The sequence below is a fragment of the Oncorhynchus clarkii genome, chromosome 26 (assembly GCF_045791955.1).
Source record: "Oncorhynchus clarkii lewisi isolate Uvic-CL-2024 chromosome 26, UVic_Ocla_1.0, whole genome shotgun sequence".
Taxonomy (NCBI): domain Eukaryota; kingdom Metazoa; phylum Chordata; class Actinopteri; order Salmoniformes; family Salmonidae; genus Oncorhynchus; species Oncorhynchus clarkii.
Genome location: NC_092172.1, coordinates 6,849,586 through 6,993,764, shown reverse-complemented (window position 1 = coordinate 6,993,764; position 144,179 = coordinate 6,849,586). Strand labels below are relative to the sequence as shown.

At 42.4% G+C, this 144,179-nt stretch overlaps 4 protein-coding genes across 26 annotated transcripts in view; 2 read left to right on the top strand and 2 right to left on the bottom strand.

Moving 5' to 3' along the window:
* The window catches only part of LOC139384909 (uncharacterized), a 9,848-nt gene extending 3,541 nt beyond the window's left edge, over window positions 1–6,307 (bottom strand). Inside the window, exons 1-2 of the mRNA XM_071129811.1 lie at window positions 6,222–6,307; window positions 3,924–4,772 (exon numbers count right to left, since the gene is read on the bottom strand). Of these exons, the coding sequence (XP_070985912.1) occupies window positions 3,924–4,749 (826 nt within the window). The 5' untranslated portion in view covers window positions 4,750–4,772; window positions 6,222–6,307. The remainder of the gene's footprint in view (window positions 1–3,923; window positions 4,773–6,221) is intronic.
* Window positions 6,308–39,951: 33,644 nt separating this feature from the next.
* On the top strand, window positions 39,952–42,022 carry LOC139385211 (fin bud initiation factor-like). Its single transcript, XM_071130325.1, has one exon. The coding sequence runs from the start codon at window positions 40,538–40,540 to the stop codon at window positions 41,165–41,167; it is 630 nt and encodes a 209-aa protein (XP_070986426.1). The 5' UTR covers window positions 39,952–40,537; the 3' UTR covers window positions 41,168–42,022.
* Window positions 42,023–42,935: 913 nt separating this feature from the next.
* Window positions 42,936–66,678, top strand: LOC139384726 (gamma-butyrobetaine dioxygenase-like). Of its 2 annotated transcripts, none has more exons than XM_071129587.1 (8): window positions 42,936–43,074; window positions 44,231–44,688; window positions 47,245–47,359; window positions 55,109–55,307; window positions 64,371–64,476; window positions 64,630–64,826; window positions 66,039–66,205; window positions 66,462–66,678. In XM_071129587.1, the coding sequence occupies exons 2-8, from the start codon at window positions 44,263–44,265 to the stop codon at window positions 66,620–66,622; spliced, it is 1,371 nt and encodes a 456-aa protein (XP_070985688.1). In that variant the 5' UTR covers window positions 42,936–43,074; window positions 44,231–44,262; the 3' UTR covers window positions 66,623–66,678. The 2 variants fall into 2 exon arrangements, with proteins under 2 accessions (XP_070985688.1, XP_070985687.1); XM_071129586.1 differs by having other exon boundaries at window positions 42,940–43,074; window positions 44,249–44,688.
* Window positions 66,679–66,835: 157 nt separating this feature from the next.
* LOC139384723 (MAP kinase-activating death domain protein-like) lies at window positions 66,836–141,940 on the bottom strand. 22 transcript variants are annotated; one of them, XM_071129568.1, is made up of 37 exons: window positions 141,513–141,939; window positions 122,202–122,419; window positions 121,421–122,059; window positions 118,303–118,606; window positions 115,601–115,732; window positions 115,104–115,217; window positions 114,377–114,457; window positions 111,827–111,883; window positions 110,784–110,956; window positions 109,392–109,627; window positions 105,131–105,290; window positions 104,529–104,629; window positions 103,969–104,189; window positions 103,485–103,738; window positions 103,082–103,221; window positions 102,572–102,685; window positions 101,056–101,103; window positions 98,003–98,117; window positions 97,501–97,687; window positions 97,222–97,372; window positions 94,169–94,378; window positions 92,593–92,649; window positions 90,813–90,916; window positions 90,388–90,471; window positions 89,686–89,844; window positions 89,329–89,461; window positions 86,444–86,506; window positions 85,815–85,935; window positions 85,605–85,710; window positions 85,352–85,462; window positions 84,297–84,404; window positions 83,884–84,048; window positions 83,631–83,703; window positions 82,856–82,962; window positions 79,690–79,759; window positions 72,502–72,548; window positions 66,836–70,922 (listed from the first exon to the last, which is right to left on the bottom strand). In XM_071129568.1, exons 2-37 carry the CDS (start codon window positions 122,258–122,260, stop codon window positions 70,809–70,811), a joined length of 5,118 nt encoding a protein of 1,705 aa, XP_070985669.1. In that variant the 5' UTR covers window positions 122,261–122,419; window positions 141,513–141,939; the 3' UTR covers window positions 66,836–70,808. The 22 variants fall into 22 exon arrangements, with proteins under 22 accessions (XP_070985669.1, XP_070985665.1, XP_070985667.1 ...); XM_071129564.1 differs by lacking the exon at window positions 101,056–101,103 and adding an exon at window positions 100,062–100,121; XM_071129566.1 differs by lacking the exon at window positions 101,056–101,103 and adding an exon at window positions 100,062–100,121 and having other exon boundaries at window positions 90,391–90,471.
* Between the last annotated feature and the right edge of the window lie 2,239 nt (window positions 141,941–144,179).

Below are 144,179 nucleotides of genomic sequence, written 5' to 3'. Positions count from 1 at the left end.
GGGTCTAGGGTGGAAGTGGGTCAAAGCACTTCATGATGACCGAAGTGAGTGCTACAGGGCGATAGTCATTTAGTTCAGTTACCTTTGATTTATTGGTACAGGAACAATGCTGGACATCTTGAAGCATGTGTGGACAGCAGACTGGGATAGGGAGTTATTGAATATGTTCGTAAACACTCCAGCCAGCTGGTCTGCGCATGCTCTGAGGATGTGGCTAGGGATGCCATCTGGGCCAGCAGCCTTGCAAGGGTTAACAAGCTTAAATGTCTTACTCATGTCAGCCAAGGAGAAGAGAGCCCACAGTCCTTGGTAGCAGGCCGCTTCGGTGGCACTGTGTTATTCTCAAAGCGGGCGAAGAAGGTGTTTAGCTTGCCACATACAGTACGTCTCGTGTCTCTATACTGACATTTTGCCTGTTTGATTGCCATACGGAGAGAATAACTACACTGTTTGTATTCGGCCATATTCCCAGTCACCTTGCCATGGTTAAACGTGGTGGTTCGTGCTTTCAGTGTTGCGTGAATGCTGCCTTCTATCCATGGTTTCTGGTTAGGGTAGGTTTTAATAGTCACAGTGGGTACAACATCTCCGAAACACTTCCTGATAAACTCAGTCACCGTATCCGTGTATTCGTCAATGTTATTCTTAGAGGCTACCCGGAACATATCTGCTTGATCAAAACAATCTTAAAGCGTGGATTCCGATTGGTCAGACCAGTGTTGAATAGTCCTTAGCACGGGTACTTCCTGTTTGAGTTTTTACCTACAGGAAGGGAGGAGCAAAATGGAGTCGTGATCAGATTTGCAGAAGGGAGGGCGGGGGAGGGCCTTGTAGGCATCCCGGAAGTTGGAGTAGCAGTGGTCGAGTGTTTTAGCAGCGTGAGTACTATAGTCAATGTGTTGGTAGAACTTCGGTAGTGTATTCCTCAAATTTGACTATACCTAAAGATAATTATCTTGAGAGGTAATACAGTTGGCATTTGATTGTGAGGTATTCTAGGTTGGGTGAACAAAAGGACTTGAGTTCCTGTATGTTATCACAATTACACCAGTTACTCATGAAACATACACACCCCTGCCCTTCTTCTTCTCGGAGAGATATTTATTCCTGTCTGCTCGATGAACTGAGAACCCAACTGGCTGTACGGGCTCAGACAGTATATCCTGAGAGAGCCATGTTACAATCCCTGATGTCTCTCTGGAAGGAAATCCTCGCCCTGAGCTCGTCAACTTTATTATCCAGAGACCGGTGTTTTGGATCAGCCTTTGGAATTAATTCAATTGCCTTGGGGGGTACGAACAAAGGAACCGATTGGGGAAAGTCTAATTCCTGGTCATAATAGTGGTAATGTTGGTGAGTTACCGGCGCTCTGATATCCAAAATATCTTCCCGGCTGTATGTAATAACACCCCATACAGGCATGCAAAGCTTGTAACGTCATACCCAAGAAGACTCGAGGCTGTAATCGTTGCCAAAGGTACTTCAAAAAAAAATCAAATCAAATTTATTTAGCCCTTCTTGCATCAGCTGAAATCTCAAAGTGCTGGACAGAAACCCGGCCTAAAACCCCAAACACATTTTTTTCTAAGAATGTAGTGTAATTTAGATGAAACAGTCATTAGTCACGGTTTGGGATGACTGGGTACGACTCAACTTTTGGGGGCTACTGTGGCTGAGGTGTCTTTAGAATGAATGTTCACTCTAAAAATGTGGGGTTCATCAAGGGTTCTTCTAAGATCATCAAAGTTAATCGAAGAACGTTACGGTCCTTGGCACTGAAAAATTCCCCCAAAAGGTTTTTTCCAAGAACCACATTTGAGGTGGGTTTCATCGAGGAACCTTTTAAGTTCTTGGTGGTTCTAGCAGGAACCTAACTACCCAACTGAAACATTTGGATTTGAGATGACAGCAGGTGCAGGCATTTAACTGGAAAATTGAAAGATCTCCTCAATTTAAGGTCAGGTTTCTCTCTTGTATGATCTAAATTTATATTGTTTTATGATTATACCATCTATCTTTCATATTTGTTCAAATGGCTGTTGTTGGACACTTTGTCCCTTTTTACAATTCTTTCAAATACAGAAAATGGACACAATTCAATGGATATCAATCAACAAAGAGGTAAGAATATCTTTAAAATATAGCTGCATTGTGCGCAGATACCTGAACTGCTCAGTTATTTGTGTGTGCCTTTGTATGTACAATTAGTAGTGGTTTGCCTCATAATAATATGCAGATCACATGTATGTTCAACAGTTAATTTAAATTCTCTAAAACCTCATAGGACTCTGTCACAGCAGCCATCTTCCTCCTCCCTTACCTCTCCAATGAAGATCCCAGAGCCCTCTTCATTATGGACCAGGTTTGTGTGTGAAAACCTTTGTCAAAAGTTAACCGTTTGTTTTCATTCACATTTACCACAAAAACCAAGGTATGAATACTGTTGTGTGCACACTTTGTTAAAATCATCTGTATAATTATATATTTCACAGACTTCACCTTCCCTACACCTCGGATGAATATAACAGGAAACCTGTTAGATCACCATGCATTGCAAAATCATTCTGGCTATTCATAGTCTACAGAGGACATCAACAGCAACACGCCAGACTCGTTTTAAAGGGTTCTTCAAATAACTTATAGGTGTTACCCTACAGTTTCAATTTGAAGAATCCCTAAAGGATCCTCCTGGAATCTTTTATTTTTAGTGTAACAATGGCGTGACGCTATCAAGTGACAGAGGTGCAACCCATGAATAGAGAAAATATGATCTAGGTCCAGATATTGTGTACTTTTGTGTGACATGGTTGTGTGAAACTCTACACCTTTTCTCTCCATGTTCCCTAAAGAAAAGGTAATAGCCAGTACGCGTTGTCAATTGATTAATAAGTATTGCATAAAGAGACTGCGATACATAGCTAGCATGCTGTACTAACTATGGAAAATCTGTAAAGCCACATGCAAATGAGATAAACAAACAGGTCAAACAAGCCACAGTATAAACTAATCACTGGCTGAAATGTATGAGGTTTCTCCCAATGGTAACAATGTTTTTCAGCACACTTTACCAAGTATTTATAGTCAAGTTTGACAGAGGTAGTTACTACATATTCAAATTCATGACTGTACCTGGCAAATCATGTGTATGTTTTTGAAAAAGATGCAATTGAATTTGAATTGCGAGAAGAAATACATGTAAATTATAACCTGTCAAAATTGGGGATATCCTCCTTTAATGAATGTCATCAATCACCCACTCAAAAATTCCCTTGTAAAGTATGTTAGAAACTGGAGAGTAGTACTCTCACGCCCTGTACTGCAGTAATGAACCTCAGCTACTGACCTCCTCCTTCCTGTAGACAGGCTAACACAAGGGTATTTTGTCCCCTGGAGAAGGCATTTGTAATGGAAGCCTCCACTCACTGTGGGCATGCAGATAGTGTCTGAAACTCAACCCTGCCCAGCCGGTGAAAGAAGGGGAGTTTGTGCTTTGACAATGGAAAAAAATAGAGATCTGGCAAATGTGGGTCAGGGAGAGACCGGAAAGAAAGCGGTTTGTAAAAAAGGCTATGGTGATATAAGATAACTGCCCTTTGAGAATTGTTGGATATTGTGTTACTTTCTAACTAGGTCCCTCCGATGTTCAAATCTGATACTCGGTGGTTATTTGTAACTTGTTGACTGCTCTGTCTTTGTCTGGTTGCTGACTCATTCATTAATGCCTCTCCCAAAACATTTAAAACAATATCACAATGGGTATGTGAAGTGAACATATCCAAATTTAAACATTGTTGTGATCTCTTGGTATTTCCTTAAACGTTGTTACAGGCTCCCTTGACCAAGCAAGTAAGTAGGTTACAGGTGCACACAGCAGTACCCTTGAGACAAAGAATGTACCAGATACTTAGGCACTGTCTCCTCACCTCTCGCAGAGTTGTTCCCTGAAGCGGCACCAGTTTCCATCATGTCTGTCGTTGTGCTGGGACCCGTGGTTGTTGTAGTTTCTGGGATGATTTTGGCAGTTGTAGTCGCAGGTGAGTCCAAGGGGAGCTCTGTGGTGGGGGAAGCTGTGGATGGTTCACTTGATGGTACTGCAGTCATTACATTATGGCTGTCCTCTGTACTGTTGGTTACCCCGTTCTCAGCATCAGGATCTGGACCGGCCTCATCTGTGCTATTGGTGTCTGGAGCTGTGGTTGTCTCATTCAATTCAGTGTCATTGGACATGTAATTAGAGCCATTTGAGTTGTCTGTGATTGGAGTGGTGGTGGTAGTTTGGAGTCCACTGTCCTCTCCAGTTGCATTGGAAACTTGGCTTGAGTTTAAGGCAACACTCACTGGGGGTTCTGGTGCAACAGTGGTTTCTGGAGATTCAACAGCGGTCGCTGGCGATTCTGGGTCCTCCGCTGTAGCATCTGGCAACTCTGGTGGCATTGTGGTGCCAATCATAACATCACCAGAAGTCTCATTTGTGTCCTGGATGTTGTCTTGTTCCCCACTAGATGACATGTATCCATTGGTGAAACCCCAAGCAGAGTCATCTGTTGACTCTGTACCCTCCAGGTTCATATCATCCAAGTCATTGAACGGAGCTTCTGATGTCTTGTTGAGCTTGGATTTGAACAGTTGACGAAGCCAACTTTGATCGATCGTCCGTCCTGGAGAGTTTGTTGGTGCTTGGAGCAAGGCCACATGAAAACCTTGCAGTTGCAGAAGCAAAACAGCAGTGATGATTGAATAAAGGTCCATATCCCGTCTCTCTCGTTCGTGTTCTGAACAACAATCAACACGTAAACAAAAGTATTTTTGTTAGATACATTGAGTCAAGGTTGGTTCTCCACAAATGTAAAAAAAGAAAGAAAAAATGTATCATCCCATTTTGGCCTCGAATGTCCCATGGTCTGCAGGCCACCATTGATTATAAGTAGAGAATATACAGTATTGTACATCATTTTTCTTAGGCAACCAGTCACCAAGAATGAATTAAATGTATGAATAGTTAAATTGATTAAGGCGAGACAAGGACTTTATGAATTCCCAAGATTCCCATGAAGTATTTCATATTCCCCATGTTCTGAAACAAATGCTCACCCTGTAATACAAAAAAAGCAAGCTCTCAATGGGGGTTTGGCTGACTTGACTCTACCGTTATCTTTTAATAGAGTTATAATCTATTCATACCAATCCAGGAGATGAAGTGTTGATGCTATCAGTTTGGCTTTGACCTCAATTTTTATAAGGCCTGGTCAGGGCTAGGAGGACAATTATTTCCCCTGAATGGAAGCAAACTCCCAATGTTTTTGTAATCAAATCTCCCAGAACTTGTATGATAAGAGTCTGCCAACTCAGTTTTGGGGACAATAGACTAAATGAATGTCAATGCAATAATCATTCAGGGTGTAACTATGGGGAGACTCCCATGTACTTTAGTTGAGTCAATCTGGGATGAACGGCAATATTTCCTGTTAGCATACTAAATATGCATTCTGCAGTGTTGTCAAAGCAGACATGAATGTCTGGCTAGCATTTCCCCTTCAGAAATATCCTCAAAGCCAAGGGTTGAACAGGTTTTGATAGCATGATAAAAAATAAAATAACATATCTGAAATAATGTATTCTGTCTGTTGGGACAGCTTATCTTACATTATTTTATTAAAATGTAAGCATAGAGAAAGTGTCATGATTAACTCAGTCATTGTAGACCATGCATTTGGCGAAATGTTATCCTCCTTCAATCACTCTGAGTGTTAGGTTTGTGGTTTGTTAGGTCCTCTTCCAATTACATATTTAGTTTGGTCAAAATAAAGTTGGGTTAATTACACCATTTGAGTCACCTCAGACATTAAGCAAAAAACCCATATACGCTTGACAATTACCTGAATCTGCATTGAGAAAAGAATGGTCTGGATGGGATGACACATGTATATTGGTTTGCCTGACTGGTGGACAACTACTAAGAGCAACTTTAAGCCCCGACACCGACACCGCAACATGATCATTCTGTTTCATTTGAAAGTGGTATGACATTTACAATCGGATGGATTTTCCTCATTCGCTCTGTGGCGTTATCATTGAACTAATCCAATTTCTGGCGAGTCTGTAACCTTACAAAAATACCAAACACATATAAGTGTCACACAACTCAACGTCTACCATACATCTCCCATACAGAAGAAATGGTGAAATAGCGCTACGTTACTAAAATCACCATCGCCACATACCTTTTTCTGGTGCTCGGTCAGGTGGTTACAGCTAACAGGTGTGAGGAAGGCAATGAGATCTTTCCGCGAAACAGCCGGCGTATGAGAGAGAGGGAACGATAGGCCAGTGAAGGGGCGGGGCAGTGCAGGGAAGTCAGATCAGAACAACCAGGAACCTGTTCTACCTGATTTTACACCTGACACAAACACCCTGTCATCCAGCCAATCCCTAAATGGTAACATGATACTGTCTCTAGGGTAACTAAGGTTATTTTAATGTCATGGTTTTACAGTTTATCTTCTGTGTTGCTGAGATGTACACTACACATCCGTTTATTTCAGTTGAGTTTGGTTTCCAGGTGTGCAGCACCTGAATTCCCCCCTTTGGGCAAAGCATCTGCCCCCAGGTCCTCGGAACATTCCTCCTTTGTGATTTTGGAATGTCTGCTGTCGTCACGGATACAAAAGGGCAGTACCGCTTTCATCCGTGCCTTGTCTCTGGTTTATATTTGGCAACAATCGGCGTAGGGCTATTCTTGTGTTCTTGTGTACGTCACAACCTGGTATTCTTGTTGTCGTTTTATTCTGGGAAGGAACGTGGCGGAACGTACAGTAGGCCTCTGCTAACTGAGCCAATAGAACCTAGCGTCTGACAGTGTAAGTAAAGGAGACAAGTAGAAGTGGCACTTGAAGCACATAGACTAAATGCAGTGTGTGGGAGGTTGAACTGTGCTCAGAGGCATCATGCCCATAGGGGGCACAGGGGCACGTGCCGACTCAGATTTGTCCTGTTTAATATTTTTTTTAACTTTTGTTGTTGTTCTTGTTGTTTCTCTGTAAAACTATTAGCCACATAGGAATTTTATTACGTTGGCTTTAGCTAGACCAGATGGGTTCCCAATCTCCCAACCTTATAACTAGCTACCAAGAAGCCATTTCAGGCTATCAATCAAGTTAGAGTAGCTAGTCTAACTATTTTAGCTGGCATGCCTGCTTGCAAGGTTGGTAGACTTTAGAAAAGCAAGCAATAACTACATTTTAAAAAAACATTCACTTTCCTTTCAATCTTTTACCCAGATTTGTGCAGAGAAGCATATTTTGTTTCTTAAAAAAAAAAAAAAAACACCAGTCAGGAGGATACAGACAGCACAAGAGGTATGATCAGATATGCAGAAAAACAGACATATTTTTTTAACATTAAGCATAATGATTAGGGCTCTAGATTGCAGGAAAAGGCTAAATTCTCCCTCCGGACCACGCCAGTGCCATCCTAAGATTTCTGGGGAGCATGATGCCCCTGACTGTGTTCATAAGTTCTCAGTGGCATATTTACTTGAAAACATTCAGTAACAAAAGGAGACTGCTTCAGGAAACAGGAGGTACATTGAGTTCTGTATTTAAATACTGCCTGTGAATAATATTCTGGTAACACCTTAATTTGCCCTTATTATACCTATGTAAATACACAGTAATAACTAGTAACAACATTGGAGTTAGTTATAATAGTTTTATTAATTGCATGGTAATAGAGTTTAAGTAACAGAGTATAGGTTATTACACAAGTGTGACAAAGAGTGTAATTACAAATCAATATGCTTTTGTTGAATAGAATAAAATGAAGAATATTATGTAAGAGGTAAGATCATTTCACAATAGTAGCCTTATCCAAGGGTTGTCCTTTGTGTTTATAAGGGTTTTGAACATCTCGCATATAGTCAGTGAAAGTGAATAAGTTCAAATTGAGCAGTAAATTGCTTTTGGAAGTCTCGTGATGTTTATACGTCCAACTGTGAAGCAGAAATATCTCATAACCCTGCCATGGGATGTTGTTACGTATACATTCTACACACATTCTACATACATGGCATTTTTTTTTAAATGTACAGTAGTTATATAGCAAGAATAAAGTAATTTGATATACATTACATCTAGATAGATAGTTCTTATACATTATAAATCGGGGTTTAAGTCATAATTGTTACAGAACAACCCACACCTCACCTACTCTCAGTCCATCCCACCTATCTCCGTAAGCCGCCATCATATGATTTCCATGTCAGTATTGGTGAAAAGTGGCATGGAATCGATGAAAGGGTTGGTGGGATGAATTTTTCAGCCTCGTCTCACCCAAAGATAAAGATAAGATTAACTTTATTGTCCCTGAGGGGTCATTTGTCTTTGTGCTGCTGCTTCCACATGAAATAGATCACATAATACAAATCATATAATACAATAATATTGCAATAGGTTAAAAGATAGTGATTTCCATCAAAATGAGCATCACCAAAGTGACATTGCTAAGCATCACGATAGAGAGGTTAGATGTAGGATAAGGTGAGACTGGAGTAACTGGAACCTGCACATTAGGCAACCATCTGAAATCAGGTGGAAGTGTCTACAATCATGAAGAAATGACCACAGAGTCAGTGTCACGCCCTGGTCAAAGTATTTTGTGTTTATCTTCATTTATTTTGGTCAGGCCAGGGTGTGGCATGGGTTTTTGTATGTGGTGTGTTGGGATTGTAGCTTAGTGGGGTGTTCTAGTGAAGTCTATGGCTGTCTGAAGTGGTTCTCAATCAGAGGCAGGTGTTTATCGTTGTCTCTGATTGGGAACCATATTTAGGCAGCCATATTCTTTGGGTGTTTTGTGGGTGATTGTCCTTAGTGTCTTGATGTCCTTGTTCTGTGTGTATGTGCACCAGTATTAGGCTGTTTCGGTTTTCGTTACGTTTATTGTTTTGTAGTGTTTGTATTTAGATTTGTGTTGCTTCAGTTTAAATAAACATGGATCGCAATCTACACGCCGCATTTTGGTCCGACTCTACTTCAACCGAAGAAAGACGTTACAGTCAGTGCCCCTTCCATTGACTCATTGACTTTTGTGTGGGTGGGTGTCTGTGTGCATGGACATGCGTGTACTGTATGTATGTGAAGGCGTGTCATTTACAGTTTACCTGATGAAATCTCTTAAGGATCCGCCCCTTTTTCCCAATTTTCACCTAAAATGACATACCCAAATCGAACTGCCTGTAGCTCAGGACCTGAAGCAAAGATATGCATATTCTTGATACCATTTGAAAGGAAAAACCTTGAAGTTTGTGGAAATGTTAAATTAATGTAGAAGAATATAACACATTAGATCTGGTAAAAGAGAATACAAATAAAAGAACGCGTTTTCAAATAAACATTTTAATAATCTGTAATGAACACAAGGGGAGACAGAGAGCTGGTTTCAAGCGCAGGTGTTTATTGCAAAGGACCACAGGAGGAGGCAGATAACTGGGTTCAGGAGCAGATACAGGGAGTCCAAATGGGAAAAGGTACAGGCAGGGAAAAGGCTAGTAACGTCATCCGGGAGATCAGGCAATAGGTAGATAACAGGAAATCCGATAGGCTAAAGTACATGCAGAGAATAGACGAAAGGCGTCATCAGTGAGGCAGGCAAAAACTATCACTGGAAAAACAGAGGTCCGAAAGACATGTGTCACAAAACAAGCAATACCTCACAGTGATGGGGTGCAAAGAACTGAAGTAAATAGTGTGTGATAATGACATACAGGTGTGTGAACAGGTGATTAGAATTCAGGTGATTGGGATCTGGAGACTGAGCTGCGTTCAGGGGATCTAGGTGTTTGAGGGTGTGAGTTGGAAGCAGATGTTACACCATCATCTTTGAAATGCAAGAGAAAGGCCTTCATATCACTTAGGAGTCTAAGTGCAATTTAGATTTTGGCCACTAGACGGCAGCACTGTATGTGCAAAATTTTAGACTGATCCAATGAACCATTGCATTACTGTTCAAAATGTTGTATCAAGTCTGCCAAAATGTGCCGAATTGGTCAATTGATGCATTTTCAAGTACATAACTAGAGAGAACATACAAAAATGATATGGTAATAAAAATGTTTAGTTTACCATCTCCCAGGAATTTCAGACATTATGGATAATTTGCTACAGAAAAGACACTAACCACACATCTATCTTTCTGCCCATATAAGACATGTCTGTGTTCTGGGAAATGTTCTTGTTACTTACAACGTCATGCTAATCACATTAGCGCACGTTAGCTCAACCATCCCGCGATCCCGTATAAGGTGTCCAGAAATACTGGCTTGCTCTATTATACAGTTTCTAAGCGTTTACTGCTTTCCACATAGTCTCTTTGTATAACAATTGTCACCATTTTCCATGTCCTCCGCAGTGTGAATGCCTACTTTTCCCAAGTCTCACCAGTATGAAATTCTATAATGCCACCAGATGTCAGCACTAAACAATGTACTAACAGACAAGGGAAATATCTGTTAGCTGGACGTCAGCATACTGTAAACTTTTCAGACGCATTTATCCTATTCACATTTCAAAGGAAAACAAAATTACTTTTCGATTAGATTCATGACTTTGAGAGAGTTAATAAATAACTCATCACCCAATGTTTTTGAGTAGAACTGTTCGCTGGTGCTCCACGCATGTTCATGGCTCTCTAGAAGTAAAAATGCTTGCGCTATTACTAAGTCAGTCATGCACAAATGTTTTCTTCAGTTGAATGACACCCTTTGGATTGATATTCCTAATAGAAGCACGCTGTGAATTCCCTTTAAAACATATTTCAGTCTAAAACAGACTGATGTTATGTCTAACATTAGTGTTAGAACAATAGTGTTTTTGTTGCTGTAAGACTAATGTGTTATCCTCATTTAACATTATTCAACTTCTGGGGGTAATTATATTGAAATATCATAGGCTAAGTATTAAGCTCTACAAGTCCCCGATCTGCTATTAACTGTAGCATTATGAACATGTTGAGTTACAATCATTCTAAACGTCTAACTATCATTGTAAAATGAACAACTGTTAAATTAATACCCTGTTTATTGTGTTTTGGAGTGTCTCCTGGGATGTCTTCATATAACAGATTGCTTGTGGTGATCTTTGAGCAGATGAAACTGGGTCGTATTCATAAGGGCATGCAATGGAGAACGTGTGACAACATTTTGCAACGGAAAACAAAAATGAGTGTTTCTTACTGGGTAGGTCTAGGAAGTCCCTCCCTGTTTCAGTCTGTTTTCTTCCATATGGTGCCTTATGAATACGACCCAGGATTCTCCAGAAGGACATTAGCAGACACAGAGCAGGCCTGTTAACATGGTGACAACAGCCACTATGCAACAACAACATGTGGAGTGGAGCAGCAAGGTCTGGAGAGAGAGGCCTGGAGAAAGAGAGGACTAGAGAGGGAGAGGAATTCCTCTGCGATGACATCACCGCCTAGCCATTATCTGAAATCAGACCGTTTGAGGGAGAGAGAGAGAGACAGATCGAGAGAGAGAGAAACGAAGGGAAAACTGAGTCAGTTTTCCCTTCATCTCTCTCTCTCTCTCTCTCTCTCTCTCTCTCTCTCTCTCTCTCTCCCTCAAACGATCTGACATTAAGAAAAGGGATGAAGTGATTTTGAAAGATGGGAAAGATGACAAACTATCCAGCAAAGGATTCCAGTGACCTAATTTTCATTTTTTTTGTGTGAAGATATTTCTCTTGTTGTGGAAGTGAGTCACTGGGACTAGTTCCCTATTCTACTCCTCACCACATGATCAGAGATTTTGAGTTTTGGCAAATACAATATGTTTTGGAAACTTCAACGCAGTTTAGTACAGGACAGTGTTTCACCTAATTTACCCATGCAGATATAACAGAAGAGGGGAGGTGAACAATGCTAAGTGATGAGTAACCTTGCCTGAGACCTGTAAACTTGTGTTAGCTCTGAAGACAATGCCTAAGCTTTAGCACAGATGGGTGACTGGCACTGTTTCTTAGATCTTTGTTAGGTTACTGCAATGTATGCTGCAGAAGGGTCCTTCCTTTCCATCACAACTGAAACTAGATTCAAGTGATGCTGCAAATGACAACACCGCTGTTTCAACGGCAATATGGAAAGAGTTGTGTAATAGGCACCGCTCCTAATGCATTGTGGACAAGTTGGACTGTGAAGGGTTTGTTTTGTGAGGCTAGGAGAATGAACGCACGTAACTACAATGGAAAGTCATGGCAAATTCTCACTCTAGCTTTTCCCATTTGGGTTATTTTGAGAATATGTCATAGCTCTGAGACATATAATGTCATAAATTGCATAAGATCTCTCAAGTTAAGGGGTTGGTCCACCACTCTGAAGATGAAGCTTAACCCCTGTAGGTCTAAGCCCTTAGATGGCGATATCTACTAAGCTAACATATGGAATTGTTTTAAGATGGTCATAAAATGGATCATTTAGCTATTTGATTTAGAATTGGAGGACACTATACAGTAGGTATACATTTTTTCATTATTATTATTTGATGAAACGCAGAATGTGGCCTTAATTCTATTATCCTTCAAACATGGCAGTACAGAAATGTATCAAAAGGAAGTATGTTTTGAAATGTCCGTCCTACACTACTGGTCAAAAGTTTTAGAACACCTACTTGTTCAAGGGTTTTTCTTATTTTTACTATTTTCTACATTGTAGAATACCAGTGAAGACAACACAACTATGAAATAATACATATGGAATCATGTAGTAATCAAAAATGAGTTCAACAAATATATTTCATATTTGAGATTCTTCAAAAATCCACCCTTTGCCTTAATGACAGCTTTGCACACTCTTGGCATTCTCTCAACCAGCTTCATCTGGAATGCTTTTCCAGCAGTCCTGAAGGAATTCCCACATACGCTGAGCACTTGATGGCTGCTTTTCCTTCATTCTGCGGTCTGACTCATCCCAAACCATCTCAATTAGTTTGAAGTCGGGGGATTGTGGAGGCCAAGTCATCTGATGCAGCACTCCATCCCTCTCCTTCTTGGTAAAATAGCCCTTACACAGCCTGAAAGTGTGTTGGGTCATTGTCCTGTTGAAAAACAATTGATAGTCCCACTAAGCCCAAACCAGATAGGACGGCGTATTGCTGCAAAATGCTGTGGTAGCCATGCAGGTTAAGTGTGTCTTGAATTCTAAATAAATCATAGACATTGTCACCAAAAAAGCACCCCCACACCATAACGCCTCCTCCTCCATGCTTTTATGGTGGGAAATACACATGCGGATATGCACAACTGATTGGCTCAAACGCATTAAAAAGGAAAGAAATTCCACAAATGAACTTTTAACAAGTCATACCTGTTAATTTAAATGCATTCCAGGTGACTACCTCATGAAGCTGGTTGAGAGAATTCCAAGATTGTGCAAAGCTGTCATCAAGGCAAAGGGTGGCTATTTGAAGAATCTGAAATATATATATTTTTATTTTTTATTTAACACTTTTATTTAAGTTTTTTTTTCGGATTTGGTAATCGAATCTGGCCTTTAATCAGGATTCAATGTAATTTTTTGCATTTTTCAAAACTCACAGGTAGTGATTAGGATGATACCAAAAATCTGGATTATGTTTATCCCACTAGAAGGGTGGATTTAATAAGGTGAAAGGCACTACAACCACGAAATGTCAAAGGACAAGGTGGTTTAAAAAAAAAAAACTAAAGGTTCATTAGGTTAAATTGTAGTATAGGTATGTGGTCAGCAGTTATATTGAGAAGTGTCAAATAAATGTGGGTACTTACTCATAAGTGATATGCAGGCCTCAATTATTTTTAAGCACGTGGCTGCGAATACAGAGTTTTTTCCACCGCCCCGCTCCCTCCCTCCAGGAATCTCTTTCTCAAAGTTAAGGATCTGGATCACGTTCTGCGCATATGTTATTTTATGCACAATACTCTGAAATGTTCAAATACAGTCCATCAGAGCATCACCGCAGAGAGAGTCTGCGAGAAAGACTTCTCTTACTTGGAATGTTATTATTACCACGAAAGTATCTCCAATAGGTCTCTCCAATCAGGAAACTACCCACTGTATTTCAGTTAGCACCTTTTCCCTTGAGTAACATTTGCCCAGGAGAGCTTTCTGTGCCCATAAAGATGCCAGGACTAGCATCAGGGAATTAATAGGGGCATTAATGGTTCCGGCAGTCGGCAGACGCTGAGGACAAGAGTCCGTTCCTGTGGTGGGCACTTTGGCAGACGGCACAGAGTTTAGCACCACTGCCACAATTCACCGACAGCACAGTCCAACGATTACCTCACCGGCTCAGCTGTGTTGCCAACTACCACACAAAATACTTACTGCATATGGAAAGCATGTGTGCTCACTACTCACCGAGCTAAAATAAGCATGCCACATGGCTGCGTTTCAAAAGACACTCAAACACTCCATTGTGTGTCTGAATTGCACCTTTAAAGGACACAGTTTGGTCTGCAATTACAACCTATTTGCAGGTGTTGGGATTCAATGACCATGGAGGGATGGCTACCACAGTACTAATATCCTAACTTGCAAACCTATTGAAGAACAAAACATTAACAGAATGTGAAATGGCTCTTCTTTTATGTTACTTAAAATTATTAACATATGAATTCAGTTCGCATTCACCAAGTCTTTAACATTAGTCTATTTGTCCAATTGGCATTGCAATTTCCTGAGAATTTTCATGAAATTGGGAACAGCACAGTAAAATTAGAAAACAATGTAACAATGTTACATTTTGTAGATGCAATAACTGTTTCAATGATTGTTTGTATTTAGGTGCTATTATCAATAGATTGTCACACCCTGATCTGTTTCACCTGTCTTGTGCATGTCTCCATCCCCCTCCAGGTGTCGCTCATTTCCCCCATTATCCCCTGTGCATTTATACCTGTGTTTTCTGTTTGTCTGTTGCCAGTTTGTCTTGTCTCATCAAACCTACCAGCATGTTTTTCCCATACTCCTGTGTCTCTCTAGCCCTTGTTTTTCTGGTTTTGACCTCTGTCTACCCTGCCGGGCCAGGATCCTGCCAGGCATTTCATGGACGCTACCCTGGTGTCAGAGCTGGGCATCCCCACTCAGCCCCTCTCCATTCCCATGGACGTCAGAGCGCTGGATGGGCGCTCTATGGGCAGTCACCCACAATACTACTCCAATTACCTGTGACTGTCAGGGAACCGCAGCGAGTCTATGCAGTTCATGCTCATTAAGTATCCTCAGATACCTGTGGTATTGGGGTTTTCTTGGCTCCAGCGACACAATCCCCTTTTCAACTGGACTGCCGGTGCTGTCATGGGCTGGAGCCGTTCTGCCACGCCCATTGCCTGAAGTAGGTGCAGCCTGCCCCGGACCGTCTTCATGTGGGCTCGGAAGAAGCCTCGGACCTCTCCATTGTTCCCGCGGAGTACCAGGACATCCGGAATGCTTTCAGTAAGGCCGGGGCCACTTCGCTTCCTCCGCATCGACCCTATGATTGTGGGATTGACCTTCTCCCGGGCACTACATCTACCCCGGGGATGGCTGTATTCACTGTCGGGTCCGGAGACCAAGGCTATGGAGACGTACATTGAGGACTCCCTGGCTGCAGGGTGTATCTGTCCTTCTGCCTCCCCTACCTGTGCAGGGTTCTTCTTTGTTGAGAAGAGAGACAAAGCCCTGCGCCCGTGCATCGACTACCGGGGTCTCAATGACATCACGGTTAAGAACCGCTACCTACTAGCACTAATCGCCACGGCTTTCGAGACGCTCCAAGAGACCACCATCTTCTCTAAGTTGGACCTGCGGAAGGCCTACCATATGGTGTGGATACGGGAAGGTGACGAGTGGAAGACAGCCTTCAACACTGCTAGCACCACAAATTCCTGGTGATGCCGTTCGGCCTTACTAACGCTCCTGCTGTGTTCCAGAAACTGGTTAATTAACGCTATTCTCCGCGACATGTTGAACCGGTTTCATATACCTCAACAACATCCTTGTCTTTTCCTACTCATCTCAAGAAAACGTTGTCGACGTTCGACAGGTTCTCCAGCATTCTCTGGAGAACCAGCTTTTTGTCAAAGCAGAGAAATGCGAGTTCCATCGCTCCACCACCTCCTTCCTTGGATACATCATCGCTGCTGGTAATGTGCAGATGGATCCTGGAAAGGTGAGAGCGGTGGTGGATTGGCCCCAACCCACGTCCAGTGTGCAGCTACAACACTTCTTAGGATTTACCAATTTCTATCACCGTTTTATCCAGGGTTACAGCACCCTGGCTTTCCCTTTTCAGCCCCCATCTCTCCCAAAGTCCCGTTCACGTGGTCCCCAGCTGCTGACCGGGTGTTCCTGGACCTTAAGCACCACTTCCCCACAGCTCCCATATTAATCCAACCGGACCCGTCCTGTCAGTGTGTGGTGGAGGTAGACGCTTAGGATGTCGGAGTGGGGGCTGTCCTGTACCAGCGTTCTGCGCCTTCTTCTCCCATCGTCTTAGTGCCACGGAGAGGAATTATGATGTGGGGAATTGAGAACTACTCGCGGCGAAGATGGTAGTACCAACTGGCCATGACTGACCCAGCAGACCTGGACCAGCTCCGTAACGCCATCTCCCAAGGAGCCACCGTTGGTAGGCACGAAGAGTCGCTTCACGGTCTGATGGAAGGGTTCCAGGCCGTGGCCGAACTTCAAGACCAAGCCTTGGAGGCATTGCGGGAGCAATCCCGAGGGTTGCCTACTAGGCATCCTACCATGACGGTAACCTCCCAGCCCCTCTGTAACACGGCTGGTAGCAGCACCGTCACCCTGGTTTCCCGGAAACCCTGCTTACCTCCCCCGGAGCGCTACGATGGAGATTCCAGAACCTGCTGGGCCTTTCTGTCCCAGTGCTCCCTCGTTTTCGAGTTGCAGCCTTCTTTCATTCCTCTAGGGCCACTCAAAGATAGCGTACATTATTACGCTGATATCCAGGCTGTGAAACATGGGTTTGATTGTAGACACATGAAAAGTGGGATGTATACGGAGGGTACGAGGCAACAGAAGACGAACAGCAGAGGGTCTAATGACGTTGGAGATGGGTAAAAAGGGCTGATAAACAGGGGGGAAAGCTTGTGGAAGTCCACCCAGAGAGGCAGATCCCGGGTGGACAGCCATACCTTCTGCCTGAGACGATACCGGAGAGCTGGGGTCCGGTGGCGGTCCGCTTGTCGTCGATACCTGGAGATGGTCTTGAGAAGGGCCGACGTGCTCTCTTCCAGGTACGACGACAGCGGCGGACAAACATCTGGGCCGAAGGTATGCCGACCTCTTCCTCTTGCTCAGGGAAGAGCGGAGGGCTGATAACCCAGGGAAGACTCAAAGGGCGAGAGACCCGTGGCAGAGCGAGGAAGAGTGTTGAGGGCGTGTTCAACCCACACTAGTTGCTGGCTCAAGGTAGCTTGGGGAGAGGAATGAAGTGGGCGGCTTTGGAAAACCGGTCCACTACTGTCAGGATGACAGTGTTGCCATCAGATGTGGAGAGACCTGTGACAAAGTCCAGGGATATGTGAAACCAGGGACGGTGAGGTACAGGCAGAAGTTGAAGGAGACCAGCCAGAGCTTGCCGAGGAGTCTTCTTCTGCGCGCAGATCATGCATGCGGCGACGAGCGCGGAGACGTCAGGAACCATGGTAGGCCACCAAAAGTGTTGTTGCACAAAGGCCAGGGTCCGATGGGAGCCCGGGTGGTAGGTAAGCCTCGAGGTGTGGGCCCACTCCAGGACCGAGGCACGGAACGATGCACCTCACAAACTGCTTCCCTATTCCCCAGCTGAGTGCTGTCGCCAGGCACCCGGTGGAATTGATGGTCTCGGGTTCCAGGGTTGTAGCCGTGGGGCTATAGCGGTGTGACAGTGCATCCGGGCTTGACATTCTTGGATCCCGGTCGGTATCAGAGGGAGAAGTTGAATCAGGTGAAAAGCAAGGCCCACCTAGCTTGCCTGGAATTGAAATGCTTGGCGGTGCGGAGATATTCCAGGTTCTTGTGGTTGGTCCACACGATGAATGGATGTTCCGCCCCCTCCAGCCAGTGCCGCCACTCCTCCAACGCCATCTTCACTGCGAGAAGCTCATGATTCCTGACATCGTAGTTCCTCTCCATGGTGTTGAGGAGATGGGAGAAGAAGGAGCAGTGATGTAAACTTGAGGTTTGGTCAGATGACATGAAGATAGTGCTCTTTTGTCATGCACAGCAGTGGTGGGTTTTGCGTCTAATTTAGAATGCATAACCAGAAAAGAACTTGGCCACAAGTGGATCTTGCAACAAGACAATATCCCCAAACACACATCAAAATCCACAAATAAATGGCTAATTGGCCACAAAATCAACATTGAAAATATGAGGCTTGAATCCATAAGCATAGACGAACAATATCAAGTATCTGGAAGGACTCTGTATGGAGGAATGGACTAAGATCCCTTATAATGTGTTCTCCAAAGGCAAGGTATTGAAAGGTATTGAAAACCGGGATGTCAATAACTTTGGCCCCTACCTGTTTTGAGAAAAAAATGTACATTTCTCTGAGCAATTGTTTTCGTATAAAATAGATGCATTTATTATTTATTTTATGAGGTCATTTTTGCTAGTCTTTATCAAGGGTGTCAATAATTTCAGACCCCACTGTATTTATCATCACATGCACTCATTTAGTTCTCATTTATCAATCGGGACTTTTAAGGAAAAGGGTATTGATGTTGCTGTAGAATAAGTGTTTAAACATCCTATAAGCTAAACATATGTCAAATTCTATGTGCCTAGGGAACTTAAGTAGAAATATGCTCCTCTTGATCATAGGAGAGCCAAAGTCATTAATAGCTTTTTTTTTATAGCGCTGTTGATGTCCACTTGATGTCTGCTTTCATTTAACTGAAAGATCAGAAGTGAGATCAGGTGCAACGTTGAACCAGTATCCACAAGTCAGAACAAATTGTTCTCGTGATTAATCGGTCCTCTCTGTCGACTATGATGAATGGGTAAGAAAGATTCCACTCAGCCTCAGTCGGGATGTAAAATGTGCTTCTCCTAAGGATATCATATTCTGCTTATCTAGCTACTCTTACAATTCAGTTCATAAAAAAAGATGGATGCCTTGTTTTTCTGGTTGCTCTTTCCATTCTGAAATGTGCTGGCTCTCTGTCTACTGTGTCTAGCGTCGTTATAAACATCAGTTGGTGTCTGATAATTCACTCTCTCCCTCTCTAGCCACGTTGTGTGGTTGGTGGTGCTTGGCCAAAGCAAATGCTCCTTGTTAAAGGGTCTGACAATCTGTTCTGAAGTCTGTTTTTCCTCTCTTTACCTCTCAAAGAGGGAGATATGGCTTCTCCCCTAAATATTGAATGGCACATTGGAGGCTGGAACTGGATGTTGGGCTCGGATTCTCGCCACGGCAGCCCCGGAGGGTCATAAAACAACACATAAAAAATTTGAACTGGTATGACCCATTCCCTGCTATTATATAATATTACGTTGTGTAGGGGGAATGGCTGTCTTTTCATTGACTGACAGACGTCCTAGCAGTACCAGTAGTTGATATGGGCTAATAACAGCTGGCTTTGGGCTTTGTGCACAGCTTTGAACACATCAGAGACCAGTCAACCTTTTCTTACTGTGAATTACTCAAATGCAAATGCACTAATACTGTAGTTTGGCACAACAACAACACCTGGCTGCATGATTAATGCCTATAATCAGTAATAGATCTATGTAAAAATATATTAAAATATTCTCCTTTTCTCCTGCTGTGAATGAAGTCATTGTGTCCTTTATTGGCTTTTTTACTACTATGCCACAATGCTTGTTCGCTTGTCATCGTCATCTAATGATTGTGAAAAGGTCACATCGCAGAGCGATGCCATCCTTTAAAGACAGCCATATGCAAACCATTATATTTTTATGATTTTGGCTCTCCTAAAGAAACAGAATGGTTAAGGGTTACTAGACTCACAAATTAAGTAATCTTTTGGGGGCAAAGTGGTAAAACTAAGGTTCTCCATTTCTCTCTGTCTCTCTTCCTCTCAGCAATGTGAAACTAATTTTTAAAGAGTAAGAGGGGTAATCATACTCCCTCCACATCCTTTTAGGATAATGATATTGTAATTGTGTTGTGTCCTTTCTGTTCCTGCAGGGTAATGGTAGTGTAATTGCTTCAATGTTACTTTGCTTTGAGTGGCCCTACATGAGAAACATTCTGTTCAGCTTGAAAGATAGAACTTTCTTCCAATGTTTCCATAATGACAGTGAGTCATATATCCCGAAGCAGAATTCTTAAACCTGTGCATCACCACTCAAAGTCATGTCACAGGAAGTGTGTGTGTGTGTGTGTGTGTGTGTGTGTGTGTGTGTGTGTGTGTGTGTGTGTGTGTGTGTGTGTGTGTGTGTGTGTGTGTGTGTGTGTGTGTGTGTGTGTGTGTGTGTGTGTGTGTGTGTGTGTGTGTGTGTGTGTGTGTGTGTGTGTGTGTGTGTGTGTGTGTGTGTGTGTGTGTGTGTGTAAGGAAGGAAGGAAGGAAGGAAGGAAGGAAGGAAGGAAGGAAGGAAGGAAGGAAGGAAGGAAGGAAGGAAGGAAGGAAGGAAGGAAGGAAGGAAGGAAGGAAGGAAGGAAGGAAGGAAGGAAGGAAGGAAGGAAGGAAGGAGTTCAAGTAGTTAGGGCAAAGATGAAGATGGATCCTTGTGTTTACTAAAGTGATTGCTAAGCAACAAAATGGAGCAAGTTCCAACCCAATCTTTATTTTGTTCTATTGTAGCTACATAAGAACAAGAGGGTGTGCAACATACTCACCAATTACACATCCCGCAGCCTCCTCACTTAAAGGCAAAGTGTAGTCAAAAACGTGATTTCCTATGTTATAATGTACGTTTCCACACTATGGGGCGCTTTCGGAGACAGAGTTTAATTTCAGTCCGGAATAAACTAATTCTACTTAAATTAATCCAGATTTAAAAAATGGCTTTCTGAGACGTTGCTTAACTTCAGATGAATTAGTTCTAGACTAGGGAGTCCCAGCCTAAGGTAAGTAAGGACTAACCAGTTCATCTTTGTCAAGCCGAAACAGATTAACAATGTGCACTTGGTGCTGATCTGAGGATGCGTAAAAAATCAGGGATGGGACACTGATACATAAGTATTGTGTGGAATTGGAGCAAGTCACCGAAACCAAACAATGGACGTAGGTAAAAGAAAACGTTCAAAGAATTTCAGTGACTGAAAAAATCCTCTTGAAGCGAATTGTGTCAAACCAAACAAATATTGAGAACAAACAGCATGATTCATCAACAGAAAACAAGAAAAGGAATGCCTGGACTACCACTTGTAATGAATTCAACTCAAATGAAAAAGTAAACAAAAGGACGCAACGACAACTTCAGGTAAGATACTGTATGTATTGTTGGCCCACTTTTACAAATCAGAGTCTCTTTTAAATGTTTGTTTTCTTGTGTAACAGAAATGTAACCCAAACAATATCATATACACTGCTCAAAAAAATAAAGGGAACACTTAAACAACACAATGTAACTCCAAGTAAATCACACTTCTGTAAAATCAATTTGTCCAGTTTGGAAGCAACACTGATTGACAATAAATTTCACATGCTGTTGTGCAAATGGAATAGACAACAGGTGGAAATTATAGGCAATTAGCAAGACACCCCCAATAAAGGAGTGGTTCTGCAGGTGGTGACCACAGACCACTTCTCAGTTCCTATGCTTCCTGGCTGATGTTTTGGTCACTTTTGAATGCTGGCGGTGCTTTCACTCTAGTGGTAGCATGAGACGGAGTCTACAACCCACACAAGTGGCTCAGGTAGTGCAGCTCATGCAGAATGACACATCAATGCGAACTGTGGCAAGAAGGTTTGCTGTGTCTGTCAGCGTAGTGTCCAGAGCATGGAGGCGCTACCAGGAGACAGGCCAGTACATCAGGAGACGTGGAGGAGGCCGTAGGAAGGCAACAACCCAGCAGCAGGACCGCTACCTCCGCCTTTGTGCAAGGAGGAGCAGGAGGGGCACTGCCAGAGCCCTGTAAAATGACCTCCAGCAGGCCACAAATGTGCATGTGTCTGCTCAAACGGTCAGAAACAGACTCCATGAGGGTGGTAATGAGGGTCTGACGTCCACAGGTGGAAGTTGTGCTTACAGCCCAACACCGTGCAAGACATTTGGCATTTGCCAGAGAACACCATGATTTGCAAATTCGCCACTGGCGTCCTGTGCTCTTCACAGATGAAAGCAGGTTCACATTGAGCACATGTGACAGACGTGACAGAGTCTGGAGACGCCGTGGAGAACGTTCTGCTGCCTGCAACATCCTCCAGCATGACCGGTTTGGCGGTGGGTCAGTCATAGGGGTGGCATTTCTTTGGGGGGGCCGCACAGCCCTCCATGCGCTCGCCAGAAGTAGCCTGACTGCCATTAGGTACCGAGATAAGCTCCTCAGACCCCTTGTGAGACCATATGCTGGTGCGGTTGGCCCTGGGTTCCTCCTAATGCAAGACAATGATAGACCTCATGTGGCTGTAGTGTGTCAGCAGTTCCTGCAAGAGGAAGGCATTGATGCTATGGACTGGCCCGCCCGTTCCCCAGACCTGAATCCAATTGAGCACATCTGGGACATCATGTCTCGCTCCATCCACCAACGCCACGTTGCACCACAGACTGTCCAGGAGTTGGCGGATGCTTTCGTCCAGGTCTGGGAGGAGATCCCTCAGGAGACCATCCGCCACCTCATCAGGAGCATGCCCAGGCGTTGTAGGGAGGTCATACAGGCACGTGGAGGCCACACACACTACTGAGCCTCATTTTGACTTGTTTAAAGGACATTACATCAAAGTTGGATCAGCCTGTAGTGTGGTTTTCCACTTTAATTTTGAGTTTGACTCCAAATCCAGATCTCCATGGGTTGATAAATTTGATTTCCATTGATCATTTTTGTGTGATTTTGTTGTCAGCACATTCAACTATGTAAAGAAAAAAGTATTTAATAAGAATATTTCATTCATTCAGATCTAGGATGTGTTATTTTAGTGTTCCCTTTATTTTTTTGAGCAGTGTATAATTACTAATATAATTTCTAAATTGTCTTGTCTTTCGAAGGTCCTCTGGAAAAACATACAAATCTACTTAAAGAAGACAAATGCTGTTGCTCATAGGGAGCGTTTCAAGACTGGTGGCAGACCTCCAGTAAGACCAGAGATGAGCTGGGATACTTGTTGACTGGGATCATTGACAGCCAGCAACCCCTGGAAGGTATCCCAGATGAAATAACACATATGGAATCATGTAGTAACTAAAAAAGTGTTAAACAAATTTATATTCTTCAAAGTAGCCACCCTTTGCTTTGATGACAGCTTTGCACACTCTTGGCATTCTCTCAACCAGCTTCACCTGGAATGCTTTTCCAACCTTCACTCTATGGTCCGACTCATCCCAAACCATCTCAGTTGGGTGGAGGTTGGGTGATTGTGGAGGCCAAGTCATCTGATGCAGCACTCCATCACTCTCCTTCTTGGTTAAATAGCCCTTACACAGCCTGGAGGTGTGTTGGGTCATTGTCCTGTTGAAAAACAAATGCAAAAACCAGATGGGATGGCATTTCCCTGCAGAATGCTGTGGTAGCCATGCTAGTTAAGTGTGCCTTGAATTCTAAATAAATCACAGATAGTGTCACCAGCAAAGCACTTCCACACATCCCCCCTATGTGTGGGTACCAAACATGCAGAGATCATCCGTTCACCTACTCTGCGTCTCAGAGTGGAACCAAAAATCTCATTTGGATTTATCAAACCAAAGGACAGATTTCCACCAGTCTATGTCCATTGCTTGTGTCCTTGGTCCAAGCATGTCTCTTCTTATTATTGGTGTCCTTTAGTAGTGGTTTATTTGCAGCAATTTGACCATGAAGGCCTGATTCACGCAGTCTCCTCTGAACAGTTGATGTTGAGATATGTCTGTTACTTGAACTCTGTGAAGAATTTATTTGGGCTGCAATTTTGGAGGCTGGTAACTCTAATGAACTTATCCACTGCAGTGAGGTAACTCTGGGTCATCCTTTCCTGTGGCGGTCCTCATGAGAGGCAGTTTCATCATAGCGCTTGAGGGTTTTTGCGGTTGCACTTTCAAAGTTCTTGAAATTTTTCCGGATTGACTGACCTTCATGTTTTAAAGTAATGATGGACTGTTGTTTCTCTTTGCTTATTTGAGCTGTTCTTGCCATAAGATGGACTTGGTCTTTTACCAAATTGGGCTATCTTTTGTGTACCACCCCTACCTTGTCAAAACACAACTGAATGGCTCAAACGTATTAAGAAGGAAAGAAATTCCACAAATTAACTTTTAACAAGGCACACCTGTTAATTGAAATGAATTCCAGGTGACTACCTCATGAAGATGGTTGAGAGAAAGCCAAGAATGTGCAAAGCTGTCATGAAGGCAAAGGGTGGCTACTTTGAAGAATCTAAAATCAAAAATGTATTTTGATTTGTTGAACACTTTTTTTGGTTACTACATGATTCCATATGTGTTATTTCATAGTTTTGATGTCGTCACTATAATTCTACAATGTAGAAAATAGTTTACAAAAATAAAGAAAAACTCTTGAACGAGTTGGTGTGTCCAAAATTTTTGAGTGGTACTGTATATATTTATATATATATATATACAAACACCCCAGTTTACTCCCAAAGTCATTGCACTATCCAACAATGTGATCCAGTAAAAGTCCCTCTGGTCACTTTTTATAGTGGCCGTCATATCTGATAGCAAAGGCTGCTGAGATCACCATTGGACAGTGCACATGGAGCACATGTGGCTGATAATTCGAAGAAAACGACGTCATGGTGACGTACGTTTCATTTGACTTGTACCGGGCTTCTTAAAATCTCCCATAAAGAGGGTTTTTGTCGGGCTTCGTTTGCAGCAACGCCTGCGTTCTGTGCTATGGATCAATTTATGTAAGAGATCTGGCGCTGTAAAAAACACACATCTTAATAAATGTATTGCTTGGCCTGCTGTCTGACAGCTTTGCTAGCCAAATGTTACCAGAGTAATCACCTGACTTCCATTTTCCGTTCAACTCCCCCAACGAAAAGGCCTTTTATTGTTCTGCAATAAATGTGCTTATTTTTTGGGACACGATCAAGCTGTCTCTGTGCACACCTGTCCCCGTGGGAAATGTACACATTGTTTCAGTGAAACACTTTCACTGTGAACCAATGTTCCTTTGCTGAAATGTGGAATAGATTGCATGACATTTTAAGCGTACTCAATTTTGATACATTTTGAAGACATTAATATTGGTGCTTTGCATTCTTCGCTTCCACTAAGGATACACATGCATCCTCTGCAAAAGGGGGATAGGTACAGTAGGGATGGATCATGCTTCTTCTCTTTGAACATCAGCAAATGTGCAATTATAATGGCTGCCAGGCAAAGAAAACAGTGGTGCAATCTACTATAATTTGTGTTGTACAAGTTCACTGTTGTTAACAGTCTGATTTAACCCTTTTAATGGTATCCACTTTCTAATTGCTCATACATAGCAATCATATTTCTACCATGTGATTTGTAAAATTGTTTTGCATTTATCCATAAGTGCATGCATGTCTGCTTGTATGGCTGTTGAATGTGTGCATGTCGTGTGGCCTATGTAGTTGTGTGTTTGTGTGTGTGAGAATGTGTGTGTGTGTGTACAGTACCAGTCAAAAGTTTTTACCAGTAAGGGTTTTTCTTTATTTTCACTATTTTCTACATTGCAGAATAATAGTGAAGACATCAAAACTGTGAAATAACGCATATGGAATCATGTAGTAACCAAAAAAGTGTTAAACAAATCAAAATATATTCAATATTTGAGATTCTTCAAAGTAGACACCATTTGCCTTGAAGACAGCATTGCACACCCTTGGCATTCTCTAAGCGTGTGTTTAATGGGTAAACGTGTGTGTTCGCATGTCCAGCTTACTGTCATCAAAAATATCCTATCAATAGGGGTGAGGCCTGAAATAGTCCCATGGATTTGGGACTTTATCTCTGGCAGGAGACAACGGGTGGGTGTGCAATCGTGGTGCCCTATATAAATGAGAGTCCCTCACATGTGAGGTGGCTCAGGGGACCCTCCTTGGACCTGTCGGTTTTCTTTCCCCCATCAATGATGATGCACGTGCACCTGCCAACCCTGTGTGATGACATGAATTCGATTGAAACCAGGAAACTGCTGCAACCATCATCAATGCAGAAGCAACTGGACGCGCTCAGCACCTGGATTGCTGCCAACGACATGCTCATCAATGAAAATAAATGTTTAGTGATGCATATCTAGAGGCGAAAGAAACGCACACCAATTTAGGCGATGTACTGGCTAGCGGAGAGGAACACTTGAAAAATTAAAGGAGCGCCGCACACTCTAGGAGCTCAGATGCAATAATTGAATAACCTAATAACCAACGTTTTGACAGACAAGCTGTCTTCATCAGGGTATAATGACAAACCTGCAGGGTGACTAGTTTATATAGTGTCAAAGGACACACACAGGTGTGTGTCTGTAATCATGGCCGGGTGTGGCCTGATATCGTTGGTTAATTCTCAGATATGAAAATAACATACCAAAAACATGAATGCATAGCATACGATCATAGATACAATTTGGCTACATAAGCCTACAAACATTTACAATAGCAAAATCACAATAATCACAAGAATGGCTTCAGATCAAAGTCTACGTTGAGACCGAAGGGAGCAAGAGTCTTTAAATTAAAGATCCGGGCAGCCACTCGTTTTAACAATTTCTAGTGATGCATATCGCCATCCCTACAAACCCACCCCCTACACCAACCCTCTTCATCGATGGCGTCCCCCTGTCAGAGACATCAAAGGTCATTGTGCTGGGTCTCGCTGTCCAACAGGACCTGCGCTGGAGCAGCCAGGTTGACACCATGAGCACAAGGACCAGCAGGAAGCTGTTCTTCCTCAAGTACATTAAGCGGCTCTATGTAACCACAGCAGATCTACAATCCATCTACACTGGGTATAACAAACATTAGGAGCACCTACCTAATATTGAGTTGCACCCCCAGCCTTTGCCCTTAGAACAGCCTCAATTCATCGGGGCATGGACTCTACAAGGTATCAAAAGTATTCCACAGGGATGCTGGCCCATGTTGACTCCAATGTTTCCCACAGTCGTGTCAAGTTGGCTGGATGTCCTTTGGGTGGTGGACAATTATTGATACACAGGGGAAACTGTTGAGCGTGGAAAAACCCAGCAACGTTGCAGTTCTTGACACAAACCGGTGTGCCTGTCAGCTACTACCATACCCCATTCAAAGGCACTTATTTTTTTTGTCTTGTCCATTCACCCTCTGAATTATACCAAAAAACAATTCATGTCTCAATTGTCTCAAGGCTTAAAAATCCTTCTTTAACCTGTCTCCTCCCCTTCATCTACACTGATTGAAGTGGATTTAACAAATTACATAAACAACGGATCATAGCTTTCACCTGGATTCACATGGTCAGTCCTTGTCATGGAAAGAGTAGGTGTTCTTAATGTTTTGTATACTCCAATGTACATTGGCTACGTAAGACGAGTTCTGGAGTATGCTGTCCCTGCCTGACACCGTGGCCTCACTCAAACCCTGACTGCTCAGCTGGAGCGTGTCCAGAAGAGAGCCTGCAGAATAATTCTGGGCGGGTTATACACTCACTACCAGGAAGCCCTCGAAACCCTCAGAATCATGTCCTTGGAGAGCAAGACGGGAACAGATGTGCCTGACATTTGCTAAATCCCTGCAGAACTCCCAGCTGGCAGACTGGCTCCCCTCAACCAGACAGCAGATTCCTAGACGGGCAACCCACAACAGCCACAAATTGAACACTCCCATGACACGCACAGGCCGCTATCAGAACTCTCCCGTTCCATTCTTCACTAAACTGATCAATGCACACACCATATAGCCCCGGGGCCTTAGAATGCCTTCCTAAGAACTCTAAAGATGTCGTTTCTAAAGTTCCCACCCCAAACCTGGTCTTTGTATTATTGTTGTTTTTTTATCATTTCATTTTTTAGCGTTGTGTTATATTAAAAGTGATTTGGTAGTTTAGGTTTTTACTATTTGATCATTATTCATGATTGATGTTATGATTGCAAATTGGTGTACGACTGCGAGAAACCAATAAAACCTAAAACGACTTAATCGCCATCATATCTTGTAAAGGCAAAGTAAATAAAGCCCAAAGAGGTCCTGCTGTGTTTCATTGGCCTTTTATTTCCAGTGACAGCCTCTCTGGCATCTTAGGATTTCATTGCCGTCCAATACCATGGTGCTTAAACAGAGAGCTGCAAATAATGAAAACCTTTATTTCACGGAAAATTCTACGAGGCCGAAACAGCTACAGTATGCTTTATCGGGTTCCATATAAATAGTGATAAAAATATAGTCCGGATCAGTTCAACTGGCGCAGGTACAAGTTCATGTGAAGTTCGTGAGTTTATGAAATTTTGCCTGCTTCTCCTGAGATGCTATGTTGTAACTTGTGTGAGATTGGTCCCTCTGATGCATTGAACAAAGTGGTTCTACAAAAGTGTTTCCTTCAAAACTCGATTAGTCATATGGTCTTTAATATTATATAGAGGTGACTAATAAGGATGTGGTGAGTTGAGCTTGAGACTACACTATATTAAAGTCAAAATAGATTTTCATGGCCATCTGCAAGGGAAGGAGATCAAAGTTGGTATGTTTCACATTGGTGTTGCATAAGGCTGGATTTACAGCCTCACCACACACCTCACAGTGGGCTCTGTACAGAGATGTGGGTGCATCAGAATTTTGTAAAGCGTCAGTCAGTGACATTTTGCTGAGAAGAACGCTTGGTGAAGTAGAAACATTGGAAGTGTCCATTGATCTAGTACTATAACTACAGTCAAGACTATAAATCCTGAATTTAGATATGTTGAAGGTTCTCAAAATGTATTTACCCAAGTAAGGTAACCTGTAATATCAAATAAAATTGTATTGGTCACATACACATGTTTAGCAGATGTTAATGTGAGTGTAGCAGAATGCTTATATGTACAGGCAGTAAGGCCTACAGGCAATTACAAACTACAGTAATGTTATATTTTTGTAAATATTCCTTACCTGCATGAACGCTCTAACTTGTTCCAGGGTTATTATATAGGTTATTTAACTGGTACGGTGGTTACTCTGGTCTAAGGCCTATATAATGTAAGTGTGGCCAGGACCTCCTCTTTGCACAGATACAAGGAAATCTCAGGAGGGGCCCGGACCTAAAGGGATGTAAAGAGCTCTGTCATAAAAGTTCAAAGAGTCTCTGGAAGAGGCCACTCTGGCTGACTGCAGAACTCATCACGGACAACACATCCCCACCCCAAACCTCTTTTCCAGTCTCTGCAGGATAATGACAGTGAGGTCATGAGCCACTTTGTAGGATTTTATGAGTCAATCCTGAATGCATCATGTGCAATATGTTGTGTGCCACAACAGGGTTCTAACGAAGTTAAGCAGACACACCCTTGTATCTTGTGACTCACTTTTCGAATGTTCCTGTCGGGATTTCATCTTGACAGACACCAGACTGGAATGTCTTTGCCAGACCAAGCCTTTTGAGTGGAAGTTGTTGTTTTTCTCCAGACTTATAAGGGTTTTTGAAATTACCTTACAATGGCACACACTAGAGTTTGGATAAATAAAAAGGCAGAGGGACACAAACTTGACCCTTATTATACAGTACATTTATTCCACCATAATGGGAGTAAGTAAATCGGCATGTGTGACTGGATTTTGAAAATTATGTAATGCATCCTATTGCATTGTCTCTAAATTATGATTATGTATGTAAGGGCAATTTTGCAATAACAGCCTTTTTTGTGTCTCAAGGGGTAGAATGGTAAAAAAAAAAAAAATCATTTAGATGTTTTTATTTTACATATACAAATATTTAGTTACAGTATGGGAAGGCATAAGCTACTGAAAACGAACACAATGGCATTTTATCGATGGCAATTTGAATGCACAGAGATCCTGAGGCCTTGTCATGTCATTCATCCGCCGCCATCACCTCGTGTTTCATAATGATGCACGGCCCCATGTCACAAGGATCTGTACACAATTTCTGGAAGCTGAAAATGTCCATACTCACCAGACATGTCACCCATTGAGCATGTTTGGGATGCTCTGGATCGACGTGTTCGACAGCGTGTTCCAGTTCCCACCAATATCCAGCAACTTCGCACAGCCATTGAAGAGTAGTGGGACAACATTCCACAGGCCACAATCAACAGCCTGATCAACTCTATGCAAAGGAGATGTGTCGCGCTGCATGAGGCAAATAGTGGTCACACCAGATACTGACTGGTTTTCTGATCCACGCCCCTACCTTTTTTAAGGTATCTTTGACCAACAGATGCATATCTGTATTCCCAGTCATGTGAAATCCATAGATTAGGGCCTAATGAATTAATGTCACTTGACAGATTTTCCTTAGTAAAACCTTTGTTGCATGTTACATTTATATATTCGTTCACCATATATACATTTTAACAAGAAACTTGCACTATTGATGGTAGCCTACGTGCTGGTATACAGCACAGTCAGTGCAGGCCCATATTTATGGATTAAGGAATTCAAATAATTACTTCTTAATGTAGTAGTACAGATTAACCAAATAATCAAAAACCTCAATGGGTATGTCATTCAGTTTTAAACAAAAATGTTTTAGGATTTAATGGTAACCACATCTGCAGAAGGTGTTATTAGACAACTGAGTAAAAACAATGTATTGTCGAATAAAATGATCACAGCCAATACCAGTTTGTGATTCCTGACAAAATGAGAAGAGTATTTCTGTTGATACATTTTCTTATAGAAACGAAGAAAATAGAAATGACAAAAGTGCCCGTAATTTCAAAATCACTCATAAATTATGTTTGTCAGATGATAATAGAATGTTTTAATACAAACGACCCATTTGTGTGAGAATAATACATCTGCCTTTATCATTGCGCAGTAGTGGCAGCCTCAAACACCTCTCAAAGTCCATGAGAAATATGTACTGGAGACAAACTTCACGCTAAAAAACTTTTGGCGACCCCCTTTTAGTTCCGCTATTGACAATTTTTCTCATGGAGGATATAAAGTGAGAGGCCATAGCAGAGACGTGGTGATGTAAATGCAAGACAAGGGTCTGTTCAGGCTCCATTCATGGGGATCATGACATCGAAGTCCTCACTCAACCTGGCCTGTCTAGAATATCATCAGGTGGAGGGCTTAGACTGCACAGGGATATGACGTTTAAAAAACAGAAGGACTTCTTCAGTATAAAGGGAAGGGACTTAGGTAGCACTAAATACTATATATATATTCATACTCTGTTCAATCAAGACCGTTCACTAAGTTTGCAAGTACAATAATAGCACCCCATCTTGGATTCCTTTTGGGGCACAAAGGGTGCTACAAGTATAGTTATTTCCTGCTTTAAGAAAGCAATAAGCAGTCGGAATTTCCTTAAATACCATGTCACCATGAATAACACTTGATGGGTTCAAGTTCCGTGACAGCCATCTTGACAATGCTACTTTCAGTGAATGACACCTTGTGGCACAAAAATGTTGAATGTAGATGTTCCAGCTTGAAAAATTGTGGTTCACCACTTGTCCACTCCTAATTCTCCCTCTCAAAGCACACATTTTTGTAGAGGAGTGGTTCCATATTATTTCAATTAATAGGCCTATAGCTGGAACATTTGGGCAAAAGAAAAAAGGCTTTGAAACACCATAATGTGCTTCAGCATGTTTTTAACTGAAAAACCCTGGACATTATTGACCAGAATCTGCACAGTCTAATATGGTACATATTTTTATTGTACATATTTGTATCAATATAATACACATTCATGTACATATGTACATACTACCTTAATTGTCCTGACCAACCAGTGCTCCGGCACATTGACTAAACGGCCTATCTGCATTGTGTCCCGCCGCCCACCACCGGCCAACCCCTTTTTTTTACTCTACTGCTACTCTCTATTCATCATAAATGCATAGTCACTTTAACCATATCTACATGTACCATGTACCTCAATCAGCCTGACTAACCGGTGTCTGTATATAGCCTCGCTACTTTTATAGTCTCGCTACTGTATATAGCCTCGCTATTGTTTTTCACTGTCTTTTTACTGTTGTTTTTATTTCTTTACTTACCTATTGTTCACCTGATACTTTTTTTGTACTATTGGTTAGAGCCTGTAAGTAAGCATTTCGCTGTTATGTTCGGCGGACGTGATAAATAAACTTTGATTTGATTTGATTTATAAGAAGGAAATGAAGCCAGGCTTCTATGGGTCTGCTCACCCTGTGTAGGAATTTTACTAAAACAATACTACCATAAATAGGATTGAGGAAAGTGATAGAGGTACAGTGTATAGTTGAGGACAACTGTCTTCAAATATAGATTACTTGCCATCAAATGTTGAGCAGTATGTCAACAAAAACCTTTCATATACTACTCAACGTTCAAAATGTACACAATTATTTTCAGATATACTCTTTATGTAACATGTATTACAGGCGTAAACTAAACTGTTTTGTCTTATTACACACACTCAAAAATAGGAACCAGTTATGCCCATTTTAGGCTACATGTGCACTACTGACAGGTGCAATGCACACATTGCACAGTCTCTCTAGACATAAATCAGATCAAGCCTGAACTATGCGATGTAGTAGGGAGATGTAGTTTCCAACATGCCAATATTCTACATAGTTTAGCGCAGAAAATGTGGGAATTAACTACAATGACCATAATCCATTGCGCTCCTAATTGTCCAGTCTGTTTCTTTTTGATAGTTGGTATTCAGCAGTCATAAAAGTAGGCCTTATTTACTTTGAAGAACTACTAAAATAGAGATTTTGTCAGAAAGCATAGGCAGCAGCTCTATAGAGATGAGATGATGACTTGGAATAAAATAATAAAGTCATCAAATAACACATGGAATAAATACAACAACTGAAATATTTTATTGAAGTAAATGTGAACAAATTATGGTTAATAAGTGATAAGCAGTAACGGGCAGTCACTAACGTCATGGGATTTTTATTCTCTGTTGTTACAGCATTCAACCCACATAATACATAGTATCTAATGAAATTGAAAACCGTGATTATCCGAAACCGAACCGACCTCAAAAGTAACTAATCAAGAACTACAAAGATTACATTTAAAATGTGGTTTTCATATAAGCCTATCTATTATTTAACACTTATTGTGGCCACGTCAATCTAGCCGTCATAAAAAGGACATGCAAGCCTACATGTTTTAAATTAGACTGGCACAATCAATGTTCCACTTCAAAGTGCACATATTGTGAATTAGTTCCCTACAAAATCATGTAGACTAAAATAGGCTATTCTTTAAAAAATGACCAATTATAGTTTAACAAAAATATGTATCTAAATGACCTTTTTGACCCATTGCAAATTGGGGATGTTATACATCTTACCCTGTGTCCTATTTTGGATGGTGCATATTAATTTGGTGTTAGGTTTCCAAGAGAACTTGACTTCTCTCACTATGATGACAAGTCCTGCCAGACAGTCAATCAGGACCGGTCGCCCATTAGGCAGGGAGATATTTGTTGTTTTGGTTCTGTACTCCAGCACTTTGGATTTGAAATGATAAAATGACTAAAAGGTTAAAGTGCAGATGGTCAGCTTAATTTGAGGGTATTCACATCTGTATCGGGTGAACCGTTTAGACATTTCAGAACTTTTTGTACATAGTCTCCCCATTTTAGGGGACCAAAAGAATTAGGACAAATTCACCTACAGTGCATTTAGAAAGTATTCAGACCCCTTGACTTTCTCCACATTTGTTATGTTACAGCCTTATTCTAAACAGGATGAAATAGTTTTCCCCCCTCAATCTACACACAATAGCCCATAATGACAAAGCAAAAACAGGTTTAGAATTATTTGCACATTTATCCAAATAAAACAACTGAAATATCACATTTACATAGGTATTTAGACCCTTTACTCAGTACTTTGTTGAAGCACCTTTGGCAGCGATAACAGCCTCGAAGCATTCTTCAGTATGACGCTACAAGCTTGGCACATCTGTAATTGGGGAATTCTCTCATTCTTCTATGCAGATCCTCTCAATGGATGGGGAAAGTCGCTGCACAGTTATTTTCAGGTAGTTCCAGAGATGTTGGATCAGGTTCAAGTCCGCGCTCTGGAGCAGGTTTTTATCAAGGATCTCTCTGTACTTTGCTCCGTTCATCTTTCCCTCGATCCTAACTAGTCTCACAGTCCCTGCCACTGAAAAAGACCCCCGCAGCATGATGCTGCCTCCACCATGCTTCACAGCAGGGATGGTGTCAGGTTACCTCCAGACGTGACGCTAGTTCAATCCAGCTCTAGGAAGAGTCTTGGTGGTTCCAAACGTCTTCCATTTAAGAATGATGGAGGCCACTGTGTTCTTGGGGTCCTTCAATTCTGCAGAACTGTTTTGGTACACAGATATGTGCCTCGACACAATCCTGTCTTGGAGCTCTACAGAGCTCTAGTATTTGGTACCATATTCCTAGCACGCAATGATTACATAAAGCTTGTGACTCTACAAACTTGTTGGATGCTGTTTGTTTTGGTTGTGAAACAATGTGCAAGAATTGCCGGAAGACAGCTGAACGCATTCTGAAGAGCTGAGATCATTCTGGAGAGAGATGTGCCTATATCTTCACCATTTCTAAACAATTCAAGACACATTATTTTCACACATATTTTAGATGCTTATAATCAGCTAGGCCAATTGCCACGTGCTGCCCAAATTGCAGACTTCGGAACTAGGCATAAGCCTACTAGCATGTGATTTGAAACAATCCACAGCAAAAAAAATGAAGAAGCTAATCATCCTCTGTAGCTGTCATGCTTTCTGTTGAAGTATTTTAAAGGATTTTATTTATTTCTTTAAAGACAGGAGTAATTATATAATTTTGGCAAATGTATTTAAATTTATTTTAGGGACAGGTCGACATTTACTGGGGGGAGGGGTGGTCAAAAATAGGGGAGGGTTGTCAAACTGTTCTTTTAACATTGGGGAGGGTTGCATGGGTTTTTTGGGGGCACGGGGGAGGGTAGTGCGTTTTTTCCTTGGCTAACTACATTTGCTCTTCTGCTCGTATTTTCCCTATAAACAATGGCTGGACTTACCATAATAAAGTTTCAAAACGTTTGTGAAGGTTTGGTATGGTGTGGCTATTATTAAGCTTTAGCTACTGCAGGCCTATGATATGAAGGCAGTACGCCCTGGCTCTCCAACTGACTCTGACAGTTGAACTTAAGGTGAGGAAGACTGTTTCAGGCCTAGGAGAGTTAACGAATTACCATCCTTCTGTACGTCTATATCTGTATTGCAGGCGTAGTAGCCATCTGACATTAAAAAATGCATGTTGGTGTCATAGCATGAAACCGGCATATCTCTATCTCTCTTTGGGTTAGTCTTAAGCTTCGCTTCCTTTATATATACATAAACTCAGCAAAAAATAAATAAACTCAGGACCTTGTCTTTCAAAGATAATTTGTAAAAATCCAAATAACTTCACAGATCTTCATTGTAAAGGGTTTTAACACTGTTTCCCGTGCTTGTTCAATGAACTAAAAACAATTAATGAACATGCACCTATGGAAGGGTCGTTAAGACACTAATAGTTTACAGACGGTAGGCAATTAAGGTCACAGTTATGAAAACTTAGGACACTAAAGAGGCCTTTCTACTGACTCTGAAAAACACCAAAAGAAAGATGCCCAGGGTCCCTGCTCATCTGCGTGAATGTGCCTTGGGCATGCTGCAAGGAGGCATGAGGACTGCAGATGTGGCCAGGGCAATAAATTGCAATAGCCGTACTGTGAGGTGCCTAAGACAGCGCTACAGGGAGACAGGATGGACAGCTGATCGTCCTCGCAGTGGCAGACCACGTGTAACAACACCTGCACAGGATCGGTACATCCGAACATCACACCTGCAGGACAGGTACAGGATGGCAACAACAACTGCCTGAGTTACACCAGGAACGCACAATCCTTCCATCAGTGCTCAGACTGTCCGCAATAGGCTGAGAGAGGCTGGACTGAGGGCTTGTAGGCCTGTTGTAAGGCAGATCCTCACCAGACATCCCCGGCAACAACGTCGCCTATGGGCACAAACCCACCGTCACTGGACCAGACAGGACTGGCAAAAAGTGCTCTTCACTGATGAGTCACAGTTTTGTCTCACCAGGGGTGTTGGTCGGATTCGCGTTTATCGTCGAAGGCATGGCCGTTATACCGAGGCCTGTACTCTGGAGCGGGATCGATTTGGAGGTGGAGGGTCCGTCATGGTCTGGGGCGGTGTGTCACAGCATCATCGGACTCAGCTTGTTGTCATTGCAAGCAATCTCAATGCTGTGCATTACAGGGAAGACATCCTCCTCCCTCATGTGGTACCCTTCCTGCAGGCTCATCTTGACATGACCCTCTAGCATGACAATGCCACCAGCCATACTGCACGTTCTGTGTGTGATTTCCTGCAAGACAGGAACGTCAGTGTTCTGCCATGGCCAGCGAAGAGCCCGGATCTCAATCCCATTGAGCACATCTGGGACCTGTTGGATCGGAAGGTGAGAGCTAGGGCCATTCCCCCCAGAAATTTCTGGGAACTTGGAAATATTTTGCACGAGATGTTGGAACATTGTTGTGGGGACACAAGAGGCCACAAGAGGCATTAGTGAGGTTGGGCACTGATGTTGTGGTGATTAGGCCTGGCTCGTAGTCGGCATTCCAATTAATCCCAAAGGTGTTCTATGCGGTTGAGGACAGGGCTCTGTGCAGGCCAGTCAAGTTCTTCCACAACGATCTCGACAAACCATTTCTGTATGGACCTCGCTTTTTGCACAGGGGCATTGTCATGCTGAAACCGGAAAGGGCCTTCCCCAACTGTTGCCACAAAGTTGGAAGCACAGAATCATCTAGAATGTCATTGTATGCTGTGGCGTTAAGATTTCCCTTCACTGGAACTAAGGGGCCTGGCCCAAACCATGAAAAACAACCCCAAACCACTATTCCTCCTCCATCAAACTTTACAGTTGGTGCTATGCATTCGAGCTATACACCACTCCAGCCGACTCTTGGCATTGCACATGGTGATCCACTGCATGATATTGATATTTTTATATACTGAATTAAAATATAAACGCAACATGAAACAATTTCAATTATTTTACTGAGTTACAGTTCATATACGAAAATCAGTAAATTGAAATAAATTAATTAGGCCCTAATCTATCAATTTCACATGACTGTGTGTGCAGGGGTGCAGCCATGGGTGGGTCTGAGAGGGCATAGGCCCACCCGCTGGGGTGCCAGGTCCAGCCAATCAGAATGAGTTTTTCCACACAAAAGGAATTTATTACAGACAGAAATACTCCTCAGTATCATCAGCTGTCCGGGTCTCAGACAATTCGGAATGTAAAGAAGCCGGATGTGGAGGTCCTGGGCTGGTGTGGTTACACATGGTCTGCAGTTGTGAGGTCTGTTAGAATTAATTAATTAATTAATTACTTCTCCAAAACAATGTTGGAAGCGACTTATGGTGGAGAAATAACATTAAATTCTCTGGCAACAGCTCTGACCTGCAGTCAGCATGCCAAATGCACGCTCCCTCAAAACCTGAGACATCTGTGCCATTGTGTTGTGTGACAAAACTGCACATTTTAGAGTGGCCTTTTTTGTCCCCAGCACAAGGTACACCTGTGTAATGAGCATGCTGTTTAATCAGCTTCTTAATATCCCACACCAGTCAGGTGGATGGATTATCTTGGCAAAGGAGAAACGTTCACTAACAGGGATTGTTTAAAATTGTTTAAATAGATTTGTGCACATAATTTGCGAGAAATATCTGTGATATTTTAATTCAGCTCATGAAACATGGGACTAACACTTTACATGTTGCGTTGATATTTTTGCTCAGTGTAATTGTATACGTATTTATGTAAAAAATAGGGACCACAATGGAAATAATTCCCTGACTTTATTGTGCAATCCAAGTCACTTCAAAAAAGGAAAGGTGTATTTTTTTTCTGAAAAATACAATTAAAACTGAACAAAAATATCAACGCAACATGTAAAGTGTTAGTCCCATGTTTCATGAGCTGAATTATGTGCACAAATCTATTTAAACAATCCCTGTTAGTGAACGTTTCTCCTTTGCCAAGATAATCCATCCACCTGACTGGTGTGGGATATTAAGGTCAGAGCTGAAAAATTAAACCAATAAATCAATCAATCAATCTTAACTGTGCAGTGGCCAATTGATGAATGAAATGAGATATCTGTTACAAAACACCAAAAAGTTTAATAACATTCGGAGATTGTCAAAACAAGCCTTTGATACTGGGTAAGCCAACAAGGTAGGGAGGGATGTATTTTCTGTTTGTCGAGATTGACATAGTCTATTTATTGTGGTGTTGAAAACGCAAACCATGATATTAAGTGCCCGAAGTTGATATGCTTTGTTTATTGGTTGTGTGGTGCATTAGCACAGAAACCTGTTGGTGGAATAGTCATTGCATATACTGTATTTTATATAACTATAAATATGGCATCAAAATGTAGAAAATATGATTGCCCCCTAGCTGATCATTGTCTCTAGCCTGCTCCATTTATGTTTTGAGGTTGGACATTCGTACAAACAACTTGTTAGCAGGTAGGGCGCGCCGATTGGTATCACCTCGTTAGTCAGTAGGTGTTACACCTGTGCAGGTTGCCGTCTCATTAGTGGGAAGATGTTTCACCTGTGCTGGCCCAGGATCTATTTAAGAGTGGCTGGCCCAGTGCTTCAGATTGTTTTGATAGATGCGGAGGGTTAACACCTTTAGTTGGTTCTCCCTGTTTTGAATTGTAGACAAACAATGATGTTGTTTTGCGCTACCTTTTTGGTTTGCTTCCGGTCTTTAGGTTTGGTGTGTTTTTATTTTTTTGCCTCTTAGTGGGCACATTTAGTGGGCGCTCATATGGTGTGTGTCTTTTAGGTCCCAGTTGTTGTTGCTACTATGCAACTTTCAGTGGATACACCCATAAGTGTCTTTTAGACCTGTTTCATTCTGGTTGTTGTCAGTGATTCTTTCTTGGTTCCCCCTTTTTGAGCAACATTTTTGGTTTTCTTGCTGGGGAACATAAGTCCGTGAACCCTCAACCTTCTGGCCTGTAGTAATGTGTGGCATCGACTGCCAGAAAAGCATGGTGAAGTGGCAAAGTCTATCCATGTTTATTAACACAGGGTCACTAAAGTTATTGTTTGTGGTTGTAAACATTATTTTTAGTTAATTCTATGAGGGGGGAGGAAGGTGTTCAATGTAATTCACAGTACAAGGGGAGGGTCACGTGAAAATACTTTTAAAGTTTGGGAGGGCGAGTGCATTGTTTTTGGGACACCTTGAGTTGTGCAGTTTGTTACCAATGTCTCAAGTTCTGCGAGAGCGTGCAATTGGCATTCTGACTGCAAGAATGTCCAACAGAGTTGTTGCCAGAGAATTTAATGTTAATTTCTCAACCATAAACTGCCTCCAATATCACTTTAGAGAATTTATCCAACCGGCCTCACAACCGCAGACCACGTGTAACCACGCCAGCCCAAATCTATAGATTAGGGCCTAATGAATTTATTTCAAATGACTGATTTCCTTCCATGCACTGTAACTCAGTAAAATCTTTGAAATTGTTGCATTTAATTTTTGTTCAGTATAATTAGTCTGTCAGGTATCAGGACTATAAAGCTAATGTAACGTGCCTGTTTTACAAAAGTAGGCTACCAGATGGAAAGGCATTCATTAAAGTGCACTGTGGGCCGAGACTGTATTCTACTTTGTGGGGATAGGAGGGCAGCATTTGTTTGGTCTTTTCTAGGCTGCATATCGGCCAGGACCGGGCCTGCAGTCAATTGAAACTGCGCTTCCTTTTAAGTGACGGAGCATGGATGTAATTTGAGATTTGAGAGAGGGTAGGCTATCATTAGTCAAAACCAAACGCGGTACTTGAGCAATCCAGATGTTGATCTTGAAATTGAGTCACAAAGCTACGGTCAGGCACTTTAACATTTCTCTGTTTGATGCGTTTGGTAGGCTACTCCTGCGTGAAATCTTTGGGGTTTCTATGTGTAAAGTTAAGGGAACGTATTTCAAACTTCACGTAACTGTCTGTGGCTGAACCAACAGCTACTTTCCTTGAAAAATAGTTGGCAATACTTGCTGCATAGGCTAAACGAGGAGCGACCTGAAAGAAGATTTACAAATATCACAAAGCCTGTCTGGACACCTAGTTACTTTCGGTATTTTAGCTCATGGATACCACATGCAAGTTTAGAAATGTTTGATTGGTGAGCGAATTAAATAATATTTTATGCGCTCTAAAGGAAAGTATATTCTATTGCTCACGCATTGCCAATAAGTGGGTAGAATGGCTTTTCTACACTTACTCGCTATCGGTATGTTTTCATTACCGTTTAGCGGTGCGTTTTTTAACGGACCTCTGTATCCCGAGATGTCTAACGGCACGTTCCATCACTACTTTGTGCCAGACGGCGACTATGAGAATAACGATGATCCGGAAAAATGTCAAATGCTTTTTAAGATGACGGACGACCGAAAATGCGGTCTTGACGAGGACCACGATTCGGTAATCCGAGATGATTTCACGATCATCAAGAGACACATCGAAGACTCGGCCAGGGTGCTAGAGGGGATCGGGAAAAGCATTTCTTTTGATTTGGACGGAGAGGACAGCTATGGAAAATATTTGAGAAGGGAGACGACTCAGATTGGCGAGGCTTTTACAAACTCCGAAAAGTCTCTGTTGGAACTGGAGGTGAAATTCAAACAGAGTCAGGAGAACGAGTTGAAGGAGGAGCACCGAATAAACGACGACTTTCTGAACATGGTTGTCCACACAAGAGACGTACTAAAAGAAACACTGTACATATCGGTGGGGCTGAAGGATAAACACGAGCTTCTCTCTCTCATAATTCGAAGTCACGGGACCAGATTGAGTCGATTGAAAAATGAATACATGAAGGTTAAACTTGGGTAAATTAGTTTAAAGCGAGTTATAAAAGTAGTCTGACGAAAATAATATTGGTGAAATCCTGTATTTCATTGCATATTTATATTAACGGAGAGATAAAACATGCAGACAGAAATTATACCAGTGTTATTTATTCTAAAAATACAATAGGCATAGGGGGGTTTCGCATGTCGGGTGAAATGTAATTCATTGACAATGTTGTCAGTTCATTTTATGTTGGCCTATGGTTTACTTGTGGCAACATTACTTGGGCATTTGCAATATGGCGTTGCGTTAAAATGCCTTGGCAATTGATAATTGTCTATGCCTTGCTCTGACGGGGGATTTCAAAGATGATTCATTCATCGCGATGACGTTGTCTAACAGTCGCAACAGGTGTTATTTATAGAGTATGTGACATGGCCTACCTACAGAATCCACTTGGCAGCTTGAGTGAATTTGGCTGGAAATTATTGAAATGTTTACAATGTATAACAATTTGCATTTTTCTTTTTACAGTAAGGCCAATTAACAAGAGTTTTAAATAATACTTGGAACAATGCTTGCCTTGTTTAAACGTATAAGGTTGTGACTTATGATGTGTATATCCCTTTGCCTTTTTGTGGATGCAATATAGTTTGTGGAAATGTTCAGAGCATGTTATGGGAATAAATGCTGTGCATGTCAATATCTATGTGACAGAAGAGCTTAATTGTACTCGTTATTTTTGTTTAGGCTAATATGCTTCAATATCTGCAATATCTATTGTTTTTCTTTTCGAAATGATATATGTATGTGTGGCAACAAGTATGATAAACACTTAAGACTGCAGGCAGCACTCATGGACTTCAAACACTGTCTGTGGCAACATTCCTAACAGGTTTTGTGTGTTCCGTTTTTTAATAAAGATTTTGTGTTTGACATTCTACTCAGGGGTTTGGACACATCGTTATTATAGACAAGACTGAACTACAGCTGGTGAAACCAGTGATTTGCACAGCTTTCTAGGACAAACGGTAGTTAGCAACTTTACAAAGATTCTAAGGACATACTTCAAAGTGCCCCGACATGCCCACCAAGAAGTGTGTTATTACACACACACCACTGTTTTCCCATGAGGAAGTAGCCTGTGTGCATTTGCTAGGAGGAGAGCCAGGCAAGAGGGAGGAATAGCCTAGAATTGCTGGAAATTATACCTGAAGACTTGTGTTAGCTCCCAGATCAAATGCCTAGGCTTTTGCTCAGCGGACTAAAGCATGTTCTCTTGCAGAATTACACTACTCGTGTGGTAACAGTTAATCATCTAGCACTTTCATAAAATAATTAAACACAAATGGAAACTACCTGGCAACAAATTGTATCGGAAGATAATTAGTATTCTATTACAATGTAGCTATTATTGTTTAAAGTATTTTCTAAGTCAATACCGGGTAAGTAACAGACAGTATTAAGGAAATAATTAGAATACTGTCACTCTCCACTAACAGGGTTCTGAGTAGTGTGAATATACAATAATATATATTCATAAATAATAATATACCACTACCAGACCACAGGCTAGTTTAATTCAACGGTTACTGACCAACTACACTGGACAAGTCCAAACTGACACAACTGAAGAGCTGAGGTAAGAGATTGCTCTGCCATATTCTGTAATATGCAAACCGAGTGGGAGAATGATTAATAGCTATTGTAATTGTGATCGACTTCCTAAATTCTCAACCTTGATATTGGGACACGATAACCCTGGTCTGTTGATGTCATGTCAGCAAAGTTCACTGACTCAAAATCTCTGATGCCTCCACGACAGTGGTTATGTCATTCACCCACGTGCTAACCTTTCCCCTAGTTTTGACAGTCGGCACTGCAATTTTGATAGGCGCTTCGTTGACAAAGAACATTCAAAAGTTTAGAAGCCTACCAAAATAATACAGGTACATCAATTTTTCATACTTTTTTTTTTAGATACTACATATTGTAATGTTGCCGGTAAATATAGCATGTGTTGTCACTGGAATGTCTGGCTGCGTAGTGAAAGCAAGGTAACGTTAAATAAGTTATACAGTAACGTTAGCTCGCTGTCTCCACGTAAATGTATGGGATATATGCTAGCTAGCTCGCTAAAAACACTGGCTTTTCGTAAATCATTCAATTAATATCAGCAAGCGAGCGTCCAATGTAAACTATTTTGTCATTGGAGGCTAAATTAAATGGTAATAGTAGCTAGCTAAGGTAACGTTAGCTAGTAGTAGAACGAGAGCTAGCCTGGGCAGATAGCTACAGTAAACCTAGCCTAGCAGTTCAGACTCTCATAAGTACAAATAGTTAAAAAATATATATATAGTTTGTAAGGTTTCTCAAAGTACGGAATAACAAAAATGAGGCGATCTATTATATATATTAGCCTTTTTTTCTAACTCTGTGGTGCGAGCTGCTTCCGGGACTCTTGCCCATGTATTGACCTTTCACCTAGTTTCCAAAGCGGAAACATGCACAGTATCACAGAACAGTATTATAACAACTACAACAACAATTGTATCGCGCAATGTTGTGGTTTCCACTAGATAGCACAGCCACAACGTAAAAAATGATCTATATCGTAAAAAGCACGTTTTTTGTTGTTAGCATTGTGTTTTTAAGGTTAGGGTAATGTTTAAAATCACATTTAAGAAGATGCATTGTAGAAATGGTCCGGGTTTTTGACTTTGGCTGTGGTGTCTAGGGACGAGCCAATGTTGCCGCGCTTGTAAATAGCAAATTAAAGCAATTTTGGATACAAAAAATTGTAAGGTCCTGTTCTCCTCATCAGTGTGGTAGCAAGGTGCAGTTAGTATTATTACACCTTTTGCCTCAAACTAGCCTATTTTAAATTGAACTATTTAAATTAGTGACTTTTTTAAAAACATCTCAATTCCATATGCCTAGATAATACAATACATTTAAAACAATAATTCAAAAATAACTTCAAAATAAAAGTAAAAAAACAACAAGTAATACATGCCTACATGTGTCTTGACCTGTACTCTTATTATCCGTTGGAATATTTATGATGACTTGGATCCCAGTGTGTACTGTCCTTTCCAATAACAGTTCTGCTCTCATCAGGAGGTCCCGGTTCGAGGATGTGGACGACCACTATAGCACGATGTACCCTGCCGACCATGCTCAAGCGAAGCTCCGTCTTGGCCTGCCATACCTTGAGGGCTGGGGGTAGGCCTGGTTGGGCAGCTGCCATCTCCTCATCTCCTTCTCTTCACCTGGCCTGGAGGCAGCTCCGTGGGCACGGGACCCAGGCACCCTCCCCGCTCCCTTCCAACGCCCTGGGGGTCAGCCCTGGGGTGAGGCAGGTCCGGGCCCTGGAGCAGGAAAGGCTACTGGAGGTTGAGTGGGAGGACAGCGGACAGAGCCTGTACCCGTACACATGGCTTAGGGACAACTGTCAATGCCCACTGTGTACCCTGCAGTCAGCCCAGGCTCGCAGCCTGCTGCTCTCCCAGCTGGACATCCACACTGGGGTCGACCGGGTGCAGGTTACTGACAACAACAAGGTAACATATCTTGGATGAACTTATCTTTCTTCAATTTAACCATAAGGAGGGAAATGTAAAACGGACCTTATATCCATGTCAATCTAATGGCACTCATCCTACTCCACTTAAGTTAATTTATACTGAACAAAAATATAAACGCGACAATTTCAAAGATTTACAGTTCATATTTTTTTATTTTTTTTATTTAACTAGGTAAGTCGGTTAATAAGAACAAATTCTTATTTACAATGACGGCCTACCCTGACCAAACCCTAACGCGAACGATGCTGGGCCAGTGGTCCGCTGCGCTATGGGACTCCCAATCACACCCGGTTGTAATACAACCTGGAATTGAACCAGGGTCTGTAGTGACGCCTCTAGCACTGAGATGCATTGCCTTTGCCCCAATCCGTCAATTGAAATAAATTCATTGGGCCCTAATCTATTGATTTCACATGACTAAGAATATACAGTACCACTCAAAAGTTTGGACAAACCTACTCATTCAAGGGTTTTCTTAATTTTTTACTATTTTCTACATTGTGGAATGATAGTGAAGACATCATAACTATGAAATAACACATAAAGAATCATGTAGTAACCAAAAAAGTGTTATACAAAATATATTTTATATTTGAGATTCTTCAAAGTAGCCACCCTTTGCCTTTATGACAGCTTTGCACACTCTTGGCATTATCTCAACCAGCCTCATGAGGTAGTCACCTGGAATCCATTTAAAGTAACTTTTAACAAGACACACCTCTAAATTTGTGGCATTTCTTTCCTTCTTAATGCGTTTGAGCCAATCTGTTGTGTTGTGACGAAGTAGTGGTGGTATACAGAAGATAGCCCTATTTGGTAAAAGACCAAGTCCATATTATGGCAAGAACAGCTCAAATAAGCAAAGAGAAACAACAGTCCATCATTACTTTAAGACATGAAGGTTTGTCAATACGGAAAAGTTCAAGAACTTTGAAAGTTTCTTCAAGTGCATTCTCAAAAATCATAAAGCGCTATGATGAAACTGGCTCTCATGAGGACCCCCACAGGAAAGGAAGACCCGGAGTTACCTCTGCTGCAGAGGATAAGTTAATTAGAGTTACCAGCCTCAGAAATTGCAGCCCAAATAAATGCTTCACAGAGTTCAAGTAACAGACACATCTCAACATCAACTGTTCAGAGGAGACTGCGTGAATCAGGCCTTCATGGTCTAATTGCTGCAAATAAACCACTACTAAAGAAAACCAATAAGAAGAAGAGACTTGCCAAGAAACATGAGCCATGGACATTAGACCGGTGGAAATCTGTCCTTTGGTCTGATGAGTTCAAATTTGTCTTTGTGAGACGCAGAGTAGGTGAACGGATGACCTCCGCATGTGTGGTTCCCACCGTGAAGCATGGAGGTGTGATGGTGTGGGGTTGCTTTGCTGGTGACACTGTCAGTGATTTTTATTTAGAATTCAAGGCGCACTTAACCAGCATGGCTACCACAGCATTATGCAGCGATATGTCATCCCATCTGGTTTGTGCTTAGTGGGACTATCATTTGTTTTTCAACAGGATAAAATATATTTTTATGTAATTTTTTGGGGTTACTACATGATTCCATGTGTGTTATTTCATAGTTTTGATGTAGTCACTATTATTCTACAATGTAGAAAATAAAGAAAAACCCTGGAATGAGAATGTGTGTCCAAACTTTTGACTGGTACTGTAGATATGATTATGTTGGTCACAGATACCTTAAAAAAAAGGTAAGCGCGTGGATAGGAAAACCAGTCAGTATCTGATGTGACCACCATTTGTCTCATGCAGCGTGACACATCTCCTTCTCATAGAATTGATCAGGCTGTTGATTGTGGAATGTTGTCCCACTCCTCTTCAATGGCTGTACAAAGTTGCTGGATATTGGCGGCACACGCTGTCGTACGCGTGATCCAGAGCATCTCAAACATGCTCAATAGGTGACATGTCTGGTGAGTATGCAGGCCATGGAAGAACTGGGACATTTTCAACTTCCAGGAATTGTGTACAGATCCTTGTGGCATAGGGCCATGCATTATCATTCTGAAACATGAGGTAATGGCAGCGGATGAATGGCATGACAATGGGCCTCAGAATCGCGTCACTGTATCTCTGTGCATTCAAATTGCCATTGATAAAATGCAATCGTGTTGCGGTTGTGAGGCCGGTTGGACGTACTGCCAAATTCTCTAAAACGACGTTGGAGTGAGGTATGATCGAGAAATTAACATTATATTCTCTGACAAAGCTGCACATTTTAGAGTGGCCTTTTATTGTCCCCAAGGTGCACCTGTGTAATGATCATGCTGTTTAGTCAGCTTCAATGCCACACCTGTCAGGTGGACGGATTATCTTGGCAAATGAGAAATGCTCACTAATAGGGATGTAAACAAATTTGTGCACATAATTTGAGAGAGGTGCAAGTGGGGACACTTCCGGCTGAGGAGCAAGTTTCACACATCCCCATGTGCTACACTAGTGTGAGCTTCCTTTGGGAAAGGTTTGGGATTCTCATGCAAACCCTTAACCAACCTCTGTGGTTGCCCTCAGGTGTCCATAGTGTGGCCGGACCAGCACACCAGCGAGTTTGACCCAGAATGGCTGAGGAAACGGTGCTTCTCTCCTGCTGCCAGACAAGCCCTACAAGAAGAGCTCTTCCTAAACGGTAAGACGATTATGCCAAGAACTGCTATATGGCAATTTCCCCACTGTCGCTGAAAGTAGATATTCTGGAATAAATCAGGATAAATAATTTAAAAAATACATAATTATTGAATTTGATCCAATTCCAAACTGGTAGGGCCTACATAGTTTCATAGCTCCTAGTTTGTGTTAAGCATGTGTCTCTGTTTATTGAAATTCACTGCTACAGTACACACACACACACACACACACACACACACACACACACACACACACACACACACACACACACACACACACACACACACACACACACAATGCCAATTCACCCATGCTGACAGTGTCCATTCTATTTTGGCTAACAGTCTAACAGTAGTTGACTGCTACAGTGCTCTGAAGACCCATGAGATAAATGTTTTTTGTTCTTGAAAATGTCCCTGAAGAATTTATCTGAAAAAAAGTAAGATTCTGTGCCCTCATACAGTACTTAAACCAAGCATCCCTGTTGTGCAAATTCCAATGTTACTTTTTGATTGACATTTTTCTTTGTGCCACACTAACTGAATTTTCAGTTCTTTAAAACAACTTATGCTACAGGCCACAAGTACTTTAGAAAAACATTATTGATACCAATTAGCGCATTTACTGTATATCAGTATTTGCTTGTTACAAGTGATCTAAATGGCCAGCTGGTTAGCTAAGTGTTGAGCACAGACTGTTAAACCTGAATATGTGTAACATCAAGAATACATTTCATGCACCACAAGCCGTGTTGTAATTAAAAATCCTTCTTTAACCCGTCTCCTCCCCTTCATTGATTGAAGTGGATTTAACAAGTGACATCAATAATGGATCATCGCATTCACCTGGTCAGTCTACTGTATGTCGTGGAAAGAGCAGTGGGCAAGGCAGTAATGAAGGTGAAATGAAGGCTGGAGCTGCACTTCAACTGAGGAGAGACTAGATGGTGTTTCCACACGTGGTCCTGAAGGATCCACAGGTTTCAGTGGCTCCTGCTTTGTTTCCACTCTAGAGTGATTTAAAGACAGTGTGTGTGTGTGTGTATAGCAACCTTCCCACTCCCCCTTCCTTCTCTCCTTTAGTACCTGTGTAAGAGGTCCCCCCACACACACACACACACTTTGTAAGTGCAGGGTATTTGTTCTTCAACTGTTGCTAGCTCAGCACCAGGAGTGCTCCTACCAGACAGAGTTTAGCTCATGTTCTGTCTGGCTCTGTCTCTCACACACACACGCACACACACACACACACACACACACACGCGCACCAGCCCCCTTGTCTCTGGGTTTAATTATATCCTCCTGAGGTCTGGTCTGAAATTCCTCCTGCCAAAAACCCTGGAAAAGTTTATGCTTTTAGATGGATGGATGGTGAAACAATGTTCACATCTGGAAGTTTTGTTACTCAAGTTTTGTTCACATCCTTACCTAGCTCCCTATAGGCCCCGCTCTCTTTTTTTTTTCTCTCTCTCTCTCTAACTCTCTATTTCACTCTCTATTTCACTCACAGACAGACCTAGTTTGGAATATCTGTATGTTTTCCTTTTTCCCCAGAAGACCGGTAAGCTTGTCAAAGTGTTGCACACGCGGGAGATGCCGAGGTTAATATGATAATATGAGCTGTGGGGGTGTTACTCAGACTGAATCCCCCCTCACTTGTTTTTTGCCTTTTGGTGTTTGTAAGAATTAGGAGTTTCCCCCTAAGCATTTACTTAAAAAAAGAAAAAACATTTATATTTCATTTATTTACACAGCATGGAAATGGACCACATGCCTCCAATCATTTCTAATTATATGGGGTTCCCCAGACACTGCTCCTGCTGTGAAAGTGTGCAGCCTGTCAATCTCTAGCCTAAGAGGATGTCGCTTGCATACATGTAGACCAGACTACATCACTGAGGTATGCAGTGGCCGTATGTGAAATGGCTTAATAACTTGAGACCTTCGGCAAGGTGTGGAGTCTGTGTGCAGTCATGTTCAACCCCCCCTCCTCTGCCTCTGCCATATGGAATACTAATTAAAGGGAAGCTGAATGGAAGTGGATGTTTAGAGACACCGTTTTTAAGCCAAACTCAACTCGTTGAACCAATTTGCCCTGTTGTTTATCCACCCCATGCAACTGAGGGGACCTTGTTCTGACCAGTCTTGGATTTAAATAGTAAGCTATTTGGCATTTTCGAGCCTGCCTCGAGTGCCAGGCAAGTGGGGTTTGCACTAGTATTTAAATTATTTCAAGTACTATTTTAAACCCAGCTCTGGTTCTGACCTCACTTAAATCGTCTAGGCTAGAGCTTGAAGCCATAGTGTGTATAGTATACAAGCAAACACTCAAATAATTGTTTTGTGCACATGGAGATTGGAATCTACAAGGAGTGTTTGTCATCATGACATTTGTTAAGTGTTTACACTTCCTGTGAAGCTTACCGAGGACCTTAGCAATCGTGAGTTGTTATACCTTTGGAATAAGAAGGCAATCTAGGAATGGTACTATAGTAATTTTCGGTTTCTAAAACCCTTGTCTTGGTCGATGTGGCTTTTGGGTGGCTGTGGATCTGTTTCAATCACCCCTCCATGGGAAATATCGGATAGCACTCGTTATATTCCAACAGTAGTGTGGTTATTATTCCCGTTATTATTAGGCATGGTCTTTCTAGGCCTACATTATTAACATTATCAGTACACCCTTAGAAAAAAGGGTTCTTCGGCTGTTCCCATAGGAGAACCCTTTTTTGGTTCCACGCAGAACCCTTTTGGATTCCATGTATAAACCTCTGGGGAAAGGGTCCTACATGGAACCCTAAAGGGTTCGACCTGGAACCAAAAATGGTTCGACCTGGAACCAAAAATGATTCTTCAAAGGGTTTTCCTATGGGGACAGCCAAATTACCCTTTTAGGTTCTAGATAGCACCTTTTATTCTAAATGTAGTAGTCATTATCTTCTGTATGTTTATCAACTGTTCCAACTCACCGCATCCTGTGAACAGTAATCAAGCCTGTAAACTGGCACTACCGTGTCCTTAAGCTCTCTTTGAAGGCTTGATGAGGATGAGGATTATCCTCGGTGAATGACGTGGTGTTTTCTCACTTTCTGGCTAGCGTACTTTGAGCCTTTTACCTACCGTGAGGTGACGAAGCAGTGTTGGCTGGCTTATCCAAGAGGCCACAGTCTTTTCTCACACATCTTCCTCTGGACTCTTCTCTACCGACTGCTACAGAGGGTAGTGAGTACGGCCCAGGACATCACTGGGGCCAAGCTTCCTGCCATCCAGGACCTCTATAGCAGGCGGGGGCAGTGGAAGGCCCGCAAAAATTGTCAGACTCCAGCCACCATAGTCATAGAGTGTTCTCTCCGCTACCGCACAGCACGCTGTACCGGATCGCCAAGTCTAGGTCCAAAATACTTAACAGCTTCTAACCCCAAGCCATAAGACTCCTGAACAGCTAATCAAATGGCTACCCAGACTATTTGCATGCCCCCCCCCCTCTCTTTTACGCTGCTGCTTCTCTCTGTTTATTATCTATGCATAGCCACTTTAACTCTACCTATGTACATATTACCTCAATTACCTCGACTAACTGGTGCCCTCGCACATGGATACTGGTACCTCCTGTATGTAGCCTCGCTATTGTTATTTTACTGCTGCTCTTTAATTATTTTGTACTTTTATTTATCTATTTTTTACTTAACCAACAATGCAGTTTTAAGAAAAATAAGTGTTAAGGGCTTGTAAGTAAGCATTTCACTGTAAGGTTGTATTCGGCGCATGTGGCATAAAATTTGATTTGAAATGTGTCAACACCTTTACTCACGGTCTGCTTGGTCACTACCATAGTGCCTACTGAGTCACTCTCTTCCCTGCGGTGCAGATTTTGGATCAACTCGCCATGCATCAGTTTAAAGCATCCTTTCATGAGATAAACAGGCCTAATCTGACTCTGGGCCAGTTGTTAGTGGTATAATGAGATAGATATTTAAGACTGTCCCTGTTTGGCCACCAAGGAATGGAACATTCTGATCTGATGTAGTTTTAGCAAGCAAGCCATGTTTGTAAATCGTAATAAAATAGGATAGAATTCTTTCTCACTTTTTAATGAAGACCTAATTGATAACTAGCTTGGCTTAGAGATGAACACAAGTATGAATATAAAAATAAAAAAAGTTACTTAACGGCATAGATATTGCATTCACTAGGTTTGCTGTCTAAAGTACTCTCATCAGCTCAACCCCAAATTGGCCTCAGTTAGTCCTAATGGGACTTGATTGGTTCCTGCTCATCCAAACAGCAGCTGATATGTCTTTCCTTTGACTTAATGGGAGTCTGTGTCTTCCTTGACTCATCTGGTATGAATTTAGACTCCCTCTGAACCTACGGGCTCTTGTGACCGATACGTGAGAGCGCATCAGTTTGAGAAAAAAAAAACAAGGCTCCTAAAAACATAGCTGTACCGGTGCATCAATGGAAAAACACACATATTTCCCCCAAACCTCACCATTTCCATGTACACACACTGATTTGTCGATTAAGAAGATTAATCTCTCCCGCTGAGCACATGCACACACACACAGTGCCACACACGCACAGAGATACACAAACACAGACACACACACGTAGATGCGTATGGTATGTTTCGGTGGATGTGTAACCAGGCCAGCACAGCATAGCTCAGTTCAGCTTTACTGCTCAGGAGAGTGATAAGGATATTAAAGATCTGAATGGATTGAATAGGTGTAAGCAACCTGGGGAAATTCCATCCAGTCCATCTGAGGGTTAGGTTGAGCTATAACAAGAGGGGAAAGCTATTATTTCGGACTCCTATCCAAGTCTTCCAGATCTATAAAAAGCACTATGGGGTCGAGGTAGGGATTAGGGGGTCGGTTTGGAATTGGTCACAAGACTCCTTATTAAAGCTGAGAAGGCAGAGGTGGTTCTGTTGTGCAGGTTTCTCCATTAAACAGAGAAAGGTTAGGTTGTTGTATTGGATGGAGGGTGGGAAGCGTTCTCCAGAGAAGGACTAGCTGTGCCACGTCAGTTTAAGACACAGGCTCTTTGTAAATGGGACTTCAACAGCTACAATGTAGCGACATGCGCGCGTGTGTGTGTGTGTGTGTGTTTATGCGACTTCACTTCTCACATGATTGGATACAGGATTGTAGTTATTTTGCGGGAAACCTCCGTATTCAACTAGGTAACATTTCTCTGGCTGATTATAACACCCAATTCCATTCATCTAAAATTTCAGTACAGCTGCAGACTTGTCCTGATAATTGTAGTGGGCACACTCACTGGCATTAGCCCCCTTTGCAGTGAAAGCACTGATGAATGCCACCATGTTTGTGAAGGCCTTTACCACATACAATACGGCGTCTAAATACCTCCAGTCGAAAAGAACTGAACTCCACAGTTGACCTTGTGAGGAAGTTGATCTAGTGTAATTGAATTGTGCAAGACCACGCTTACACACAGAGCAGCTTTTTGGGGAACTCCACAACGAGAGAGAAGGAGTTCCTCGTCTGGAAAAGCCACAGCAGACCAACGGAAGGGAGGAAAGGAATTACAAATACACACTCCCATCAAACAGACAGATAACACGTACATACACAAGCATAACAGTGTCACATTTAAAACTCCTGCGTTCTTCGACACATACGTACTAGGACAGGCACTAGCTCTCTCTCAAGCAAACACACACAGCCTGACATTGTATCTCTGTTAAACACGGCTGGAAACTATGCAAGAGTCAGAGAGACTAATCGCTGATTGGCTTGGTGGACTAACGCTACACGTTCCAGGAAATCAGAGCAGCGATTTTTGCGCTTGGTGAGAATTTGAGTGTCGAGCATTACACACCAATAACCAAGCAGAACGTTCTGGGCCCTGCACCATCTGAACCCTTCCGGCCCGGGCCCACTGCCCAGCCAGCCGCTCTCTTATCCCATCCATCACCCACTAAAGGGCCTACCCGGGTTTAGAGCGCTCTCTGCTCGGACTCTCTCTATGCTCCTTTCCACTCTCCATTTTCTCTCGCTTTTTTCTCTGTCTCCATGTGTCTCTCCCTTCCTAGTTTTTCCTCTCTCCTTACTCTCGCTCTCTACATTTTTCTTGGCCATCAAGGATTGAAATCGGTCTGTTCAAAACATAACGGTACTCAGGTTTAAAACATAACAGTGAAGGTAGTTAATACTGATCTGGAGTCAATCAGTGACGTTAGCCGAACATGTTTACCAGACAAGAAAATGTACATTTACAGGGGGAAGGCCAGTTCAGCCAAAACACCTAATTCGATACGACATGCTTTTACCTCTGCTGTTATGGCTTACTCTGTCATGTGTGATATCCAGAACCTCAGGGCTCTGTCCCTGAAGCACCGTTCTGCCTCTACCCAAGAACTTTATGTCCCCCTTTTGTGTGCAGATACATACCGGCTGGTCAAATGGTGCCTATGGGCTAGTCTGATTTCATGGAACTACTTGTAACATTGGAAGGAACTAGCCTTTATTCTAGAAGTTCCTCATACTTCAACCTTCTCTTTTTGTCGGTGAACCTCAAGAATAGCCAGCCTTTAATAAAGATCTTATTTCCCTTCCAAATTTTTTTTGACCCTCTTCATTTACAGAGTTTGGATTGGGGGGGGTTCTTGACTTTTTGACAGAGAGTTGTTTGGGAGATGACGGCGTGAAAGGAGAGGTAAAAACCTGCTGTGGGTTAAGTCCTCAGTATCAGTGAAAGAAATCAACGTATCTCGACGACTCACTGTTGCAGGTGAAAAGGGTCAGGATCATCCCCCAGAGGGACAATCAAGCTGCAGCATATTCCTGCAAAGCCCCTAGACACGTAGAGACTCCATGTGTTACCATAGCTGTACTTACGGCAAAGCTGAAAGGTCGAGCTTTCTGACATCTGACTTGGATTTTTTCCCCACTTAATCCTGATGAATTGCTACTGAAGAGGTTTGTTGTACCCCCCCCCACACACACACACACACACACAGACACACAGCCACACACACTAACTGAGCTCATGCCACTGGAGAGACACTCTATGGAAAAAGGGCTGGAGCCAGCTTGGTGCAAAGCGAAGCAGTGGGAGGCTTTTTCCACTGCTGTCAGTCAAGACATGCACTCTTCTCGCCCCTTTCTCCCCCTTCCCTTTCCTCCTCACAGAGTATTCAACCATAGCGAGCTGGCCTCCCTCCCTCCTATCCCTTGGAGGAAACGTTTCATGGACACACAGACACATTATATACAGACAGTACAGACTGTGGCCGGGAGCATTAAACATATTGTCGTTAGAGTCCATTGTTCATTGACAGGCTGTGGTGTCTGTCCATATGGTTATGACAACCTGAGCTGTCCTGAAACCAAGGCAATCAAACCAGGACATTCTATTCTGTCCCCGACCTGCACCCCAGGCAGTTCAATCACTGCACAGAGCAGAAACTGTCAGTTGTCAATATTGGTAGAAAATGGCTGAAATTTGTATCTCTAGAGTTAAAGTTGCACTCTCTATGCATTGCAAAATTCTGACGTTGCAAAACTTTACCAGGTTTTTCAGAAATCCTGCTTCAAGGATTTTCAGTTGAAGGATTCCCTCCCAGTGTATTCCCTTCTGATTCTGGGGAGCCTCCATCTGGAATTTCTGAAAAACCTGGGGACTTTGACAAACTGATACGATACAGGACGGTATGATACAGACCATACAGGATGATACAATACTTTAATGAAGTGCATCTATCTCCTTGGCTCTCTCAGAGCGTACGTACTGGGACTCAGAGCTGCGGATCCCCACGGCCAACTTCGAGGAGGTCCTCCACGACGACAAGGCCGCCCTGGCCTGGCTGCTGGCTCTACGCCGCGTGGGCATTGTCTACCTGAAGGGGGCGCCGGTGGAGCAGGGTCAGGTGGCCCGACTCAGCCAGAGGATCGGATACCTCCGACTGACGTTCTATGGGTGAGAAACCATGCCCTCTGACCTTATTAGCGTCATATACTCTTAAACCTAACCACGGTAATATAATTTCTAAAAGCTCTGCATTATCCACACAGCTTTATATTTCCATCGCAGTAGATTTACTAGGGTGCGTTTGTTGAACTTTGCCATCATGTCCGATTTTTCCTAAACATTCTAATTATAGAAACCATTGCTACTCTCAGCTATCCGCTCCTTTGTATACTGAGGATAACATGGGCAGCCTGGTAAAACCAGACTGAACGCTACACTTACTATTGTTGCCTTCAGTCTGGATCAACCAGAAGTTTTATGGACATGCAACCTAATTGAGTTTTGGTAGGTAAGACTGTTCTAGTTCAGTAATGCTTGCACAGGGACAAAGACGGTGAGGCCAGTCTAAAATTCATCCAGGGGACGTTAAGCCCGAGGTATTACCCAATACACTCAATCAAATTGTATTTTTCACAAGCGCCGAATACAACCTTACCATTAAATGCTTACTTATAAGCCCTTAACTATTTCTTGAACTGCATTGTTGGTTAAGAAAATATTGACTAAATAAACTAAAGGAAACATATCAAATCAAAAAGTAACACAAGAAAATAGCGAGGCTATATACAGGGGGTACCGATACCGAGTCAGTGTGCGGGGGTACAGGTTAGTCGAGGTAATTTGTAAAGTGACTATGCATAGATAATAAACAGTGAGTAGCAGCAGTGTCAAAACAAGGGGGGGGGTCAATGTAAATAGTCTGGGTGGCCATTTGATTAATTGTTCAGTGGTCTTATGGGCTTGGGGGTAGAAGCTGTTTTGTGTGTGTGTGTTAGATTTGCTTTTTGATATGTTGTATATAGTTATTTGCACTGTTGTATATAGTTATAGGTCATTTCACCAATTCGGCCACTTGTGTGGGACACCTGGGTGACTTCATGCTAAATGTCATGTAGCTCACCCATTCCTGAAGTTATCAGTCTGAAACTTTGCACACCTACAGTTGCCCTCTTGTGTTACCCATCAAAATGATCTCCAGCATCCTATCTGACTGTGTGGCTATTCTAGTACATGTGAAAGATGATGCTACAACAATAAAAAACAGAAAACGTATGCTCTTTCTTTCTCTTTTCTTCCACCAGATCTACTGTTATATTCTCTTACATTCAATTAACATTTCCACAAATTTCAGAATGTTTCCATTCAAATGATATCAAGAATATGCATATCCTTGCCTCTGGGGCTGAGCTACAGGCAGTTAGATTAGGGTATGTCTTCAGGCGGAAATTGAGAACAAAGGGATGCAGCCATAAGAGGTCCTAGACTTGGCGTTCCGGTACCGCTTGCTGTGTGGTAGCGGAGAGCACAGTCTATGACTTGGGTGACTGGAGTCTTTGACAATTTTTTGAGCCTTCCTCTGACACCGCCTGGTATATAGGGTCTGGATGTCAGGAAGCTTGGCTTTGGTGCTCTGTTTGAAACATGTAGGTATTACAGACCCGGTCGGGGATAGGTGGAAAATGTCAGTCAAGACACTTGCCAGTTGGTCCACGCATGCTTTGAGTACACGTCCTGGTAATCTGTTTGTGAGTGTTGACCTGTTTAAAGGTCTTGCTGAAATCCGCTACAGAGAGCGTGATCACACAGTCGTCCGGAACAGCTGGTGCTCTCATGCATGCCTCGAAGCAAGCATAAAAGGCATTTAGCTCGCTCTGTTCTGCCGATGCACAGAGAAGCCAGCCAGCTCTATATTATCCGTGTCGTCGTTCAGCCACGTCTCGGTGAAACATAAGATATTACAGTTTTCAATGTCCCGTTGGTAGGATAGTCTTTTTATTGTAGAATTGTAGATCATCCAGTTAGTTTTCCAATGATTGCACGTTGGCCAATAATCAAAGCTGAGGTTGGAACAACAAGCATCCCACAGCCAGTAGTTAAGCCCAGGTCGGTGGAAGCTAACAGCTGCGAACCAAAGCAAGAGACATGTCATTAAAGAAGCTGCAGTTTTTGTTTATTTAAAAAAAGAAGCTGCAGTATTTATGTCTTCCACAAATAACCCAAGAGACACAACAAAATACCAGGGCACCTATTTGCATATATTTGAGCACAGAGACTCCATGCCAAGAGCAAAGAAGAGACCTAGTATAATTGTGATTCATCACCTGGATTCAGTCTTATGAAGCAACATTTGAATTTTTGTATATTTTTACATTGGATAAAAGTAGAGACTCAGTGCAACAAAATGGTATATCAATCACAGCATTTTTGAGGAACAATGGGAAAGTAATTCTGCTTTGAAAGTTGATACACTCACTTTTGAGAAAAGGGCCTTTGAATGTTTTGGTACCTACTGGAGAGCTCTCCTTTGTCTACACCAGTAGTTTCCAAACTGTTTATAGACCCGTACCCCTTCAAACATTCAACCTCCAGCTGCGTACCCCCTCTAGCACCAGGGTCAGCACACTCTCAAATTTTGTTTTTTTGCCATCATTGTAAGCCTGCCACACACACACTATACCATACATTTATTAAACATAAGAATGAGTGTGAGTTTTTGTCACAACCCGGCTCGTGGGAAGTGACAAAGAGCTCTTATAGGACCAATGCACAAATAATAATATAATAATAATCAATAATTTTGCTCTTTATTTCACCATCTTACATATAAAACCTTGTGAATAACTCACCACAGGTTAATGAGAAGGGTGTGCTTGAAAGGATGCACATAACTCTGCATTGTTGGGTTGTATTGGAGAGTCTCAGTTTTAAATCATTTTCCACACACGGTCTGTGCCTGTATTTCGTTTTCATGCTAGTGAGGGACGAGAATCCACTCTCACATAGGTACCTGGTTGCAAAGGGAATCAGTGTCTTAACAGCGCGATTTGCCAAGGCAATAAACTCTGAGCGCAGCCCAATCCAGAAATCTGGCAGTGGCTTTGATTAAATTCAATTTTCACAGAACCGCTTGTTGCAATTTCGATGAGGCTCTCTTGTTCAGATATCGGTAAGTGGACTTGGAGGCAGGGCATGAAAGGGATAACGAATCCAGTTGTTTGTGTTATCCATTTTGGGAAAGTACCTGAGTAATTGCGCACCCAACTCACTCAGGTGCTTCGCTATATCACATTTGACATTGTCCATAAGCTTGAGTTTATTTGCACACAAAAAAATCATACAATGATGGAAAGACCTGTGTGTTGTCCTTGTTAATGCAGACAGAGAAGAGCTCCAACTTCTTCAACATAGCCTCAATTTTGTCCCACACATTGAATATAGTTGCGGAGAGTCCCTGTAATCCTAGATTGATTATTCAGACGAGAAAAAACATCACCCAGATCGGCCAGTCGTGTGAGAAACTCGTCATCATGCAAGCGGTCAGACAAGTGAAAATGATGGTCAGTAAAGAGAACTTTAAGCTTGTCTCTCAATTTTAAAAAAAATGAGTCAATACTTTGCCCCTTGATAACCAGTGCACTTCTGCATGTTGTAAAAGCGTTACATAGTCGCTGCCCATATCATTGCATAGTGCAGAAAATACACGAGAGTTCAGGGGCCTTGCTTTAACAAAGTTAACCATTTTCACTGTAGTGTCCAAAACATCTTTCAAGCTATCAGGCATTCCCTTGGCAGCAAGAGCCTCTCGGTGGATGCTGCAGTGTACCCAGGTTGCGTCGGGAGCAATGGCTTGCACACGCATTACCACTCCACTATGTCTCCCTGTCATGGCATTTGCGCCATCAGTACAGATACCAACATGAGCCACAGCTACGTTTGGCTACATACAATCCGTTAATGGAATTCTCGCGAGAGAGTAATGGTTAATGTGATTGGATATTCATTATTTGACTACGCTACCTGTATTTAACATTGTGTTGTTATTTTGCTGAACACTAGATGGGCTACTCAGACGAGAAAAAAACCTTACCCAAATGTATAGCCCCGTTGATGCAAATTTGTATTTTTATTTTGCGTACCCATGACGACATTGCGCGTTTGGGAATACTTGGTCTACACCCATTCAGCATTGTTCACACCCTCTTAAGCCAGCCCCACACATCTCGTTAAGGATTCACATGAGGTAATGTGCTAAACCGTGAGTAGTGTAGTAAAGATTAAGACTAAAAGTGGTAGTAGCCTACAATAAGGAAATAGTCCAGGTAAACAGAAAGTGTCCAGGTGCTAAAAATATTGTATAAATATTAGATGACACTTACCCAGACACACTTGTCTAAATTGATGTGAAATAAATGCTATAACCCCCAGCCACATCCAGTGGTGGAAAAAGTACTAAATTGTCATACTTGAGTAAAAGTATAAATCATTTCAAATTCCTTATATTAAACCAGATGGTTTTTAAAATTATTGACAGATAGCCAGGGGCACACTCCAACACTCAGACATAATTTACAAACGAAGCAGTTCTGTTTAGTGAGTCTGCCAGATCAGATGCAGTAGGGATATTCTCTTGATAAGTGTGTGAATTGGACAATTTTCCTGTCAAAATGTAGCAAGTACTTTTGGATGTCAGAGACAATGAATGGAGTAAAAAGTACATTTTATTTTGGAATGTAGTGAAGTAAAAGTTGTCAAAAATATAAATAGTAACGTAATGTACCACCAAAAAATACCAAAGTAAAAATACTTTAAAGTGCTTCTTAAGTACCACTGCCAAAGTGCCTTCACACCAGTACATTAACATACTTTATATACTGTTACACACGCACTTATCACATACAGTTGAAGTCGGAAGTTGACATACACCTTAGCCAAATACATTTAAACGTAGTTTTTCACAATTCCTTATATTTAATCCTAGTAAAAATTCCCTGTCTTAGGTCCGTTAAGATCACCACTTTATTTTAAGAATGTGAAATGTCAGAATAATAGTAGAGAAAATTATTTATTTCAGCTTTTATAACTTTCATCAAGTTCCCAGTGGGTCAGAAGTTTACATACACTCAACTCAATTGGTTTTTGGTAGCTTTGCCTTTAAATTGTTTAACTCGGGTCAAACCTTTACAACCGTCTACAACCCACACAAGTGGCTCAGGTAGTGCAGCTCATCCAGGATGGCACATCAATGCGAGCTGTGGCAAGAAGGTTTGCTGTGTCTGTCAGCGTAGTGTCCAGAGCATGGAGGCGCTACCAGGAGACAGGCCAGTACATCAGGAGACGTGGAGGAGGCCGTAGGAGGTTAACAACCCAGCAGCAGAACCTCTACGTCCGCCTTTGTGCAAGGAAGAGCAGGAGGAACACTGCCAGAGCCCTGCAAAATGACCTCCAGCAGGCCACAAATGTGCATGTGTCTGCTCAAACGGTCAGAAACAGACTCCATGAGGGTGGTATGAGGGCCCGACGTCCACAGGTGGGGGTTGTGCTTACAGCCCAACACCGTGCAGGACGTTTGGCATTTGCCAGAGAACACCAAGATTGGCAAATTCGCCACTGGCGCCCTGTGCTCTTCACAGATGAAAGCAGGTTCACACTGAGCACATGTGACAGACGTGACAGAGTCTGGAGACGCCGTGGAGAACGTTCTGCTGCCTGCAACATCCTCCAGCATGACCGGTTTGGCGGTGGGTCAGTCATGGTGTGGGGTGGCATTTATTTGGGGAGGGCCGCACAGCCCTCCATGTGCTCGCCAGAGGTAGCCTGACTGCCATTAGGTACCGAGATGAGATCCTCAGACCCCTTGTGAGACCATATGCTGGTGCGGTTGGCCCTGGGTTCCTCCTAATGCAAGACAATGCTAGACCTCATGTGGTTGGAGTGTGTCAGCAGTTCCTGCAAGAGGAAGGCATTGATGCCATGGACTGGCCCGCCCGTTCCCCAGACCTGAATCCAATTGAGCACATCTGGGACATCATGTCCCGCTCCCTCCACCAACGCCACGTTGCACCACAGACTGTCCAGGAGTTGGCGGATGATTTAGTCCAGGTCTGGGAGGAGATCCCTCAGGAGACCATCCGCCACCTCATCAGGAGCATGCCCAGGCGTTGTAGGGAGGTCATACAGGCAAGTGGAGGCCACACACACTACTGAGCCTCATTTTGACTTGTTTTAAGGACATTACATCAAAGTTGGATCAGCCTGTAGTGTTTTCCACTCTAATTTTGAGTGTGACTCCAAATCCAGACCTCCATGGGTTGATACATTTGATTTCCATTGATAATTTTTGTGTGATTTTGTCAGCACATTCAACTATGTAAAGAAAAAAGTATTTAATAAGAATATTTCATTCATTCAGATCTAGGATGTGTTATTTTAGTGTTCCCTTTATTTTTTTGAGCAGTGTATAAAGTGGCATTGTTTAAAGTGGCTAGTGATACATTACATCAAGATGGCAAGATGCAGTAGATGGTATAGAGTACAGTATATACATATGAGATGAGTAATGTAGGGTATGTAAACATTATATAAAGTGGCGTTGTTTAAAGTGGCTAGTGATACATTTATTACATCAATTTTTCCAGTGCCTGGAGTTGAGTCAGTATGTTGGCAGCAGCCACTCAATGTTAGTGATGGCTGTTTAACAGTCTGATGGCCTTGAGATAGAAGCTGTTTTTCAGTCTCTCGGCCCCACCTGTACTGACCTCGCCTTCTGGATGACAGTGGGGTGAACAGGCAGTGGCTTGGGTGGTTGTTGTCCTTGATGATCTTTTTAGCCTTCCTGTGACATCGGGTGGTGCAGGTGTCCTGGAGGGCAGTTAGTTTGCCCCCGGTGATGCGTTGTGCAGACCTCACTACCCTCTGGAGAGCCTTACGGTTATGGGCGGAGCAGTTGCCGTACCAGGCGGTGATACAGCTCGACAGGATGCTCTCAATTGTGCATCTGTAAAAGTTTGATTGTTTTTGGTGACAAGCCAAATTTCTTCAGCCTCCTGAGGTTGAAGAGGTGCTGCTGTTTCCGGTCACCTTACCCTGATTAAAAGCAGTGGTTCGCGCTTTCAGTTTCCCGCGAATGCTGCCATCAATCCACAGTTTCTGGTTGGGGAATGTTTTAATAGACGCTGTGGGCACGACATTGCTGATGCACTTGCTAATAAACCCGTTCACCGAATCAGCGTATACATCAATGTTGTCATGCGGAACATATCCCAGTCCACGTGATCAAAGCAATCTTGAAGCGTGGAATCTGATTGGTCGGACCAGCTTTGAACAGACCTGAGCGCGGGAGCTTCCTGTTTAAATTCCTATCTATAGGCTGTAAGCAACAAAATGGAGTCATGGTCAGCTTTTCCGAAAGGAGGGCGGGGGGAGGGCCTTATATGCGTCGCGGTAGTTAGAATAATAATGGTCTAGGGTTTTGCCAGCCCTGGTTGCGCAAATTATATGCTGATAGAATTTATGGAGCCTTGTTTTCAGATTAGCCTTGTTAAAATCCCCAGCTACAATAAATGCAGCCTCGGGATATGTGGTTTCCAGTTTACATAGAGTCAAATGAAGTTCGTTCAGGGCCACCGATGTGTCTGTTTGGGGGGGGGGGAACATGAGTTCCTGTATGTTGTTATGATCATGGTCTCGTTAATCATAAGGCATACACCCCTGCCCTTCTTCTTACCAGAAAGATGCTTGTTTCTCTCGGTGCGGTGCGTGAAGAAACCAGCTGGCTGTACCGACTCCGATAGCATGTCTCGAGTGAGCCATGTTTCCGTGAAACAAAGATCGTTACAGTCTCTGATGACTGTAACGTCAGCTGGCTAGCTAATAGCAAGCTTTAACAAGCAATACAAACCGATTGGAATAGCTACCTAAAGTTAACCAAATAAGTTCAATGCTAGCTAACATTAGGCTATAACTAGCAATGCGAAATGACATTCTGAGAAAACATCACTAACGTTACACACAATTCATACACATAAATGCATGTTAGCTAGCAAGCCAGCCAGTCATCTAGCCTCAGCTAACAGCAAGCTTTAACTTGGGGTCTTATGTTTGGACATGTTACGTTAACGTTAGCTAGCTAAAAAATGAACCAGAATCCCAATCCATAGAGTAACGTTACTAGCAATACAAACCAATTGTCATAGCTAAAGTTGTTAATGTTAACGTTAGCTAGCAAGCCAGCCATCAAACTCCAGCTGGCTAGCTAACAGCAAGTCTTAACTTTCAAGGAAAACAACTTTCTGACAAAATTAGAAATGTATTATATCTGAAACTGTAGCTAGATTCTTACCCATATACATGGATGAAAGCTTCATGGCAGACTGCAACCCCTTCATAAGACATTTCAAAACTCGGTGTTCTTCTTCCGTGATAACAACACTGTTGATCGCCGTTTCTTCGCCATCACTGTCATCAGAAGACTCTAGAATCTTCTTCAATTAAAATGTTTTTACCTAAATCAGGGATTTCTTCATTGTCTGATTCATTTTCCGTGAGAGTCCGTGAGAGTCAGCATGGCACGATCGTCCTCCAGAAAGTAGTCCATCGCAACTTTTTCCCACTGACCTTTGTCGATAGCCCCTGATAAATTCATATTTGCAGTTCTCCATGGCTAACGTTATATTTTTAGATAAAAACTGCAGTAGAAAGGATTACCTGCATATAACGAGCAGCTAATTTTATAGACACAAGATGCTACACCGCAGACCAATCTGAAACTCACCTCTCAGCATGTCCAGCCCACTCATTATCTCAGCCAATCATGGCTAGCGGGAAGGTTCCTGACTTTTTCTTTGGCTCAATCAACTAGGCTCTTAATTTAACAACTTTCTTCATATTTACAGATGGCATGAAAGCTCACATGTTAGAGGAGGCATTTCTGTCTGAAAACACATTTTGATTTTTAATTTTTTTTTATGTTCAAACGGCTCTCCTGTGAAGTCGTGACGTGCGACATACGCCTAGTTTCCTGAATCGGGTCACATGTGACATACTATTTCAACAGTATCCATTTAACAAAATACTAGAAATGTAGGATGATGAGTAACTTTTTCCATGTCCTGTTGCTCTCGAACCTTTTTAATTTTTCCAAAGAGAATGCCTTGGTCATTAGTGCTCAACACCTTTGTGATGAGATAATCATTAATAATGGACCTTTCTCAACTTTTATCATTCCTTTAACAGGCACACATGGCAGGTGCAGGACAAGTCCCAGGCTAACAACGTGGCCTACACCTCTGGCAAACTCAGTCTCCACACTGACTATCCAGCACTGCACCACCCACCTGGAGTGAGTAGACAGGATCCACCATCATGTTCATGAAATCTACATTAATCCTCTCCTTTCTCACTATCAGTCAGACACCTGAGTCATATAGATGTTTGTATCCTGTATGGGATGGCAGTTAGCAACGGTACTAATATCCTGTATGGCTGTTTGCAGGTGCAGTTCCTGCATTGCCTGAGCCAGGCTGGCGAGGGTGGGGAGAGTGAAGCGGTGGACGGCTTCCACATGGCAGATCAACTGAGGAGAGAAGACCCCGAGGCCTTCAGGACCCTCACCTCCCTGCGGGTGGACTTCACCGACACAGGGTCCGACTACTGCGACTTCATGGTGCAGTCCAAGAACCACATCATAGAGTGAGTGAGCGCCACACCGTTAAAATACATAAGACATGGATGCATTGGCTTGTTTTTCACACACATAAGAGCCATCTCTCAGCTTACATATTAATGTGACTTGACAGAGGTCAGTCTAGAACTGCTCCAGGTAGCACATGGACCAAAATACAGACACAGTCACATTCTCAGGATTATCTTAAAGCTACATGGATGTGATTTAGGAGCTTGAAGGGTATTTGTCGCCATCTGCTGCTCAGAATGTAAACTGCAGTATAAATGTATAATATACAACCTTCAACCAATGTTCACTCTAAGCTGTGCGCAGGCGCGCAGCTCCCCTTGGACTGCTGCGCAGAATAAATATCATCCCGCGCATTGCCATATATGGATCTGTGCCATTCACTTTGAACTGGACTGTGTTTACAGCGTGAGTGGTTGTGTGTAGATGCGCTTGTTTTGGGATCAAAGCGAGGGCTACATGTAGCCAGCCACCTGTGCACATTTGTTCATATTCTTTGCTAGTTAGTGAGTTATTAGTCCAGTTATAGCTAATGTTTTGTCACCAATGGGGGAGTGGTTGATTCCAACAAGAGCACAAAATGTGTGCATTTCTAGCCATCTTTGAAAAGCTAGTCAGCTAATAATGAATTCAGTGGATTCTTGCATCAAATCACACAACATTTTCAGTCACCTCCTTGTCTGAAAGATAAGTAGCTAAACAGGTTAATATCAAGCCTTTTTTTCAAAAGTCTCATGGAATGTAGACCTACTTTGTACATCACACATTTGCTGCTGTTATGGGATGCATTTTTCTCCATTGTTTTTGATGTATGATCAAATAGCCACAGTATCCTACTTGGCCACTGTTAAAACTGTAACTTAAAGCGGGTACAGACTCAGTGTTCACCATAAACGCTCCCCGGAAGTTGCACAGAATGTTGCTCGGTGCCCAACATTTTTTTGAGGGAACATAGCCTACAACTGATGGGTAAAGAAGATGATTTTAAGTGAGCGACTAAGGTCACTGTGGGAATTGTATATATACTGCTACTGATCGCATTTATACGATTGTATCAGATATGTACATCTGACACTTGACAACTGAGTCTTATTATGCAACAAGATCTAGATGTCCAACATGCAATCGTTTTCATAGTTTTCCAAAGGTTGAAATAAGGTTGACACACACCCACACTTACTAACAGTGGCACCCCTCCTCTCTCTGAGCAGTGTTGACAGTGATGGGCGGGTGGTCCGGATCAACTACAACAATGCCACCAGGGACTCTGTGCTGGACCTCCCCCTGCACCAGGTCCAGGCCTTCTACAGCTCCCTCAAGGCCTACGTCCAGCTGATGATGCGACCAGAAAACATGCTCACCTACAAGATGGAGCCTGGTTAGTGTGTGTGCATGAGTGTGCCCCTTCAACATTAGCAGTTAAAGTGAAGCTTTCCTGGATAAAAGTTGGCAATATGAATAGGATTGTATTGTAAAATATTGCAGAGATGGTAGACGTCTATGACTATTGGTTATCTTTTATGTGAAATACTAGCACTTAAGAGGTATCCTGTTTGTTTTAACTTTCATCTTGAAATATCTGTATAATATTGGTTGAGTACTGAGTCGGCATATCCCTCCACCTCCTCCTGCAGGCGACCTGGTCACCTTTGACAACTGGCGCCTGCTCCATGGGCGGAAGAGCTTTCAGAGCCACCCAGACCGGATGAGACACCTGGAGGGAGCCTACCTGGACTGGGACGAAGTGATGTCTCGCCTGCGGATACTCTGCAAGTCTGTCCACGGAGAGAGCTAGATCCGCCAAGCCTCCAGAGCGAAGCCTCCTCCAAATATATAGAACCGCGTCAATCTACAACAGGGCTCTCCAACCCTGTTCCCGGAGAGCTACTGTCCTGTAGGTTTTTACTTCAACCCTAATCTAGTGCACCTGATTCTAATAATTAGCTCGTTGATAAGCTGAATGAATCAGTTTAGTTGCAACTGGGAGTGAAACCCTCCTGTAGGTTATCTCTCCAGGAACAGGGTTGGAGAGCCCTGATCTACAGAATTTATGAGCGGCCAAAAGAGGTAGAGGCTAATTGTCTAGCGGGCTACCGCTACTCGTGTGTGGGTCAAGATGGCTGCCAGTCTTTTGAACAGAGTGACATGTGGGCAAAGTGCAAAGAAGATGGGGGAAAAGGGTTGAGCACTTCCCTAAATGATAAACACTCCCCTTTATAAGTAGCATACCTACGGAGAATCTGTCTTTAACTGTATGAAGCTGGTAGACTATAGTGCCTTTGTTCCTAGGGTTGTGTAAGCGAACATATTGAGCTATTTTTCTAATCGGCCTGTGTTCTGCTGGTCAAAATGTTGTAGCACTTTACTACATACACTTCTCAATGTCTTAAGGGTGTCATATCAACAAGAGGTGATGAAGTTTTTGACATTTTCTACCTCGTATCCAGTAGTATAGTTCAGTTTCAGCCATCTAACCTTAAGAAAAAAAATAGTGTATAGCACTAGTATCAGCCCCAGAAATCAATCCTTTTTTTAGTAACTCTCTTTACAATAACTCTCCATACGTAAAATGTATGCACATGCAAGTTTGGATTAAAGCATCTGCTAAGGGATTAATCTAAATGTACAGAATGGTTACCTGGAGGAAATTGGGGTAGGGTCTTGCTTTTTCAATTTCAGTCAAGGGGAAGGTGTAGTATTTTTTTTGTTATCTAGTCCAGGGGGAGGGTCATGTAACGTGTAATTTCAATATTGATCAATGTTTTAGAATTAGTTACTTATTAGGCTACATTTTGATGTGTGCCGGATGCCGCACCTTTTCTCTGATTCTCCGCTGGGTGCTCAATATCAAGTGTGCATTTGGACTCTTTAGTGTAGTCTCAATCAAATGATCCATAGCCTACGAAGTGCATGCTCAGAGAAGCACAGAGCAAAGTTATGTTTTTAAGATAGCTGATGATGGTGTAAATACAACTTGGCTGCGTTACACACCGCAATGGGATATTCCAACCTGGAGCCCCTGCCTGCTCTTGCTGATCAAAAACGTTTTTGTGTGCTGCCTAACCAATGGCTGTGCTGTGTAGGGCTACAGTTCTCAGGAGGCTTCTACAAATGTAAAAAAAAAATCTTGCGCATAGGCTAGTCTATGTTCTGTTCAGTTTGAGAAGGAGAGCGCAACAATATGTTTCGAGTAATTTACATCGTGGTGCTGAAACTTGAAGCAGCAGCCTCGGCACAATCAATCAGAAATAGACAGCTCATGGTGCTGAAAGTAGGCATAATTCATTTCAGCAGTCTTCATTTGAATGTGACTTTGTGTTGGAACCTATTTCTTCCTATTTAAGAAAGAGGTAGGTCTACCTGTTTGATAGATGAAATTAGGCAATAGAATGCTATATCCATATATTTGTCGCTCGTTCCTCCACCTGCTCTTTAAATATCCAACCTCCATGTCGATGACAGGCTGTTAAGTTAAAACCAAGACTCTAATTGACGGGGTATGAAAGGGGATGCCATCCCACCTACGTTTTATTAAAGAAAATGGCAGAAATCACCGACTTTTGTTCGCTTAAGATTTGGAATAAAATTAAAGTGATGTTTAACGGTGCCTTGGCCCGAGATGCTTTATGCTTGTTTCTAGAAACAAAATACCCAGGAAAGACATTACTCCATGAATATCAGTTTCATTTCTTTGACATTCAGAGGCTGAGATTCAACCTTCTTTAGCCCGAGAAGACATAACATAGACTTTGCTTGGGAAGTAATTTCATTCTGTCACTATCAATTGATTAAGCTATTCACTTTCTGTAGGCTAAAATAATGTTTAAACCCAGACAGCTTGTAGGGAAACACTTGACCGTCCCTCGTTGGGTTAAACATGGAAGAACAGAAGCCAGCAGTTGAAGCATACATTTTTATGCGTCGGTAAGCCTACTCTGTCTGGGGTGGAAAGGTAGGCCTAACTTTTGAAAGTACCATGTTTAGATTCCTAATGACGTCTCAGATTTAATTATGTGCAAACAAGACACTGATTTGGCATTGGGGAAATATTGTAAGATTAACACTTAAGCCCATCTCTCTGTCAATGTTTAGATTGGAATTTCAGTCATTTGTGTGGTATTTAAAAATACATGTGGAATCATGAATTTAATGACATTCTATAAAAGGCTTTTATTTTTACCTGCAAATATGATCGATTAATGCAATGCTTTTACTATAAAGGAGATTATTTTAAAAAAGGTATCGTCTTAGACCATGCTAGTATTGCATTAAATCTTCACAAATATTACTCTAGATTTCATTCTCATGTTTTCCAAATATTAGTATGCACATTGGATATGTGCTACATCATTTTGGTGTTCATCCTAACTTTGTGACAAAATGGAGGGCTTTGGTTGACAACTTTTATTTTGATATTGCCAAAGCTGTACATGTTCTATAAATACTTTTTTCCAACACATATTTACAACAATTTCTCAACAGCAGTAGGCTACCTAGCACAATAATTGGGTTGGTTGGTTTCCAATACTCCCGTTTTGTAATGTTCTCATATGTAACTAGTCTAACAAACAATAACTTATGTTCGTTACCGTCTTCAAACTGTTTTGAGACACTCCTCATCCAGTTACTCTCATATTTACACCAGTGTTTTTATTGTCAAGAATGAAATACCTTAAATAATTACCTCATGGAAGTTGTAACAATATGTTCCTTACACACGCATTTCATCTCTAAAAAATAAAAGCCACGTAAACATTAAAAACAATATCCTGATCATATAGCTGTATTATATATTGCTGATCTGGCAAAACAATACAATGCATGTTTACACTCACATACACACCACTTACAGTTGGGCTGAAATGGGGCTAGATTGGATTTATCTTACTACAATACAGACACAACATGAAGACTTAACACACCTCTCCAACAGACAAAACCATAACAGCAGTAGGTTTACACATCTCTAGAATCTCCAAATAGTGATTTCGCAAGTATAAACAATAGGTCATATTTATTTACTACAATAAATATGTACGACAATGAAGTCCTTTTTTTACAATCTTTGCTCTGTGTAAGCCAGAATTGCCAAGATACAAATAAATCAGAACAATGATCTGGCTCTGGCTAACTACGTAAAGTATTGCACATCTAGTGAATAAACCACACTTTGCAAAACATCTTATGTTGAAATGTACAGCATTTTTTTCTCTCCATAGTAACATTCAATACAGAGGACCACAGACAAGACATTTGACAGTAGAACTCCTACAGTAGTTTCGCAACACTGGGCACACATCTTGGACCACACAAGATATTTTAGGAATGAAACCTTAAAAGCTTTACGTGCAGTGTTTGATGCACCATGCAGAAGTAGCATTTATTAACAAAGTGACAACCGTCAGTACTAGAGTACTTTTTAAACGTTTCACCGGTTTGGACAGACTGGAGTTTTACAGTAGTACCACATAGAATATTCATCACACAGTCGCAGAGAGTGGACGGGGCGGTTGGTTGCTTTCTTATCGACTTGCAGAGCTGTGGCTCACATCCCATCCCATTAAAAACAACCAATGAGACCTTGGCAGCAGGCCAGGACGAGAGAAGAAAGAGATGGGGGACGAACTGTCGCCTTGAAGATCAGGCAAGCTTACGGCCAAGACATCAGGCTGGGCCTGTATGGGAGGAGCCTAGTGGACGTGACCATGGTTGGGAAGGGTGTACACACGATGCCACAGACCAGGGATCACATGTACATACATACACACACCATAGGAATTTTACTTACATGGCAAGGCGCAAAGAGTAGAGGGTATTTCTTGGAGATGTACTTACAGGGTGCAAAGAGGAGTAAAGAGGTGTGTAGGATCAAGGATTGTCAGAACTCAATGTCATAGTAGGGCCTAGATTCCACTTTGTTGCAGAGTGAGAGGCACGGGGGGGGGGGGGGGGGGGGGGGAGTAGATTGGAGGGGTTGTAGACTAGCTGGCCAGGGGTCTTGGAGATAGAAGCTTGGGCTTGCCTTCTGCTTCCTTCCCCTTCACCGCAGCCACGTAGGAGAAAAGGCAGAGGACGGAGTAACAGATCTGGTGTGCCTGTTTGAGAGCAAGAAAAAAAACAGGGAACATGAGGGAAGTGTAGCTATGACCAAGCTACTTGTGGCATAGTTATACTACTTCTGCCGCCTTTCACTTTATTATTTGGTGTCATGGCTCTGTAGAACTAATTGTGTTATGAACAAAAAGAGGATTACATTATTTTAAAATACTTAAGAGATTAAATAAAAAGGCTCCTTGAAAAAAACTAATATTACATGCATTTTAGCAGTAATGTCAAAGGGATTACTCTTCATAATCATGTCAGAAGTTTACATACATACACCTTAGCCAAATACATTTAAACTCAGTTTTTCACAAATCCTGACATTTCATCTTAGTAGAAATTCCCTGTCTTAGGTCAGTTAGGATCACCACTTTATTTTAAGAATGTGAAATGTCAGAATAATAGAGTGATTTATTTCAGCTTTTATTTCTTTCATCACATTCCCAGTGGGTCAGAAGTTTATATTCACTCAATTAGTATTTGGTAGCATTGCCTTTACATTTTTTTTAAAACTTGGGTCAAACATTTCAGGTAGCCTTCCACAAGCTTCCATAATAAGTTGGGTGAATTTTGGCCCATTCCTCCTGACCGAGCTGGTGTAAATGAGTCAGGTTTGTAGGCCTCCTGGCTCGCACACGCTTTTTCAGTTCTGCCCACAAATTCTCTATAGGATTGAGGTCAGGGCTTTGTGATGGCCACTCCAATAGCTGGACTTCTTTGTCCCCATGGGCAGTTGCAGACCGTAGTCTGGCTTTTTTATGGCGGTTGTGAAGAAATGGCTTCTTCCTTGCTGAGCGGCCTTTCAGGTTATGTTGATATAGATACTTTTGTACCCGTTTCCTCCAGCATCTTCACAAGGTCCTTTGCTGTTGTTCTGGTACTTTTCGCACCAAAGTACATTCATCTCTAGGAGAAAGAACGAGTCTCCTTCCTGAGCGGTATGACGGCTGCGTGGTCCCATGGTGTTTATACTTGCGTACTATTGCTTGTGATTCAGTACAAATTCCAAACAAGGCGTTTGGAAATTGCTCCCAAGGATGAACCAGACTTGTGGAGGTGTACAATTTTTTTCCTGAGGTCTGGCCTGATTTCTTTGGATTTTCCCATGATGTCAAGCAAAGAGGCACTGAGTTTGAAGGTATACCTTAAAATACATCCACAGGTACACCTCCAATTGACTCAAATGATGTCAATTAGCCTAACAGAAGCTTCTAAAGCCATGACATAATTTTCTGGAATTTTCCAAGCTGTTTAAAGGCACAGTCAACTTAGTGTATGTAAACTTCTGACCCACTGTAATTGTGATACAGTGAATTACCCTGTCTGTAAACAATTGTCGGAAAAATGTATTGTGTCATGCACAAAGTAGATGACCTAACCGACTTGCCAAAACTATAGTTTACAAGACATTTGTGGAGTGGTTGAAAAACGAGTTTTAATGACTTCAACCAAAGTGTATGTAAACTTCCTACTTCAACTGTATATGCAATGCAGTACTGTTAAAACAGATCTGGTGGCAATTGAATGCCAAGAGTATGGCGTTAGCCAAAAGAGCGGAAAAGTTTAACTCACCATGGGTGTCTTGTACTTGTGGATCACCACTTCCTTAGTTTCAGGAACTACAAGTGCAGGTGCAAGAGACAAAACAAAGAATTCAAGAGGTTGAAACCCCCCTTTAAGAAAGAGTGTTAGAGCTGGGTGTTGCAGCGGGTGTAGCATATGATAAGAGATTTCAGACTGAGAGGGTACGCAAAAGAGGCTGTGGGCCAAGAGTCCACACAAGTACTGAACTGGTTCAGAGTTCACACTTAGCACAAAAATGATGCTACCGGATTTGCTTTGGGTATATGCTAGATTGGACGGGACACGCTTCACTTGGGCATGATGAAAACCTGAAGTCTAAGACGGTGGATACTCTCATATACTATCTGAAAAAGTGTGGCATTTTCAAAATTACCTTTCTGCCACTGCTAGGTCTAGCAAATATATTTGATATTTAAGGGGGAGGGACAGTAGAATCGAAGTGCAACTTTGGGTGGTTCTTGCAGGCAAAATACGTTCTTCGTAAACCATCTCAAATTATTGTCTTTGCGAAGCGAAGTTCAATAATGTGCTAACAATGCGCTAAGAAAGCCACTGTAGGTAGCTAGCCAGCTAATAAGCTAGCTAGTGTGCTATCTAGGTGAATAATTCCCTTCTCCCTCAGTCACCAGCAGGGTTGGGTAGGTTACTTTCTAAATGTAATCTGTTACTACCTGTCCAAAATTGTAATCAGTAAAGTAACCTTTGGATTACCCAAACTCAGTAACATAATTGATTACTTTCAGTTACCTTTGGATTACTTTCCCCTTATGAGGCATTAGAAGCAGTGGTGTGTAGTCATGGATACCAAGGGAAGCCAAGCTTCCTTGAAAAATTGACAAAAAATATATATTTTGTGTATTTGTTTTCATAGTTTTCCTTCAATTCGCAAGAGGCTGAATGTATATCATGGAGAAAGCGACACTGCGCCCCTCTGTCTCCGTATGTGTAGGCCATCTATCTGATGCTGTCTGGTCATTTAAATTTTTTAATTTTTTATTTCACCTTTATTTAACCAGGTAGGCCAGTTGAGAACAAGTTCTCATTTACAACTGGCCCAGATAAAGCAAAGCAGTGGGACAAAAAAACAACAGAGTTACACAGTCTTAAAGAGTATGACATTGTTGCCACCTGTAGCATTGAATGCAAGGGAAGCCAGCGAGCATTTGGCCTCCCTTGATAATTTTGTAAAGAAAATAATAGCCAATCAGCATTGCGCTGAACTGAGTGAGCTCAACTGTGAATGCTCCTGGTGCACCAAAAAAAAAGTGTCAAGGGACACCAGTTTGGATTTCACATCGCTTCAAGAAAAATACGCAAATGACAGAAACAACCTCAATTGTTGCATTTCGTGTTGTCCTACGGTGGCTAGCTAGCTAGCTAAAATTGGCCCTTTCCTTGCCATGGATGGAGTTAGGGATTTGGTTTTACTTAATTCTCTGTACTGACCAATGATTATAAAAGCGATTCTGATCCAACCATAAATTCAGACATTGTGCCCCTGGACTGAGAGGTTGGAAGTTCAATAGCTATGTAGCTACTGTATATGTAGAAGGCTAATGTTAACTAGCTAATGTTGCCCAGGAAAGGAAGTTAGGCTAGCGAGCAAGCATTTTAGCCAGGTAGCCTATGACAACAAAAGATAAAAGTGTATATTGTATGACAGTCATAGAACGTTTCGTCAACATGAATGAGAGGAGGAAGACATTGGTGTTTCTCAACAAATCAAATCAAATTGTATTGGTCACATACACATATTTAGCAGATGTTATTGCGGGTGTAGTGAAATGCTTGTAGTAAGGTGAGTCAACATGTTTTTTTCTGCATGCACACACAAATCAGAACAATGGACAGCCACATCATATTTAACTCATGTTGATCAGACTATATTGTTTTTTTGGTATATTTTAGTTGTCACTATTAGACTAAGCATAGATGATGTTGAAATGTTGAAGTTGAAATGGTGCTGGAATATTGGAGGCAGCGTCTGTTTTCTTTGCGATTTGCGGTAACTCTACTTAGTTCTAAATCAATAGTTGTTTAGTGGTCCGAAAATGTCGGAAACATTAACTTGCTTGACCATGCTGTAGGTCAAATATTCCAAACAGCCTACCCGATCGCTCGGAGGCGTCCGCATGGTCCTGGCTTGGCTTCCCCAGTGATATTACCCATGCACCGCTACTGAGAAGAAGACAAAAAAGTTTCCAAATGCATTTGGTGATTATCATAGTGGTCTCTGACTGGTGGTCAGACTCACTCAGGTGGAACAAGCTTAAATGAGAGAAAACGGTGTCATATTTTTCCCCCTACAAATATCCTTACATGTAATCCAAAAAGTCATCCTCTAAATGATCTACAATCTGATTACAATACTTTTGCTATGCCTGTTGTATATCCCCACAGATAACTTTCTACAATTTTGCCTTGCTAACTTATCCCGGTCAGCCTATGCTAGCCTACTCACCTTTATATATTGTCTATTACAAATTAATATATCAGTATTCGGTTACAACATATAGTCCACGTTCCTTGTTTAGCTGCATATTATGTAGGCTTCCATTACTGTTCCTCTGACAGGTCCATTCACCGTTGCGGTAAACCGTGGTCAGAACAGCATTTTGTTATATCCATTACAGGTTTATATTCCATATAATCTTACTTACTATCCCTTTTGTTACCATGTATGCTTACATGTTATTTGTGCCTGTTAATCTCTATGGGGAAATAAAATCACTCACTAGGCTGCAGTCCAAATATGTGATTTTTAGTCCCTCAGCCCTTTGTCTAGTAACTTTCCCTCTGGGAATCCCCATTGAAACCGGATGTAGTTTTATTGCCACCTTAAATGGAGGTCCAATTCACAAATGTTGCACCCTTGGCCCTCGATTTTGCTCGACGGAGCGAGTGAAGAACTTGCCACTTGCATGGTTGATATGACCGACAATTCAATACAAACTGTAGTCACATGTCAAACTCTGGTGGCCGCAAAGTTTTACATTTAATCAACAAGGCTGCATTTTCGGCATGCCAGAAAAAAATGATGAACCTAGCTTGATAAAAAAAAACGTATCTAGACAACTTGATTTTAGCGTTGGAAAATTGTCTTAGTCTCATAGTGAGGAGCCTATAAAACCGTAGATTCATAAACATATTTTGGGGAATTATGACATTTGTATATACAACCGGCCGTGATTGGGAGTCCCAATTGGCCCAGCGTCGTTAACATTAATAGCCTTAGGTTTGTTGTTTTTAAGTTCAAACTTCAAGATTTCCACCAAGGACGTTGCCTCTTCGATCGACACTCTCCCTCGCTTGGGCAAGGGACATTTAAGGAACACTCGGACGTGACGATGTAAAATGCCATTCAAGGGCTTAGAGTTCAGGGCCGAGGGCGGTCTACTTTGAGTTTGTAACGCAGCCGTTAAAAAGTTGTCGTTTTCTAGCACCGCCCTATTTGGCATGTTCACAGATGTCAGTCAGCCTTTGCAATTAGAGCCATTACAGGGCTCGCCTGCTGCCTAGTGGCACGGTTTATTATTGAAAAAAATATATGCATATTGTTTACATGTATCACCTATTATGTATATATCCCAACCACTTATTTATGTATGCATATTTCTTAGGTATTCTTGCCATTATGTTTGTGTACATTCCTTATGACTATTTATGCATATTTCCCCTGCTTATTTCCTATTGTATACCTATGTCAATGTTTCATCTAGTGAATTATTATATGTTACTAATGTTGTATTATCATTCATTTTCTCTAGTAGAAATTTGCACGACTACATATTCACCATTATTCTGGTTACTGTGGAATTAAAGTGTTCACAGTGAATCAACGGCTTGCATCGTCTCTTTGACCGAAGACACAGGGGGCTAGGGTCGCACTCCCAGGGCATAACACACATAGTATTCCACAAGCTATGCTGACTGGAAAACAGCCACCTCTAAGTTAGGTAGCTAGCCATCATCTTTCAAGCTAAATATGGAAAACTGCTTGTGTGAATATAACTTGGGGACAGTTTGGTTGTTTCCACCATGTCTGCATACCGGACTACCATCTTGAAGACTGTCTGCATAGTTCACCAGAGATGAGATCGCAAAGTTAGAGGATTTAGTCTGCCCAGTCCACAGCAAGTGGCCAACTGCAAACAGCTCTGACAAACAGCTGGCTAGTTTGTTTATTTAGCTTCGTTTCCGAGAACCACCCAAACTTCGACCTCGCTTCTAGCTTGCCGCCAGCTTTATCCTTGTGGTACATGTCAAACAGTATACCTGTATGAGCTGGCTCAGTTTCTCACCTGATAAAAAAAATATATATACACTTCAGTTCAAAAGTTTGGGTTCACTTAGAAATGTCCTTGTTTTTGAAAGAAAAACACCCATTTAAAATAACATCAAATTGATCAGAAATACAGTGTAGACATGGTTAATGTTGGAAATGATGTTGGAAAATCACTCCTGTGTTCCAATGGCCCGTTGTGTTAGCTAATCCAAGTGGATCATTTTAAAAGGCTAATTGATCAGAAAACCATGCCTAGAAAGCCAGCATCCCGGAGTCGCCTCTTCACTGTTGGTGTTGAGACTGGTGTTTTGCGAGTATTATTTAATGAAGCTGCCAGTGGAGGACTTGTGAAGCGTTTGTTTCTCAAACTAGACACTAATGTACTGGACCTCTTGCACTGCTCCAGACACTCAACTAGTCTAAAGAAGGCCAGTTTTATTGCTTCTTTAATCAACACAGCAGTTTTCAGCTGTGCTAACATAATTGCAAAAGGGTTTTCCAATTATCAATTAGCCTTTTAAAATTATAAAACTTGGATTAGCTAACACAATGTGGCATTGGGACACAGGAGTGATGGTTGCTGATAATGGGCCTCTGTGCGCCTAGGTAGATATCCCATAAATAAAATCAGCCGTTTCCAGCTACAATAGTCATTTCCAACATTAACAATGTCTACACTGTATTTCTGATCAATTTGATGTTATTTTAATGAACAAAAGATGGGTTTTTCTTTCAAAAACAAGGAAACTTCTAAGTGACCCCAAACTTTTGAACAGTAGTGTAGGTTCTGTTGTTTCCTAAAAAGTGGTTTTTACTGCCCCCATTACTTACTGTTTCTAGATTTGTTTTGGTGAATAGATTCAACTGTTTGTAGCAGCAAGCCATTAGAATACAGGCATCCAAATGATTGTGTAAAGAAGGACATATGTGGCCCACGGAAAAGGAAAGAACTCACACTAATGCCTTGAAAATACAAAAAACAAATCAGAGTCACACAGTGCGAGCAAATGTGTACAGCAACAACAATGTGAAACAAATGTGGAGAATGGGAAAGAAACAAAGCAAGACATTATAGGGAAAAAAAGTGTGCCAACCAAGAAACTGACTGCTTAAAGACACAAATACAGCTGTTAATGGGATACTTCAGGATTTAGGCATGGAGGCCCTTTACCTACTTCCCCACTGTTAGATGAACTCATTGATACAATTTTTATGTCTCTGCGTGCGGTTTGAAGTTGCTAACTAAAACAATTGCAAGCTAGCATTTGTGTGATGACTGGAAGTTTATGGGCTCCCCAAACTACATCCACACAGGACACAGAGACATACAAATGGTATCCACGAGTTCATCTGACTCTGGGGAAGTAGACTGCCAAAATCCCAAAGTGTCCTTTTAATGAGGCCCGACTCCCTAGACCACGTTCAAAGCCAGTGTCGGTGGACAGACTTTTCATTAGTAACCGTGAACCCTTGAAAGAGGGGACAATGATAAAAAGGGGGAGGGAATGGGGGGGGGGGGGCAGTCAAAGCCCTCTGCTCCCCACATTGTCAAGTCAAGAGGCCAGGATCCTTGGCCTTGAAACCGCAAAGCATTGAGGAAAAAAAACAACACTAGAGGGGTTTGCTTTAAAAAAAAATGTAAAAAGTGATGGAGAAAGTTTCAGTTAAATAAACTGTCAGGACAGGCAGAAACCCAGCCAAAGTCTACAAGAAAGGAACGAAGGGGATTCTGCATAAAGAAGGAGGGGCATGAGAGAAGGCGGGAGCGGAGAGGAGGAATGCTCTTAAGTGAGGAAAGGAGAAGAGAAAGGTGACAGCACTTTACCTGCTGGAGAATGAAGGTTTTCATAGCGGCAAGGATGAGGGTGACGTATTAACAAAAGCAGCGCAGAGACACGGCAGTAACCCAGTCCAGCGCTGATATTAATGGGGGCTATAACCTCACCTCTCCTAACAATCTCATTGGTCACTGGTTGTCTGTTTCAAATATGGCAGTGTAAAAAAGACACAATAAACCATCTACTGTACACATCTGGAAGGAAAAATGCTCTAAATATCTAAATACTAGCCCTGGTCTCAGGAAAGGAATCCCCAGTCACATTTAGTAGGCACCATTGAGAGAAAACGTTTTGAAAATGGCTGAGATCCTACCTGAACGTGCCTAAGAAAGTACAATTTCCTTTTCTTTCTGAATTTTTTATTTTTTTTGTGTGCCTATTCAATGCAACCCAAATGTGGCCATATCCAACAAGTTAGCATCCTTCTATCCTGAAGATCGAGCGAGATAATTCAGCTTCAACTGAGAACATCATTAACGTATGTGTCCTTTATTCTTAATGAGCGTTTAAAACAGTTCAAATAAGATCTGTGGCTCCGCTTCCCTCTGCTCTGGGCTTTGATGAATTTCCCTCTCATGCACATAGCATCTTACTTGGTCGAGTGAACCCTAAAACGATTTCCTACCCTAAAGCTCTAACTTCCAACATTTGATCCTTACAAAAATCTGATGCAGAAACAAGCGGTGCATCAAGTCTTCCATCTTAACACAGCAGGCCTGACTCCTAAGACCTCATGGTTAAAAACTAAAAACACAGCAAATAAAGACAAACCTCACAAATAGGGCTGTTTTGTCTTGTTTTATAATCAGCAATAAATATGAAAATAAGAAAACATTCATATTTGTGAGGGCTGGACTTCTCAAATTGCCAAATGAAACTAGCTAACTCTAGCACTGACTATATTTGCCCTGAGGTAAGCAAGAGCTGTTGTGAATCCACTGAACCCCGAGTCGTTACAGTTGCTAACTCTGTGCGTCAGCGTTTTCGTCTGTCGTGAAGCTGAGTTACTGCCGTGTCGAGTGCAGACCTAGAATCAATAGATGTGGTAATTACCAAATTCCTCCAGGACAAAGACTCCCTTCACAGTATTGCACTTTTTAATGTGATTCAGCTCTATGAAAACCTAAAACAAAAAAAACAAAAAAAAACAACAAGACAGAACATTAGTAACTCAATGACAACATGCTGAAATGAAACATTTCAGAGAGAAAATGAACAACGTTAAATTATCATCTAGTCAATACTAAAAGGGAAAGAAATACAAAAGATGGTATATGCAAGCTTTTAAAACGCTACAAAATGAAATAGGACAGCACAGAACAGAACTTTCCATGTTTGAATGCTTACATGGGCTGGGGCTGGGTGAGTAGAAATGCATTGTGGGAAGGTCTATGATGAAGTGAGTGCTATTAATGATTACTGGCTGAATGAAACTATAATATGGTCATTTGTTCACACTATAGTGCCTTATATAAAGTGTGCATCAGCAAAGCTATTGTGGCCATTTGTTGTCAACAGTGAAGCAATGGCGACTGCTAATTCATTTCCGTTTTCCCTACTGATGCAAATGCACTGTGGCCCATGTAATGCTTAGCATACATGGAAATTCCATATGAAAACAGAGATGAGGACACATAAAATAAAGTTGACCACACACAGCTAAAGAAATTGAGGGGAAAAAGACCCCCCCCCAAAAAAAGTCATAACCGCTAACAAGCAAACACGGCAGAGGTTGTGTACCTTCCGCTTCTTGCAGGGGGAGAGAGCATGGAAGAGAAACGGTTTGGATTATTATCGGACAGAAGAGCACAAACACTGGACGACGCTCAAAGAGGGCGCTGCACTATCAACCTAATGGACGGGACTTGACGTATTAACAGCTATCAATGCTAATATACCTGTCACAGAAAAGTCTACTGGAATGATGTGCTAAACTACAAAAGGTGGAAAAATAACTACTGAAAGTTGGTCTAGTCTATACTTTAAACAGCTGGACTTTTTTTTGGTTCGTTCCTGGTCCTAACCCAGAAAATGACATAATTACTACCAGTTTACCAAAACCAATACTCTGGTTGTAATTCCATAATTCCAACCAGTTTTGACGGCTGGGAACCCATTCCCGCCCCCAGTGCCCTCCATGCCCCCTCCTCCAGCAACGAGGGCTGGCACCAACAGCTCAGTAGTATAGGTACAAGAGGGCAGTCAGCCACATCGCCTCCCCAACCAAACAGGCTGCCACCTATAACAACCTCACCCCTCTGTAACATGCCCGCGTATTTAACCCTACGGTGACCCGTCTGTCACTGGACGCTTGGGTGGGCCTGCACTGGCAAAACGTAATGGGTTGGGCATGAACTATTATATGAAAAAGTTATTTAAAACAAGACAGTTAAGTGTTTGTTTTTAAAAAAATGTTTTATTGCATGAATGATGTCTATGAATATGACATCTACTACTGGTGCATGAGCTCCTGCAGAGCTGACGGTGGGGAAAAAAAGAGGTGGTTTGAATTTTCCAAGCAGCACGTATGTGTTGTTCCTAAAAGGTAAATTAGGTTAAGTGTCTGTAGTAGGGAAAGGGTATTACAACATTATGACTGTTGTACCCATGTTCAATTCGATGATGATGATGATGGAACTGTTCTTCAACCATAGCAATGTGTTCTAACCTGTTAGGTGTTGCTTCAAAAAAAAGGCACAATCAAAACACACTCTCGATTGGCCACTGCGATGTCTAGACTTAATTCCTTTCAATTAGGTGCACTGTGTGATCTAAAGAAATCAAGAAGGCAGTTCAAAGAGCTAGGACCTTTCATAAAGAATGTAGTGGTCAAAAACATTGTTTTCTATTCTACTACAATAGAGTATTACTTTATGAGTAGGCATTCCCATGTGTTGATTCAATGCGTTTTTGCCCCAATCCTACAGTGTGATATGTCCAGTGTGTTTCTTCACTATGGTTATATTAAATGAGTGCCACTCCTATGACCCTCAATCATTGGCGGAGCAATTGTATAATTGTTATTTCAGATCCAAGCATTTCCTTTGGGTCCAAAAATATCTACTTGTGGAGTGAGGTCAATTATATTCTCACTCAAGTTGATTCAGGAAATGGAATTACCCAAACCCCAAAAGTTGTGAATACTTTAGGTATTTTTCATCTAACTTTAATATGCAGGTCAAGGGGACAAAACTTTAAAAGAACGGTAAAATAAAATGGCAATTATTAATGAAAAGTCTTTGCACAAGGTCATCTGTCTTACCTCTGATGCACAAATCGCTCTTACACAAACAGAACACTCGCCTTCCCCCACAAACGACAAGGTTTGGGCACCACAACTAAGAATGCTAAGCATGAACAGAATATTTTTGTATTTATATATATATATATATATATATATATATATTTTTTTTTAAATGTCCAATTCTGATTATATATATATATATATTTTTTTTTTTCTTCACAATTTCATGATATCCAATTGGTAGTTACAGTCTTGTCCCATCGCTGCAACTCCCATACGGACTCGTGAGAGGCGAAAGTCGAGAGCCACGCGTCCACCGAAACACGACCTGCCAAACCGCACTGCTTCTTGACACACTGCTCGCTTAACCCGGAAGTCAGCCGGGGGAAACAGTGTACAGCTGGGGACCTGAAGTCCGCGTGCATGCCGCGTGCATGCCAAAATCTCCCCTAACCTGGACGACACTGGGCCAATTGTGCGCCGTCTCATGGTTCTCCTGGTCGCAGCCGGCTGCGACACAGCCCGGGATTGAACCCGGATCTGTAGTGACGCCTCTAGCACAGCGATGCAATGCCTTAGACCGCTGCGCCACTCGGGAGGCCTTTAACAGAAATGTTTAAGTGGATATGTGTTTTCATCTTGAAACATACTTAGTGACTGCACAAATAAATCATAACATATTTTAAATCATAGAAAGACAAAGCACAAAAATGAGTTATTCCTCTAAGGTCCTGATCAAAACAGTGACTGGTACTCTGCTTTTTCACTCAATTCAGTAGGCTATAAAAATGTATCAATGTCAAAGATAAATGCCTTCTATTCTCTATTTTTTTTAAAGGGACCTTAGAGGAAGTGAGCCACTGTGTGTGTGTGAGAGAGAAAGAAAACAGAAAACGAGGAGAAGAATTACAGTGGTTGGAAGGAGGTTAAATGGTTTTGCGTGTGCGTGTGTATGTGGTAATACAGGCCTCCTACCTGGCTGTGCATGAATTTGAGGTTGATGCCTTCCAGGGTGACTTGCAGCAGTCCTCCCTCGCCAGTCTTCATGTCCTGCACAGGGAACTCTCCACCCAGCTCTGGACCTATGGAGAGAGGGGCAGATCGCTTAAACCAAAGGATCCCTCCCCTATCCATTCCGCTGTACATCTCTTTTGAAAAGTGTTAGTGATGACAGACAGAAAAGTCTTTACTTGGCCTTCTGAGCTGATTGACTCAAATGGTTATAGAATTTATTGGACGATAAAGCAGTAGGGTAGAGCTCACCTTCACTCAGAGTTATTCCTACATCCCAAAGTTCTACTTTTCCATAGACTAAGGAACTAATACTAACTGTTATTAGCCCCTAGTGTAGCGGTATACAAACTTCTTCATCGGGGACCCCCTTTTTTTGGGCCAAATGTAATGACAACCGTAAAAATCGGCACATTTCCATTTTTACACGAACAAATAACCTTTTTTCATGACATTTTCATCTCTCTTATTGAAATGAAAAGAAACCAATAAATACATTTACTCAATAATTCATTTTTCAAATTATCTTTCTCAAAAACGTTTGTATATTATCTCATACATTAATCTGTACTCTTCATTTCTTTTAAATATATTTTGGTGGCCCCACTGTAATTCCTCTAGGTCCCGACCCAGACTTTGAATACCACTGCCCTAGGGCCATCCATTTTCAAAACGCAGGGCAAGAATACATTGGTGGTGCCTCAAAGAAAGACTCCAGCCAACGTGCACACCCACATACCTGGTTTAATGCTCTGCTGTCGGGCAGCAGCTCTTTCCATGCTGTCCTTCACACAGTAATACAATTCGCGACACTAGACAAGAAAACATTTGAATTTCAGATTATGGAATACAAAAAGTGGCTGTACAAAGTCTGACACGAAAGTCACAATTTACAGTCACCTTAATCACAGGTTCCACTAACACGGAGATCAAAGGTGTTCATAATTGCTAGTTGCATTTCAGTACTCGAAGCGCTAACGGTAGGGGCTCACCTTCTTGGTGTAGAACTTGTTGAGTTGGGTCTCCTGGCCATTGCGTCTCCACAGACACAGGACCTTGGTCTTGGGGCAGTAGGTCATGTTGATGAGCTTCTCGTACCACCAGCGCTCATACACTGTGCCGATGTTGCTGCGCAGGACTATACAGTCGTCACACACCTGAATGGGGGAAATGGACAGAGGCAAAGGATGCAATTATTTGATATCCACTGTAGAGCTAAACGCTAGATCTACTGAAACTACAAATTGCAGAGTTTTGACAGTTCTTGACGATGATTTGTAAATTCGATCTATTCAGATACTCGTCGGGCCATCTCTGAGGGCACAATAAAAAAAACATGAACAAGGCCAACTGCATGTACAAGGAAGGGCCAGGAAAGTGAATGCTGAAAGTGTCTTTCTCATACCTCCATGAAGAAGATGTCCCCCGTGGTATCTGTCCCAGCATGCACCACGAAGGTCTGCTTCTTGATGTGACGGCTTCCGCTAGGTCTGATGGACAGCTCGCGACCATTCTGAAATGTGAGTGAACAAGACTTTTTACCCTTCTCCTACAATTTCTGCGGCCCCGTGGAAATCTAATTAACATAATAAATAAATCCCCATCAAAATGTATCTGTTTAAGCTAGAGATATGTTGTTGTTTTCTTTTTTTGCATGGGCTGCGTCTCAATCCACCGCATCCGCCGAGATCGCCCTTCCACATCTGTGGTGAAAGGTGGCAGAATTAGAAGAACGGTGTTTGTCAGACCATGAATTATCCAGAAAATCAGTCTTCTCAGAAAAACATCTGTAGCATCTGAATGGTTTGGCCTATAAAACTATTATGACTCATGAACCCGATGGTGTTCTCCGTTTTGCTCTAAGAAGTTGATACATCCCCTTCTGCCAACTTCTGTCTGTAGCCTCCGAACAGTTTGGGCTACACAGTAATATGACCCCTCTCTGTGGAAAGACGAGTCTCTCACAAACACGTTCATGTTGGTTGTTTTACTCTAGGATGCCCACAAGGCCTCAAGACTCAGATTTGTTTAAATCAATGGAGATTGTTAATTGCCTTGAATAAGGGGTTAAATACATGCAAAAATATATAAATAAATAATACATTTCCTGATCTTTCAGATATAGGACAGAATTTCCTATCGATTTTTTTTTTGGGGGGGGGGGGGGTATTGTTGTTCCATGTATTGAATCTGTTATTCAACGCTTTTCTATGGGCTAAAAGCAATAATGGCCAAATCAAAAGTTTCATCCCCGGCTTAGACAGGGCTTAGACTCTAGAGGGTTAAACAAATATTAGCAACACTGATATTCTCACACACACTAAAAACATGTGTTGCATAAAAGGATCTGGCTCGAAGGACCACATAAAACGTTGAATCTTTATGCCACTTGGTAGAACAGTTGACTGCCTTAGTGGCTCCTATTTTATTGAAGAGAGAGAATCATTGGTTCTTTCTTACCAAATTAGCCAGTTTGTCCAGACACTCGTTGATCTCCTGGCTGTGGCTAAGGCCGATGTGGGACTTCCCCATCAGACGCCTCACCTTCTTCCTGATGTCATTCTTGTTCACCTGGACAGACAGAGAAGGACATACAGACAAACTTAGCAAGAGACGTCGGAAGATATGCGATGCCTACTTATCTGAACATTCGTAGTTGCTGCAGTTGACATACGGGGGTTACGGAGTGAAACATTGTGTGTGATAGACCCACCTTAACCATTAGCATGTAGGCGATCATATTGTGCAGTAGAGTAGCTAGCAGCCTGTCCTCATCGTCCTCCAGACGCTTACGGTCGTGGTCCCCGAGTGACAGGTATCTGTGTAAACAGTGGTAACCATCAGCCTCTAAACAGGAAACACAGCTATACAAGGATGGCTGTCATTTCAAAAATACAGATCCACTCTAATAGGCAACCTGTACCTGTCAATCATCTCTTGAGGTCCCTGGTCCATACCCATCCCCTCCCTCTCCAACATGACAGCATCCAAGTAAGCATCCTCCCAGAACTGGACCTGGTCCCACAGTGTAGAGCGCTCCTTACCTACATAAATACAACACTCACTGCTTATCTGTATCCAAAAGGACACACACTTACACAAAAACACACCATGACCACAATCACAAGGGCACACAAAAAAAAAGACAAAACTAGTCTACAAAATCATCCACAGGTCAAAATCACCTTCACACTGACAACTACTGTACATGTCGCCCCACACTCACCAGTAGACGTGCATTAACATACACATGATCCCACAGAACCTTACATAACTGCACACACATAATCACCCACACACACAAACAAACACGCACCCATACGAACACACACACCAGACCATGTGATTGTTGAAAATGTTTTGTCAACCAAGAGACATCGTCTCTTGTTTACTTGTCCATAGGAGCCCTGCTGCATTGTTTACAACACCAACCACTCAGTGTGATGGGAAACCCAGTGGCGGTAAAGATCAAAGCAGCACATCAAAGCCCAGGTGGGCATTTCATCCAAGCACAAACATAGAAGGTCAAAAGGTGAAAGAGGTCAGCCCTACTCAGAGAGAACGTTTCCATGGCAGCATCCTCCAGCTGGTCCCACATGGAGCTCTTGTCGCGCCCTGCAAGGTGTTCCCGGGACACGCAGTAGGGAGGAAGAGGAGCAGCAGAGCAAAGAGGGTTAAGCTCAGAGCTGAGTGGGTTAATGACAAACCAAGCGAAGAGAGAGAGAGAGAGAGAGAGAGAGGAAGGGGTGGAAGCACAAATAAATATACCCAACCTCATTCACTCCTACCTTCACGCTTTATAGTACAGTTCATGCAGTGTTAGTCAAATAGTGAGAAAGAGTTAGACGTATCAGATTGATATGCAGTACCACTCAAAGGTTTGGACACACCTACTCATTCAAGGGTTTTTCTTTATTTTTTACTATTTTCTATATTGTAGGATAAGACATGAAAACTATGAAATAACACAGTAACCAAAAGTGTTAAACAAATCAAAATATATTTGAAATTTGAGATTCTTCAAAGTAGCCACCCGTTGCCTTGATGACAGCTTTGCACACTCTTGGCATTCTCTCAACCAGCTTCATGAGGTAGTCACCTGGAATTCATTTCAATTAACAGGTGTGTCTTGTTAAAAGTTAATTTGTGGAATGTATTTCCTTCTTAATACGGTTGAGCCAAATCAGTTCTGTTGTGACAAGGTATGGGTGGTATACAGAAGATAGCCCTATTTGATAAAATACCAAGTCCATATTATGGCAAGAACAGCTCAAATCAGCAAAGAGAAACAACAGTCATTACTTTAAGACATGAAGGTCAGTCAATCCGAAAAAATTTCAAGAACTTTGAGCGTTTCTTCAAGTGCAGTCTCAAAAACCATCAAGCGCTATGATGAAACTGGATCTCATGAGGACTGCCACAGGAAAGGAAGACCTAGAGTTACCTCTGCTGCAGAGGATAAATTCCTTAGAGTTACCAGCCTCAGAAACTACAGCCCAAATAAATGCTTCACAGAGTTCAAGTACAGTGGGGCAAAAAAGTATTCAGTCAGCCACCAATTGTGCAAGTTCTCCCACTTAAAAAGATGAGAGGCCTGTTTTCATCATAGGTACACTTCAACTATGACAGACAAAATGAGAATAAAAAAAATCCAGAAAATAATGAATTTATTTGCAGATTATGGTGGAAAATACGTATTTGGTCACCTACAAACAAGCAAGATTTCTGGCTCTCACAGACCTGTAACTTCTTCTTTAAGAGGCTCCTCTGTCCTCCACTCGTTACCTGTATTAATGGCACCTGTTTGAACTTGTTATCAGTATAAAAGACACCTGTCCACAACCTCAAACAGTCACACTCCAAACTCCACTATGGCCAAGACCAAAGAGCTGTCAAAGGACACCAGAAACAAAATTGTAGACCTGCACCAGGCTGGGAAGACTGAATCTGCAATAGGTAAGCAGCTTGGTTTGAAGAAATCAACTGTGGGAGCAAATATTAGCAAATGGAAGACATACAAGACCACTGATAACCTCCCTCGATCTGGGGCTCCACGCAAGATCTCACCTTGTGGGATCAAAATGATCACAAGAACAGTGAGCAAAAATCCCAGAACCACATGGGGGGACCTAGTGAATGACCTGCAGAGAGCTGGGACCAAATTAACAAAGCCTACCATCAGTAACACACTACGCCGCCAGGGACTCAAATCCTGCAGTGCCAGACGTGTCCCCCTGCTTAAGCCAGTACATGTCCAGGCCCGTCTGAAGTTTGCTAGAGAGCATTTGGATGATCCAGAAGAAGATTGGGAGAATGTCATATGGTCAGATGAAACCAAAATAGAACTTCTTGGTAAAAACTCAACTCGTCGTGTTTGGAGGACAAATAATGCTGAGTTGCATCCAAAGAGCACCATACCTACTGTGAAGCATGGGGGTGGAAACATCATGCTTTGGGGCTGTTTTTCTGCAAAGGGACCAGGACGACTGATCCGTGTAAAGGAAAGAATGAATGGGGCCATGTATCGTGAGATTTTGAGTGAAAACCTCCTTCCATCAGCAAGGGCATTGAAGATGAAACGTGGCTGGGTCTTTCAGCATGACAATGATCCCAAACACACCGCCCGGGCAATGAAGGAGTGGCTTCGTAAGAAGCATTTCAAGGTCCTGGAGTGGCCTAGCAAGTCTACAGATCTCAACCCCATAGAAAATCTTTGGAGGGAGTTGAAAGTCCGTGTTGCCCAGCAACAGCCCCAAAACATCACTGCTCTAGTGGAAATCTGCATGGAGGAATGGGCCAAAATACCAGCAACAGTGTGTGAAAACCTTGTGAAAGACTTACAGAAAACGTCTGACCTCTGTCATTGCCAACAAAGGGTATATAACAAAGTATTGAGATAAACGTTTGTTATTGACCAAATACATATTTTCCACCATAATTTGCAAATAAATTCATTATAAATCCTACAATGTGATTTTCTGGATTTTTCTCCTCATTTTGTCTGTCATAGTTGAAGTGTACCTATGTTGAAAATTACAGGCCTCTCTCATCTTTTTAAGTAGGAGAACTTGCACAATTGGTGGCTGACTAAATACTTTTTTGCCCCACTGTATGTATGTATGTATGTATGTATGTATGTGTGTTTTGCCTTATAGGAATGATTCACTAAGCAAGATGACATTACAACGAGCAGCACCGCAGATGTGAGATGAGCACGATGCAAGCCAGCAGAGATGTTTAACCTCGCGCCTCAACGTTCTTCGATGTTGTGGAAATTGACCTGATATTGTTTACTTTGTGCATGCAACATCTCACTGAGGCTACTAGATATTTACTGTAACTTTTTACCACAAAGTTGAACAGAGGGAGACTAAAGAAGGCACTGGAATAGATGTTAAACTACAGCCTTTCTAAAGCATCAGTCATCTGGAACGTACCCAGCAGGCCATCACATAGGTAAATCCTCATGCTGATGTCTTCCAAGGGCTGGGTGGGAGGCCCCTTAGCCACGACAGGCACAAGTTTAGCCTTCGCCTCCTTCACACCAGGCTTCATCTTTTGGGTCTTACCCTGGGAAAACACCACAAAACATAAATCATGGGATAAATTCATCTTGCCAAAGACTTTCAAGATTTTCCTGCATTTACAAGATTGGCATCCACAGGCAGACTTCATGTTCCGCATGCATTTGCACTTATCAAAAACACCCCCCCCCCCCAAAAAAAAAAACAGTTGCACTAATATTAACTGGTGAATCAAGCAGTGTGATCTGCCAGGAAGGACTTTCCACTCACAAACACTGAGCTGGTAGCCGGGTTGGTCTCAACCTCGCTGTCGGACAGTGTTCCCCTGGAGAGGTTGAGATGGGGGGCTTGCCTGCCACCCAAGCCCTCCCCAGCGGTGCTACTCAAGTCACTGTCAGCTCCCAGCGTCTCCCCTGAGCTGTTACTTATCTGGAGGGGTCAGGGGTCAAAGTGTCAGGAGACGAGTGAATATCAGGCATACTGAGACACAGAGAACTCACACTGACTAAGGCTAAAAGAGGCAAGAGTAAGATCAGTACTCCTCAACCCTGCTCTTGGAGAGCTGCAGTACTACAGGTTTTTTTTTGAGGATCACCGAGTTACACTAAGGCTAAGAAACACTGGGGAAGAGGTAGATTAGTATGACACGTACGGTTTTGACAACAGCCATTGTGCCAGGCTGAGACAAAGCAAGACAAGAGATGAGTAGGACTAAAGTTAGCAAAGACTAGAAATGAATCAAGCTCGGAATTTAGTAAGATTGGGAAGCAACCTGGTTTGGGATAAGTGTTACTGGGGATGTATGGCTTGAGCTTAAATGAGTCTGTAGAACCTTGAGTGTAAACCTTGTAAGACTAAGGATAAAAATTGCGCTTTGGGATAAGCGGGCCTTGTGATGAGTCACACTGAGGTAAGGTTGAGAGGGGCTAACAATTGGGTTGAGATTGTTTCTCTGTGTTGGCCGCGCCCTACCACTGTGCTGGCCTCTGAGTCCTGGCTGGTGCTTCTGGTAAGGACTGGCGGTTCAGTGCCGGTCACAGACTCTGTGTCACTCTTCTGCAAAGCAAGACCGAGAAAGAGAGGTGAGCAGACAGACAGTGGTGTAAAGTACTACTTAAGTTGTTTTTTGGGGTATCTGTACTTTACTATTTATATTTATGGCAACTTTTACTTTACTACATTCCTAAAGAAAATAATGTACTTTTTACTCCATACATTTTCCCTGACACCCAAAAGTACTCGTTACATTTTGACAGGAAAATGTCTGACATTTTGAAAAGAATGAGAACCAGCAGACAAGCACCAGAGTTATGGGACAACCGGCGTGAAACAAGTGTCAGATTCAACGTGTGCATTCTTCACTTAGTTACAAGAGCTGGCTTTGGAAAAGAACAGACCTGGGATCCAGAGGTGACACTGAGGCCACTGTCAGCACTGATCTGGGATTTCTTCTCCTCCGTGTCAGTCAGCTCAGGGTGCTGTTTCTTAGCCCCCTCCGCTCCTGCAGGATACATGTTGTCAGCACAGGTGCCATGCGCACTTCCACACTGCCCCCGTATGGAGTGTCACATGATTGGCAACTGGCGGAGAAGTGGGGGAGGTGGCTGGTGACCTAACTGCTATCGAAAGGCTTGCACACGTCGCACTGAATGTGGATTTAGCGTTCGTCTTCTGATTTGAATGACAACACTTTTCACACGATTCTCCATGTAAAATTGGTGCGCACTCGGTTCGCAAATTATGTTCAGAGGTGCAAGGTACTCTCGGCCAGCAAACGCTATTGGTGTGTCTGACCTCTAATACCATCACTTTGGGATTGACCGGAAATACTGGCCCTACAATAGGGACACTTCATTTAGCCAGAGGATCTTGCCTTTCTTTTTTTGTTGTGGAATTCAATGAACAACAGTTACAACAGCTATGTCGTTTTTTTATATTCAGAAAGCAAAGAAATGTATAATAAATCAGTCATGTTCAGTAGGCCAAAACAGAGAGATCATATCTAATTTGTTTTCTGTTGCAAAACATTGTTATGTGTGCCCTAATGAACATGACCCACCTGTCAGATTTCAATAGACCAAGCATGTGACTATTCAGAGGCAAGTGGAGAATGCAAAATTAGTAGGAATATTGATAGATGTACATCAAACTGTAATTGACAAGGGCAGATACCAATATAAAAGAGGTCAAAGTTACAAAAATTTACATACAGACACAGGCAGTTAGGCATGCAGACAAACTGAGGGACAGTCAAAATAGGAGACCATTTTCTGCACAAGTTTGCTTTTAGACAAGCATTGACCAACAGCGCTGTTGTTAATATACCAGTCAGTTGTTGCAGAAACACCTTGTTATGACTCACATAATGCACCTCTAGGAAAATGTTACTACAATTAAACAAATGCTGGCCTGCAATCTGTACATTTTGAAGAGTCCAGGATATCAAACCTTTACATTGGAAGAAAGTACAGTCAATTACAATGGTGCAAATGTACAAATGTTCAATGCAAATGTAACCATGACTTGACTTCTGTGATACATTTGGTCATGCGGCCAACAAACCTGCAAGAGATGTTTGTACTCTAACAAACTATTGTGTATTCATTCATGGCTCAGTTATGTTTTGTTTTTTTGTACAATTTAACTTCTTGCCATGTAGTGATTCTCCAGAAAAGCACATTTGCTAAATTAAAATGCCACAACTGACTTAACTTTGATAGAACCTCAAGAGCCCAGGAAAATAGGGAATGTTTGGGATTAGGTATGGGTCTGACAGACTACATTTCCAATGACTATTTCACAACTCAGTGAATAGGAATGGAAAAAGTTGTTGGCAAACATATGACAGAGTAGCTCTATGGAAAGAAAGAGGAACTCCCTATATTATGACTCCTGATTTGAGATATGCAAGCGTAACTCAGTTATTCCACTGATATCAAGACATGATTCACCCCAAATTTACAAAACGTTACGTACAAACCTCAAATCAAGATTATGGACCTAAAGTCCTAGAATCATTATCCATGTCAACATGATCACTTACATTAACTATTTAAATCATTTGTGACTAAACAACATAGGTAGGTTGGGAAAAGGTGGAGAAAAGGGCGTGGAAATGTTAAGAGCTGGCAGTTGTGCAATACCCCAGTCTTTTTTTGTGTGTGAAAAATATCTTACTCTGTTGTTTTTCCATAGCTTTTTGCTTATCCTTTTCATGGTGCCTGCTCCACAATTCTACCCAAGATGCATTGCAAGCAAGGAGAGAAAGACAGAGAGAGTGTCAGAGAGCTGGTTGAGTAGGCAGGTATGGAGGGTGAGCATTAGATAAACCATAACATAAAACAAAATTAAGCATTAAAAAAATATGTTATTTTAACAATTGAGGATGTTTTGTAATGTCTGAAAGTAGTCACATTTCAGCTTGGCAATATGGAACACTATGACATAATTATCTGTATGCAGAGTTAGATCCATTGCCAGTTACTGCTACTGAGGTGTAACATTACAACACACCCAACACTCCTGGACCATGGTCCTGGAGAACCACACAAGGGAGAATTCTGGGGTTCCTTGAAAATGTTCTGTGACCGAGGCGTTAACTTATTGGCTAGCAGTGTGTGGCTCTCCAGAACCAGTGTGACAGAGGCAGCAGGGCTTGTGGTGAAGGGCATGGAATGGGGACGGAGTGGCCGGCCGGCTAGCCAGCAGGTTGAATGGAGCTGTTGCAGAAGCAGGGGTGCAAGTCTCAAAAAGACATTCTGTAGAATTGAAGCTGCATCTTCCCAAAGAGAGAAAAGGGGCTGGTGAAGTGAGGGTAGGTTGGTAGGTAGGGAGATTGAGGGAGTTGGGTGAATCTGTCCCCTGTATACAGACCCAAAGCAACATTTGAGATAGTAGAATGGTGGTCGAAAGGAGAAGCAATGCTTCACTCCTTTTCCACGATGGTCAGTGTTAAATTAGCCCTATCACTAAACTAAATGCCAACTGTGGCTTGCTAACGGTGAGCATGACATTTGTCTCTTCCTTGGGCCTGTTTACTGGGGAGTGACGCTCCACCCTCCATGCTAGAGCTGAGAGAACTTCTACTTGTACAGCACGCTTTAAGGAAACCTGCAGTAAAGGCAGAGAGACAGGTGGTCAGACTCCTTAGCACGGTACTGCAGATTTGGAGTTTCGAGAAGACAACAGAAAACGAAAGACATGCACAGTCAAGGTGCTAGGAGGCAAACAAAGGAGTGCTCCACGAGAGGTGGAGGCAAACAGGGGCACTCAACATTCAGAGGGTTGGAGGAACACATAACACATCCAGGCCGGGGGGTGGGGGGGTGGGACTCAATGCAATATTTCACACACGCCTACACCGCTCAAAGCTGTTCCAATCTCACACACATAGCAACATATTATCCAAGGCCAGATCTGGAATTCAAATTTGTCAAATTTGGTTGGAGTTGCATGATGTGCAAATATGCAACCTGTGTACAAATATTACTGCAAACCAGCATAGTGTATTTATGTTCCAAATATATTTCAGAGTTTACAGCTTTAAATGCTGACCCATTGGGCGCACATCAGTGGTGTAGGTCAAAGTGGATGGAATATCATAAGGGGCTCTTTTTCTAAGGGGAAAGCACTCCCCTTGTTGCCTGGTTGGAGAGAGGTGGGTCAAGGGGTAGGGCAGGGTTTAGACTGGTGAGCAGGGGGGAAAGGGGTGCTCACAGAGCGCATGCAAGGGGGGATGGGGTGGGCTACACACCAATGGAGGCAATAAAATTCTCCTCGTTCAGACTCCGGGTGTCAAAGTGGTGGGTGTCTTTTCCTCCCGAGGTGGGGTGCGGCAGTTGGAGACGGGGAACGAGGAGGAGCACCGGGGGCCTGGTGCCCTCCATGCGGGCAGACGGGCTGTCCTTGCTGCCCGGGCTGCTTGCAGAGTCACTGGGGCTCCTCTTGTGCTTCTCTGGGTCTACTGGGGCCACCAAGGGGGGAAAAGGGAGAAGAATAGGGAAGAAGGGAAAGAGATAGTAGCGAGAGAATAAAGAAACAGTGTAGAGCTGCAGTAGGAGGTTTGAAGGTTAGAATAGACGGTTGTTTTGTAGGGGTGTGAACGTTCAAGCGCTAAAACGAAATTGGGATCCTTAACATTAAGAAAATGATGTGCATACATAAGCTGGGCAGAAGTCTGAGTTGTGATTCTGGATGGCCAGATGGCTACCAACACTGACAAGAAACTGCCATGTGGGGAATCGTAAGTGACACATTTCAGCTAGTTTCATCTTGTTCTTGATACCAGGTCTTGTTCTGAGGTAATTTGACTGATTTCATGTCAATGCTAATATGGCAATAATTCACAAGCTAGCTAATCAACAACTGTAAAGATGTATTTGAGAGACAAAAAGTGCTCATTGTGCAAATGTGTTTGTTTTCAATAAACATTGGAGACGAAATATAGTTTACATGTTAACAATCTAAGCCAATCCACTCTGTTTTGCCCCATAGTTGCGCATGCATCGCCGTTGTTGCTAAACAACCAACCAGTCTATGCACACATTTTTTTCTGGATGCCTGTGGCGTATTCATTATGCCCATACTGCAAAACATTTCTTAAACAGAAGTAAAAAGGTAGGGAGCTACTTGCATTTGTTCAATAGAAACTTGTTTAACATCTCTAGGCTAGGGGGCGGTATTTTCACGTCCGGATGAAAAGTGTGCCCAAAGTAAACTGCCTGCTACTCAGGCCCAGAAGCTAGGATATGCATATTATTAGTATATTTGGAGATGAAAACACTCTGAAACAGTTTCTGAAAGTGTTTGAATAATGGCTGTGAGTATAACAGAACTTATTTGGCAGGCGAAACTAGAGGACAAACCATCCAGGATTTTGTTGTTGTAGAGGTGACAGTGTTTCAATTAGTTTTCTATGTGGATTCTTGGTTGCAGTTCCTATTGCTTCCACTAGATGTCAACAGTCTTTAGAAATTGGTTGATGTTTTTCCTTTGAGTAATGAAGAAGTAGCCATTTCCTATCTGGGTGGATAGCCAAGTGTACTGTTGTGGTTGGGCGCGCGACCTGAAGCTCGCTCCACTTTCATTTTATCCGCTATTGAACGCAGTTTATCCCATCTTAAATTTTATCGATTATTTACGTTAAAAAAATACCTAAAGTTGGATTAGGAAAGTTGTTTGAAATGTTTGGACAAAGTTTACAGGTAACTTATTAGATAATGTCGGGCAAGTAGGAACCGGTGTTTTTCTGAATCAAACACGCCAAATTAATGAACATTTTGGAGATATAACGATGGAATTTATCGAACAAAAGGACCATTTGTGATGTTTATGAGACATATTGGAGTGCCAACAGAAGAAGCTCTTCAAAGGTAAGGCATGAATTATATCGTTATTTCTGAGTTTTGTGTCACGCCTGGCGGGTTGAAATATGATTGTCATGTGTTTGTTTGATGGGGTGCTGTCCTCAGATAATAGCATGGTTTGCTTTCGCTGTAAAGCCTTTTTGAAATCTGACACGGTGGCTGGATTAACAAGAAATAAAGCTTTCATTTGGTGTATTGCACTTGAAAGTAAATTGTATGAAAGTTAAATATTTCTAATAATTTAATTTGAATTTGGCGCTCTGCCATGTCACCGGATGTTGTCAAATCAATCCCGTTAACGGGATTTGATCCCTAAGAAGACGCAAAATGTTTTGCAACTATTTAGACTAATGATTACATGTGTTCAGTCTCCGGTCTGTTGCGTGTAGAATATTCTAGTTTATTCATTGATGATAGGCCCTGCTTTACTGAAGTTGCGAGACATTGTAGGCCAAGAAATTGCGAGATGCAGCTTTTGATTGCCGATAGGTAGGCCTAGTGCACGGTTCTGTCTGCCTGCCTGGTGCCCGACATGCCTATACTGTGCCCCTCCCCTCCCTCTGTCCCTTGCTAGCTAGCTATGAAATATGAGAGTGTATTCTCGTAAGTACGGCAACTAATCAATTTCTTGCGTTCCAAAAAAAATCAAAATTTTAGGAGTGATTCCTAGCAGAATCCAATCTTAGCACTTAGAAATGGGAGTCGACATGCAAGGAGTCGAAGAATAATTTATTTTGGAGTCGATGCTCCAACAGTACGTCAACGTCGTTAACGGTTGGAAAAATGGCAGAGAAAGGCAAGCAGCGAAGTCCTGTATTGCAATATTTTAAGAAGTTACGTGAGGAAGGAAATGTAAACTTTGCAAGGTGGAATTGAGGTACAGTAATGGCAGTAGATGTGCAATGCTTACCCATCTAAAAGGGATGCACCGAGACCCAACCCGTTGCTGGCAGTAGCGAAGCTGCATTGTGAATTTGAGTTGAATTTTTATTAAATGTTTTTTTACATTTTTTTATCGTTTGTCACATCCCTAGTTGTAATTCGCTCAGTGAATGCTTAATTAAACTGCAAAGGTCACCTAAAAATTAGGCATGCTTTGGCAGTACTGACTCAGAGAACCTGAACTCACTGTTGTAAAAACATATTGCTTACTTTTCAGATGAGTTGATAAAAGAAAAAGACAAAAAAGGCTGGAACCAGAAATGATCCAGATTGCACTCCTTTTCCTATCCAATACTTACGTTGCCTTTAAGTGGAGTGTATGAAATGCTGTTAAGCACTTCGTTGGTTTCAAACGAGAATAAAGCATCAGTAACTTTCATTTTTTCCAGAGGAAATAGTTAAGTCATCGTTTGGGAGGGGGCATGACATGCTGATTAAATGTGTCCTTTGAGAGAAAATGTTGACACTTTTAGTTGACTATAGGTTTTCTGAACGTTACCTTTGGTTTGGTAATGGGTGCGTGCAATTTCCAGCAGAACGAAGACGCTGGCCATGCCTCCAAGCCCGGCATTGGTGTACGAGTGTTCCAGACTAGAAACGGTGCACTTCAGTATGTCTAACATGCCCTTGTAAACCTTCCTGCCAATCTCCTGAAGAGTAGAACACACACGCACGGTTTAATTGAAAGGTGTTATTCAGCTTTAATTCAAAATCAAGGTTAAAAAACACAATTACATCTTCTCTCCCCCTCTCTTGCCCAATTTCTTTCTACACTCACCACATCACGGATGACCTCCTGCCTGACATCCTCCTCGGACTGGACGGCACGGTTCAGCTTGCTCAGCACGAAGACACGCAGCTGCTCGTTCTCCAGCAGGCGGCGTACCTTCTTCATGTTGAGCCAGCCCACGCCTTGGCCCTCCAGCACGCTCTGCACCACCTCCTTCAGGAACTGCTGGTTCTCACTGGGACAGACCCAGCTCTGGTTCAGTCACTCAGATCACACTCCCCTTTTTGGTATACGTCACCACTGGCTCTTAAGTTATATCAATCCTCTTTAGGAGAAGGGTTGTCTATCACCTATCCAGGTCTGTCATTTGACATTATATTGGCAAGAAAGTTTATGACAACCAGCTTGTTTTTTGATGGCCAACAGGATACCATGAAGACATTATGCCATGAAGGTGGTTAACTAATTCAAATATGGGGGTCAGCGAGAGTTGTCAAAGAATGCCATGACAGCAAAGTCCTGGTAATACAGTCTCATAGAGGTCTGTTACCTGGTGTTGTTGGCACGACCCTGGGGCGAAGGGGACTCTCTCTTGACCGTGGGACTGTGCTTAATGACCGACGACTTCTGGTCAACAAGCGCCCTGGGGGGACCGCGGGCGCCTCCTGCAGGAGTCATATAGAACATAGTAAATACCATGGAAAACACAAAACCATAACCAACGACAAGTCGGGGACATACAAACAGAAATAGTAGCCGACTTGATACAGGAGGAGCTTATACACTTCACTACAAAGCCCCTAAATCACAGTCTACAATGTACTAATTAGAAAACCACATCAAAGACTAACAGACAAAGATGGGACACATCCTGCATACATGAAAGGACACACTCACACACACATTTTCAGTGGCGGGGACACTAACTAATGACTAGCGGAGCTACAGGTTTCATATTCAGACACTAAAAGGTGAGGGACAGATCAACTGGGACGCCACACAGAAGGAGTCAATATGGCGCTGTGTTTGGGCATCACACATCGGCAGAGAACAGAGGCAAGATCAGATTGGAGCGGGATCTGCATGGCAACAAGACAAGTTGTGTGTCATGCAGAAAAATAACAAAAAAATACAGATGGGTCGACAATCACACACACACGGCTAACGGAACGCTCCACACTGTAGTGTTCATACTGTTAGTCACCTTGTACAGTTTGACAGACACTCACATGAACACACAGTGCCATGGCATACAACAGTATGGTGGATCCCCTGCAGAGATTTGGCCTGTGAACAATATTATTATCAAACTGATTATAATATTGTTGCGCCGACATAGCTTACCCACTGGACAGACCTCAGTTCAACGTCTATTTTTGATTTACATTTGGTTGAGTTGTCAACTAAAGAGAATCAACACCAAAAAAAAATGTATTCCCTGACGTTGATGACTTTTTGCAAATCCTAATCAGTTTTCCACGGTGATTCAGCATCACTTTTTTTTTAATGACGTGGAAACAACGTTGATTCAACCAGTTTTTGCCCCGTGGGTAGCCTGTTTGACACTTTGAACATTTAGGCTAAAAGGTAATGTCTTGAATGTGAGGATACAAATAAATACATCCACCAAATATGCATTGGATCCTTGTCATAAACAGACAACGGCTGTTACCGGTATATATCCAATTTTACCATGGCATTACATAGGCATGATTGTAGGCTCTCTATCACCGCATGTTACCAAAGACCTCACCTGACAACGAAGCCATTTTGCCCCACATTTTCCGAAGCATCGTCCATAAGTCGTACAACATGCATCAAAGCACTTCAAACAATTCCATTCCCTTTGATCACTGTGGTACTGGTACAGATGCTCAGTAACCGCAAAGCCAGCTCAGTGTCCAATGACAACTCCAATCAAAACCGGTGACTATGAGTTTAGGAAGTAAGACAGAACAGCACTCTTGGTGCTGGGAGACCGCACTCCTTAATTCAATTAACAATGAAACAGTGTTTAAAACTAACTGCCAGCACTGGAAGAATGATGTCATGCCTTACCTACAGGGTAGCAGTTTTGATTGGCTAAGGCCTGCCTCCACTGGCAAGGTGATGGGAGGTCTAGGTGTGTATGTGTGAGACCAAAGAGGTGGCCAAACAAGCAAATATAGCTTCTTGCTTAGCTTGGAGAATAATGGGAAAGCTGATGTTGACCAACTTGAATCAACATCTTGTCAGGTCCCATACAATACTGTGGAATGCAGAGACTTAGATTGGCACAAAAAATAAAATAATGAATGGCATCATCTTCACAATTGTCAATATGGGATGCACAGCTTCTAACAAGCTAAGATCGTGAAGGCCCAACTCAAACTAACGCAAAGACGTGTGGATGGGTGGAGTGACTCGGCAAAGGTTAGTGATTGGGGGAACAGTCACTGTGGATGGTGAAAGACAACAGGACCGACTCGATGTATGACGATGAATGATCTCTCGATGGTGCACGTCAGGTGACAGAGGAGTGAGAGAGTGAGCGAGGAGGATGCTGGGAGATGTAGTTGACTGGCTAGGAGAAGCATGCAGCCCACGCAGTTTTAAAGGGCGGAACCCACCTTCTCCACTCACCGGACCGGCCTCTGTAATTATCTCCATTAGAGAATTTAGTCCAAATACTGGACAAAAAACCCAGAATTAGTGCAGAGAAGTGGAAAGAGGGACAGAGAGGGACACCGGCCCAGACCGAACCAGTCTGAACATCAACCCACAACACACATGCACTGCAACACATTGACAGAGCGCACAAAGAGTGCAGAAAATAAAAAGGAGAAAAAGAAAGAACGAGGGAGACCAAGGAAGGGGGAAGGACATTTCTTACAAAGAAATGTTGGGACTTAATCTCAAAAGGTTATAGCCATTAAATTTCATGACCAATCCTACATGTGGTGATTGTTAGGACCACTATATCTTTTTAGACCATCTAGGGGTGGGAGAAAGCATTTGCCCATTTTAAGTGTCTACGTCCAGAAGAGAGCGAGTTTATGGGCTCTCGGACCACAGAGACCTCAGACGGAGAACACACAAGAACGATGGAGAGCCACCGAACAAGCGAGCGAGCAAGGTAACAGACCGCACAGAGCAAGGAGATCAGGTGTCAGTTTCATTTCAATTCCAGTCCACTTGGGTAATCAATTGTACTTCAATCGATGAAATGAAAAATCCTCATCGAAAGCAATGGGTAATTTAACATTCAGGAACTGAATGTCAATTCATCCTCAAACATTGAGTAGAATTGAAAACGGAGTTGAGCCCAACCCTGATGGGAAACCAAGATAAAAAAACACTAAATGTGAAAATGCCACAAAATATGTATGCAAATTAAGAGATCTGTCGTCTATAAATGTGTGCATCATAGCGCATCAGACTCCCACCAAACAGAGAGGAATAACAAGGAAACAGAGGGAAGGATATGGATATACATGAATGAAAATACAGGTATATCTCCTAGTATGCAACCTGAGTAATATGGACTCAGGTAGGATCAAATAAGGGTCAAAGATGGAGCTAGTTGTAGGGCAAAACAAACTACCACACCAGACAATAACATACCCGGACTGTCTGGACCCGGGCTACCCGGGGTACTAGCCGGGCTGTCATCTGAACAGTCAAGACAAAACAAAATCACCATCAAAAGGATAAAAACAAATGTTGTTGCTATGGCAGCTGTCTCACACAGCGTGGGGTTATTGAGTTTAACACATGCATTTCTTATGTTCTCTCACAAATGTTCCCATAACAAAAATCAGGCAACCATGTGGGATTGGGAACATTGAAAACGGGGTCCTCAATATCCACCTATTGCCTAACTTACATCAACATGACAGTCCACAGACAGACAAATACAAATTTAGAATGAAAGTCTATTCATTCAAAAAAAAAATATATCAAAATAAAGATTTCTACAAACCTTCCTCAATTTCCTCCTCTATGTCCAAATTAAAATATTCTATATTTTTGTAAATTAAAATAATTAGAGGGGAAAAGGCAAAAGGAAATAAAATAGACATTTACATGGTGAAGTTGCATAAATGCTAATACTGTGTAGCCTAAACTGGCATGCCAGACATCTCAGCATGAGCACTGAATGCTTACTTGACATACTGTCAATACTAACTTTACTTAGTGCAAACAAAGCAACAGCCTCTGAGGAAGAAATATGCTGATGTCAGTCAGAGTTACACATTGTTATGTCATCTTCTCTCCTTCCTTCTCCACACCAGGTTAAAGTAGGCCTAACTGTCCAGTGAAAATCTTACTTTGAAAAGTAATATTCTGTTAACCTGTACCCGAATCATGTTGTTAACTCATCCCATACTTGTATTTGTGGACAAAGCATAAATTGGAGGGGAAAAAAACCCCACCTCAAAGTCAGTTTATAAAAAAAATACTTGTTATTTCCTCATAGAACATGACATCATGTTGGCTCATTGAGCTGGCCAATCAGCGGTCTACACTGGTTTTAATGACTTGTATACTCCGACACCATTCTGTTGTTGGGGTATGCCCACATAATTCAAACAAAGAAAAGCTGCTTTTAAAAACATACTTAATAAAAAATAAAAAAATTTGAATTAAAACTATTTCACTCATATTGTAATTAATTATTGGTCAAATTTCTAAGAAATCCGGAAACACTGGACAGTTACTTTAAATTATTAAGTTTACTGTAGCTTATGCTCAATGTGTCTTATCAAGATAAATAGCAGACACGATACGGTGTATAAAGCACTCCAAATGTTATTTTTAATGCCCATGACAAAACAAAAACCTTTACACTTTGTAACCACTAAAAGAGCTGTATGGACAACCCTTTGAACTTTGAAAGGGCATTGTTTTTAGTAGACAGCCTGCCTCTACTGCCTTCAACTGACAAACCTGACCGCAATCGGCTGTAGGGCACAACAACTGTACAGAAAACAGATAGGAGGGGAATACAGCCACAGAGAGTGAAATGGAGAAGGAGATGAGATGGATAAAAGTCAGAGATAGAAAGAGAGATGAAGGAGGAGTGACGATAACGTGAAAGGTGGACAAAACAGGGCAAAGGGCTGCATTAGTACTGTACCTTTGAGATTGGGGAAGGGCCCAGCCCCAGTGGCCTTCTCCCTCAGCCCCCCCTTGTTGGGTACAGACAGGTTGGAGAGGCTAAAGCTGGAACCGTGGTTCTTGTACAGATTACCTGCAGTGAAAGAGAGAGCGTCACTGATGAAGGTTATCAAAGCAACCAACATTTAACCATGTTTCACCATCCTATAGTATTACCCGTGATGATTTGCAGCCCATCGTCAAGTTCCATTTCAATCCCAACCTAGCTGGCAAATATTGCCAATTTCTGGTTGTAAACTATACATTTCTGGTTGTCTTCCTGGTTGAGAAGACCAGCAACCAGTATTGCCCGCTGGATAACCCTTACCCATTCCCCCTTCAGTGTCCAAAGATCCCATAGGACAAGATAGACGAGCAGAAGGGCAAAAAAGCTCCGCTTTGGAGGACAAAGTCTAACCGTCACCTATCCAGCCCTTTCAGATCTGTGACTATCATACAACTGAAATTGACCCTGGTTAAGGAGACTCACTGGCAAAGGACATGAGGCCCCCAAAGCCATCGCTGCTGTTGTTGGAGATGGTGGAGTTTGGAGAACTGTTGCGGGAGTCGCCCTCTCCATCCGACTCTCCGGGCAGCTTTAGGCTGCTGGGCCTCAGGGGGCGTTGGGCTCTGTGGAGTAGAACAAGTGTTGGAGGTCTGGGTCTGTTAGAGGTCTGTCACGCTCTGTTAGCTTAGTTTTTCGACTGCTACACCAGAGGCATATCACAGACGCAGAATTCAGAAGCGGAGACTTAGTTGAGTGAGTGTGTTTAAGAGATGTATACTTCAGTTTTTTTTAAACTATGTTTTCAGAATGTGTGGTTTATGATGCTTGTTTGTGTGTACATCGTTATGGCGTAGGTGTGTTGTAACGTAGGTGTGTTGTAACGTACTTGTTGCCATTGAGGTTCTGGTTGAACCGGGGTGTGTACGTCTCCTCTTGGTCTTCTGCCTCAGGGTCCTCCTCAGCGGGGAAGCCATACTGAGGCTCAAAGTAGGGGTTGTCGTACTCTCCCTTCTTATTGGCTGGTCCCACCGGGGCAGCGTCTGGGGGAGGTCTGGAGAAAAGCGGAGCGCTCAATCCCGGGACAGGGTTCTGTAGAGCTGTACTGGCCAATGCCTCCATTTCCACTGGTTCTGCCTGCTCCTGGACACAATGAACATCAATCAATGGACACTAATGGTTGATATTCAATACACAAGATTTCTTCTTCCTTCTCATAAAGTGGCAAAAACTCAAGCAAAGATTTAATTATAGCCATTAGGTTCTCATGTTCTCAAATACAAACATAAGTTGCCAAAAATGTCAGTTGCTAAAAACACATATCGTGTTAACTGCATAATTTTATACAGGTGTAAATTGAGGGGTTCACTGACATTGTTGACTCCCTGGATGATTGTGCTGGGGCTGGAGCTGGCGGTTGTGCTGGAGCTCGAGCGGAGGGCTTGTCCATCAGGAGGTTCAGGAGCTCCGTCGCCCCCCTCGGGCAGTGCCTTCTCTTGGGGGAGGGGACCGTCTCCTCCCTTGAACTCCTGGAAGTCCTGGAACTCCACTTCGCTGGCGTCTCCCAGTGCAGCGTGGGTAGGGGGATCCAGGTCTACGACACCAAAAGACAGATATTAGTTAGTGTTGATGGCAAAAGGGTCACAAAACAAAATGTTTAGCTAGTGACGGTTTCTGAAAGGAATTGTTAATTTTAGGTTGCCATTTTTCAAGATGAAAACAATTGTCGGTTATTATAGTCAGTGGAATTTACCGTTTTTTTGTCATAACAATAAGTATGTGTAAGCTAGGTGGTTATTGGGCTGCAATTACACAGGCAGCCCAAATCTGATATTTTTGTCACTATATTGGTCTTTTGCCAATAATTGAGTAAAATAATAGAATTGGGTTTCCTGGGTAAATGCAGCCTTGGTGAAATGGCACAGATACTTACTTGGCATGTCCCCTTGGATGTCACATTTGATCATTTCGCTCACCAAGTCTCCAAGTGACGAGTAGGAAGAACTGGAGTCATCGTAGTCAGCCTCACTGTCACTGCCACGGAGACAAAACAGAGTAGCATTACCCCGGACCCCATCCTGGTGACACCTTACAAGTCTACAGAAGGCTAACTGAAAAACGCTAACTAACCCTTTCTCAGACTAAAATTAACCTAAACTCATACCATCATTTCTAGCAAGACCAGCAAGCTAACTATTGAGCCAACTGGCAAATCTACTAGTTAATGTTTAGAGTTCGCCATCTAGTGGCATTCTATAGCCTACCATGCTGCTTCTTCTGCACTGTCTCCGTCGGCCGCACTTGCACACACACAAACACACAAATGATGCACACGTACACAGATCAAACACTGGAAAGGACCTCCTTTCAGATCTAGTTTTTTTTACGCAGCTAAATGGCGCACTAACATGTTTTCCACATTGACAGTACCTGGCACTGAAAAAATCGTTAATTTAACATTTTGTCAATTATATTATAACAGTAGTATCAAAAAAAACATTATACCTTCCAACCGTGGAGGTGTTGTTTTTTTACCTGTCGTCTGTGGGGTCCGAGTCGTTGGCCTCATCTTCTAGGGGTCCGCTCATGGCCTCGGCCAGCCGGGAGCTGCCGTCATACACACGGTAGAACACTGGCTGCAGCTGGTGGGCGTACCACTTGCCCTTGTCTCCGATTAAAGATGGGTCATACACGTCTGCAGAACACAGAGGTACGCTCAGAAACACTATGAAACCTTCAAACTGCCTTTATCGCTCATTGAACTATACCGGAGTGCACAAAACATTAGGAACAACTGCTCTTTCCATGACAGACTGACCAGTTGAATCCAGGTGAAAGCTATGATCCCTTATTGATGGCACCTATTAAATCCACTTCAAGTCAGTGTAGATGACGGGAAGGATATAGATTAAAGAAGGATTTTTAAACCTTGAGACAATTGAGACATATGTGTGCCATTCAGAGAGTGAATGGTCAAGATAAAATATTTAAGTGCTTTTGATCTGAGTATGGTAGTAGGTGCCAGGCACACCAGTTTGTCAAGAACTGCAATGCTGCTGGGTTTTTCATGCTCAATAGTTTCCTGTGTGTATCAAGAACGGTCCACCACCCAAAGAACATCCAGCCAACAACTGTGGGAAGCATTCGAGTCAACATGGGCCAGCATCCATGTGGTACGCGTCAAACACCTTGTAGAGTTCATGCCCCGACAAATTGAGGCTGTTCTGAGGGCAAAAGGGGGTGCACCTCAATATTCGGAAGGTGTTCCGAATGATTTGTACACCGAGTGTATATCCACATTTGACCTAAAGAAAGTGCAATAATTGCTAGCATAATTCACTTTTTACTTAACCCTTTACACACGTGGAAATGGGCTTATACGGATAGGGCTCAATTGAAATGTTTCTTACAGAAGAAATATGACAAGCATATTCATAACAATGGTAGCAATTGAAAGAGAACAGTGGAGATAATTGGAAAATGATTAGACCAAAAGGTGAGTACGCAACAGTTCACCTGACAAGACTGAATCCAAACATTACACTGTTGATTTTGTGTGCATTTTACATTTACTGTACTTTTTTTTGCACACTATGGATATATTCAGTATCACGATAAGATTATTACTGGGAAATGTGGGGAAGGTCCAACATACTGCAAGACAAAAAAAAGGGTTTGAGAGAGGACTAAGCGACTACACACCTTTCTGAAGTGTGCACAGTTCCTAAGCCATTTCAATGCACGTTTATGACTCAAAAGAAGCGTCTTCAACTATACAGGTACTTTTTTTGTTTGAGCTCTCCTGCTGTGCCGTTGAGGAACTGTAGCAAGAACCCTTGTAGTCGTATCGTATCGCATGGAACACAATCCCGCAATCACACAATTCCTGTTGTTGTTGACTCAATGCAAAAACGGCCCATTATAAAAATCGCAATCTGGGTCAGATGTGCACTATTTGAAAGCTTGTTCCATTGCCAATATGACTAGCTAAGTTCTAAAATACTTTCAGGCTTTCACAAGAAACAGATTATAATTTTGGTGCGCTTCGAAAGGAGTCAGTAGTGCATTCAGGTGCGTGGCCAGCGGCAAATTTCCTTCACAATAAACAAACGTAGGCTCATTCTGATCAGAACAACCCAGGGGATGACGCCATGTCATCTTGTAACTGTACATCAAACATAGTATATGATTTTTAGAATTTGGAAATGTAAAGTGCACATTTGGACTCACGGTTGTTTGGCTTGCATTAATGACATGAAAGCGGTACCTATCAATAATCCTCAACGTTTCATCTTTCAAAATACCTCGAGTCATCTTTATTTACAGCATTTCCCTCACTAAGACAACCACAAATGTGCTAAAGATGTCCAATTACCAGGAGGGATGGGAGCAACTTCTAGTCGCTTGATGGTCAAGTTCAGAACGTCTGTCAGTCAAAACCCATACAAATCAAACTTTATTTGCCACATGCGCCGAATACAACAAGTGTAGACTTTACCGTGAAATGCTTACTTACAAGCCATTAACCAACAGTGCAGTTCAAGAACAAGAAAATATTTACCACGTAGGCAAAAAAATAAAAAGTAATAATAAAAAGTAACACAATAAGAATAGCGAGGCTATATACAGGGGGCATCAGCACCGAGTCAGTGTGCAGGGGTACAGGCTAGTTGAGGTAATCTGTACATGTAGGTGTTGGTGAAGTGACTATGCATAGGCAACAAACAAACAGCGAGTAGCAGCAGTGTACAAAAGGGAGGGGTCAATGTAAATTGTCCGGTGGCGATTTTGATGAATTGCTCAGCAGTCTAATGGCTTGGAGGTAGAAGTTGTTGAGGGGTCTTTTGGTCCTAGACGTGGCGCTCCGGTACCGCTTGCCTTGTGGTAGCAGAGAAAACAGTCTATAACTAAACCTTTTGAGGATCTGGGGACCCATGCCAAATCTTTTCAGTCTCCTGAGGGGGAAATGGTTTTGTCGTGCCCTCTTCACGACTGTCTTGGTATGTTTGGACCATGATAGTTCGTTGATGTGGACATCAAGGAACATGAAACTCTCGACCCGCTCCACTACAGCACCGTCGATGTTATTAGGGGCCTGTTCGGCCCGCTCCACTACAGCACCGTCAATGTTAATGGGGGCCTGTTCGGCCTGCCTTTTCCTGTTGTCCACCATCAGCTCCTTTGTCTTAATCACATTGAGGGAGAGGTTGTTATCCTGGCACCACACTGTCAGTTCTCTGACCTCCTCCCTATAGGCCGTCTCATCATTGTCGGTGATCCGGCCTACCACTGTTGTGTCGTCAGCAAACTTAATGATGGTGTTGGAGTTGTGTTTGGCCACGCAGTCGTGGGTGAACAGGGAATACAGGGCGGGACTAAGTACACCCCTGAGGGGCTCCGGTGTTAAGGATCAGCGTGGCAGACGTATTGTTGCCTACTCTTACCACCTCGGGGCGGCCCATCAGGAAGTCCAGGATCCAGTTGCAGAGGGAGGGGTTTAGTCCCAGAGTCCTTAGCTTAGTGATGAGCTTCGTGGGCACTATGGTGTTGAACACTGAACTGTAATAGATGAGCAGCAATCTCACATAGGTGTCCCTTTTGTCCAGGTGAGAAAGAGCAGTGTGGAGTGCGATTGAGTCATCTGTGGATCTGTTGGGGCGGTATACGAATTGGATTGGGTCTAGGGTGTCCGGGAGGATGATGTTGAAGTGAGCCATGACCAGCCTTTCAAAGCATTTCATGGCTACCTACGTGAGTGCCACGGGGCGGTAAACAATTAGGCAAGTTACCTTCGCTTCTCAGGGCACAGGGACTATGGTGGTCTGCTTGAAACATGTAGGTATTACCGACTCTGTCAGGGAGAGGTTGAAAATGTCAGTGAAGACATTTGACAGTTGGTCCGCGCATGCTTTGAGTACACGCCCTGGTAATCCGTCTGGCCCAGCGGCTTTGTGAATGTTGACCTGTTTAAAGGTTTTGTTCACATCGGCTACCGAGAGCGTTATCACACAGTCATCCAGAACAGCTGGTGCTCTCATGCATGCTTCAGTGTTGCTTGCCTTGAAGCGAGCATAAAAGGCATTTAGCTCGTCTGGTAGGCTCGCGTCACTGGGCAGCTTGCGTCTGTGTTTCCCTTTGTAGTCCGTAATAGTTTTCAAGCCCTGCCACATCCGACAAGCGTCAGAGCCGTTGTAGTAGGATTCAATCTTAATCATGTATTGACGCTTCGCTTGTTTGATGGTTCGTCTGAGGGCATAGCGGGATTTCTTATAAGCGTCCAGATTGTTCTCCCGCTCCTTGAAAGCAGCAGCTCTAGCCTTTAGCTCGATGCGGATGTTGCCTGCAATCAATGGCTTCTGGTTGGGATATGTTCGTACAGACACTGTGAGGACGATGTCATCGATGCACTTATTGATGTCTGACTGAGGCAGTGTATTCCTCAATGCCATTTGATAAATCCCGGAACATATTCCAGTCTGTGCTAGCAAAACAGTCCTGTAGTGTAGCATCCGAGTCATCTGTGAAGCGCAGAGCCAGAGCTCCAACTTCATATATAGCATGTTAATGTACAGCCACTACGTTCCAATTTAGACAATTAGTGCACAAATCTGCAATTTTCAACTCGTATACGGGTACGAGTGTCAAGGGCTACAAGGGCTACACTTTACATCACACTATAAATATCCAAGCTAGCACAGTATGGTTCGGGTCAGCTCTAAACACAAATACACCAATTGTCAGTCAGTGCATGGTATATGCAGTACAGCAGGTGTGTAGGCTAGGGTAAGGGACTTACTGTTGTGGATCCTCTGAAAGGCCAGGTTGGTGGGGTTGAGGGCCCACTCGCCATAGTACTCCACGGCCTGGGTGTGCGACAGCTTCTCAGCGAAGCCGGAGCGTCGGGGCCGCGAGGCCAGGAAGGACGTGGCCTGGAAAGCCACCACAGGCCGGGGGAAGAGGCGCAGCGTACGTGTGTGCATCTGGAAACCCTGGAGCACATTGGGGGAGTTGAAGAACCGCACCATGGCAACCCTGTTGGAGAAAGAAGGAAAGGTGTGTGTGTTAACGCTTCAATGAGTCATATTTAGTTCAATTCAAAAAGCTTTATTGTTTATCAAGTTTACATGCGAGACACATGCGTCTTTGATATGAGGTTCAAATTAAACACATTGTTTCACATGACATTATGACTTTGTTGAGTCATACACTACTGGTCATAGATCGACACATTTAAGGGTTTTTACTACATTGTAGAATAATAATGAAGACATCAAAACTTTGAAATAACACATATGCAATACAAAAGTGTTAAACAAATCAAAATACTGTTCAAAAGTTTGGGGTCACATAGAAATGTCCTTGTTTTTGAAAGAAAAGCACAATTTTGTCCATTAAATGAACATAAAATTGATCAGAAATACATCAGACATTTTTAATATTGTAAATGACTATTGTAGTTGGAAACGGCAGATTTTTTAAATGGAATATCTAAATAGGCGTACAGACGCTTCACAGGTCCTCAACTGGCAGCATCATTAAAAAGTAAAAGAGGTCTCTTCACAGTCCCAAAGTCCAGAACAGACTATGGGAGACGACCAGTACTACATAGAGCCATGACTACATGGAACTCTATTCCACATCAAGTAACTCCAGCAGTAAAATTTGATTTAAAAAACAGATAAAAATGCACCTTATGGAACAGCGGGGACTGTGAATAAACAAACATAGACATAGACATATGCATACAAGCACACGATAACACACGCACTATACACACTGATTTTGTGTTATAGATGTGTGGTAGTAGAGGCCTGAGGGCACACAATGTTGTGAAATCTGTTATGAATGTATTGTAATGCTTTTATGATGTATGTCTGCCTTCATTTTGCTGGACCCCCATCAGCTGCATTGGTAGCAGCTAATGGGGATCCATAATAAATACAAATATACACTTCAGATTTTAGAAACTTCAAGTAGGAACAGGGGTCAATCCATAAATTGTGCATATGTAAATAGCCCTTCATATCTATTATCTACAATATTCAGGAACTAAATCAAATGGAGGAGTGTCTAGGTCCTGACTGGATTATTCTGCTAGGGTCGAAGTTGAACCAACCTCACAAATTGCCTTGCATGGATAATATGAGATCTACTTAAAAAGGAACAGAGAAACTTTGTCAAGCCTTGCCTGGTGGCCACATCCACAGAGTCCACGTCGTTGCCGTAGATGAGGGGGTTGAACTCGGTGGAGGAGGGCGACGCCTTGTTCTGGCCGGGGGGGAGCAGGGGTAACTCCTGGCCCTCCTGAAACTTCTCCAGGTTCAGAATGGGCTGGGTGTTGAGACTCATGCTGGCCAGGGCCTGGAGCGGGTAGAGGTGAGGAAGGTTTTAATCAACACACTGTTGTGATGTTGAGGGGTCACTCAGCCCCACTAGGGGGCACCCTCACCTCAGGCATCAGCTGAAGGGTAGAGCAACAGAATGGTCTCACTAGGACCAGTGTGGAACTGTCTGTTTGAGGTTCAAAACGGGGCAAGAGAGTAATTTGAGAAATGTGATAAAATTGAGTTACAACTTATCATTTATTTGTTTATGTATTGTGCTGCTTTATTTTGTTTTTGTCTGTATGATGTAAGTTCTCATTTGAGAATAAATCATTAATAAAACACAAGGACTAAGCTAGGAGGACTCACAATGTATCTGACAGGTGAGCGTGTGGGATAAAATGAGGAAGCCCGTTTCCCCAGCAAATGAATCTGAAGAGTGCATGTTTTTTGCAGATGCCTGAAATGGGAGCGTCACTTCGGAAAGGTCGGCGGAAGAGGTAACAGCAGAGGGAATTCACTAGCACTCTGGGACTGCGGCAAGACTCATTCAGGGTTTTGCACGATGTTAGCACAGTGGATCGTTTGATGGCCAGGTTCAGTCCTGGACGCAACCTATGTGTTACAACAGAAATCTGCATATCCACTGTGTTTGCTTACAAGAACACTCACTGATGACAAGATAGATGTGCATACATTCAGACATGCTCAAGCCAAAACTAAGCAGCCAGTGGTGGGTCTTACGAAATCTCTCTCTTTGCCGCCAGTCTGTTACAACATCTCAACAATAGTGTATGACACTTGGAGGAAACAATAACAAGCAACAACAAAACATATTGAAGTTTGGTTAGGAAGAATATCCGTGCAAGGAGCGTGGGCACATTCCGCAGAAGGAAAAATTAGCAACCTTATTGTCAGAGGAGAAGATCTGCTTTTGGGTGATCACGGTCAACCTAACCAGACACTAGGGAAGGGAAGGGGAGGAGGGGGACAAGAGAGATGCCAGGAAGAGGATCACATGAAAAGGCTGAGCTGACCAATTGCTGAGCAGAATTGAAACCACACGTGACAAAAAAAAAAGGGTCAAGATAGGAGGCTGTGTGGTCCAATTCCTTTTAAATGGATTCCTTTCCTCATCTCCTCTCAATCCTGACTACTAAACAGCTGAAAGGACGGGATGCTTGAAAGCGACGTCGGAACCTTGACTAGCCAATAAGTGGGCTAGTGGGGAGAAGGAGATGCCTCCCTGTTGCTTCCACATACAGCCCTTTCAGCTAAGTGGTTGCAAAAGAAGGGAGAACAGGAAAGGGGCAGTTTTAGAGAATTGGGACATAGCCAGAGAACAAGAGAGAGAGAATGTTGTAGAGAAGTAGAGAGAGAGAGAGAGAAGAGGTGCAAGAGAGGAAGAGAACAAACCATGACAGAGACACAAACAAACATGAGTGCGACAAAACAACACCCAAAAAGGAACAGTAATTCACCACACCACACCCAACGCAAGTTAGCCACTGAAGACTAAAGAGTCTATCGATGGTTACCAGCTGGGAGGATAGCCAGTGGATACGATGGAGAGGTGATACTGAGGCACAGAAGGAAGCAGATCTCTTGACAATAATTGTTGTAAATTAAAAACCTTTTGGCTTTTTGTTTACACTGTCCATACACCCCCCCCCCAACTCTTAACCTGTGAGTTTCTGACATACACTAGGTGTACAAAACATTACAGAATACCTCTTTCCATGACATATACTGACCAGGTGAAAGCTATGATCCATTATTGATGTCACTTGTTAAATCCACATCAAATCAGTGTAGATGAAGTGGAGGAGACGGGTTAAAGATTGATTTTTACGCAGTGAGACAATTGAGACATGGATTGTGTATGTGTGCTATTCAGAGAGTGAATGGCAAGATAAAAAAGGCAAGTGCCATTGAACAGGGTATGGTAGTAGGTGCCAGGAAGACAGGTTTGAGTGTGTCAAGAACTGCAAAGCTGCTGGGCTTTTCAAGAATGGTCCACCACCCAAAAGACATCTAGCCAACTTAACAACTGTGGGAAGCATTGGAGTTGCCTGGCATCCCTGTAGAACGCTTCATTCATTGTAGAGTCCATGCCCCGATGAATTGAGGCTGTTCTGAGGGCAAAAGGGGGTGCAACTCAATATTAGGAAGGTGTACCTTAATGTTTTGTACACTCAGTGTACACTAACCCATGTTCTGTGTGGGACTGCAAGGACCTACCGGCTACCACTTGTTTGTCACTGTTTTGAGGACTGCTGAGGACAGCTTTAACCCTTAAAACAATAGAACCTATGAAAACTCACCTTTACCCATATCGTTTCAATCAAATGGCTTGTTAACACAACAGATTTTTGGCTCTGCCAACACACAGGTCTATCTTAAATCAAATCGCACACACTCTGGGATAGGGCCAAGTCTATCACACACAAGTAACTACACTGGTTCTGATTCAAAGCATATCAACAAACTATGATATGCAGGGATTTTCAACATGACGAGGTATGACTGGGGTTTCAAATTGGGGTTACTGGGTTTGGATGTTAAAAAACAAGCGCTGAATTACATTTGGTGACGAGTTGAGACGCATTTTTTAAAAGGGCGATGAGGAATCGTGCCTTAGAATGTTTAAAATGTGGCATTTGTTCATATGGCCGATTCATGTCTTGTTTTTCTTTTCATAAAGCATCTTGTGTTTAATATGCACTTTCAAATCAAATAAACTCAAAAACTTAGATGATGACAATGTTGGGTAGGAATAGTTAAATGGCAAAAATGTGCTAATGATAGCTTGATGTCAAGATGGCGGGTGCGGGGGAACTAAGACGGTCGCTGAAAATTCAAGGTGGTTTTTAGTTACAATGCCAAGCTGTGACGTGGTACCAGAGTGGAATGTTTGATTGGCATTTGGTGAATCAGAACCAGCTTCTCATCAACGTATTGTTATTTGAGGTTCTGGGCTTAGAGGACTCGGTCAGTTCTACTGCTACAGCTGTTACTGAGGTCCAAGGGAGTAAGACCTAGTAGCTGCTTTTTTTACCTTAGAGAGCTAGCGCATGCAAAGAAAAGAGAGAGAGAGAGAGAGACATAAGAAAACAAAACGAGAAAACAAAAAACACTTGTTGTCGTTAGGACATTACAATGCTTAACTCCACACTGCTCCCACACTATATGCATAGTTAGTGCATACAACACGGTACGAGAACAAGGACACCGATGTGCCTGGTGCAATTCATCAAACCTCTCTTGAAACATATCTAAAGCTGAAAGAAGAGAAGGTGATCACTTGAAAACAAATAGTTAATGTAACACATACGTAATAAAGCAATACAAGAGGTAGAAATAAACAGAGTTAACGGTTGGCAGTGCTAACATACACGCGTCGTGAACGACCACTGAAAATAGTGCTATCGGGTATGTTGTGACAGGCTATATTTACCTGTTTCAGGTGTTTCTTGAGTTCTGTGGATTCCGGCTCGGGAAGAGGGGGTAGGTGCTCTGCATTGGTGGGTGCTTTGACCTGTGGAGCAACAAAGCATGCTCAAACTGTCAAATGTTAGAAAAAAACTAAATGTACACTACACACGTACAAGAGTACACAAATACCCCTTCAAATGATGAAAGCATACATCTAAATAGTAGACGAAAGGGAAGGAATTTGCCCCTAGAAAGACAGACTGGGATGTGGGTGGGTGTTTTAGCACTGAAAACACTGATGCTCTCTCTGTCTCACAGAGAGGGAGGACTTTTATGTTGAAGTCAGTTTCTGCACAGATCTGAAATGAGGATGACAAGAGCAAGGCTTTTCCCTCCTGCATCAAGTCGACATCTAGCCGAACACAATATCTGTCACAATGAGAGAACTGAACCCCAAAAGGGATTTAGCAGTGAAAATAAAGACATCTCAAGCAAGTGTCTAGAATCTTGTCTCCCAATCAGAGATAATGCTGTATGGAACTCAAATGGAGTAGGGAACAGCATAGATCTGCGATGGAATGACATAGATCTGTGAAGGAACAGCATAGATCTGCGAAGGAACAGCATAGATCTGCCAAAGAATAGCAAAGATCTGCCAAAGAATAGCAAAGATCTGCCAAAGAATAGCAAAGATCTGCAGAGACCGTTTGCGGGGACACTGAAGCGCACCTCCATTTTGGGGCATTTACCTTGTTACAGTCCAGGTCCACGAGCCACACATCGTCGGGCATTTTGAAATCTGATTTGTAGAGGAAGAAGCTGGCAGGCACACCTATGATGTAAGGGGTGGGGGCGAGGAGAAGCTACAAAAGGAGAGAGAAAGGGCATTGTATGACGTCACGATCAGACAAAAATCAAACCAGCACACAAGCAAGAATAGCTCCAATAGGAGGAGCCTCACACCATAGACTAAAGCTAGTGGGCTAGAACTCCACTAGGCATGGATTCAAACATAATACAGGGACTAATCTCTTCTTCAACATCTACAATCACAAATGCCCTGACAAAAAAAAAGCAATGGATGATAAAATTGGCTAAATGAATCAAATAAACGTGTGTAGAAGTGCATCCCTTTAAAAAATAAATCCATCCACAACCTCTGGTTCCAGCTATTAAAAAGCCCTCTATTTGTTCTCTGAATAGTACTACAACTACCAGTGCTGCAGTCATTGGTTTGTTGACGTACCTGTTCAGCGGAGGCCATGCAGGTGGGCAGTAAGGGAATGACAGGGAACATGTACTCCAGGGGGTAGATCATGGCTACAAACGCCATGACACTCATGGTTAGGGCATTGTAGTCCCGCGACTGGAGGACCACCTGGAAGACACAAATCAAAACAAACTATCTGATACTTCAGAAGACTGGTTGGCCGTAGGTGATCACATGCTGTTTATTCCATACAAGATTAATTCAATGACTACCACCCGAGAAAGTATCTTCATTTTTCTTCCAAAGAGTTTTATTCCTTCACAATAAGAGAAGTAGCATTGACTAGTTGTGTGGTTGTTTCAACAGTAAACCATACAGACCAAAATCTGTTGTTTTCACTCTACAAACAGTGGCATGTTTAAGCTTGAACAGCGAAAGGAGGTCCTTCAAGGTTAACCTGACACGTTGTTCTTACAGTAAATGGGAAGGGGGGTAGAGCGTAGTCACTGCGGGTGGGGACAGAATAAGGGAGCGTGACGATTACAGTGGTGACTTCAACCCAAGGAGGGTTCCAGCAGTGACTGTATGAGTGGGTGGGTTAAGAACCGAGAATGGATGAGAGTTGGGTTTAAAAGCCGTTTACAACACAGGATGTTAGCGTAGGAGTAAAGAGAAGTATACTATATATCCCTGAAACTCAACTCTGGACCTCAAAGCCAGACCTGGGACATCAGGGGTGAGCAAATTCATTATCAGGAAGAACAGAAAAAAAAACAGCAGGTTCCGGACCTCGTAGAGCAAGAGTTGAATACCCCTGCTACATATAAAATCAGTTTGTGTGTAGTGTGGGACTTGGTCTTTAATAATCTAGTGAGATTGTGAACAAAATGTTTGAGTCGGCCCTTTTGTTAAATTATCAAGAGTTGGAACTACAGTAGGGGTGAGAATGTTTCAACTTTAAAAAGACATCGGGATCCTTAAAGTTAAGAAATAACCCTAAACGGACAAACAAAGTTTAGTTTATTTTTTCTACAAAATTAAAATCACAGTGCAGCTGGCTCGCCTGCTATTTCTCTTCACTAATGATGCAAGTGTGTGTTCAGTCTTCAGTCTGTTGCGTGTAGAATATCCTAGCCTATTCATTGATGATAGGCCCTGCTTTACTGAAGTTGCGAGACATTACAAGCCAAGAAATTGCGAAATACAGCATTCCAGTGAGATACAGCTTTGATTGCGGATAGGCCTAGTGCACCGTTCTGACAGTCTGCCTGGTAGCCGACCTTCCTATACTGTGCCTCTCTCCGTCCCTCGATAGCTAGCTATGAAAGAAGCGAGTGTTTATATTCTCAAAAGTAAGCCAACTAATCAGTCTCCTTCGTTCCAAGGATACCGGATTTTTGGAGTCCTAGATGGAAATGGGTTTTCTTTCTACTAAAATGTCATGGTAAGTCACAGTATTTAACAAACTGTAAAGTACTTTTTTAGGAGAGAGTAGTTTGTGGGCAGGCAGCAGGCAGGCAGCTCGAGATTTGATTGACAGTTCTAGTCACCTAGTGATGGACCTTAGTCAAACTTCAAAAGCTGCATTACTTTGTAAATGAGAACTAGTTCTCAACTGGCCTGTGACCTGGCCAAGATAAAACAAAGCAGTGCGACAAAAACAACAGAGTTACAGAGTATGGAGTATCGAGTTACAGAGTATGGGATAAAGTAATGACACGTGGGATAAAGTCATTACAATTTAGCAATTAACACTGGAGTGATAGATGCACATCCTCATCTGCACAAGTAGAAATGCTGTTGTGCAAACGAGCAGAAAAACAAAAACAAATATGGGGATGAGGTAGGTAGTTGGTTGGATGGGCTGTTTACAGATGGGCTGTGTACAGCTGCAGCGATCGGTAAGCTGCTCTGACAGCTGATGCTTAAAGTTAGTGAGGGAGATAAGTCTCCAACTTCAGTGATTTTTGCAATTCGTTCCAGTCATTGGCAGCAGAGAACAGGAAGGAAAGGCGGTCAAAGGAGGTGTTGGCTTTCGGGATGACCAGTGAAATATACCTGCTGGAGCGCGTGCTACGGGTGGGTGTTGCTATGGTGACCAGTGAGCTGAGATAAGGCGGAGCTTAACCTAGCAAAGACTTATAGATGACCTGGAGCCAGTGGGTTTGGCAACAACTATGTAGCGAGGACCAGCCAATGAGAGCATACAGGTCGCAGTGGTGGGTATGGGGCTTTGGTGACAAACATTGTTCCATTTCTGTTAATCACATGTCTGTGGTATTTGTTCAGTTTGTCTGTTGAATCTTGTTACGTTCATACAAATATTTACACATGTTAAGTTTGCTGAAAATAAACGCAGTTGACAGTGAGAGGACGTTTCTTTTTTTGCTGTTTGGCTGTTGAGGACGGACACACACACACACACACACAACAGTACTCATTGCACTGACCAATAGCCTTATTTAAGGCAGAGGCCGTGCTCGAGAGTGATCTACAAATAATATAATATTGAGTAGCTGTTTATGATGTAAGGTGATTTGTAGATAAGTCAGTCTTGACTTGCCTTTAAAGTTGGCTGAAATGTCGAACGCGCCCAGAGTTGTTTGAGAACATAAATTCTCCTGAGTCGCTGATCACCGACTGCACCAACTGACTGATTTGCAAATCATTTTGCATCCTAAATAACTACTCAGTTCTCAGGGTAAACTCCATTCAAAACGTCCACCCTTTCCCCTAACCTTGTGCTCCAGTAGGATGCAGCTGAGCACCATGAGGCAGGCGTCCACACCCAGCAACTCCAGGGGCAGGTGCAGGGGGAAGTCCACCATGGAGAAGCGAGAGTTGTCGGGCAGGGCGAAGGTGAGTGCCGGCTGCATCTCGTGGGGCAGCACCTCCACATCTACGCGCCGTTGGCCCGCCACGGGCACCGGGGAGCGCAGGAGGCGGTAGACCCAGGACTCGATCTCCCGCAGGTCAGCCAGCAGCTGGCTGCCTTTCTCCTCCACCAACAGGGCCCCTGTGAACACGCGCCACATGGTGTCCCTGATGGCAGAATGACAAGTCAGTCAACAAACTGACAGTTTAGATACACATGTAGAGGCCTCTGTGACATGCAGAGGGAAATGGTGTCCCTGACAGGAGACAGTCAACAAATCATACTTCTCAACAGGGGATAAAAGCAAGCATATCCTGCGAGATAATCCACCCAAACAAACCGTACTGCTGCTCCTGCAACACCTGTACACATACATTATTCTAATATTAAGCGAGTGCTACATCAAAGCCTTATAACTGCATTTACACAGACAAAACACCCTTCCCGCTGCATTCTACTGTACGTTGTCATTGTGTAATGAGCAAACAAGACGCAGATACGAGCCGCCGATATGTCGACAGTCCTCCACTCTGAACGTACACACCTGTACACACAACGTGGCGGCATTAAAACCCTCTTTGCGATTGCCTGGCGTCTGTTGGCTAGGGAGGGAGATTAATCAGTAGCTCGTCAGAGCTCGCCCTGGGCCGCCGCCCACGGCAGCTGCTCCCTGAAGGCAGTCAGAGCCCTCAATCTGTCAGGCGAGCGCTGTGTGTGTGTATGTCATAGACTGTAGGGAGTGTGTAAGTGTGACTGTGTGCGCGTGTTTGTCTGTGCGCCTGTGTGTATATGTGTGTGCGTGCGCCGCAGCAGCCTGCAACGCAGCAGACCCTCACAGTGTTATGTAAGGCAGCACGGCTAGGGCACTAAAGTGTGAGCAATTTGGACGCATATATACAACTAAATATTTTGCTGTACGACCTGGGGTTTTATTTTGGGAGCACCAGCGCGACTAAAATAAAATAACAAATAAATAAATGTCTTAGTAATTCACCGCAACACTTCTTTACACTGCTCGAATAAGACTGCTTCCTGCCAGTTCCCGAACCACACACACACACACACACCAAGCCCCGGTCCCTGTTAATCAAGCAGAGAGCACACAGTTCCTCCACAGAGTTACGGTCTTTGGTTCCTCCACAGCCGTGTCAATTCATACACTCCACATATTCTTCCAAAACAAGAACGATGGCGCTTTCCAGGCAGTTTCTAAATATAAATCTACAGGTCTTCCCTATTATACTATTACTTTGTGTATCTTGCTCTCTGCAAAACCCAAGTTAGTCTATGGAAGCTGGCATATGCCTAAAATAATGCTGATCGCTAACTAGCTGGCTAAAATGCCATTTAGCTAAAAGCTCAAGCTTGGGCAAAGCAAACATTAGCTTTCATACAGGTTGTTACCAGTGGTGGTGTAGATCAGCATGTTGTTTGTCCAACGCCATGTTCTGAATCAGACAGCCTATTCTAAAATCTTTGTCCAAATGCAGCATCTATTTAAATGTGATTAGGGTCCCCTGGGAAACACTGACCAACATGTTGGTTCCCACCCTGTCATAACTCCTAGCTGGCTTTTTAGTTTGTTGTCATGCCAAACAACACCAACCGTAGAATTTTGAATAGTATTTATATGATTCCAACAGTTCGCCCAAGTGTTTTGATCTATATCGCAAGTCAAATTACAATAATTACAATATATATATATTTTTTTCACCCATATTATCGTGCGGCGCTACTAACAACCTGGTAAACTTGACCAGTATATGCAAACATTTGGTTGCACAGAAAGAAAGAAAAAGTTATATATGTTTCAGGAGCTGTGCTTCAAAAGGAAGTAGGATTCATATAGGCCCAATGCAGGCTATATCTAAATCAATTTACAAATCTATTTTTCTGGTACTTTAAGATTTTTGTGGTGCTCCTAACTTTTTGAAAGTTAGGAGCACAAGTGCTACCAATTCATTGAACATTTTTTTTTATCCCTGAGCACGATCCTTGGGTCTCTCTCTCGGTCTTCGTCACCGCGCTATACACAGACCAGGGAAAATGTCACGACAGTGAGCGAGGTCTTCATTAACCCGAAGCAGAAGCATCTTTACAGCTCTATCTGTGCTTTACACCCCTCTGCTTCTGATAGGGTAATATAGTTTACCGACATCTGCTACTACTACTACACACAGGAATTGGCTATGCTGTGCTTTTCCTGGAGCTGAGCGACAATTGTTACTAGAGGGACAATTGTTACTATTGTCTGGGCAGACAATATATGGATCCATTGTGGTGTTGATCGTTACAGAGGAAAGGAGAGGATTGGTTTTTGAGGGAGGAAAACTTCCAATTGAAGCAAATAAATAAGTTACTGTAATAAGTTACAATTATTCAAATAATTATTTTCAATATACCTCTAAGAAAACATAATAGAACTCGTTAACTCGTTAAATAATAAACATTATTGAATAAATAATAAATGGGAATGTCTCAATACCTTGTGTGCGTAAAGATGAATGCACACAATGGTCACGGATCTTCATCAATTGCCTTGCATGAACACCAGCTGACAGCAGCATGATAGGCCGTGCCGGTGTGTGTGTGTGTGTGCCGGTGTGTGTGTGTGTGTGTGTGTGTGTGTGTGTGTGTCTTTCGAGAGCAGGGGAACCACGCATTTCCTGCAGCATTTGTTAGGAGACCCCACAATAGGGGATAAGGCCCTGCTGACTCACTGTCCATTTCACCTCCAAGAATTGATTCCGCCTGCATTTCAGACCACAGTGTTGTTTTAAGATATAATGAGTGGGGCAATTCCATCTCGTCCATTAAAATATCATGAGTGGCGTTAGTACTGCGGTTGGAAGTGTTCTGGCAGGTGTAGTTTTAGGATAGTTTTAGCAACGTTGTGAATTTACTCAACTAAATCTCCTGAAAGAAATGGAAACCAGGGGGCTCCATCGTTTGATAAGCCTGGCACTATGCATAGGTCTCACCTCTGAGTTGCGCGGGGCAGGCCGGCGCGCTGGGTCAACCTGTGGCTGCAGCAGTCCACCATTCTCTTGAGGATGTACAGGCACTCCCTAAAGGTGGAGAAAAAGGGGTAGTGGCTGATCATGCACAGCGAGGTCAGCGTGCTGTCGCGGTTCCGACTGACCATCTTGGCAGTGCTGCGTTTATGCCGAGGGGACCTGCCGGCATTTGGCTCGCCACTGGGTGGTCCCGGCTCCGTGCCTGGCACAGGTGTGGTTGTTGTGTCGGCGCTGGCAGGCGTCGGCAACGTGGAGGCAGTGGGGCAGCCACCGCTGCCATCCGAACCCTCGCTGGTCGCTTCCACTGTCTGTGCCGCCGTTCCACTGCTACCCGCCTTGTCGCGGCGGTGCCCCCCTCGCTGGAAGGAGCGGTAGAAGTTGACGCAGATACCATAGCGCGTGATGCCTGAGTCTTTGTCAGTGAGTGCGAAGACGAAGGAGGCGTCGTCTCGCAGGCTGACCCGGCGCTGCCGGATGCTCTGGCATCCCTCAGGCTGACAGAAGAAGACCACGTCCGGGGACAGAGGGAAGTCTGGGTGGTCCTCCAGCGGATAACGGCGGAGGAGCTGGGGGGTCTGGGACCCGCTGTCAGTGCTGGGCTGCCTGGAAGGTAGGATGGAAGGAGAATGGGCATTAGAAACAGTCTTGAATTTAAAAAACAAAGGCCTAACGATATAATGTGAGGTAGTAGGGATCAGTTTAGGATTGGACTGTTATCTCCCAACCAACCCTATGAAGTCCTCACCTGGCTCCCACCACCACCAGGTAGTCCAGTAGACGGGGGCACATTTTCTTTTTCTCCATCTTTGATTGATGTCTTTAAGTCATGGCAACACAGACATTTTGCACCTCTCTGGTCAGTCAGCAGCTGTTCAATCACGAAGAGGAAGGGCTAGGTGTGGGTGGAGCATGCAGGACCTTAGTTGTCATTGTGGACATCTGAGAAAAAACAACTGGGGAAACCTGCAAAAACAAGAAAATGTAGTATGTTACGGTTATGGTTTTCAGCTGTATTCGTTCACTAAAGCCTTGTTCACACTGGCAGTTTGAAGTGACTCTCAAACTATTTTTTGGCACATCCAACTGAAATATTTTATTTTTCCTGCAGTCTGAACAGCCAAAAAGCACACGGAATGGGATATTTCAAGCCACATACAAATCTGATTCCTGGCCATGCGATTTATTTGCCCTCAAGTGTATTTTTAGATCGTTATTTGGCATATTTTGTTGCTTTCTAGCGATGTTGACAGTTTGACAAGAACATGTGGTAGCTAACCTGCTTGTTAATTGTTTACAAAAAAAATGGTGCATGTGCTAGTAAGCTGAACACAGAATACCTCAAAGTCAAAGCGGAATTATGTTTTAAGAGATTTTTTACAAATTCAATACGTATTCCACCCCTTTGTTATGGCAAGCCTAAATAAGTTGAGTAAAAACGTGCTTAAAAAGTCAGACTCACTGTGAGTGCAATAATAGCTTTAAACATGATTTTTGAATGACTACCTCATCTCTGTACCCCACACCTATCTGTAAGGTCCCTCAGTTGAGCAGTGAATTTCAAACACAGATTCAACCACAAAGACCAGGAAGGTTTTACAATGCCTCGCAAAGGGCACCTACTGCTAGATGAGTAAAATAAAAATAAAAAGCAGATATTGAATATCCCTTTGAGCATTGTGAAGCTATTAATTACGCTGTGGATGGTGTATCAGTACATCTAGTAACTACAAAGATACAGGCGTCCTTCCTAATTCAGTTGCCGGAAAGGAAGGAAACCGCTCAGGGATTTCACAATGAGGCCAATGGTGACTTTAGAACAGTTACAGAGTATATTGGCTGTGATAAGAAAAATCTGAGGGTAAATCAACAACATTGTCGTTAATCCACAATACTAACAGAGAAAAGAAGGAAGCCTGTACAGAATACAAATATTCCAAAACATGCATCCTGTTTGCAAGGGACTGAAGTAAATCTGCCAAAAATGTGACAAAGAAATAAACTATGTCCTCAATACAAAGCGTTAGGTTTGGGACAAATCCAGTACATCACGGAGTACTACTCTTCATATTTTCAACCAAGGTGGTGGCTGCATCAGGTTGTGTCAACGACAAGGACTAGTACATTTTTTAGGATTAAAAGAAACAGAATAGAGCTAAACACAGGCAAAATCCTAGAGGAAAACCTGGTTCAGTCTGCTTTCCAACAGACACTGGGAGACAAATTCACCATTCAGCAAGACAATAACCTAAAAGACAAGGCCAAATATACACCCTGGTTGCTTACCAAGATGATATTGAATGTTCCTGAGTGGCCTAGTTACAGTTTTGACTTAAATTGGCTTGAAAATCTATGGCAAGACTTGAAAAAGGTTGTCTAGCAATGGTCAACAACCACCAACTTGACAGAGCTTGAAGAATGGAAAAAAATAATACATGTGCAAATATTGTACAATCCAGGTGTGCAAAGCCCTTATAGACTTACCCAGAAAGACTCACAGCTGTAATCGCTGCCAAAAGGTGATTCTATGTATGTATCGAATTCTTACGTAAATTAGATATATTTTTTAAATACATTTGCAAACATTCCTAAAAAATATGTTTTCACTTTCTCATATGGGGTATTGTGTGTAGATGGGCAAGACAGAAATCAATTTAATCAATTCTGAATTCAGGCTGTAACTCAACAAAATATAGAATAAGTCAAGGGGTATAAATATTTTCTGTACATAAGAGACAGCTGAAATGTATATGCATTTATGTAAATACAGTGGGAAAAAATGTACGCAACATGCAACAATTTAAAGGATTACAGTTCAATTGAAATAAATGAATTAAGCCCTAATCTATGGATTTCAAATGACTGGGAATACAGATATGCATATGTTGGTCCCACTCCTCTTCAATGGCTGTGGGAAGTTGCTGAACACTTCTTTCAGAACTACTGGCTAAAAAGTATACGAAAGTACCACAGAATCTCTTTAACTAATAATAATGTTGACTCATCCTATACTGTATGTGGGCAAAACATGAATTGGAGATAAAAACACTTAAAACATGTTTTATTTTTAAACACCACAAACTTGCATCTCCAACAGACCATTTCAAATTCTTGCTATTTCCTCATTGAGCTAGCCAATCAGCGTTTTACTAGCATTAGGGCTGAAACTATTTAGTCGACTGGAAAATGTTTGTTCGACCAAGATTTATTTAGTCGAGCAGTGGAAAAAAAAAGAGTCAAACATATATTTATGTACACTAACAGTCAAAAGTTTTGGAACGCCTATCATTCAAGGGTTTTTCTTTATTTTTACCCTTTTCTACATTGAAGAATAATAGTGAAGACATCAAAACTATAAAATAACACATTTGGAATCATGTAGTAAGCAACAACAACAAAGAAGTGTTAAAATATATTTTATATTTGAGATTCTTCAAAGTAGCCACACTTTGCCTTGATTACAGCTTTGCACACACTTGGCATTCTCTCAACCAGCTTTACCTGGAATGCTTTTCCAACAGTCCTGAAGGAGTTCCCACATATGCTGAGCACTTGTTGGCTGCTTATCCTTCACTCTGTGGTCCAACTCATCCCAAACCATCTCAATTTGGTTGAGAATGGGGGATTATGGAGGCCAGGTCATCTGAAGCAGCAATCCACTCTCCTTGGTAAAACAGAGCTTACACAGCCTTGAGGTGTGTTGGGTCATTGTCTTGTTGAAAAACAAATGATAGTGGGACTAAGGCAAAACCAGATAGGATGGCGTATCGCTGCAGAATGCTTTGATAGCCATGCTGGTTAAGTGTGCCTTGAATTATAAATAAATCACAGACTGTCACCAACAAAGCACCCCCACACCATAACACCCCCACGCTTTGCGGTGGCAAATACACATGCGGAGATCATCCATTCATCCACACCGCGTATCACAAAGACACGGCAGCTGGAACCAAAAATCTCCCATTTGGACTCCAGACCAAAATAACAAAATTTCCACCGTTCTAATGTTCATTGCTTGTGTTTCTTGGCCCAAGCAAGTCTCTTCTTCTTATCAGTGTCCTTTAGTAGTGGTTTCTTTGTAGCAATTCAACCATGAAGGCCTGACTCACAGTCTCCTCTGAACAGCTGATGTTTAGATGTGTCTGTTACTTGAACTCCGTGAAGCATTTATTTGGGCTGCAATTTCTGAGGCTGTTAACTCGAATGAACTTATCCTCTGCAGCAGAGGTAACTCTGGGTCTTCCATTCCTGTGGCGGTCGTCATGAAAGCCAGTTTCATCATAGCGCTTGATGGTTTTTGCGACTGCACTTAAAGAAACGCTCAAAGTTCTGGAAATGTTCCGTATTGACTGACCTTCATGTCTTAATGTAATGATGGATTGTCTTTTCTCTTTGCTGATTTGAGCTGTTCTTGCCATAATAAGGACTTGGTCTTTTACCAAATATGGCCATCTTCTGTATACCACCCCTACCTTGTCACAGCACAACTGATTGGCTCAAACGCATTAAGAAGGAAATAAATTCCACAAATTAACTTTTAAGAAGGCACACCAGTTAATTTAAATGAAATCCAGGTGACTACTTCGTGAAGCTGGTTGAGAGAATGTCAAGAGTGTACAAAGCTGTCATCAAGGATAAAGGTAGCTACTTTAAATAATCTCAAATATAAAATATATTTGTACAACACTTTTTTGGTCACTACATGATTCCATGTGTCATTTCATAGTTTTGATGTCTTCACTAATATTCTACAATGTAGAAATAAATAAAGAAAAACCCTTGAATGAGTAGCTGTGTCAAATACTGTATATTTAGAGTACATGCCTCAAGTGTTGGAGAGCATGAGAAGTAATCCAACTAAGGATTTATGGAGATGTAGCCCAAAGGACAGAGGATATGAAATGTGGAAATAAGCTTTATCCACATCCACCTTAACAACTTCACCAACCCATGACTAGGACGTAGGAATTCAAAACACACGTTGCAATTCAACATAAATCAGGAAATGGACCAGTGAGTTTGTTTTGTATCATCGGCTATAGATCACATTGTGTCACATTCAAACACCTAGTACTCCTCTCTTCCAAAACAGCACATTCCGATAAGAAGAATACTACTATAATATAATGAAATACTCTGATTAGATCCTGCTTGTGGAGAATCGCTCGGGCTGCAAGTCTCTCGCAGCCCTCGAACCAGAAAAACGATCAATCTGCCTCGTTGGCAATGAGGTGGAAATGAAGGCATGATTCAGTGATTAGTGCAGACCCTTCTGCTCGTAAAGACATTTTTGCTAAGAGGCAAAAAAGCTCACAAATCAACCTGTGGACAGAGATTGGAGATTGATAGCTGGGTTGACATAGTAAGTTACCAGTAATGGGCCATTTGAATAGTAAATACCACAAGACATAAACATGTCTCCCAGTACAGTTTAGGCTACAGGACAGATTTTAACATACTAAAAGAGACTTAATGGAGTCAACTTAATGGAGGTGTGTGTCTGACATGTGGAATCGAGGATTGTAGTCTAAAACCAGTGCTACAGCACCCATCAGAGGAGTAACTGGAGAGTCAGGAGACACTACAAACAAAGGTAAACTATAGCCTAATTGACAGACAACCCCAACCCCATCTAGTAGTGTGCGCTCTCAAATTGGACACTTACCACAGCTCTGTATTACGTTATATTCAACTCCAGTACTTGTCCGTCATAGCTTGTTCTCCATATTCCTTTTAAATAGGGAGCACAATTTGTTTTCAACCCTCATTTCCACCAGGACTAATCAAAACGTGTTTTCTCATGGCTCGCTCGTCCCTCTGCAGCAGACATATGGTGAGCAATATGTTTGGAACATCGAATCGCAATAAAATCACTATCGAATCACAATACATACAGAATTGTGAAAATCACAAGAATCGCAATACATATAGTATCGGCACCTAAGTATCATGATAATATTGTATCGTGAGGTCCCTGGCAATTCCCAGCTCTAGTGGTTTCCCTGTAATGTTTTAGAAAGCCAACATTAAAATTCCGAAATTACTTTTCTCGCCTCACCAGAAGGTGAACTCGTGGCTCAACTGAAGATGCAAAGTATTTCAAATATCTTCTGTTAAAAAAGAATGAATAACAAAGGAGGTCAGGTGCACAGAGAAAACTGACTGCCGATAGGTAGGCCTACAGAGTACAGTAATAGTACAGTAAGAGGCCGTTCCTTCTCTTGCTAGAACAACAACAAAAGGCACCGCATGTTGCGTAACGGGCTGGTACTGACAAACCGAACATTTCTACATGTAGAATTCCCTGCCACTCGGTGGCCGACAACTTCACTTTGAGCCAATCAGAGAGCACGGACCTCCACATAACAACAAAAAACTAGGGCACCCATCTTGGTGTATTCCACCCCCTTCATCAAAATTGTTCTAATTAAAACAATATTAGCTACATAGTAAAATATTAAAAAAATAAATGGTTATTGCCCTGCTGAAAAGATGAATTAATCTTCCAGTGTCTGTTGGAAAGCAGACTAAACCAGGTTTTCCCTCTAGGATTTTGCCTGTGTTTGGCTCTATTCCGTGTCTTTTTATCTTTAAAAAAAACCTAGTCCTTGCCGATGACAAGCATGTCCATTACATGATGCATCCACTGCCATGCTTGAAAATATGAAGAGAGGTGATGTGTTGTGTTTGCCCCAAACATAATGCTTGGTATTGAGGACATAGTGTTAATTTCTTTGACATATTTTTTGCAGTTTTACTTTAGTGCCTGCCTGATTGCAAACAGGATGTATATTTTGGAAATAGTTTATTCTGTACAGGCTTCCTTCTTTTCACTCTGTCGTTTAAGTTAGTATTGTGGAGTAACTACAGTGTTGTTGATCCATACTCAGTGTTTTCCTATCACAGCCATTAAACACCGTAAGTGTTTTAAAAAGACACCAATGGCTTCATGGTGACATCCCAGAATGGTTTCCTTCTTCTCCGGCAAATGAGTTAGGAAGGACACCTGTATATTTGTAGTAACTGTGTGTATTGATACACCATCCAAAATGTAATTAATAGCTTCACCAGGCTCAAAGTGCTAATCATTGATTTTTTTTTTTTTTTACCCATCTACCAATAGGAGCCCTTCTTTGCGGGTCATTGGAAAACCTTCCCGGTCTTTGCGATTGACTCTGGGTTTGAAATTCACTGCTCAACTGAGGGGCCTTACAGATAATTATATGTGTGGGGTACAGAGATGAGGTAGTCATTCAAAAATCATGTTTAAAGCTATTATTGCACTCACAGTGAGTCTGTGACTGACTTTGAAAGGACATTTTTACTCCTGAACTTATTTAGGCTTGCCATACCTTTCCCATCTAAAACCATTAAGGCTGGTTTATAAATGACGTACGCAACACAAAAACAGTACGCAAAATGGAGAGCCTGCATTCTTGTGTCAAATTATGAATTGTGGGGGTGCACATGTCTGTGTAGGTTTCCTACGCAACACCATTGTGTATAGCTACTTGTAGTTCTTCAATGCGTCTGTACATAGGGTATAAACTAGGCTTAAGGCATAATTTATTGAAGAAATATTAGCCTACTGAGTGTGTGAAAAACAAGGTGGATCTGAGAGAAAAATCTAACGTCCTTGCTCAACTGGTCATGTGACCTACTTGCTTCCCAGTCAATCATTTTTTATTCCGCCTACAGCCCTACCGGCCTGAGGTAATAACATTCAGCATAGTCGTCATAGCAACCCAACCCTGCTTTCTTCTTGCTCAGCTGTGTGTCGGCTATTCTTAAATCAGAGAACGTTAGTGAGCAGGGCACCATGTTATCAGTGGCACCAAAGGTTTTATTATCTAGGCTAATGGGCCGTTTTACAAAATATCAGGTCAAATTAGTAAATTTACCATGACAGCTACAAAGCAAAAACCAGGAAGAATGTAGCCTATATATGGCTCTGGACAAGGCCTGACCAAATGGCAAGCATCAACAAAAAACCTGACAGGCAAACAAACTTAGCAAAGAACGGAAGAGGACAAGTACCTCAAGTAGACTCAAAGAATAATGTGAATTGGTTCATAAAAAGTGAGGCTGTGATCTAAAATAGGCATAACTGGCCATTCACTGAAAAGTAGCCTAATGTTTGATTAAAGCAGCCCTAGTTCATTCAATTTCCTCAAATGACGCCCGCGGCTCATTTCTTAAGTTGCTCCTTTCACAATAAAGCCGAATTACCTACCCACAGGCCTGGGATATTGATAAAGCTTAATTGCGTGCTCAATTTCAGGTCATACCCGTACAACATTATGCAGACGCCAAAGGCTGGTACAAACAAATGTCCATGGAAGGTTATTCTCAGTCAAAAAAGGCCCACTAGCCTTACAATGAATTGTCAACAAAGCAACTAGGCCTATAACGGTCTACAATCTTCATTTAAGATGCCACTGCATGTACGTAGGCCTAGCTTTTTTTTCTCCTATCAATAACAGAGCAAATACTGCCTGAGCCGCCTTCACTGGTTTGTTTACCTTCCTTCTCGGAGTAGCATAATTAACTTAGAAATGTGTGGGCGCTAATGCACTAGGGACCTCAGCAGTGAAGTGTCAGCAAATAACAAATCTATGTGGCCATGTAGAAACTGTGCACGCTTTATATCTTGCTCCCAGTAGCCTTCTTAAATGGTGATAAAATGTCGTCTCCACCTAGCATCTATAATTCAAACTGGGCTTAGGCTACATCTAGAGCCAGACAACGTGATCATTTAACAAAGTAGTCCAGTGCCTACATCTGGACTACTCAGTGCATTCTGCACTAGAAACTAGATACATTTGCAAGTGGTGCCTTTGAAACTACACCCAGAAAGACAAACACTCCACAACCAGATCAGCTTACAAGTAGCCTATATGTTAAAGTAGGTTGTGTTTGATCTGATGGGTATAGGCATCCTCAAATATCAGCCTACTGGGCCTAAGTGGTCAGCAAAAAAGAAATAGCCACAGAGAATGAAGTAAAAGCACCAGACCGTCTGGATAGTGTGTGTGCCCGGAGATGGAGACATGAAATACAGGCTGTTCGTGCCATTCATTTGCGAGTGGCTATGGCTGAAACAGCCTGTAGCACACAACAGACTGCAAAAGACTGAAATTCAGACGCTGAATTTCAATGACTTGGGGGCCTAGACAACATTTACAAAATAATTCAAACCTGTACAAGAAACAAGCTACCATTAGGCTGCCTTCCTCCAACTGGATTCAACTAGGGATGCACGATATATCGGTGAACATATCGGAATCGGACGATATGAGCTAAAAATACCAACATCAGTATTGGCCGATGTCTAGTTTAACGCCGATGTGCAAAACCAATGTCAAAGCTGACGTGCATACCTATATAACGTAGGTACATAACATAATGACGGCAGGTAAAATGTTGAGCTATACGTGCAACACAGCATTCCTAAACTAGCCCACAATGTCTGCTGTGTGAATCGAGCAGTCAACAAGTCGAGCAGTCATTTGAAAGAGTAACAGAATTTCAGCGAGACAACTCAAAGGCAAAATCCATTAAAGATAATGGAATTTATTGCCCTTGACAATCAACCGTTCTCCGTCATGGGTAATGTTGGATTTTCGCCGACTGGTCGAGCACCGGTACACACTACCAAGTGCGCAATTTTTCAGATGTTGCCCTACCGGAGTTACACAGTGATAGCGTCGCTGCTGTTAGCTTCCCGACATACATACTATGGAACGCCGTTTGGGTTTTTGCGTGTCAAAAAAGAAACAGTACCACTATCAAAGCTGTACAAAAAAAGTCTGCAAACAAGCAAACACCGGCCACGAACGATGTGTCTACAATACCATGTTGATATTGATCAATTATTTGTTTGACCGCAACTTCTGGGATAGCTAGCTTTAGCTTGGTACCTAGCTAGCACGACTACAACCAGCCTGAAAACAATGACCAGTAGAAACTGCAGTCTTTTTCCATTATTCTTAGCAATTATTTAGGAATCGTTGTGAGTAAGTATTAGCTGTGTTGCCACTTGTTGTTTGCCTATTGAAATTGAACTTCAGTTCATGAAAATAAATAGCTAGCAGCTACTTAACTCTGTTGCCCAAACCTAACGTTATAAGCAGCCAGCTAGCTTCATCTGGCTAGTGAGGCTCGACCGGACCGGGTTGTGTGTTGTGAAGCTAGCCACAATAAGGATTAGGCACAAAAGTGGAATTTGAGGCTTGCCTTCAAAATAAAAGTATGTCATTGACAGTGATGCAAATTAATACAAATAGTAGAATTATGCCATACTTTTATTTTGAAGGCTAACGGCCAAGCCACTATTGTGGCTAATCCTTATTGTGGCTAGCTTCACAGATGGGTCTGACCAACATTAATCCAATAATAAGTTTAATAAATAAGGTTATTTTAGATGATGACACCTAGCTATATATTTAGCTAGCTAACTATAGCTACTGAAACAGATGTTGTTTTGCTATGAATTTGGAGGAAGAACATTATTTGAATCCATGAGCTAGCTAGCTTTTCTTTTTATGGCCAGCATTGTAGGGGCACAAGACAACTTTACCAGCATCATAGCATACGTATCGATGAATCGTTGTGACATATGAAATACGAGTGATAGTGTAATCAATGTGTAATAATTACATCAAACATTTATGAGCGTGTTAAATTATTATGTGAAGTGCAGTCATATTCAGGTCCCGATTTGTCAAATAATGTTATTCAGCGAGACAACTCAAAGGCAAAATCCATTAAAGCCAAATATTTGACATGTCAAATAGTGTTAAATAGTATATTTTTTGACACTCAAAGACCCAAACGGCGTTCCATAGCAATCCTGGTTGAGAATGAACCGACTGAACAAATGAACAACGAAACAGCACAGCAAGTAAGTGAAATAAATAAGTTTTACTTGTAATGGGGACATACGTCAATGCAAACAAAATAACTTTTTGGTCAGTGTGGTGTGTGTGTAACCTTTATTTAACTCGGCAAGTCAGTTAAGAACAAATGATGGCCTAACCCGGACGACGCTGGGCTAATTGTGCGCCGCCCTATGGGACTCCCAATCACGGCCGGATGTGATACAGCCTGGATTCGAACCAGGGACTGTAGTGACGACTCTTGCACTGAGATGCAGTGATTTAGACCTCTGCGTCCATGTGTGTTTGTTAACTATTTAACTGTACTAGAATGCTTAAAAGGCAGCTAAAATTTAAAGTATCTTTTTTTTGGCAAGGAAAATATCGTATTTCGGTATTGGCCAGAAATGTCATATTGGTGCATCACTAGATTCAACTCTAATGAATCTATGGGCAAAAACTAGGGCTAGGAATCGCCAGGGACCTCACGATACAATATTATCACAATACATAGCTGCCGAAAACAGATATATTGCGATTCTCACAATTCTATATGTATTGCGATTTCATACTGCAAATATATTGCTATTTGATCCAAATACACTACCGGTCAAAGTTTTAGAACACTCATTCAAGGGTTTTTCTTTATTTTCTACATTGTAGAATAAAAGTGAAGACATCAAAACTATGAAATTACACATTTGGAATCATGTAGTAACCAAAAAAGTGTTAAACAAATCCAAATATATTTTTACACTTGAGATTCTTCAAATAGCCTTGATGACAGCTTTGCACACTCTTGGCATTCTATCAACCAGCTTCATGGAGGTAGTCACATGGAATGTATTTCCATGAGGTGTGCCTTGTTAAAAGTTAATTTGTGGAATTTCTTTCCTTCTTAATGCATTTGAGCCAATCAATTGTGTTGTGACAAGGTAGGGGGTATACAAAAGATAGCTATATTTGGTAAAAGACAAAGTCCATATTTTGGCAAGAACAGCTCAAATAAGCAAAGAGAAACAACAGTCCATCATTATTTTAAGATAAGGTCAGTCAATATGGAGAACTTCAAGAACTTTGTTAGTATCTTCAAGTGGGTTTGGCAGATGACAGGGGAACGCATCGTACCATCTGTAAAGTTGGGTGAAGGAAGAATAATAGTCTGGGGATGTTTTTCATGGTTTATGCCAAGGTCCCTTAGTTCCAGTGAAGGGAAATCTTAATGCTATAGCATACAATGACATTCTAGACAATTCTGTGCTTCCAACTTTGTGGCAACAGTTTGGGGAAGCCCTTTTCTGTTTCAGCATGACAATGCACAAAGTGAGGTCCATACATAATTGGTTTGTCGAGATCGGTGTGGAAGAACTTGACTGGCCTGCACAGAGCCCTGACGTCAACCACATCGAACACCTCTATGGAGGAATTGAAACACCGGCTGCGCCGCCAGGCCTAATCGTCCAACATCAGTGCCCGACCTCACTACTGCTCATAGCTGAATGGAAGCAAGTCCCGACAGCAATGTTCCAACATTTACTGGAAAGCCTTCCAAGAAGAGTGGAGGCTGTTATAGCAGCAAAGAGGGGACCAACTCCATATCAATGCTCATGCCTTTGGAATGAGATGTTTGACGGGCAAGTGGCCACATACTTTCGGTCATGTAGTGCATGTCTGTTGCAGAGAGAGAGAGCATGACAAAATGAGTTTTTATCAGTCACGGAAACAAAAGTGCTGAAAACATGTTGGCTAATCATTTAAAAAGAAGATGAATAACAAGCTATAAGATGAAAAATAGTTCTGGAGCAGGTACAACTGACTAGGGCTATCTAGCACTCCCTAGCAAAAAATATATATACACTGCTCAAAAAAAATAAAGGGAACACTCTCAAGCCAAGTCAATCACACTTCTGTGAAATCAAACTGTCCACTTAGGAAGCAACACTGATTGACAATACATTTCACATGCTGTTGTGCAAATGGAATAGACAACAGGTGGAAATTATAGGCATTTAGCAAGACACCCCCAATAAAGGAGTGGTTCTGCAGGTGGGGACCACAGACCACTTCTCAGTTCCTATGCTTCCTGGCTGATGTTTTGGTCACTTTTGAATGCTGGCGGTGCTTTCACTCTAGTGGTAGCATGAGACGGAGTCTACAACCCACACAAGTGGCTCAGGTAGTGCAGCTCATCCAGGATGGCACATCTATGCGAGATGTGGCAAGAAGGTTTGCTGTGTCTGTCAGCATAGTGTCCAGAGCATGGAGGCGCTACCAGGAGACAGGTCAGTACATCAGGAGACGTGGAGGAGGCCGTAGGAGGGCAACAAGCCAGCAGCAGGACCGCTACCTCCGCATTTGTGCAAGGAGGAGCAGGAGGAGCACTGCCAGAGTCCTGCAAAATTACCTCCAGCAGGCCACATATGTGCATGTGTCTGCTCAAACGGTCAAAAACAGACTCCATGAGGGTGGTATGAGGGCCCGACGTCCACAGGTGGGGGTTGTGCTTACAGCCCAACACCGTGTAGGACGTTTGGCATTTGCCAGAGAACACCAAGATTGGCAAATTCGCCACTGGCGCCCTGTGCTCTTCACAGATGAAAGCAGGTTCACACCGAGCACATGTGACAGACGTGACAGAGTCTGGAGAAGCCGTGGAGAACATTCTGCTGCCTGCAACATCCTCCAGCATGACCGGTTTGGCGGTGGGTCAGTCATGGTGTGGGGTGGCATTTTATATGACTGGGCAGGGTCACAGCCATGGATGGGCATAGCCCCACCAACCTGTGAGACAGGCCCAGCCAATCAGAATTAGTTCTCTCACAAAAGGGCTTCATTACAGACATAAATAATCCTCAGCACTCCCCACTCAGACGACCCCGCAGGTGAAGAAGCCGTATGTGAAGGTCCTGGGCTGGCGTAGTTACATGTGGTCTGCGGTTGAGAGGCCGGTTGGACATACTGCCAAATTATCTAAAATAATGTTGAGTGGTTAATTGGTCGAGAAATTAACATTAAATTCTTTGGCAACAGCTCTGGTAGACATTGCTGCAGTCAGCATGCCAATTGCACGCTCCCTCAAAACTTAAGACATCTGTGGCATTGTGTTGTGTGACAAAACCACACATTTTAGAGTGGCCTTTTATTGTCCCCAGCATAAGGTGCACCTGTGTAACGATCCTATTGTTTAATCAGCTTCTTGATATGCCGCACCGGTCAGGTGGATGTATTATCTTGGCAAATGAGAAATGCTCACTAACAGGAATGTCAACAAATTTGTGCATAAAATTTGAGAGAAATAAGCTTTTTATGGTTTTTATATGGTACATTTCGGGGATTTCAGCTCATACAACCAACACTTTACATGTTGCATTTAGATTTTTGTTCAGTGTATATAAAAATAAATCGATACTTGGAGTCAAAGTATCAATATAAATTAGTCCAAAATAATATTGTGATATGTAACTATGAATCCCCCCCCCCCCCCCCCCCATCACTAGCAAATTCTGTTTGGAAATGCCACATAGCTAAACTGATAAAGAAATGTCCTTTTGATTGGAAAATTTATTGTTTTATGTTTACAGTTAGGGCCTAGCTGGGCCGGTCATTTCTGTCCAATATATAGCAAAACATTTGTCACTGCCACCTTCAGTATGCCACATTAATGACAACACCAGAGTTTTTATATCTGTCCTGTACGTGAAGGCCCCCCAGCATCAACATACAGAGCTGACAACATACACAATTTCCCCACCAAAACCAACAACCCTTCTTCACTATGCACTGTGTACACTATGCGTTGCATGCCAGGTTTCAATAGCTGCACAATTTTAACATTGTGACATATTGAAATAGAGTTATTGAAAAAACACATTGCAACAGCAACACTGGCAAAACACAAGATACACTGTAAACCTCTCAGCTGCCTCATCTGACAAGAGGTGAGACCTGGGTCAAGTAATCAAAGCCTTCCTTTCTCTGAGAGCAGGCTAGCATTACGACTGAGCCATGTGGGAGAAAGCAGACCCCCACAAATCGAATCATCTTCACAGGCTAAATAATGGCACAGGTTAAGGCAACAGCTGAATCTGGTCAGAGCGGTCTACTCTGCAGGAGGCACTGACTGGTTATGTAAGCATTGGGGGGAGGTATGATTCACACAACATGCAAACCAACTATTACCAGTAACACTGAACTGCAACCAAGATGGAAAGTAACCTATTGCAGTGGCCTCACATTTTTAAAATCGCCAGATTGTCCCTTTATTGGACAAGACAACATCTTGATAGTTTTGCTGAGAACAAACTAAAACTGCGGAAAGACACCTAGAAACATTAAAACATAGGTACACAAAAGTGCTGTATAGTTGGGAATATTCTGAAGTACTGCATTTTCACCATTCACTGGAAATTGGTGCCCTTGATGGTGTTTCAAAACATGAAAATGACTCCATCACACCAGCTGGCTGGCCATGGTCTCAAAGTAAATAAACAAATGTGTGTCTCTCTCTCTTGGTCCCTAAAGGGACAGATCTTGATGTTGTGGCTAGTGTGTCAGCATTCAGACGTAGGCCTAATATAGTTTAAAAAAGGTTAAATTAAAAAAACATATATATTGAATATTATGCCTTTATCAAATGAAGAAGACACCGACTAGTACAAGCAAAACTGCTTGAGTAGTACTCATGAAAGTATTTAAGCTATAGGCTTGAGCTTCTTTCTCATTCTTGCAATGTCATCATAATTTGCCTGACGTGCAACTGCAGCTAGACAGTTCAAGACCGTGTCCTTCGCTCCAGCCTGTCTTCGCCGTCGTTGACAGAACTGCGGGAGAGCAGTGCCCGACAGGCGGGGGCCAAATACACCTTCTACTGGTGTCCTAGCTATTGTTCAGTGTCCTTCACTGAACACCTGCCCTCGTCTTTGATAACAGAACTGCGGGAGAGCAGTGCCAGACAGGCGGGAGTGAAGTACAGTCTACCGGTGTGCTAGCTAGCGACCTTTCCCACCTGCTGTGTACAGGAGTCCTAGCTAGCTAGAGGGCTCACACAGTGTCCTTCGCTCCTGCCTGCCAAACACCTGCCCTCGCCATCGTTAACAAAACTGCCGGAAAGCTGTGCCCAATCAGGGATGCAAACTGGTGAGGGCCCAAAAAGGTGACACTTTTTTTCTTCTTCACTGAAACATGCAACAAAAAAAATCCCTAGCTAATTAAACAACAAAGCATATGCTCTACATGCTCTGTCCGTGTGTGCAAAATAAAAAGTGGTTAATGTGAACCTAACTCACAGCTGAAAAATTTAAAGGAAGCAATCCAATGTTATTTGTTGCCTAGACTTCACTGCACATGACACTAAAGTCTTGAGAAAAAACATTACACTAATATTGCAGTTAGCCATGACAGCCTTTATAATAGAATGCTTGTGACCACACACACATCTAAATATTGCACTTGGAGAAAAAAACATCTTAAAGTTGAAATAGAATGAAACAAACAGGCATTCTATTTTGCTCTATTATAGTGGCAACTATAGTAGACATCGATTAAGTGCACAAGGCTACATGTGTGCAAAAAATAACGTTCACACAGTAAAAAAATGGAATACTACCCCCTCACCTCAACCAGGCCCAGCTCCAGCTACACTTAATCCCTGAATCCACTTGTTAAAACCTGTTGCGACTCTAGGGGCAGTATTTTCATTTTTGGAGAAAAAAAACGTTCCCGGTTTAAAAGGGATATTTTGTCAGGACAAGATGCTAGAATATGCATATAATTGACAGCTTTGGATAGAAAACACTAACGTTTCCAAAACTGTAAAGATATTGTCTGTGAGTATAACAGAACTGATGTTGCAGGCGAAAGCCTGAGAAAAATCCAATCCGGAAGTGCCCCATGTTTTGAAAGCGCTGCGTTCCAATGAGTCCCTATTGAGCAGTGAATGTGCTATCAACCAGCTTACACTTTCTACGTATTCCCCAAGGTGTCTACAGCATTGTGACGTAGTTTTGCACATTTATGTTGAAGAATAGCCGTAGGCCGCTACATTGCGTAAGTGGTCACCTGATGGCTCCCAGGGTGACTCTCGCGTAAAATACAGAGGTAGCCATTACTCCAATCGGTCCTACTGAAAAACGAATTGTCCCGACAGATATATTATCGAATAGATATTAGAAAAACACCTTGAGGATTGATTATAAACAACGTTTGCCATGTTTCTGTCGTTATTATGGAGCTAATTTGGAATATTTTGAGGCGTTTTCGTGACTGCAATTTCCGGGCGATTTCTCAGCCAAACGTGAAGAACAAACAGAGCTATTTCACCTACAAAAATAATATTTTGGGAAAAAATGAACTTTGGCTATCTACCTGGGAGTCTCATGAGTGAAAACATCCGAAGTTCATCAAAGGTAAACGATTTAATTTGATTGCTTTTCTGATTTTTGTGACAAGGTTGCCTGCTGCTAGCAAGGCATAATGCTATGCTAGGCTATTATAAACTTACACAAATGCTTGTCTAGCTTTGGCTGTAAAGCATATTTTGAAAATCTGAGATGACAGGGTGATTAACAAAAGGCTAAACTGTGTTCCAATATATTTCACTTAAAAAGCAACTAAGGCGTTATAACTTGAGGAACAGCAAGGAGTCGTAACGTTATACCAGTTAATACTATAGCGAATTGGTTAGGTTACTAATGCTCATCTGATGTTGTAACATTAGCTAGCTAACGTTAGCTGCCTGACTTTATTAGCCAGCTAATTCACACCATAAACTCAATTATTTGATCAGTGAAGTTGGCTAATGTTGCTCAACATTTCTCTGCCTTGCTAACGGAGAATTTGATCCAGCTAACGTAAACTCACCCCATTCCGTACAAATGTGCGCAACCGCAACATTCAAACGAGGCTACAAAGAAAACTAATGGGACTGTAGCGACTGTGTTGATGTCAAAATCGGGTGAGTGAACTATGTTTCTATTCAAGCGTTGATTGACATGGTAATGGCTCTATAGTATTGGAGAAAAGTTAAAAAAACGGACCCTCCGTTACATCGTGGCGTGTCATGTCGTGACGTACAGCACGCATAAAGCTACTATTTCTGTCTTACAATCTCGCTCCACCAGGTGTAGCACTTCTCTAAACCTTTAAAAACAAGAAATGGACAGTGACGGGGGTAAGGGGGGATTCCTAGTAATTTTTTGCGTCATCATTGCATGCGATCATCATTCTCAAAGCCGCTGTTTACTTCTAAGATCACTTTAGCACCGCCCTAAAAACCCTATTCAAATTCGACACAAACCTTCAAATAGGTATGTAATGACACATTATATAAACTCTTTACAGTGTTTTATTTACATTTTAGAGGCAATAAGGTGATAAGTTGTACATATCAGGTGAAAAAAAGCCATTTTCCCACACGTGATCTCTCCTTCTCACTATCACGCATTAGTTTGCTTCCCCACCCGCCATTTTTAAAAAGACCCGACGGGGCTCATTGCCTGCTTGAATTATGCAGAAACGGGCAGTGTTTAGGTCATGTAATTGATTCTATTAGAATGGGGAGAAATTGTGCTTTACAATGGTATTGACATTACAGTTGATCTGGAAGTATTACGTTTTTGGGGCGTTAAAATAAGGGCAATTGTACTGACCAAGGCGATGGACGAGTTTACGTTAGCAGGATAGTTAACAATGCTAACAATACTTGTTCCAACACACCTTCTCCCTCACCTCAAACCTTCCAAATGCCAGTTGTTTTTCAGTTACAACTCAAGAAGTAGGCTTTATCACCTTCTCACCCCTCCATAGACAGACTTTACACCTACCTCTTCGTTATCATTCAGGGGACGTGTTGCTGTAAATGGCAAACTGCCATCCTACTCTCTGCTGTCTTTCCAGAGCACGCGATGATGCTGTAACAAGCAAATTGGTTGTCTCTTCTCTTTTCAGTCGCGTGCTGCATTCTGCTGTTATGTGAACGATTGGCTGAGCCTTGGATACAGACAATATTGCTACAAACGCACATCACTCGTCGTATCTACACAAACACGTATGTCCCCTATTTTGGATTCTAAACGGCGAATTTCGCCAAAAGGTGACTAGTTTGCATCCCTGCCGATAGGCGGGGGGCAATGGACACCATCTACCTAGTGATGCTACGTTTGATACTGGAGCTCAGAGGCACACGTCGAAATCGGCAAGAGTACTTCAAAGCAGGGTGCCGATGTATGTATCAATTTATCAGAAGCATGTGATCAATGACATCCGAAGCTTTGTTTTGTTGAACAACCACCTGATCGGTTTGGCAGAAGACAAAAAGGCTATGTTGCACACACACTACAGGATGTGGGACGTCATCTATAATAATTTGGCTGCTCTAAATTATTTTGACCAGCAGGTGCCAATAGTAAGCGTGTTGGTCAAAGACTCAAGTAATGGACCTATTTGACAGAATTGAGTGAAAAGCCTCAATGCTTCAGGAAGCTTAGTTTCCGGTCACTATAGCTAAGGCTTGATGCCCCGTCACTTCTTCCGTGGGGTTTATCAGCGGTTGGCATCCAATATTATGGTGCATTACCGCCACCTACTGTACTGAAGCCCCCCGCCTGTGTACCAGCTTAAAAACGGACCAATAGAAGTATACAGAGGGGTTCCTGCTAACGCAGGAACGCCCCAAATTGCTGGTCGTAATGGCGCCCTACTCTGCAAGCTACACCTAGCCTGATTTGCTGGCTCGATAGAGCTAAACTATGACACTACCTCACGCTGTCTTGACGGAATAAGGAAGACAGTGGTAAAGGTGACTTAAATTATGTGAAACGGAAAAGTTACCTCCAAATGGTTGACAAGTCCCGTGTTTAATTACAATAAGGACGTGGATATTATATCTACAACGACCCGCATGTAATTGTTGTTCCAGTGTTAAGCACCATCTATATTCAGCGTCCTTCAGGACAGGTACAGAGCAAACCCAACTCCCATCACTTATACGTACGTCACGAGTGCATTAGCTAACAGCTATCGTAAGTAGCTAGCTATCGTAAGTAGCGGACTGTCTATCTTTAAGTTTGTTTACCATGGCAAGTAACATAATATTTGGTCGATCTGTACTCATTAACGTTGTCACATTTGTGATGGTTGTGAAATTATCAACCAAGATGCGAATTGAAAATGAAAGAACATCTTACCTAGCAGTGTTAGCTAGGTGGCTAGCAATACTCGCTAGCTGTCGTCGACGTCGGCCTGGTATGTTGTTGGTGGTAGAAAGAAAGCCAGTGAGGAGATGAATTGAGACGTATTTCAAATAGCGAGATGTAATAAGTATCCTGGATCCATTTTCCAGAGATGGCGATTCAACAGCTCTTCAATTTGTATTTTTAAATCCACGCCTAATTTTAGCCTGTGAAATGCTAGTTTTCTTGCACACGTATGATTATTGGCATAAAACCCGTCTTCATAACATTTCCTCCATATCATCTGCAGGGACAGGAGTTCCGCGGTTGGGGGCAGACTGTACAATTGTGAGACCTATGTGAAGCTAGCCACAATCGTGGAATTTGCGTTTCGTCTTCAAAATTAAAGTCCCTCATTGAAAGTGATGCAAACGGACACAGTTGAATCATGGCATAGGTGGACAATATAATGTTAAACAAGGTGGGCGTGTTATATACATTTAACAATCAGTTGAAATCGCACTGTGGATGTATTAGAATTCATCATTGCATTGGGGGCATACTTATCTGTACAGCCTTACCTATGGCTTGTGGTTCAATTACATGGGGTATCAGTCCACTCAGTGACACCCACAGAACAACTGTGAATAGTTTACACAAATATTAGTATCATAGCTCTTATTGTAGGACTTTGACTGTGGGCTTAGTCAGCCTACTGTGTATAGTTATAATCATATTGCACTGTACAGTCTTACCTATGGATTGTGGATCAATGAAATGGGGTATCAGTCTGCTCAGTGACACCCAGGGCCACATATAGTGGTGTAGCTCTTATTGCAGGACATTGACTGTGGGAAATCCCTTCAGTACAATATGAATGTCAATATGCACAATAGGCTGACAGGGGAAGTGATTTCCCACAGTCAAAGTCCCGCAATATGAGCTACGAGACTAATATTTGTTTAATCCTTCACAGTTGTGTTCTGTGGATGCCACTGCGTGGACTGATACCCAACTTCATTGATCCAGAATCCATAAGTAAGTCTGTACAGTGCAATATGAATGTCCAATACACATTGAGCTGGACTGGTAAGCTTAATATGGCTCACAGTGGTTTCAGTCCCACAATATGAGGGTAAACTCTTCAGTTCTGTAGGTGTCACTGAGTAGACTGATACCCCATTTCATTGATCCATAAGGCTGTACAGTGCAATTGCACAATAGGCTGACTGGGGAGGTGATTTCCCCACAGTCAAAGCCCCGCAATAAGAGCTACAACGCTAATATTTGCGTAAACTTCAGTTGTGTTCTGTAGGTGTCACAGAGTAGACTGACACCCCATTTAATTGATCCCCAATCCATAGGTAAGGCTGTACAGAGAAATACAAGTATGCCCCCAATGCAATTCTGAAGTTTATTTGTATCCATTTGCATCACTTTCAATTAGGGACTTTTTGTTGTAGGTAATCCTTACTATGGCTAGCTTCACATAGGTTATTGGGAGACTGGACAGAGAGCTAGAAAGTCACTTTGCTGCCACTACAGCAGAACACTTTTTATACACATTTTACATGCATTTGTCAAATGATTGCATTGTGCCACATTGGGTGGATTTGTTATTGTCAGTTCTTAGTCCAATACTGAATGCAGGGCCTTGACATCCAATTAACTGAAATTAGTTAATGAACATAAAGGGTCCCTAAATATTGTCAAGAAAACATTGCCAACACTGAATTCATTAGCAACTAAAACTTGCTTAGTGTACCTTTAGTCATTGTTACAATGTAAACTGAACAAAGATTTCACTAAGTTACAGTTCATAAGGAAACCAGTCAACTAAATATATTAATTAGGCCCTAATCTATGGATTTCATATGACTGTGCAGGGGCACAGCCATGGGTGAGTCTGAGAGGGCATAGGCCCACCCACTGGGGAGCCAGGCCTAGCCAATCAGAATGAGTTTTTCCCCACAAAAGGGGCTTTAATACAGAGGGAAATACTCCAGTTTCATCAGCTGTCCAGGTGGCTAGTCTCAGACAATCCCACAGGTGAAGAAGTTGGATGTGTTGGTCATGGGATGGCTTAGTTACACGTAGTCTGCAGTTTAGGTCAATTGGACATACTGACAAATTCTCTAAAATGACATTGGAGGCAGCTTAAGGTAGCGAAATGAACATTCCTTTGACAGCTTGCCAATTGCACACTCAAAACTTGAGACATCTGTGGCATTGTGTTGACAAAACTCCACATTTTAGAGTGGCCTTTTGTCCCCACCACAAGGTGCACCAGTGTAATGATCATGCTTTTTAAATCAGCTTCTTGATATGCCACACCTGTCACGTGGATGGATTATCTTGGCAAACACGAATTGCGCCGTAACAGGGATATAAACAAATTTTTGCACATTTGAGAGAAATAAGCTTTTGTGCGCATGGAACATTGCTGGGATCGTTTATTTCAGCTCTTTACATGTTGCATTAATATTTTTGTTCAGTATATTTGGGAATTGTCACTAAGCATATCATTTAAATGACCAGAAAATAGACCCTGAAAAGACTAGAAACTATAATTGCATGAAGCCCGCTGTGTAATAAAGTAAATACTTGTCAATGCCGTAAAATACCAAGGTAGAGATTCCAAGTTGCCCAAATTCATTCTGTATTTTACAAGCTCTTTTGATA

Coding starts and splice junctions, on each gene's coding strand:
- LOC139385211 (XM_071130325.1), top strand. CDS start 40,538: ATGGCTTTTCTACACTTACTCGCTATCGGTATGTTTTCATTACCGTTT.
- LOC139384726 (XM_071129587.1), top strand. CDS start 44,263: ATGTGGACGACCACTATAGCACGATGTACCCTGCCGACCATGCTCAAG. Junction 55,308..64,370: donor CTCCGACTGACGTTCTATGG/GTGAGAAACCAT, acceptor TTCCTTTAACAG/GCACACATGGCAGGTGCAGG. Junction 64,827..66,038: donor TCCAAGAACCACATCATAGA/GTGAGTGAGCGC, acceptor CTCTCTGAGCAG/TGTTGACAGTGATGGGCGGG.
- LOC139384723 (XM_071129564.1), bottom strand. CDS start 122,260: ATGGAGAAAAAGAAAATGTGCCCCCGTCTACTGGACTACCTGGTGGTG. Junction 118,607..121,420: donor CTGCCCCGCGCAACTCAGAG/GTGAGACCTATG, acceptor TTCTGCCATCAG/GGACACCATGTGGCGCGTGT. Junction 89,462..89,685: donor CGGCTACCAGCTCAGTGTTT/GTGAGTGGAAAG, acceptor GTGTTTTCCCAG/GGTAAGACCCAAAAGATGAA.